The sequence below is a fragment of the Fringilla coelebs genome, assembly GCF_963513975.1.
Source record: "Fringilla coelebs genome assembly, chromosome: 19".
Taxonomy (NCBI): domain Eukaryota; kingdom Metazoa; phylum Chordata; class Aves; order Passeriformes; family Fringillidae; genus Fringilla; species Fringilla coelebs.
Genome location: NC_140045.1, coordinates 10383071 through 10518343, shown reverse-complemented (window position 1 = coordinate 10518343; position 135273 = coordinate 10383071). Strand labels below are relative to the sequence as shown.

At 51.0% G+C, this 135273-nt stretch overlaps 1 protein-coding gene across 1 annotated transcript; it reads right to left on the bottom strand.

Annotated features, from left to right (window-relative positions):
• Positions 1-59522: 59522 nt before the first annotated feature.
• Positions 59523-134970, bottom strand: MGAT5B (alpha-1,6-mannosylglycoprotein 6-beta-N-acetylglucosaminyltransferase B; the record flags this gene model as incomplete). Its single annotated transcript, XM_084218238.1, has 17 exons — positions 134889-134970; positions 128291-128403; positions 105171-105315; positions 92308-92420; positions 91173-91246; positions 89602-89769; positions 88658-88822; positions 87496-87665; positions 78231-78362; positions 76787-76920; positions 75781-75911; positions 73394-73549; positions 72281-72427; positions 68157-68273; positions 61715-61789; positions 61034-61308; positions 59523-59721 (listed from the first exon to the last, which is right to left on the bottom strand). The coding sequence occupies exons 1-17, from the start codon at positions 134954-134956 to the stop codon at positions 59523-59525; spliced, it is 2382 nt and encodes a 793-aa protein (XP_084074364.1). The 5' UTR covers positions 134957-134970.
• Positions 134971-135273: the final 303 nt, after the last annotated feature.

Below are 135273 nucleotides of genomic sequence, written 5' to 3'. Positions count from 1 at the left end.
GGTGATTGGGGCTAGCCAGAGTCCATATCTCAACTTTCTCTCCTTCATCCTGTCTCCATGGTGACAACCTTGGTGTCTTCCTTCAGGAGAGATCTAGGGCTTCCTTATCTTCTGGAGGCCTTTGCTAGCTCACCAGAACAGCTCAGAATGTCTTTCCTGCACTTTCCCAGCTCCCTCTCATAGGATTTGTGCTTGCAGACCCTTTCCCAGCTCCACTGGCCCTCTCTGGACACGCTCCAGCCCCTCAATGTCCTTTCTCCTGTGGTGGATCTGGTTCATAGGGACCATCACTGTGCTCCACCTCCTGCTGCCTCAGAAATGGGCTGGGAGCTACCTTGGCCCTTCTCCCACTTGGAAAAGACATCCAGCAGAGACCAAAAAGCAGGTTTTGTCCCCCTTCAGGAAAGAGTGCCATGGTTGGCCATGTCACCTGGACAGCTGAGCCCAAGGCACTCAAACAGCACACGTCCCTCCCACCCTGGTGATGAGCTGAAAGCTCGGGGATCTCTGCCTTCACCTGAAGAACTAAGTGAAAATTCCCTGCTCCACAGAGCTCAGTTGTACTTGGGATTACTCCCATCAGCACCTCCTCTGTCCCCAGCCCCCTCCTGCAGAGAAAGTTAAAGAGGTCTGTGTATCTAATAAATTGTTATTCAATTTGTTCACACTTGCTTGATTTTCTTGTAGAGAAGCATCCCTGAGCAAATCCAGCTGTGCTGGGGAAAGAAGTTTTGTCTCTCAGGCACTTGTCAGTGTCCCCAGCTGGAGGTTCCTCTCCCCTCAGCCTGCCAGCTGGGCAGTTTGTGTGCACGAGCCAGCAGAGCCAGCTGGGCTGGTGTCCTCCACTCTGAAGATGACAAATCCAAGAGCTGGTGACCTGCTGTGACCTGCTGTGACCTGCTGAGGAGCACTGCTGTGGCCAGGGGTCTGCTGATTGCAGCACATCCCCATTGCTGCCTCCCACCTGCCTTCTTTTTATTGAAGAATAACTCACTGTGGTAAAATTTCTTCAGATCCAGTTCTGTGTGGCTGTGCTTATTATTGTATTTGTAGGGTGCCCTGTGGCAGGGAGGAATGATGAATCTGACTCCATGTTCTCAGAAGGCTAATTTATGATTTTATGATACTATATTTTATTAAAGAATGCTATACTGAACTATACTAAAGAATACAGGAAGGATACTTACAGAATGCTTAAAGATTATAATGAAAACTGACTTTCTCCAGAGTCCTGACACAGCTTGGCCCTGATTGGCCAAAGAGACAAAAAAACTCCCAGCAGAATCCAATTAAACAATCACCTGTGGGTAAACAATCTCCAAACACATTCCAAAGGAGCACAACACAAGAGAAGCAAATCAGAAAATTATTGTTTTCCTTTTTCTCTGAGGCTTCTCAGCTTCCCAGGTGAAAAATCCTGGCTGAAGGGAGTTTTCAGAAAATATGAATGCCCCAGTGCTCTATCAGAATAGTTGACATGAGACTCCATTTACTCCATGGTGGAAAAAGCCCATTTTTTATTCACATAGCTCCTTTCCATACAGTTTTACAGACCTTGTGTGGGACTCCTCCTGGTCAGGAGCTTTTTTCCCAATTACTTTATTGGTTAGTAAAAGGTGGTTTACTTGTCCATCAAATCTCTATACTCTTAACTTGTTTACATATTTTCTTCCCTCCTTCTCATGGGATAGATTTAATGTTTATGCAGGTGCTGGTTGTTTTTCACCCAAAAATAGATTGGTATGTTAACAAACTGTTCACACCAGGATTGCTTTCAGATGGGCACTTGCAAAATGCTAGCTTCACGAGGCCAGCCACTGATATAACAGAGCAGGCATGATTTTATGAGGCCTTTTTCTTATCATTTTTCCACTTTACTGCAGTTTTTCCCCTTCACTGCAGCTGTGGCTCTCCTCACACCTGCTGTACCAGGTGTGATCTGTCCTCCCCACAGCCAGCACAGCCAGCAGCAGGCACAGTGTCATGGAGCTGGACAAAATCCTCAGGCACAGACCAACACCCTGAGCTGCTCTCTGCTGCCAGGCACGTGAGTTAACACCAGCCCAGCATCCTCAGGCCTCTCCACGGAGCTGGAGCACACCCCAGAGTGGGCTGGAGAGTCCCCCCACAGCAGCACACCTGCAAGGCTGGCACTGTCCATGCCACAGGGTGCTGGCATCTCTAGATGACATTTCCTGCCTCTGTCCCTGCCTGCAGGAGGGCACTCAGCACCAGCAGCCACCCAGCTGCTCCTCCCATGTCACCTGTTCTTGGGATTTCTGCTGCTTAGAGGGATTTTGAGATGTGTACCAGTCTTTTTTCTTAGCTTGGCAGCTGAAGGAGTCAGGATTCTTTTGTTTTCGTTTTCAAGGTTGTTTATTATTTTTATCTGTAACATTTTTTCTTTGGCTGGCTGAGGTCTGCCCAGCAGGTCAGACAGAGGCACACTGACCACCCTCAGGGCAGGGTTGTATTTTATACTAAAATCTACATGTACATTATTTACAATAACTTCCTAATACTTATCACTTATGTTAGACAGTGAGCTTCTACTTCAAATCTAAAAGTGTCATTATGGCAGCAGAAGATGGAGACTAAGAAGAAGAAGGAGAAAGACTGGACATGCTCAGATTCTTCTATCTTGCTTCTTGAACCTCTGTTCTAAAAACCTCAAAATTCTACATTTTCACTTTGTGATAAATTCACTATCATTCTACTTAAACTTTCGTGGCTTGCAGATCTTCATATAAGGTTGGTAATTTTTTTTCCATGGGTCAAAACCAAAGGCACAGGGGTCTTGGGCTCTGTGCCAAGGTCTCTGAGCTCCTTGTCAGGGTCTCAGGTCTTCTAGGGCAGCCAGAGGAATTTCTTGGCTTCTGACAACCTGTGGGGTGGGGACAGCTCTGGGCTGGCAGTGAGGGGTTCAGTGTCCCTGCATTTTGGGTAAATATCCATTTCCAGACACAGGGGAAAGGCGGGCCCCTGCAGAGGTGACTCAACAATGGCAATCTCTTTTAGTCTTTGCTCAGGCAGCCACACTCTGAAACACTCCAAAGCACTTGGGAGCATCCTGTAGCCTTCAGAGGGAGGCCAAGGTGTTAAAAATAGGTTAGAAACGGTTGGAAAATAGTTGAGAATTGTTAAGCACGTACTGTTAGTTTGGTTGTTATATTGTAAAAGGGGTTAAAAGGGCAGTTAAAAGAAATTACACCTCAGTAAAGTGTAGTACCCTGTGACAGGGGTCACAGGGGTCTCAAGATGAGGGAAGAGACAAGAATGTTGACTCCATGTTTCAGAAGGCTGATTTATTATTTTATGATATATAATATATTAAAGTTATACTAAAAGAATAGAAAAAAGGATTTCATCAGAAGGCTCAGCTAAGAATAGAAAAAGAAGAATGATAACAAAGGCTTGGACTGACCGAGACAGTCTGGACAGCTGGACTGTGACTGGCCATTAATTAGAAACAACCACACGAGACCAGTCCCAGATCCACCTGTTGCATTCCACAGCAGCAGACAATCACTGTTTGCATTTTGTTCTTGAGGCCTCTCAGCTTCTCAAGAGAAAAAATCCAAAGGAAAGGATTTTTCAGAGAATATCATGGCTACAGCAGTCCCAGCGAAACGAGCCAGCCTGGACAGAACTGCAATGGCCAATCAAGGCCTAAAACCTTCACACAAATGAAGGATCCAAACAAAACCAGTGCAGAGGGCCAAACCCCAGGATCAAAAGGGGCATCTGGCGCAGGGAAGCGGCGCCGTTCCCCTGGAGCCTCGGGGCCATCGCTGCCGAGCAGCCCCAGCGCCGGCGCTGCTCCATCCTGGGCGGGAGCGCTCCTGCCCGGCCCGGCCCTGCTCTGGGGCTTTCTGTGATTGGAATGAACGCTGGAATCGCTTCAGCACCGGGAGCCTGGTTCCGTTTTTATCAGCGGCACAGCCAGAGCTCTGGCTGAAATCATCTGCTGAAATTATCCAAGGAAATGCCTCTGTGTTGTATCCTGGGGATCAGCTCTGCTCTGACACCCTCTTGTTCCACCAAACCCACATGCCTAAAGATCCCACAGCCCCAGCCAGGCATTGGTACCACTCACAGAGCTCCCACACCCCCAGCTGCCTCCCCAGCACCCCAAAAATCTGCTTAATAGGGCGACAGATGCGCGGGAGACGCTCCCAGCACAGACGTCAAGGATGAGCTGGTGCCCTTTGCAATCTCCTTCTGCTGCATTCCTATAGAGTGTGGCCAATTTGCATAATAAACATGAGCTATAAATGTCAAAATCGGCCACATCCACGTCTTATTTTCAGTTCAGACTCTGATTGCATCTTTTTGACTCTGACTTGCCTTTGCAAATAGCTGGAGCCTGGCACTCTGTGGCTGCTGCCTTCCTGGATCCGCGGGGCTGGGCTGCAGAGCCCAACATCCAACGTCCCCAGGGCCAGCCCAGAGCTCCTGCCTTCCCTGCAGGGACAACTGATGGCTCTGGCACTGCTGCCTGGCACAAGTGGGCCCAGGGAGGAGAGGGAAGTGTGGGGCCAGGAGGCAGAGCTGGACAGCAGCCTGGGCAGATGGAGGGGCTCCTCTGCACGCTGTTAGGAAAATTCATCCACAAACACCAGAGGTTTATGTCCAAAAAGGAGACAGAGGAGTCCTTTGACTTTATTGGAATAAAGGGAGAGGCCATGGGGCATTCCTCTGGGATCTCTCCAATTTTTGGAGGACGCAGCCTCCTTTTTATCCCAATTTCCCACATTGCCCTTCTCTGTTTCCCCATTGGCTGAGGTACTTGGGAGGTTCAGACTTCCTGAAGTTCCTGATACCAAAGATTCCCCTCTTATGTACAACACCCCCTTTTAATTTTCAATTCTTATGGAATTATGGGGTTTTTCTTCCCCATTGTTACTTTCTTCTTTCAATGTCTAATTTCATTTATCAGCAAACCTACAGTTTATTTGTAAAGGCAAATATCTTTTTCCATTCATCCGTCAGTGGAATCCTTCCCATTGTTTCTTTTATCTCCCTTTAAGTGCTGGTTTTATCTCCCAGCAGACCCACAGCTGGTTTGTAAAGACAAATCCACTGTTCCTCTCAATGCCAAGAGGGAAACTGAGGCAGAACCAGGCAGGGATCTGGCTCTCCACGGCAGATCCACGCTGCAGATCAGGGTCCTCAGTGCCACCATCATCTCACCTTGCTCTGCACCGAGTCCAGTGCCACGAGAATGGGAACATGTGGATTTTCCAAAATGGTGTTTTCCCAGCTGCAGGGTGAGGAGAGACAGCTTCAAACCCTGCCATCTTCCAGGTTTATCCGTGCCCTCCTCTCCTCCTCCTGCCGAGCTGTGGATAAACCCCACACAAATCCCATATAACCCCACCTGCTGCGGGCCAGCATCCCGCGGCTCCTGCGGGACACGTTCGAGCCTTGTCCCTAAACATTTCCACATCCCCGCAGCACCGCTCCTCATCCCGCTCTTCAAATGCAAATGAGGATTTGCAGGAAGCCATTTGATTCACGGGTTCATCCTTTATTTTGGCAGATAGCATCAGTTAAACGCCTGCTTATTTCTGCTTTCTGAGAACAATATCAACCACTTAAGTACACATGCAAGACAGACTGAGCCCGAAGTGCTTATGAGCTGTTTGATTTACCGAGGTGTCTTTATCTTTGCCGAGTATCTCGCAAAGTCATTTATTATTTAGCAGTAAATTAAAGTAGAAGGTCTGTGATTTTCAACAATAGAAATTAATATCCCAGCGCTCCTTTCTACCATATATATCTATAATTTACAGCGCTGGAACTGGCCAGACAGAGCTGCAAGACCATCCATTTCCTTTCTCTCTTGTTACCTGCTGATCACTGCTGCATGGCAGGAATAAAAAATGGACTGGCAGGAGAGACACTCCAACAGGAAAGGGTAGTTTTAAATTAGAAGTCAAGTTTTTGTGGTTCTCAAGAGGCCCCCTTTGCTTCCCACTGCCCTCCTGCACACATCACTTATGGCTCATAGAGTGAGCAGGCAGCGATCTGGCCTTGGGACAGCTGAGTTTTAACCTCACTGGTTCTGTGCTTGGTGACTAATAATAATAATAATAATAATAATAATAATAATAATAATAATAACACACCTGGGAGCCTTGGAAACACATGTTGTTGAATTCTTTGCCCACTTGTCCACAGTGGAGGGGTGGTCAGGGGTGGTACAGAATCAGAATTCCAGAACAGTCAGGGTTGGAAGAGCCCTCTAAAGATCAACCCTGATGCCAAGGCAGGGTCACCTGGAGCAGGGGACATGGAAACACATCCAGGTGGGTTTGGAATGTCCCCAGAGTGGGACTTTAGGAAAAAGACTGGGGTGTCACATTGGAAAACAACGCATGCCTGGAGCTCCAACCCCTTCCTCTGGGTCTGTGCCAGCTCAGCATCAGCAGCCTGGTGCCAGGTTCAGGAGCAATATCATGGCCAGAAAGTTTTATGGGCTGTGTCGGGCTCTGGCTGACACAAAGCAGCCAATAATTTATAGCAATCTCATGCACTACAAAGGCAAAACATGTCCCTCTTGGATGGAGCTCTGAGAGCCTGAGGGATAAATCAGCTCCAGCAGGGAGCAAAGATGAGAAAAGCAGAAAAAAGACCCAAAATGTTCTCCTTGGATCCTTTGGAAGGAGGGGAGAGAAGGGGCCCTGGTGTGGGGTGTGTGGGCTGTGCCATGGTTTCTGAGCCCTGCCTGGACCTCCAGCATTCCTTCCATCCCCTCTTGTCCATTCCCACACGAGCACCTCGCCCTGCTGGAGCCCCCTGGGCTGCAGGATGAGGATGAGGAGGTTTTGTCCCCCAGAGCTGTGGAGGGGCTGGGGCTGCACCCCAGGAGCCCTCTGGGGGTGTCAGGGGTGCACTCAGCAGCCACTCCTTACTCCTTATTCCCACCTGGAGAGGAGGCATGGCCACAGCCCTGCCTCAGCTCTGGCACAGGGTTTGTGCTTTTGGCCAACAAATCCACCCTCTGGAGTAATCCCAGGACACTCAGCTCTACCTGAGATGCTGCCAGGAGGAGAAGCACCCAAGCACCACCTCAACCCACAGAGAGCAGCACAACCCAACCTCCCAGCACCTACAGAGGGGTTTCACTGCACCAGCAACCAGAGCTCCTCACACCAGGGCCAGTGCCACTCTTGCCATGATGGTTCTGCCACAAGGACCAGGCTCCCAGGCCTGCTGATCCCTCATTTCCATCATCTCAGGCTGAAAGGTGGAGCTGGGGGTGTGTTCTGTCCCCATCTGACAGAGCTGGGCAGTTCTCTGCTGTTCATGGGGCAGTTTTTTCTTTATCTCTCCCACAGCCAACCCTCCCTCCAGCAGATCTCTGCTGCCCATGGCCAGTGAGTGTCCCTGCAGGGCTGATCAAATTCCATCATCCCATGGGGAGATGCTCTGCCCAGGGCAGGAGCCAAGCATTCCTACCTGGATACAATCTGCCCTGGAACAGCACAGCAGCCTCTGCCCACTGCATTCCCAGAGGAGCAGCTTTCTCCTGCCCTGCATTCCCAGAGGGAGAGCAGGCCCATCTCCAGCAGCCCTGGAGCTGCAGAGGAAAACTCCCCCCTTGTGCAGGATCCTGCTGCAGCAGAGCCACAGCTGGCACTGCAGGAGGGCTGAGCCCCCGTGGGATGGGGCTGTGCCACCCCCCTGACACACAGGGGACAGGGACTGCTCTGACTCTGGCAGTGGTTTGGTTTCTTTTTTGTACTATTGCATTTGTATTTTTAATTTTCCTAGTACAGAACTGTTATTCCTACTCCCATATCTTTGCCTGAAAGCCCTTTAATTTCAAAATTATAATAATTCAGGGGGAGGGGTTTACATTTTCCATTCCAGGGGAGGCTCCTGCCTCCCTTAGCAGACACCTGTCTGTTCAAACCAAAACAACCACACTTGCTCACCATGGTCCCACAGGCTGGATCACTCCCAAATTATACATGTGCCCTTCAATTTCTCAGCTAAATCAAGAGAGGTGTTTTTATTGCAGCCAACCAGATAAAAACATGGAAAGACATCAGGAAACTCAGCCTGTAACAAGTCACACTTTTCCTCTCTCTTCCCCTCAATGTGGAGAAATTTCCAAGGAGAAACCATGGCAGAGCCATTAGTCTTTGTTTTTGGGAAGAAAAGCAAGCTGATTAAAAGCAGACAAAAAGCAAGAGCTGTGGAGTCCCAGAGGCTCCCTTGCAGGAGATCCAAGGGAAAAAAGGAATAAAAAACTGGAAACGTTAGAGCAAGACATTTAAGCTTTGAAGACCATATCAGTTATGGATGAATTAAACCAGACAGTAATTAGCACTGAAAGCTACAATACCTGAGGAGATGGGGAAAATTGGTTTCTTCATGCTCATCAAGCCCTTGCAGGGATGCTCCTGCCAGGATGGGTTTAGGGCCAGGCTCTGTGTTGTCACTGGCAGGGTCTGCACGTGGTGGCTGGGCTGGGACAGCGGGAATCATCAGGAAAAATGCTCCTGCCTCCTGGTTTGGGATTGCTGCTGTTAGGAAAATTCATCCACAAACACCAGATGTTTATGTCCAAAAAGGAGACAGAGGAGTCCTTTGACTTTTTTTGAATAAAGGGAGAGGCCATGGGGTCTCTCCAGGTTTTGGAGGACACAGCCTCCTTTTTATCCCAATTTCCCACATTTCCTTTCTCTGTTTCCCCATTGGTTGAGGTGCTTGAGAGGTTCAGACTTCCTGAAATTCCTGATACCAAAGATTCCCCTCTAATATACAACCCTCCCTTTTAATTTTTAATTCTTATGGAATTTAGGGGTTTTTTCTTCCCCATTGTTTCTTTCCTCTTTCATTGCCTAATTTCATTTATCAGCAAACCTACAGTTTATTTGTGAAGGCAAATATCTTTTTCCACTCATCCATCGGTGGAATCCTCCCCATTGTTTCTTTTATCTCTCTTTAAGTGCTGGTTTTATCTCCCAGCAGACCCACAGCTGGTTTGGAAAGACAAATCCACTGTTCCTCTCAGTGCCCGGAGCAGGGATGGGACAGCAGCCTCTGTGCTCCCCCAGGAACTCTGCTAATCCCTGGCATGATGCCACTTGGAGGTGGAGATAAGGAGGGAGCACAAAACTCCTCCAGGAGGCACCTGAAGTTTATCTGCTCGGTGTCTGCCTGGCTGGAGATTACAGGCTTTTATTTCCTTCTTTCCAGTGGCAAAAGAAAAAAAAAAAAAAAACCACCAGTAAACAGGAAAAAAGCCCATCCTGCATGCAAAGCATGATCCTCAAATAAACACCACAGCTATGTTATCCCATTAAAAAAGCATTTAGTTGTGAGCTCTGCACACCTCGAGCTGCAGGAGCTGGGCAGAGAGGAGGGGGATTGGTGCCTGCCAGCTGCTCCTGCCTCCCTGGCAAACCATTTCCTCCTGGGGCAGGAATTGTTTAACAGAGCCACTCGACTGCAGACCTGCCCAGGAGTTAATTTACTTGAAAAAGCAGTAAATTCTGTTAGGTACCTCTGTAGATCAGGAGTCCTGAGCGGGGATGTGTCGCTGTAGAACACACGCACACACCGCTCTCAGGGTGAAGAAGAAAAGAAGCAGTTTATTTTCTGACTCCAACATTTATAGTTTTACAAAGGTGACAGTGGATTGGAGGGTGATAGTGAGACCTCTCCACTGACACTGGTTTAACCAACAGGCCATCAACTCTCTCCTCCTCCATAAGGGAATGCAAAAACAATGAGTTGTTTACAGAAAGTGTGTGAGAAAGTTCGCTACAAGAATGTCAACATCAGAAGGCTTAGAGAATCTCAAAAAACCAGGGTGACAGGGATGGGATCCAGCTCTCCAAGAGTTCCACCTTTCCTTTGTAATCCTGTCAGGCTCCCCTCGCTCTGCCCGTGCTGCTGTGGAGCTGGGAACGGAGCTCTGGGGCTGCAAATTCCTCTGCTGGTTCTGCAGAGAAGGGAATGCCTGGAAATGGATCTGTAGAGAGTTCTCAGGGCCTGACAGAAGGCCCACACAGTGTGCATCAGTATGCAAACTTTGAGATAAGAAATGCTGACTTGGAAATGCCATGGACCAGGACAGACATTGCTGAGAGAGAAATGGAGCTAGAGACAAGTTTCAAAGGGTGGCCTTGCAAAAAAGACTGGATACTTTGGAGAAATAGAACTATGAAAGATTCATTGCAGTGAGACCCATGAGGGGTAATTTTAGATGATTGGCTTTAAGGCATTTACAGCATGGTGTGGCAAAAACTGAATGTTTTTGAAGCATGGTGTGGCAAAACCAGCCTGGTGTGGCCAATAAACACTTGTAGTGTATTGTAATTATGAAATAGTTGGCTTCTGATTGTGAGGGCATGAATTTGTATTGTCTCACCCTTCAAGTGAGACTGAAAATGGAATCAAAGTTTTTAAAACACCTCTCAGTAACCCCATCTCTGGGTCAGGAAAAGGGTATTGTCCAACAGCAGCTGGGAATGGAACTCTTGGGCTGCAAATTCCTCTCCTGGTTTGCAGAAAAGGGATGGCTGGCCCATTGTGCTCTGATGGTCCTCCAAGGGCAGCGAATCACCCAAAATCCAGCTGATGAATGGGAAGGAAACACTTCCCTGTGAGCACAAACAACACGGGGCAGAGATAAGGATGCTGGGTGAGAAGAGAAAAACCAGGGAGATCTCTATCAAATAATGTGCTCCTGGGTGATTCTCACAGTGGGGAGGCTGTACTGGGCTCCCTGGCACTTTGGGAGGGAAATTCAGGACAGTGGAGATGACACAAAGCATAAAATTCTGTTTGTACTGCAACATCGAGATGCATTTTTTAGCAGGAGTTGGTAAAGTGAGGCAGCAAGGGCCAGCTCCAGCCCTTCCACCCATGGGAGAAATGCTGCTCACTTCCAAAAATTTAAATGGTTTATTAAGACCTTATCAAAAATACAACAGAAGACTGAATAGAGAAAATATTATGGGAGCAGTTTTCCCACCATGTGTTCATCCACACAATGGAAGTTTTGCCTTTTAACACCTTTGTTCCTCCCAAAGCTCTGTCCGTTGACTTCTCTGCTGTCCAGTGGTGGAGATCACTTCCTTAAATATTTTTTGGAGGTCAGCTGTTGCCATAGTAATGAGCCAAACCTCCCAAATGTCCCAAACCCAGGCCACTCCCTGATAACAACACAAGGGGGTAAAACACAACTATAAATCTATAAAACTTCTCCTAACACATGATATTTGCCTTTTAATTATGAGAGTCAACCATGGCATTACTCATCCATCACAGGCAGGAGAACTGCAGCCAGCAAGGCCTTGCTGTGGTTTTAAAAACTCTGGACCAAGCATTTTCATCCTGAACCATAAATCTGAAAATCCTTTTCACCCTGCAATATTTGAGTGCCTCAGATTAGCAAACCTGAAGGAGTTTGAGGATTCTCCTGCCATCATTTTGAGGCTTCTCCTGCTGTTATTCCCCCCAGATCTTAGGCAGGTACAGGGCTCAAAGCCAGGGCTCAAAGTCCCCACCAGGTGATGGCAGGGACGCTGGTCCCGAGGTCCCCCGGGGCGGTGTGTGCCAGGGGGTGGCTGTCCCCAGGGATGGGGGTGGCTGTCCCCAGGGATGGGGATGTCATCCCAGCGAGGATGGGGAAGGAAAGGCTGAGCCGTCCTTGTGGCTCCAGCTCTGAGCCCCTCAGTGCCACTAGATGTCAGTGGAGACTGGGAATGGGGAGGGAGGAATGGGAGGAAAGGAAAAGGAAAGGAAATGGAAATGAAGGGGAAAAGGGAAAGGGAAAAAGGGAAAGGAAGGGAAAAGGGAAAAAAGGGAAAAGGGAAAAAAAGGGAAAAGGGAAAAAAGGGAAAAAGGGAAAAAAAGGGAAAAGGGAAAAGGAGAAGAGAAGGGAAGGAAATAGTAAAGGAAATAGTAAAGGAAAAAGGAGAAAGGAGAAAGGAGAAAGGAGAAAGGAAAAAGGAAAAAGGAAAAAGGAAAAAGGAAAAAGGAAAGGAAAGGAAATAGGAAAGGAAATTAAAGGAAATAGGAAAGAAAAAGGAAAAAGGAAAAGGGAAAAGGAAAAGGAAAAGGAAAAGGAAAAGGAAAAGGAAAAGGAAAAGGAAAAGGAAAAGGAAAAGGAAAAGGAAAAGGAAAAGGAAAAGGAAAAGGAAAAGGAAAAGGAAAAGGAAAAGGAAAAGGAAAAGGAAAAGGAAAAGGAGGAAGGAAGGATTCCAGGAAGGAAGAAAGGATTCCAGGAAGGATTCCAGGAAGGAAGGAAGGATTCCAGGAGGGAAGGATTCCAGGAGGGAAGGAAGGAGCACCCCTCTGCATCCCTTCCTGCAGGGCTTGGGGACACATTGTGTCACCTGCCACCCCCAGGCATTGCTTTGGAGCTCTCCCCCACATGTCCAGAGAAGGTTCAGGAGTCCCAGCTCCCCATCCCTGGCACTGAACATCCCTCATCCAAGCAGGCAGCTGCTCCTGGTGAGGCAATAAACGGGGTGTGGAAACAGCAGGGGAAAGAAGTCAGGGCCTTTCTTTGAAGGGTGTGCTACACCCTCCTCGTTGGTGTGCAAGGGGAGCTCCCTGTGGCAGGGATCAGCTGTGGGGTCAGCTGTGCCCCCAGCCTGAGCTCTGCACTGTCCCCAAACCCCTGTCAGCAGCAAGAATGCACTGGCCACTTAACCTCCCCCTAAAATCACCCACTCCTCCCACACCAACTGTGTGACACCCCCTGAAAACACCCACAACACCCCTCTTTCCACACCAACCCTTCAATCTCCCCCTCAAATCACCCACCCCTCTTAAACACCCTCCTAAAATCCTCTGAGCCTGCCAGATCCTTTGCTCCCTTCCCAACAGGCTTTGCCCACAGGTGAAGGATTATTTTGGTTTTTCCCAGAGGATGAGGCACATCCCATCCCAGCCAGGCTGGGATGCTCCAGGGCAGAGAGCAGCCCCATCCCAACCCCTCCCAGCTGACTCTGCCCCTCTCCTCAGCAGCTTTGCTGCTGCCCCTCACTGCCACCTCCACCTGGGACCCTCTCCAGCAGGCTGGGCTCACTCCCAGCAGTGACACATAACAAATAAATACCAAATGCCTTATTTTTGTGGGAAATGAGGTGTGGGGATGTTACCAAGCAGAGAGGTTTGATTTTGTGCTCATTGAATTATGACACATCAGTGGCAACCTCCCTGTGAGATGCAGTTTCACATCACCCGTGGATGACTATTTAGACAGAGTTTGAAGTAATTCCCCAGCTTTTCCCAGCAAAACACTTTAAGATCACCTTTTTTCCCAGCAAATATACCCTGCAATTTCCTTTTCTAGTAAAAAAAATAAGTGCTTTGCATCAAATTCTCAACTACTTCTTGTTGTAAGCGGAAGGTTCAGAGCTATTAAATGGCACAGGAGGGTAAAACTCCCATTAGCTTGCCAGTCTGGGGCTCCCTTTGTCCTCCCTGTTTCCAGACCTGGCATCCATCCCTCAAACACAAAAAGTTCCATTTCCAATTCCATTTCTGTTCTTCCAAATATGCTCCAAGACTCAGAGGGCTACAGAAGAGCAGCAGGGCCCACACCCCAAAATCCTCCTGATGAAAATGCTTCACTTTCTTTGAGCTTATTTTTTATATTTTGGTTCAGATTGATTTTTATTTTATAAATAAACCATTTTTTTGTTCTTGGTGTATTGGCTGAAGAGATTCTTACAGATCAAGGTTGCCTTGCACCCACAGGGGGTGGATGGAGAGGGGTTTGCTGGGCTGGAATCACCTGCTGCCAACTGAGGGCAGAGTCAGGGGGGTGTTCTGCTGAATTTCCTGGGATTTTAGGCAGCACCTGCATGGATGGGGAATTTGGTGGCTCTGAGCTCTGGACTGCTGGGGCAAAACCATCCTTGAGCAGCTCTGCCAGGGCAAAACCAGACCTGAGAGCTCTGCCAGGGTAAAACCATCCTTGAGCAGCTCTGCCAGGATAAAACCATCCTTGAGACACTTTTCCAGGGCAAAACCAGCCCTGAGAGCTCTTCAAAGGTAAAGCCAGCTTCGAGAAGCTTTTCCAGGGTAAAACCATCCTTGAGCAGCTCTGCCAGGGTAAAAGCAGCCGTGAGAAGCTTTTCCAGGGTAAAACCATCCTTGAGAAGCTTTTCCAGGGTAAAACCATCCTTGAGCAGCTCTTCCAGGGTAAAACCAGCCCTGAGAGCTCTGCCACATCCCCACCCAGGCCTGGGGGTGCTCCCAGGGATGCTGCAAACCCTGAGTGGGATTTGCACTTTATCAAACCTCCCCAAAGGTGCTTTTGGAGCCACAGGGGCCAGGGGAGGCTTTAAGGGACATTTTGGCCAAGGTCTGGCTGCCACATGTCAGGGTGACAGGGGGACAGAGCCAGGCCAGCCCTGAGCCCCCCAGCAGAGCCCCAGAGCAGCCCTGCCCTGGCTGCCTGAATAATTCACGAAGCCCAGGAGGAAGAGCTCCATCCCAGCAGCTCCAGCAGCTGCTCCAGGCTCCAGCCCCAGCCTCTCCCGGGAAGGGCTGACACAAATCCAGCTCCATCCCAGGATCCACAGAGCCTGGGCAGGCTGGGGGCTGCCTCAGAGCGCCCAGCAAGCAGGAAAACAGCTATTGGGCTTTTTGAAGCCTTCTGAAGGGAATTAAAATGGAATTAAGTTGCTTGCTCCAGCTTAGTCAGTACAAATAAACCTTCAGCTGTTGGATTAGCAATGCCAGAGCAGGAGCAGTGGCTGCTGGAATTTTTTTATTTCCTTTTTTCCCCCCCCTTTTTACTTTTTTTTTTCCCCTCCCTTTTTAATTTCATTCTTGTCATTCAGGGCAACAGAGTGTCAAAGCAGGCTGGATTTTCTGCAAGCAAGCTCAGCCTTTGCAGCCACGATGCTACTGCTGTCATCCCTCGTGGAAATAAAGGGAGAAGCAGAATCAACCACCCCAAAACTTTAATCCCAATTCACACTGGTGCCTTTCACCCCCACAAGAGCCCAATGCAGATCTCATTTTTCATGTATTGGAGAATACTTGGGAAATAAATGAGCAGTTTGAAATCCAGAGCAGGGCTGGCACAAAGGCAGTCAGGGTGATCCATCCCTGCCCTGAAATACTGAATTAATGTGAGGAGCACTCATTTCTTCAGGTACATGACAGCCAGCCTGGGCCTCAGTTTCCCCTGCTGCAAAATCCCACTGCTGATTCCTCCAGTGCATGGATGCACAGAATCTTTTAGGCTGGAAAAGGCCTTTAAAATCAAGTGTAACCTTTAAAATCAAGTGTAACCAGTAACCCAGCACTGCAAGACTGGATATCAACTTGTAACTGTGCTTATTTATACAAATACAGATATAGAGAGAGATATAGACAGATAAGATATAGATGTATAGATATAGATTAGATATAGGTATAGGTATAGATATCGATTAGATATAGATGTATAGATATAGATTAGATATAGATATAGATTTAATCATGGAAGTAGAGAATTATTTATGTTGAAAAAACACTTTAAAATCAAGTGTAACCAGTAACCCAGCACTGCATGACTGGATATCAACTTGCAACTGTGCTTATTTATACAAATGCAGATACAGAGAGAGATATAGATAGATAAGATATAGATATATAGATATAGATTAGATATAGATATAGATTCGATATAGATATATAGATATAGATTCGATATAGATATATAGATATAGATTTAATCATGGAAGGAGAGAATTATTTATGTTGGAAAAACACTTTAAAATCAAGTGGAACCATCAACCCAGCACTGCATGACTGTATATCAACTTGTAACTGTGCTTATTTATATAAATACAGATGTAGATAGATAGAGAGATAGATATAGATATATAGGTAGATAGATTAGATATAGATATAGATATAGATATAGATATAGATATAGATATAGATATAGATATAGATATAGATATATAAATATATAGAGAGAAGTATAGATATAGATAGATAGATAGATAGATAGATAGATAGATAGATAGTACAGATTAGATATAGATGTATAGATATAGATTTAATCATGGAAGTAGAGAATTATTTATGTTGAAAAAACACTTTAAAATCAAGTGGAACCATCAACCCAGCACTGCATGACTGGATATCAACTTGTAACTGTGCTTATTTATACAAATACAGATATACAGAGATAGAGAGATAGAGATAGGTAGATAGATTAGATATAGATATAGATATAGATATAGATATAGATATAGATATAGATATACAGATAGATAGATAGATAGATAGATAGATAGATAGATAGATATAGATAGATAGATAGATAGATAGATAGATAGATAGATAGTACAGATTAGATATAGATACACACATAGATATAGATGATCTAGATACAGATAGATATAGATTTAATCGTGGAAGCAGAGAATCATTTAGGTTGGAAAAGACCTTTAAAATCAAGTGTAACCTTTAAAATCAAGTGTAACCAGTAACCCAGCACTGCAAGACTGGATATCAACTTGTAACTGTGCTTATTTATATAAATACAGATATAGAGAGAGATATAGATAGATTAGATCTAGATCTAGATCAAATATAGATATATATTAGAGAGATATAGATATAGATATAGATATATAGATGTAGATTTAATCATAGAAGAAGAGAATAATTTAGTTTGGAAAAGACCTTTAAAATCAAGTGTAACCATTAACCCAGCACGACTGGCAATCAACTTGTAACTGTGTTTATTTATATAAATACAGATATAGAGATATAGATAGAGCTATAGAGATATAGAGTTATAGATATAGCTAGAGATATAGATATATAGAATATGTCTATAGAATATAGATATATATTTTATCTATATCTATATATAATATAGATAGATTTAGATAGATATATAGATATAAATAGATATATAGATATAAATATAGATTAGATATAGATTTAATCATGGAAGCAGAGAATCATTTAGGTTGGGAAGGACCTTAAGGATCATGGAGTGCAACTGCTAACCCATCACTCAGGATTGGCATCAGCTTGCAAAGCTGTCTCTGTATCTATAAATGCACACACACACACACAAATGCTATTTATAGTGGGGAAAATGTGAATTTCTGGCTCTGATGAAGGACAGACACACTCAGAGGGGGTCACAGCTTTGCAGCCTGGAGCTGCATTTGCTGAGCTGAGCCAAGCAGGAGCCAGGACAAACAGCCAGGAAAGTGGATTGAGGCTGAAGTGGGATCCTGTGAGCCCCAGGGTTTTCCAGCATTCCTCTGGGCTCTCCCCATGGGCAGGACACCAGCTGGGCCCACTTAGGCTGGGTTTTGAGGTTTCCTATTGTATTTGCAGGGTGCCCTGTGGCAGGGAGGAATGGTGAATCTGACTCCACATTCTTAGAAGGCTAATTTATTATTTTATGATACTATATTTTATTAAAGGATACTACACTAAACTAGACTAAAGAATACAGAAAGGATACTTACAGAAGGCTAAAAAGATAATGATGAAAACTCCTGACTCTCTCCAGACACAGCTTGGCCCTGATTGACCAAAGAGTGAAAACAACTCCCAGCAGAATGCAATGGAACAATCACCTGTGGGTGAACAATCTCCAAACACATTCCACATGAGCACAACACAGGAGAAGCAAATCAGAGAATTATTGTTTTCCTTTTCTCTGAGGCTTTTCAGCTTCCCAGGAGAAAAATCCTGGGCAAAGGGTTTTATCAGAGGGTGTGAATGCCACAGTTTCCCTGAGAGGGTTTTGAGCAGAGCTTTGAAGCCCAGCAGCACAGGTAAAGCCTGTGGTGCTGATCAGGTTTATCCCCCTCCCATCCCCTCCCAGCCTCACCAGGGAGCCAAACCCACCCCCAGGACAGCCCTGCTGGCCCTCCCTGCTGCTGGGGATGTCAGAACCCAGGACATTGCTCTGGCTGCCCTGGAGGACTCCAGACCCTGGCAGGGGGCTCAGAGATCTTGGCACAAGGTCAAACACACCTGTGCCTTGGATTTTAGCCCATGGAAACAATTTTTACCAACTTTGTGTGAAGAGATACAAGCCACAAGGGTTTGAATGGAATGATAGTGAATTTATCACAGGGTGGAAATGTAGAATTTTGGGGTTTTTAGAATGGGGGATCAAGAGGCAGGATGGAGGAATCTGGGCGTGTCCTGTCCTTCTTCTTCTTGCCCTCCATCTTCTGCTGTGATGGTGACACTTCTGGATTGGTTTAGAGCAGAGACAGACTGTCTAACATAGGTGATAGGTATTGGGAAATTATTGTAAATAAAGCACACGTAGCTGTTGGTATAAAAAGCCAACACCACCCCAAGGGCAGGGACTGTGCCACAACCCGACCTGCTGGACAGATCTCAGCATGTCAGAGAAAGAATGGAATGGACAAGAGAAAATAAACAGCCTTGAAAAGCAGAGCTGAGGAATCTCAACTTCTTCAGTCACAGGGCTGGGAAAAAAAATCTTTCTAATACCTTGGGATCCATTTCAACCACAGAAAACCCGAGGGAGGGGGAGTCTGGGGCCTGACTAAGGGTCCAGAAGTCCCCCAGAACAACACAAACAGTTCACACCTACAACACACCAGGCCTGGCCTGGCCACAGCATTTCCAACACCAGAGACTGAATAAACCAAGCTAGAGCCCACAGTGGGGTTTTTTCTGAGTTCACCACCTCTTCTGAAGCAACAAGTTTTATTGTTTAATATCATTCATTTCTTTGTGCTAATAAATGCTTTGCCTATTAAATAACCAGCTTTTGCCACTTTTCTCTAAGGAACTCTCTTTCCTGCACCAGCTGGGGGAGGATCCACTTGAATTTTCTTTTCTAGAGAAAACCACTTCAGATGTTTTTCTCCCAAAATTACCCTAAACCATGACAGTGGGGTGAAGAGGTGGGTGCTTGGGACAGGGAAGTGTCAGCATGCCCAAGCATCCTGGCTGAGCAATGCCCTGGAACCTCCTCCCATCCAACCCTCCCCAAAATCAGTGGGGCTGCCCTGCCAAGGTGTGAGTGTGGGAGCAGCAGCTCCTTCAAAGCCAGACGTTGCTGCTCTGCCAAGATGCCAAACCCCAATGCCTCCCCTCTGATGCTATTCAGCCTGACAATGTCTCTTCCAATAAACTCTCTGCCTTCCCAGCCCTGTGCTGTCTGGCATGTAAAACTCAGGCTGTTTGGAGGATGCTGCATCCCTGTTTTCCTCTCCTGCTGCTCCCCTCAGGGCAATGCTGAGGTGAGTTCCTTCCCCATGTGGATGCTCCAGTGTGGCATTTTTGGGGACTCCTGTCAAAGGGAGGAATGAACAAATCTGAGTCCGTATTCTTAGAAGGCTAATTTATTATTTTATGATCTATATTATATTAAAGAATACTATCCTAAAACTATACTAAAGAATAGAGCAAGGATACAGACAGAAGGCTAAAGGATACTAATGAAAACTCGTGACTGCTCCCAGAGTCCTGACACATCTGGACAGGGATTGGTCATTAAGAAAAAACAATTCACATGCTGGATAAACAATCTCCAACTGTCACAGACATGTTTTATGAAAAATCCTTTCCTTAGGATTTTTCCTCCTGAGAAGCTGAGAGGCCTCAGGAACAAAATGTAAACAATGATTGTCTGCTGCTGTGGGATGCCACAGGTGGATCTGGGATTGGTCTCATGTGGTTGTTTCTAATTAATGGCCAGTCACAGTCCAGCTGTCCAGACTGTCTCCATCAGAGACAAACCTTTGTTATTCATTCCTTTTCTATTCTTAGCCAGCCTTCTGATGAAATCCTTCCTTCTATACTTTTAGTATAGTTTTTAATATAATATACATAATAAAATAATAAATCAGCCTTCTGAACACGGAGTCAACTTTCTCATCTCTCCCCTCATCCTGGGACCCCTGTGACCACCGTCACACCCACCCACATTCCAAAGCAGAAAAACACAGGAGAAGCAAATGAGATAATAATTGTTTTCCTTTTTCTCTGAGGCTTCTCAGCTTTCAGGAGAGAAATCCTGGGCAAGGAGATTTTTTAGAAAATATGATGGTTACACCCCAGGCAGTTGAGGTCAGGGTGGGAGCAGCAGGGTCCTCATGGGGGCTCACTGGGTTCCTTTGAGGGTGCCAAGAGACCAAAACTGAGTTGTTTGAGCCCTCTGGGATGGGTGGTGCAGGGAAAAAAAGAATCTGGGGAGGGCTCTGGCTCTGGACAAGATGTGCTGGGACACAAACTGGACAAAGGGACAGTGGCAGGTGGGACAGGGAGCACGCCAGGCAGTGTGGATGGGGTCAGCTTGCTCCCCACAGGAGCAAGCTGTTTGGGTGGGGAGCATCCCCTCCGTGTCCCCAGATGCACAGGCACCGCTGCAGAGCTGCCTGGCAGGTGATGAATTTGGCCCTGGCCTAAAAATGTCACTTGATGTTCTCCTTCCCCATGACAAATGTGCTGGGGTTTGATGATAATCAAACTGGGGGCAGAACTCGGGGAAGCTCCACACACAGACACAGCAACTGAGCAGTCCATTAAAATCTTAACCCTTGGTCATCCTCTCTTCAGATAGAACATTTGTGTTTTTCCAAAATGTCAGAGGAAATAGAAAAAAAAAACCATAAAAGAGAAATTCTTTCATTTCAAGCAGCTGCTGTGTGGTCCAGGCCAGGTGAGGCAGAGGCAGCTCAGAAGCCCTGGGGAGGGTGGTCAGGGCTGGAAAACCTGCAGCAAACAGCATCCAACCCCTCTGGAGCACCAAGCCTGGAGCTGGCGCACGGAGTCACCAGGGTGAGCCTCATCCTGCTCATTAAATAATTGCCCATGACTGCCTGCCCTACTGGGATCACGGCCAACACCCATCACAGAAACATCATCCACCAGGAGATTTATCTGTCCCTGAGGGAGGGAAAACAGCAGCTCAGTTCTGCTGCCAGGCATGGCCCTGGAGCTCGTGGGGTTGGTGTGAGTGAACTGGGGACACTGGGACCTGTCCTGGGAGGCTCAGGCTCCTCTGGACTGGGGGGTTAAAGAGGCTGAGTGGGCAATGTCCCTGTTCCCATTCTCTGATTAATGGGGTTTGCTCCCTGCACCTCATTACCTGATCAGGGGGAGCAGCTCAGCTGCTGCTAAGGAAAAACAAAGAGCAAGCAGAAAGAGAAAAATGCCTACAATAGAGCTTTGCTAATAAAATCCATGACAAGGATAATAAATGAACCTTTCCTCAGCTGTCCTTCCTGTCCCAGAAACCATCCCTTGCTTTAAAGTGATTTTTTTCTCTTTCCAGCACCCAGAAGGTTCAGCTGCCTGGCACAGCAGGGCTTTTTTGGAGAAAAGCATCTGAATCTGATCTCAGGGACCAGAGCCTCATAAAGGGTGGAAATCTGTGAGCAGCTGCCACTCCTCACTGGGATATCCAGGCTGAAAATAAACTGTTTTGAGGGATTTAGATTTTGATATTGGGTATTAATTCTTGCTGGATGTTATCAAAGTGATAACAGTGAGCTGGGAGCCAGGAGCACATCCCACATCCCTGGGCTGCAGGGAGGAAATCCCTGTGTTCTTACACAAGCCAAGTGAAAACCACAAGTTTTGTTTGTGCATGTGCAGATCCTTATTTTTCAGTCCCTGGGCATTGGGCAGAACCTGGATTTGCTGGAGCTGTGGGCCAGCACCCCAGGGATGTCACTGCTGGGGCTGCTGGGATGGGCCACAAACCCCACAGACAGCAAACCCCCGAGTCTGCCTTGCATCAAGCAAGATAAAGAGGATATTTCCATGGGAATGGATCAGCTCCTCAGCCCTTTGCAGGTGGAGCAAGGGCCAAATAAAGAGGATATTTCCATGGGAATGGGTCAGCTCCTCAGCCCTTTGCAGGTGGAGCAAGGGCCAAATAAAGAGGATATTTCCATGGGAATGGATCAGCTCCTCAGCCCTTTGCATGTGGAGCAAGGGCCAAATAAAGAGGATATTTCCATGGGAATGGATCAGCTCCTCAGCCCTTTGCAGGTGGAGCAAGGGCCAAATAAAGAGGATATTTCCATGGGAATGGATCAGCTCCTCAGCCCTTTGCAGGTGGAGCAAGGGCCAAATAAAGAGGATATTTCCATGGGAATGGATCAGCTCCTCAGCCCTTTGCAGGTGGAGCAAGGGCCAGACACCCATAACAGCCACAGCAAACTCCTCTCTCCAGCCCTGGATGTTCACACCTCCCCTGCTCCACAGCACCCTGGGCTTTGTTGGCCCTGCAGGGTCCCATCCCTCCTCCAGCCCCAGCACAGGGGTCACTGGACAGGTTTGAGACCCCAGACCAGACCTTCCCCTTTCCCAGGGCACTGGGGAATCCATCCAGGTGCTGCAGCCCCCTGTCCCCAGCCCCCTCATCCCCCATCACTGACACCACAGGCAAAACCTGCCCAGGATCATTTCCCCCTCTTATTTTCCAATCTCACATTTTTGCCCAGCCCTTCTCCCTGGCAATGAGCTTCCACAGAACCAAACTTGGAGGATCAGAGCATTTAAATCCATTTCCACAGGATGGATTTAAGTGGACAGGTTGTGCTTTAAACTCAAGTACCCTCCTGAGGATTCATTACCAAAATCCATCCACTTCCCATTTGTTGCTAATGGGAGGGAAGATGAGCTTTGAATAATTAAAAGGTGGCTCCTCTCTGCCTGCTGCTGGACAGAGCACAGGATGTGCTGCTGCTCTGCCCCTGCTCCAGGATCCCAGCCCCTCTGGTAACCCTGCAACCCTCCTGAATTATTTACCAATCCTGCAACCTCCTTAAATATTTACTGAGGCTCCTCTAAACTCTTTGGGAACCCTACAAAACCCCAAACTAATTACAGAAACGCAAAATGTGCCAGTGTTTCACCACCCTCACCATAAATCAATTTCTTCCACCTATCTAGTCTGAATCAAGCCTCTTTTAGTTTAAAAACATCATTCCTGTCCCATCACAAGCCCAGATAAAAAGTCTGATTCCCACAAAGTCCCAGCCAGCTCCTGTTTGCAGGACACAGGCAGGATCCTGGCTGGGATGTGGATTCTGGGCTTTTCTGTGCAACAGAAGAAACCAGACCTAAAACAAAAAAAAAAAAAAAAAAAATCACAGCTTAAAACTCTTCCACATTCAGGTCTGGAGCTGCTGGATCTCCAGAGGGCTGGGCTGCCCAGGCACTTTGGATGGCACTCCAAGGGCAGGGGGGAAAGTGATGACAAATTCCTCCAGTTAATTAAAAAGCCCCACTTCAGCAACACAGCAGAGCTTTTGAACTAATTTATGAGCGTTTATTCATTTTGTCCCGGCCCAATCTCTGTGGAAATGTAAAATTCAGCTCCTGCATGATTTTTTCTTTGCATTGACTGGAAAGAGAAAGAACGAATAGATTCTGCTAAATTAATTATCAGCATTGATTTCTTGCCTGTTTTATATTTTTATCCCAAGACAGAGCCCTCAGTAACTTTGAAGAATCTCCAGCACTCAGGCTTGGAAAATTGATCTAGCAGTTTCTGTGAAGCAGCATTTCCAAGCTCCCCTTCCTCAAAATACACTCTAAATGTTAATTTGCATGCTCGAAAGGAACCAGGTGATTTGTCATTATATTTGCCTCCTCTCCCAGATGTACCTACTCGTTCCCTTCTTAATTGATTTTCATATTTAGACTCAGTTCTCAGGAAAGTAATTTGGGGGCTGAATTGGGAAGAGAATTAATAGCTGACAACAAATGGGAACTTGGATGGGACTTCATTAGGGCCATCCGAGTGCCCAGGCTGGGCTTCTCTTCCTCCAGCACTTTTATTTTTGTCATCTATTATAAATCATTATGGTGAAAAATAGCTGCAGAATGGAGACTCCTCGCTGCTTCTGCACAGCTGAGGTGAAAACTGCCAGATAAGGAGGAAGAATTTGCAGGAATAAAAGGCCTGGAGGGTCCTGCTGGCTTCATCCTTTGTTGCTGGTGGGAGATGAGGTGTGCAGGAGCAGGGAATCCCTGCAGCCAGACCCAAAGGCCACGGGAATCATCCCCAGCAAGGTGTGATGTGTGTCCCCAGCCAGGTGTCACCTTGGGATGTGTCCCTGCAGGATCTGATGGGTGTCACCCTGATTTTTTAAGATTTTCTGAGCCTTCTGATGTTTAAATTCTTGTAACAAACTTTCTCACGCACTTTCTGTTTCATCCTCTCTTCTAAACACAGTTAATTCTCTTATAAATTAACTTACACATTGTCACAGAACATTACCTCACCTTGGAATATTTTTATCCTGAACTTGCTGTGGCTGATGAATGGAACAATGCATGGATTTTCTCTGGGGGTGTTTTACCCACAATGGAACTTATTAAAATACAGCTGACTGCAGAAGAAAGAGCACTTCCTCAACAGGGCCAGGGTCACCTGGTGAAACCCCAGATAATGAAGAATGGTTTATGGCCAAACTGTTAAACCAGCAGCTCTTGTTTGGACCAGCTCTGGGATTTCCTGTAATCCCTGGGATCACTGTAATCACCAGGCAAGGTGCCATGGACCAGCTGGCTGGAAAGCAGGGAGTCCCAGGAGAATGGCACAAAGCCCCTCAAGGGGGGACAGCTGGGCTGAGCCCTGACAGTGACAATGCCCCTGCCACCTGCTGTGGCCAGGGAGCTGTATACCCACTCTGGTGGCTGCTGTGATTTATTCCAGCATTTACCCCTGGCTGTGAAAAGCTGTTTGTTTACAGAAGGGGCCGCCAGGCAGAGCAAGGCAGGTCCCTTGTGGGTGTGTTTGCTTTCTCCTGTGCCTGAGCCATCAGTGTGACCCTGGGGGCTCTCCATCTTTCCAGAGACAGGTTTACACATTTCCAGGGCAGATGTGAGCCAGGATGCCTCCAGCAGCACCAAAGCTCCTGGGGAAAGCCCTGGGCAGGGGGGATAAACCACGGCAGAGCCTGAACCCTGCCCTGCTCACCAGCAGCACCTCCTCCCTCCCCCAAACCAGAAAGGAGATGCAAACCCCATTTCCCTCCCTTTTACAGCTCTCTGAGTCAGGGAGGGGCCATTAAACCTTCCCCACCCAGACACCCCCCCTTGGTGTCCAGCTGCCCCCCCAGCTGGTGTTTCCACGTTGGTCCCACCCCATTTCTTCCCTTTCCAGCCCCCCATCCCTTCCCAGGGTGTTGTTTGGCTGCTGCAGGCAGAGCTGAGGAGCGGCAGGTGGTAAATGGAGTCATTTTCTGGAGCAAGGTTAGCAGTGAGCACCAGAGGAGCAAACAGAGCTGCTTAAAGGAGTCGTGGGAGATGTGTTGGTGTCTTGGTTTGAACAGCCAGGTGTCTGCTAAGGGAGGCAGGAGCTTCCCTTAAAATGGAAAATGCAAACCCCCCCTAAATTATTAGAATTTTGAAATTAAGGGGCTCTCAGGCAGAGATATCGGAGTAGGAATAACTCCTAGAGGAAAATTAAGAATACAAATGCAATAGTACAAAAAAGAAACCAAACCACTGCCAGAGTCAGAGCAGTCCCTGTCCCCTGTGTGTCAGGGTGGGGGCACAACCCCATCCCACGGGGGCTCAGCCCTCCTGCAGTGCCAGCTGTGGTTCTGCTGCAGCAGGATCCTGCACAAGGGGGGAGTTTTCCTCTGCAGCTCCAGGGCTGCTGGAGATGGGCCTGCTCTCCCTCTGGGAATGCAGTGGGCAGAGGCTGCTGTGCTGTTCCAGGGCAGATTGTATCCAGGTAGGAATGCTTGGCTCCTGCCCTGGGCAGAGCATCTCCCCATGGGATGATGGAATTTGATCAGCCCTGCAGGGACACTCACTGGCCATGGGCAGCAGAGATCTGCTGGAGGGAGGGTTGGCTGTGGGAGAGATAAAGAAAAAACTGCCCCATGAACAGCAGAGAACTGCCCCAGCTCTGACAGATGGGGACAGAACACACACCCAGTCAGAGGGGCAGGGAGGGCAGGAACATCCCTCGGGTGGAAGAGGAGCAGTCCAGCCAGCAGGATGCCACCCAGCAGACAAACTGCCCTGTGTCCATGGCTTGGACTGGCCCTGGTGACACCCAGGGTGCTGCTGGCACAGCCACTGGCTTTGCTGGGTCACGCCAAGGAGCCACGTCAGAGCCGTGCCTCAGTTTCCCCGCTCGGCCCCGCGGCTGCTGTGCGCTGTCACCTCGGCGGTGACTGGTGCAAAATACAGCGAGAATCTCTGCTGAGGGGTGTGAATCCAGGTCAAACCCTTGCTGTCTGTGTGTCCTGGGGAGAGCAGGCAGGGATGAGCTGAGCAGCAGAGCCCCAGCCAGGGCAGTGCAGAGCCGCTCCAGGCAGAGCAGCGCGGTGTCCCCGGGCGGGCTGGGACTGGGACAGGGACAGGGACAGCCCGGGGCTGTGCTCGCTGCTCTGCCACCCTCAGCAATCCCTCCTGGCCTCCCTGCCCTGCCCACAGCCCAGCAGGACAGCAGGCAGCCACGGGGATGGTCAGAGGAGAGAGGGCAGCTGCCCCGAGGATTTCGTGGGAATTCCCCCTGCTGTAGGTGCACAGTTTGTGGGGATTGGGATGGGGCTGTGTGTGGCACAGTTTGGGGTCACTGGGATGGCGCTGTGTGTGGCACAGTTTGGGGTCCCTGGGATGGCGCTGTGTGTGGCACAGTTTGGGGTCACTGGGGTGGGGCTGTGTGTGGCACAGTTTGGGGTCACTGGGCTGTGCGTGGCACAGTTTGGGGTCCCTGGGATGGGCTGTGTGTGGCACAGTTTGGGGTCACTGGGCTGTGTGGGGCACAGTTTGGGGTCACTGGGATGGGGCTGTGTGTGGCACAGTTTGGGGTCACTGGGATGGGGCTGTGTGTGGCACAGTTTGGGGTCCCTGGGCTGTGTGTGGCACAGTTTGGGGTCCCTGGGATGGGGCTGGGGCCCAGCCTCATCCCCAGTGGGTGCAGCTGTGAGCAGCAGGTGAGCAGCACTGACAGCAATGAGCCATGCAGTGCCCAGGTGTGCTGAGCACCCACCCAGGGGAGCAGGGGGCACACGGGGGCAATGCAGGAACAGCAGGGGTGTAAAAGGTTGGGTAAAGAACAGAGTTGATGCTTGCAGCCTTCTGATGTGCTCTGGTGTCACTTTGTATGGGCTGAAGCCTTCTGCTCTTGTACAGTGACACTCTGTGCCCTGTGGCCACCTCAGCTGTGACACCCTGTGTGAATCCTGCTTGTGCCAGAGCCAGCACAGCCCCTTCACCTTCCCCCCCCCTGCCCACCCCAGACCCCATCCAGAACTTTCCCTTGTGCAGATTATCCCTGCCCACAGCTCCCTGGGACCATCCCTCCCATCTTTTCCTTTTCCTCCCGTGGCAAATCTGCCCAGAGTCCCCAAGGGCTGATGGCAGGAGCTCCCAGGACAGGGCAGTGCCAGCAGCCACTGCTTCTCAAATCCCTTAATTATGAACGATGAACACTTGAAAATCTGACCCGAGGTGGCTGTTGTTGAGTCATCCTCTCTTTAATTGCTTGCAAATATTGCTCTGTCTCACAGTGTGGGCTGTAAATTACCTTCAAATAAAGTGTGGAAGCTGTTTTACAGCAAATATATTGTTTCTTGGCAAAGTTTGGGATTAAATGGATCTTTCTGCTGAGCTAACAGCCCCTTTCCCTGGGAATTAGGCTGTGTGAGTGCTGGGATGGGGCTTGCTGGCCTCTTGCTGGACCTTGCCTGCCCCTTGCAGGTAGGAAGAGCCATAGAGGGTGGGAAAACAAAAACTGGAGGCATCCAGTCCATCTGCTGTGATGATATTGTTGCCACTCACTGAGAGCCCCAGGAGTGCCAAACACTATTTATCAATATTTCCCAATACCCCCTAAGGTGAGTCTTTCTGAAGATTTCAACATGAGGGTTCATTAAGTGACTTCAAGTGAAAAAAGAAAAAAATAATAAAAGCTGCTGTTCAGCAGTACAGATTTCCCCAGAGGCTTCTGTTATTATCATCTTCCCAGTTATGAGTGATTTATTCTTAATGTTCCTGGCTTGGAACTGCAAATCATTGCTCCCGTGGTGAATCCACTGCAGCTCTCCTGGGATGAGGGGACACAGAGGTGCCAGCATCCCTGTGCCTTGCCAGAGGTGCCAGCATCCCTGTGCCTTGCCCAGCAGTGCCCAGAGCCTGGGATGTCCCTCTGCTCCACCCCTTGCTGATGCCTCTTAAGCCCCAGACCCGGGGGATTAAAAGTTTTGCCGGGATTTTTGAGATGGGGATGGAATCTGAAGGTCTTTTCTGTGGGCTGGGGAGTCAGGCAGGATTCCTGCCAGCAGCCAGCCCTGCCAGGAAAATCTCCAGGAAAATCTCTGTTAGAACTGCCCCCAGGTTTAACCTCATTTCTCAATTCCCAGCTCTGCCCTCTGAGGGAGTCTGTCCATCACCAAAATATATCTAAAATTGATTCCCATCTCTGCACCCCAAGGACATCTGTCCATCTCTGAAATGCACCTGGCCCAGGGGAAGGTGGTGGGAATTGTTTGGGAAATTGAGGAGAGGGGATGAAAAGCAGCAAACAGCAGCCACCTCTCTGGAGAGGAGCAGAGCACCTTGCACAACAGATGGTGGCCAAGCAAAGGAAGGAAAAGGTGCCTCCCTTCCACGCCTTGAGCTGTTGGTTTCTCTTCCTGGCACAGGATCAGATGAATTACAGAGCTACAGAGGAGCTCAAGGCTGAGCCACTGCAGCAAAAGTCCCAGCAAGGATTTGGCCCTGGCACCAGCAGGTGACAACTCAGAACTGCAACAGGATCTCCAGTCACATTAAAATGACAAATTTCCGAGCATGGAGCGATGACTTGGATGTGCTTTGTGTATGACTAACAGAAAATTAGATTTCACATTGTTTCTAGATGGTTCTCACAGTCACCCTGGGAGGAAATGGAAGGAATTCTTTGAAGCAAAGCATCCCCTCCCAAGAAATCAAGGTTATTTCAGGGGTTTATAACTTCCTGTTGGCCGTCAAAAAACAGGAGGCAAAATCCACAGCAACCTCCATCAAACATCCCCCAAGCCACTGTGTCCCTCTGATTATCTAGAAAAGGCAAATTAAGAGTTAAGAAAGGCAAATTCAGAGTTAAGAAGTGCTACAGCTTTTTTCCCAACCTCCCTCCATAACTCCACAATGAAGGATAATTAATTGATGAAGGCACTTGCTCTGCAAACTAAAATTAGCATTTTTTTTTTTTTCCTTTTCAGTGTGTGCAACCCACAAATCCTCAGTGATCCCAGGGGCTGCTGCTGGGGGATGGATCCTGGGCAGGTGTGGGGCAGGGCTCAGTCCTTCAGGCCTTTCCACAGCAGGATTTTTCAGGATCAGCCAGTGAGTTTTGCTACATTTCCACTCCAAGTGCTCTCCAACTCCCTGAAAGGAGGCTGTGGACAAGTGGGGTCAGTCTCTTCTCCACGTAACAAGCACTGGGACAAAAGGAAGAGGCTCCCAGTTGCACCAGGGGAGGTTTATTTCACTTCTAGGAACAATTTCTTCATGGAAAGGTCAGGCATTGGAACAGGCTGCCCTGGGCTGTGGTGGAATCACCATCCCTGCCAGAGCTCGAAGATTGTGCAGCTGTGATGCTGAGGGACGTGGGTCAGTGCTGAGCTGGCACTGCTGGGTTAATGGCTGGACTCCACGGGTTTAGAGAGCTCTTCCCACCTTAACAGCTCTGTGATTCCCCCCTCAGCAGAGGCAGAAGGAATTGATTCCACCCTGAGGCAGAAGGAAGGAGAAGTGCCCGTGCTCTGTCAGTCCTGCACCACCGACAGCTTTGAAAGCCTCTGCACATTCCCCTCCTCCCCATCTGCTTCAGACACCTCCACTCGGGACTGCAAAGGGAGCCACAGCTCCTAAGGCACACAGGGATGAATTGGATTTATGTTTATAAACCAGGATGGTGCATGGAGAGGCTGGGGCTGTTTTCTGGCTGTGCCTCACCCAGCATCTCCTGCACAGCAGTGCCCTCACCAAGGCTTGGAAAACATTTCCCACCCCTCAGGAAAAGCCTGGTGCAGTCAGCAAACCATTTCCTCCTCCAGAAATACCTGGAAGAGAGTTAAAGAAGTGGAGAGGAAGGAAGCTGTAAAGCAGAGGAAGCTGGAAGGCATTCCCAACTTCGGCACAGGGACAAAAGGAAAAGGCTCCAAGTTGGTTGCACCAGGGAAGGTTGCACCAGGCACTGAGGAGCTGGAAAGGCATTAAAGAGAATCTGGCCTTTGTTCACCCCTGGAGCCACAGCACTGGCAAAGATGAGCAAGAACAATAAAAATTCCAAGGCTTTTCTCAGTAAGAACTCTGAATAGTGTGAAAATAACAACAGAAAACATTTTTGTTGTCTCCAGGGAGGAAGATGCACATGAAGGGGGTTGTGCTGGGCACAAAGAGCTGCCACCCTAATTCCAGAAGCCACCTTGAAGGAGCACTGGAAGGAAATACGTCCTTCCCTCCTTCTCTCTCTCCTTCAGCTAATTTTGTATTTCTCTTTCTGGCTGTGCTGCAGAGTAATGAACGTGGGTGATTTGCCATCAGATAAATTGCACACCATTAGCTGCCTGTTTAGAGACCATATTTCCTCTTTGTGATGAGAGCTCAATATCTTTCCAATGACTTATGACTTGGAGATCTTCTAGACCTGGACTGTAAGTACCAAGCAATTACTGTGCTGTAATTCCAGGGCTGCTCTCCTCCCTGCTGCACAGAGCCTCTCATCTTCCTCAGAGGGACTGCAGGAAGCTTCTCCAGGTTTAAAAGAATGGCTTGATGGCAGCTCTTTTCCTGCAGCTCCCTTTTCCCTTCTCCTTTTCCCCTGCCCAGGGTTGCACTTTGCAATAGGACTGGGCTGGAAATGACAGCAAAGTGGCCAAAATCTGGTGCCTACACACAAATTAAACCCTGGTGCTGCTGGCTCATCATTCCCAAGCTCCCCTGGAGGGGCACAGACTTCCAGCCCAGCATCTCCAGGGATGCAGCCCCTCACTGCCCTGCTCCCACCAGTGCTGGGTGTCAGTGCCTTGGGCAAGCACCTCCCTGCTCAGGGCCACCTCGGTGTTTGCATCACAGCTTGGAGGGGCTGCCCAGAGCAGAGGCTGGACAAGATTAAGAGAATAAAAGTGGGCATTTATTAAAGGCACACCTTGGCAGTCAAAAGCCTCCCAGAGGCCAACAAGATGGACAGCAGTCAGGAATTTTTCAGACAATTTTAAGTTTGGTCCATTTACATACCAGGGGTTAATCCTCCAATTACAGCTTCAGGTAATGAATTCCCCCATTTGCTTCTCCCCAGCTCACTTTTGTTTATAGTTTTTGGGGGCTGAGGCTGTAAGGTGTCCTTGGATCTCAGGCCTAGGGGGATTGTTTTGTCTGACTAAAATGTGAAGAGAATTCACCAACCCTTCACGTGGAGTTTAGAGTTATGCACTAATGCAGTGCAGGATCTGAAAAATATTAAAGCTAAAATCCTAATGCATCAGCACAGCAGAAAGAAAACCCTTCTTCCCTTTAGGAAGATCTCTGTGCCCTGGGACGTGACCCCAGAGCCACATTTGCATCTTTCATAGGAGTGATTCTTGAGCTCTGAGAGCTCTGGGTGGTGGAACCTTCCCAAACCCTGCTGGGAGCAGAGTCAGGAGCAGGGCCCAGCTCTGGCAGCAGCCCCCAGCTCCCAGCAAACAGCCTCATTCATGGATGATGGATAATATTAATTAAGAAGAAAAACATTCCTGATGAGCAATGAAACACCAGAGTAACCTCAGATGGATGAATGGTGGGCGGTGAGCACCACAAACCCCTGATTTACCAGAGCTTCCCTTTCAGTAAAAATTATAAAAATGCAAAGCAGGAAACTTCTTGATTTGATCTCTTTTTTATTTTTAACAGCTCTTCTCACTGATGACATCACTGCACCATCAGGCCTTGGAAACTTTCCCAAAGCACTCCCAAAAGGATTGAGTCCCTGACAGGCTTGGTGGGGTGACCCCAGCTCTTCTTGGCTGGGGAGCTGCTCGTTTGAATCAAAATTGTTCTGTTCTTCTTCATACTTTAATCCCAGGTAAAGAACCCCATCCTGACACAAACCGGGTTCAGATTTGTCTCTCTGCTTCCCTTCTCCAGGAAAAAAAATAAAAATAAAAGAGAGGATTATGCTTTGCAATGAATATTTTTTTGAATGATAAGTAACAGCACAAACCTACAGGAGATATTTCAGCCTCCCAAACTGGTGACGTTGAAATGTATCCAGGAGACCATACTGTGAGTATTTTAAATAGATCAAATAATCCTCGCTTTGCAAAGCCAGATTTTTGTGTCCCAGGCCCCAGGCAGGTGGAGTTCAAGTGAGTTTCGATGGAGCATTAATAGTGTGTTAATGAAGCCTCCACCCGCCCGCAATCTTCAAAGGCACTCTTGTTTTTGAACTGTAATTGTCCACTGAGAAATGACAAAACAAACAGCAATTACTCTGGAAAAGGGGTTTTTAAAAAAATGATGCCAGTAGGACTGGAGCCCACGAAGCAGCATCAGCGATATATACACACGAAACTGCTGCCAGTCGCTGGAGAGCTGGAAGCACAGAAGCGCCTTGTTTTCCTGTTTTCCTTCTTTTGCCTTTTCTCATTATTAAATTTTTGCAGCGGGAGCGATGCCCGGGGATGGAGGCAGATGGTGCCTCTGCAGCCAGACCCGCCAGCAGCTCCCGAAGCATCCCCGGGATGCGCTGGGCACCGGCGCTGCTCCTCTGGCACCCCCGAGCTCGCCGGAATCGCATCCCTGGAAATGCCAAATAATTCCCCCTCACCCAGAGGCCATTCCAGCATCAGCAAAAACAGCTCCAGCCTCTCCAAAAAGGAGATCTCGCCCACCCTGGGGCGTTTCTATTGGCGTGATGCACACAATCCGTTATCTTTATTAGGATGGCCCGGTCCCTGTTTATGTGCGATCCGTGGAATTCTTTTCCTTGAGATAACAACCCCCGCCCGGATCTGCCGGGCAGAAAACTGCTGATAACAGCACACAGCCATTTATTCTGTGTGGGATTGCTACAGCGAGAACCCCGAGCAGGCGGCAGTGGGCAATTACTGTCGGCTCTGACCTGCAAATGGGAAAAAATTCCCCTTCCCGGGAAGGAGAACGAGAAGTTATGGACTGGACTCAGTGCTGTGGCAAGGCAAATAATAATAATTCTCTGTGCCTGGAAAGACTGGGAGCTGAAGGGCTCCCTGCCTGCACTGCCTCAGCTCTCCACCTTTATTTTTGGAGTGTTTCCAGTTTCAGAGTGGTTTCTCCTTACCTGAAATACACTTTTTTTTTAAATTTTATTCAAAATTTGAGTTTGTTGTTGAGATGTACCTCCCTGTAATTTAAGTAGCCTGTATAAAAACATCAGGCAGCACGTGGGTGCTGTCAGCTCTATAAAGAAGCTCTAAAACCAGGGAAGTTTTAGAGGCTGAAGGGGTGGATCCAGCACCTCCCAGCATCCCCACCCTCCAAAACTGCAGGCAAAAAAAATTCCTTCTGCATTAGCTTTTCCCAGTAATTTAGTGATTGCAAACCCCGGGAATTTGGGATGAGGAAAAGCAGCAAAGCTCCTTTGCCTTTTCTTGCCTGTGAATAAATCCTAAGTATTATATTAATTTTAAACCCATACAGAACATGAAAAGTGGGAACAAAGCACTCAGATCCCTCCTGGTGGATAGTGCTTATCTTGTTTAGGAAATCAGCTCTAAATGAACGCTCAGATAAGCTAATTTTTTCATCTGTGGCTAGCGCATTTTAAATGGTTTTATTTAACTAATAAAACCCATTTTTGATACTGGTTTTTGGGCATCTTAAATTGAAAACCAATTTCCATCCAAATAGACCATGGCACACGGTGTGAGTCCAAACTTAATAATCATCTCATAAAGAAGAAATGCATCATTCCCTATATTATAACATAATAAAACCCAAACACAAAGAATTGCTGTAAATGTACATTAGGCTACATAATTGCTTAAGTAACCTCCCACATACAAAGTGTTTTCTTCTGTTTAGCAAAACAGAGGAGTTTTAGAAGAATCAAAGCTGCAGGTTGGTGGTTACCAATAAAGAATCAAATTATGGGAATAAATAAAACACACAAATGAGAAACAAGATTAAAAGCTGGCAATTTAAACCAAGCTTTCTGCTTTGCTCATTCAAATCATCATTAAAAGAGGTGGCTGAAATAAATCATCCCTGGAGTTTTCAGCCCTCAACTCCTTCCACCCCAGGAAAAGGGAAGGGTGAGAAGCAGGCCTGGCACTCTGAGGGATGCAGCTGGAAGTGGTGGGACAGAGGCAGGGGACTTCAGGGTGGTGCTTGTCTTGGTTTGAACAGACAGGTGTCTGCTGAGGAATGCAGGAGCCTCCCCTGGAATGGAAAATTAAATGTAAACCCCCTCCCTGAATTATTAGAATTTTGAAATTAAGGGGCTCTCAGGCAAAGATATGGGAATAGGAATGACAGTTCTGTACTAGGAAAATTAAAAATACAAATGTAATAGTACAAAAAAGAAAACAAACCACTGCCAGAGCCAGAGCAGTCCCTGTCCCCTGTGTGTCAGGGTGGGGGCACAGCCCCATCCCACGGGGGCTCAGCCCTCCTGCAGTGCCAGCTGTGGTTCTGCTGCAGCAGGATCCTGCACAAGGGGGGAGTTTTCCTCTGCAGCTCCAGGGCTGCTGGAGATGGGCCTGCTCTCCCTCTGGGAATGCAGGGCAGGAGAAAGCTGCTCCTCTGGGAATGCAGGGGGCAGAGGCTGCTGTGCTGTTCCAGGGCAGATTGTATCCAGGTAGGAATGCTTGGCTCCTGCCCTGGGCAGAGCATCTCCCCATGGGATGATGGAATTTGATCAGCCCTGCAGGGACACTCACTGGCCATGGGCAGCAGAGATCTCCTGGAGGGAGGGTTGGCTGTGGGAGAGATAAAGAAAAAAACTGCCCCATGAACAGCAGAGAACTGCCCCAGCTCTGACAGATGGCAATAGGATCCACACCCCCAGCCACATCTTGTAACCTAAGACAGTGCTGAACTCTGATGGATTAAAAACCCTAAATAACAAATGCATAGAATGGATTAAAAAATCCAAATGACAGGAGCCCAAAGCTGCCCAGATCACTCATTGCTCCCCAGTCCAACTCCATCAAACACCACATGCTGGGGAATATACTTGTCCCACAGCTGTTCCTGAGTCCCAGGGTCAGGGAGAGGAAGGTGGGATTTGGGGAGAGCCAGGGGCACAGAAAAGCAGCAGACTCGTGGCTGATGCTCCATTTGGCTGCACATCCTGTGGTGATCAGGCACTGATGGGTGGCCCAGAGCCCTGGGGAGGGGAGATGGGATCCTGGCCCCCTGCAGCCACTGAATCCACCCCTTCCTGAGGTTTTTATGGGTAGGATACGCAAGTTTTGTAGGAAAATGTTAACAGGGATCCTCCCAAGGAGGCATCCCACCAGCAGGATGAGGTGAGAAGGGGCAGCAGTTGTGTCCCAGCTGGAAATCCATCCCTCCTGGATGGGAGGAGGATCCACCTTCCTGCTCCCACACTGGCAGGGTGCTGTGGGGAGCCCAGGGATGCAGGATCCCAAAGTGCCACAGAATGCCAAGACCCCCTGCCACCTCAGTTTGCCACCACCTGGGGTGGCAATGAAGCAATGGAGGCTTCACATCCCTCCATGCCAGGCTCCTGTGCTCTTGAAGAGGAGTCCTTGGAGTGGATGGAGAGAAGTCTGAAGAGAGAATTTTGCATTTCAGCAGGCCCTGAGGGCATGCAGGGTCAGGATGGGGCACCTCCCCACTGGCTGTGGCAGCATCCTGGGAAGACACTGAGGAAAAAATCCAATTCCTTCCTGGCATCTCTGGCTTGGACTCGCTTCCAGAGCACCTTCCTTTCATGTCAAACAGAGAAGCTCGGCAAAATGTAGCAGTAATGTGTTGTTTTCTATTCCACTGCTCAGCAAGGAGCCTCTGGGGATGGCAGGGAAGGAAAGGGACCTCAAAATAGCGGCAGCCACTCTGTGCAGTTGGAGAAGCACAGAAATCCCAAAATAGAGCAAACATTCCCAGTGCCTGTTCCAAGGAAAGGGCTTGGGTGAGAGCACTGTGAGGTGCCCTGTGTTTCTGTTTGTTTGGGAATAGCTCCCTGAGGATTCAAGGGGCAGCTGAGAGAGTCCAGGGCCTCCCTGGTCACACCTGCCTGGGAAGGGGGGACACCTCAGCTCCTCCACTGTTGTATTAGTGGGGTTCCCAGATGAAAAAAGGAATGATGAATCTGCCTCCTTCTTCTCAGAAGGCTAATTTATTTTATGATACTATATTATATTAAGGAATACTATACTAAAGAATACCAGAGAGTACAGGAAGGACACTTACAGAAGGCTAAAAGATAATAATGAATAACTTGTGACTCTTTCCAGAGCCTTGACACAGCTTGACCCTGATTGGCCATTAAGTCAAAACAATTCACATGAAACCAATGAAACAATCACCTGTTGGAGAAACAATCTCCAAACACATTCCAAAGCAGCAAAACACAGGAGAAGCAAATGAGATTATATTGTTTTCCTTTTTCTCTGAGGGTCCTCAGCTTCCCAGGAGAAGACTCCTGGGCGAAGGGATTTTTCCAGAAAATATGACTGCCACACCCACCCACGTGTGGCACAGCCTCCTGGCTTGGCATGGATTGCTGCATCCCAACAGGCCAGGGGCAGATGCTGGACGTGGGGGGGAGGCAATCTCTGAGCAAGTCACCTGGGCCAGAGAGAGAAATCCTAAAATGACAAAATCACATCTGTCTCCTCTGGGAGAGGCACCCACATTCCAGCAGCCAGGCTGGCTCCAGGAGCTGAGCTGAGTTAACTCTGGGACACTGATGCCTGGAGAAGGCTGAGCTGGAGCAGAGGCTGGGCAGAGTCCCAGAATAAAGCAGGGATTTATCCAAAGCATCTCCTCCATGGATGCACCGTGGGCAGCACCAGAGCCCAGCCAGGGCTGCACCCAAGATGAACCAAAATGGCCCCAAAATGCCCGGTCGGGCACGGGGTCTCTCCCTGGGATCAGTTCTGCTCCATTTGCACCTTGCAGTTCATTGTCCCATCCCAGCTTCAGCCCCTGCAGCCCCACCCTGCTTGTTTTTCTCTCTCCAGCCCACGGGGTTTGTGCTCCTGGGCTGAGATTGGGATCATTTGTCCTTGGTGCCCAGCTGGAGCAGGAATTGTTTTGTCTCCCTGCTCTGTGCACAGAGCTCAGCATCCCCTGATGTGAAGCTCAGACCCACACACTAAAGCAGCACAGAATGTGAAAAATAGAAAAGCCAAACCTGAGGCATCAACACAAGTGCCCAGAGGTTCTTCCAACCTTAAAGCTTCCATGGTGGCCCAGGGCTGCTCCAGGCCCTCCCTGCTTGGGGCCAGCCCAGGGACGGGGCCACCCTTGCCCCAGCAGTCACCGTGTGCCCCCCGCTCTGTGCTGACCCCCAGGGCCCCCCCAGGGCCCCATCTCCCCACTTGGAGCCTGGTGTCTGCAGTGGGAGCACACAGAGCTGTGCCTGCCCTGTCCCCTCCATGTGCCCCCTGCTATGGCTCCACAAGGACACCTGAGCTTCATCCCTTCTCCTCATCATCCTCCTGCCCCCAGGAAAGGGAGGAGATGCCTCCAGCCAGCACAGGGAAGGGTTCCCAGTAGCCAGGGCTGTGGATGGGACAATGGAAGCATGAGGAGAGTCCAATTTCCTCTGCCAAGCAGAGATTTGGTGTCTGGGAGGGGACAGAGGTCCCTCTGCAGGTCCCCAGGAGGGAGCAGAGCCCACAGCCAGGTCTCTGCTCCAGGAGCTGCTGCAGCTTTGGGTGCCTGCCTGACTTGGGCTAGGGACCAAGGCCAAGCCCAGCTCAGCCACTTCCAAGCTCTTCCCACGGCCTTGTTAAACCAAACTGGGCATCAGCTGAAGGCAGCAGCACCAGCACCAGCTGTCCCAGGTCCCACATGAGCCTTGTTTGCCATATGAGGCACCAGCTCAAGGCTTTCTTTGTCCTGCCAAGAACAAGTGCTAAGGCAAAGCACGGGTCTTGTGCTGCCAGGAGGTATAAATTGGCACCCTCCAGCCATCCCAAAATAACCCAAACTTGTTTGACATAACAAGGTGATTAAGCCAGCGTGAGAAATTCTGCTGCTCCAAGCCAACAGGACACAGTGACATAAAAGGAGTTTCAAATCTCAGCTCAGTTAGGGGGAGGATGCAGATGGTTTTGGGGAGGGGGACGCCTGCATGGGCCTCCCAGAGCTCACTGTGCCCTGCCAGCAGTGCCAGGCTGGGCAAACAGGGGAATCTGCATTTACCCACAGCTCTGAGGGATGGGAGAACACAGAGATTGCCTGATTTGTCTGATTCCACCCATTTTCAGCTCCCTGGGGCGTGTGAGGACACTGCTGCCGTGTGTCGGTGACCTGCCACCCCCTCCCACACCCACTGCCCACTGCTGTGCTGCTGCCACACTCTGTGTTAAAGCTGCTGCTAACACAGACAGCTTGGGCTCTGTCAGCAGGGAACGTTTTGGCACAGAGCTTTTGCTCCTGCCTCACCAGGCTGGGGAAGAAAAGCCAGGAAGATGCTGCACAGCCCACGGACCTGGCGTGAAAGGGAGGGAATTTGCCAGGATGGTGGGAAGCAGCCACGCAGGGTGCCAGGCTGGAGCAGGAGTGCAGCTCCACAATGCAGGAGAAGATCCAGGATCCAACATCAGCTGCCCCAGCAGCTCCCCAGGATCCCAGGGGACATCCCAGACCCCCCAGCCCTGCAGGGCTTGGGGAGACCCTCAGGGAGCTGCAGAGCTCACCCAGGCCATCTGCAGACACTCCAGCAGATCCTTGGTGACCTTCCCAGGGCTGTCTCTGCTGGGCCAGCTCTCGTCCTGATGGTCTGGAGCCTCTCTGGTCGCTGCCATGCAGATGGAGGGATGGTAAATCTTTGGCCAGCAGTAACTCACAGCCAGACAGAGCAGGGACTGACGGAAACCAAAGGGTTTGAAATCCAACAGTCCCTAAGCACTTTCAGGAGCTGCCTTTGCCTTTCTATCTTCAGGCTTCAGGGACAAATGATTCCTCACAATCTGTGTTCCCAGCTCCTCTCTCCTGAACTCCAGAGAAGGATTTCAGGCAGGTCTAGCGCAACGCGTGGCCATTCCTCATAAAATTATTTTCATTCATTTATCTCCATTCTGCCTTTTCAAGTCCTTTCCTTGCGTGCTACTTCGGCCAAATTCCCAATTCCCTGGATTTATTATCACTATAAAATGGTTGCCTGCTCCACAGCATGACCTAGACACGCACCCCACTGCGATGCTTTAAAGGCCTTCGTCTGTTCCTATGGCAACTGGAAAAGGAGGCAAGCGCTGCAGCCAGCACGGGGATGGATCCTGCCTGGATGCTGCCATCCCTTCCTGCCTGCCAGGAGACCGGGACAGCGCTGGGGGGATGCACAGTGCTGGAGCCAGCAGGGCAGGAACACCTTTTCCTGGTGTTTTCCTGGTGTTTTCCTGGTGTTTTCCTGGTGTTTCCCTGGTGTTTTCTGTGCCCTGCTCACCTCGCAGCAGCTCTGCCGTGTCCACACCTGGCCAGGAGGATGTGGCAATGCAGGAAGGAGCTCAGCTTGTCCAGAGGGGCACAGGCTGAGCTGGGATGGAGGGACAGGCACAGGGAGCTGGCAGCCCCTGGTGATGGATGTCCAGCTGTGGCCCTGCTGGGCTGGTCACTCTGATGGTCACTCTGTGCTCCCTGTGAAACACCTCACACAAACCCACTCCCTCCAAAGCAGGCAGCTCTGCCCCAAAAAGCTGCTTCTGCAAATCCCACTGCCTTCAACCTGTTGATAGACACTGAGGCCTTTTCCTTTCATTTACTGCTGTTATTCTCTTTTAATTCTTTATTAATCAATTCCCCCATCAGCCACTCCATCAGTTTGCCTGGGATCGAAGTGGAGCTGACAGCCCTGTAATTATCCAGGTCGTCTCATTTATCCTTTTTAAACATTGGCAGAGACCTCACCTGGGAAATCAGCAGAGCAGATTCAGTTCTTGCTTTTGACACAGACACGATTTTGTTTTTCCTCCTGTGATGGGTCCCAGCCCTCAAGCTGTGGATCCTGTGGGAGTTGCCAAAGCAGAACTTTGAACAGTGCCATGGCACCATCATTGGCTCCTGCAGCATCCCAGCTTTCATGTGAAACTGGGAAAACAGCAGGGAAGGAAGGGCTCCCCATCCTGTCTGCAGCACAGGGGCTGGTCCTGTGCTGCTCACAGAGCTGAGCTCCAGGGTAGGCAGCTCTCAGCTCTCACCACTTTGCACAGAGCATTTCCTGAGCCCCCCCTTTCCCAGTTTGAAAAAAGCTGTTCAAAAATGAATCAAATTTTAACAAGTGGAGCAAATTGGATTATTTCCTTCGGGAAATAAGCCAAGGGGGGCTGCAGGATTCCCCACTCTGGGTGGTCCTGACCTGTCTGATGTCCTCAGGTGGCTCAGGGTGACAGCACACAGGAACACCCCCACAGCTGGCCATGGCCAGGGGCTCAGCCTGATGGGCAAGACCCTCTTGTGTCCCCTTCCTTCAGTGATGTTGGGACCAGCAGCCATCCCACAAGCTGCTGAACTTTCCCTGGTCAATCCTGCCCAGGCTGAGCTTTCCCTGGTCCATCAAAACCCTGTGAAGCTGCAACAGCCTCCAAGAAAATGAGTAAAACAGCTTTTGCAGGCAGCAAACAGCCCTGCTAGGGCTCCTGCAGCAGGTAACTTACAGCACCCATAAATCTGTGTGCCGCTTTTCTGAGGCCAGGCTGCTTTTAACACCCATCAGAAGCCACTGGAAAAAGCCAAAGGAGATGGAGAGGAGTGCCAATCCTCTGGAGATGAGCCCTGGCTGCGTGCAGGGGAGGCAGCACATTCACACACCCCTGCTGCCTCTGCTCCAGCTCGCCTTTGCTTCCAATTTTACACTTAGCAGAGATGCTGCTCATTCAGGCAGAGCCTTGAGCAACTGGCCCAGCCCCTGGGCCCGTGCTGCAGATGGTGCAAAGCGCTGGAGAGAGGCTTGGAGAAGCTTCCCCTCCCCTGGCAGCAGCACAGTCCTGACACACTGGCAGCAGAGAGGGGCAGGGAAGCCTCAGCTCGCTCCATCTGCCAGCCAGAGCTCAGGGGGCAGGGCTGGAGGAGAAGGGGAAAGAGTTTCTCTGTTTGCTCACCTGCAGGAAGGAGGAGGAGGAGGTTAAACTGGGAGCAAGAGCCCCTTTGCCAGCCTGGCAGGGAGCACTGGGCTGAACTGGGGAGCTCTGCTCAGCCCTGCCAGAGCTGCTCCCCGAGGGCAGGTGGAAACACAAGGTGGAAACACAGAGCTCTTGGTGCTGGGATGCACTGGGAGCAGGAGCAGCATCACCAGGGTTTGTTAAACCCCCTCTGGGAAGCAGCTTTATACCAAAGGATTTGTGTGGGATTGCTGCTCAGCAGCAGAAGGATTTGTTCTGAGCAGGGGGATACCCGGGGATGAGGGAAAATGGCATTTTAAAGCCCAAAGGCTGCCCAGGGCTCCCAGCAGGTCCCACGGAGCCAAAGGGCAGCTGGGTCTGTGAGGATGCTCTGCAGGGACTGCTCAGCACTGCTGCAAGAGGCAGGGAGGGAGGGAGGGAGGGAGGGATGGAGGCAGCAGCAAACTCCACAGCAGCATTTTCCAGCCAGGAAAGCTTGGAAAAGGCAGCAGCCTCCAAGGAAGTGTTTGTGAGCCTGGGCTCACAGAGGAAGCTCAGCACTGCTCCAAGGAGGCTGGAATTTGGGTCAGGGAGGAGATTGAGTCAGCTGCCTGCCTTCCCCCCACCTGAGGGCAGATTTGGGGATCCCTGTTCCAGGGCAGCTTGGGGGACATCGTGGGGATGGTCCCACCCAACTCACTGAGCCCCAGGTGTGCAGAGCTGGGGAGCCCCACCGAGCTGGCAGGTGAGGGGCACCACTGTCAGAGCAACAGGGACATGTCCCACCCAGATTTCTGAACCTGACATTCCTGCTCATGCTCAGGCTGCTTCATGTTCCACCTCTCCTGGCTCTGAGCTGCTTTCCAGGGGGCTCCTCTCCCTGTGTCCTGCCTTCCCTGTCCTTTCACCACAGTGCTGGGGTGTTGGGAAGGATGAAAGTTTGACAGGAAAGTCTCACAGATGTGTGTGCTTGGCAGAAAGATTTTTAAATGTAGAGTCTGATGAAAGAATAGAGATGGAAGCAAGTTTTGATAGAGAAGAAAAGAATTGCTGAGCCAGTCTCACTGGGTAACCAAGGAGGCAAAGGGTGTGTGAGTTAGAAGGGGTTTTATGGCTCAGAGCAAAGGATAAACCCACCCCAAACAAGAAGATGTTTTTACCAAGCAGGAAGAGAGCACAGGCAAACAAGGCAGCAAATGTGGCAAGAAGAAAAAAGGTCTCTGAATTTTCCACTGCAAGAAAACTGAAAAACAACTTCTGGCTTAAACTGTGATGCACTGACTGTGAGTGATTGGAGAACAGTAACAAGAATATGGTAATGACAGCAGTTATGATGGGCTATAGGTAACAGTTAAGGGATAGATTGGTTCTACTGTATTGAGATGCTCAGCAAAGAAAAGTATAAAATGCATTGTAACCAAACCAAAGGGTGTCCAGGCCTGCCTGCAGCTGGAGCTGACAGCTGTGGGCACAGCTCTGTCACCCACCACCCTGGACTGCTGTGACACCTTGGGTACAATAAACTGCATTTTGGAGAGCAGCCTGGAGTCCCACATCCCTCATTTCAGCTCTTACACTGGGGTGCTCTCTCTCCAGCAGCTCCAGGGGATGGCAGGAGGCAGCAGGGACACCAGAGGGGAAGGAAACCCCCCAGGATCCTCCTGGCAGAGCCCTGGGCAGGGGAGGCAGTGCAGGAGCACAGCCCAGAGCAGAGCAGCTCCACCAGTGCCACTGTGAGAAATGATGCTCACTTCCCAAAAATGTAAAAGGTTTATTTAAACCTTATCAAAAATACAACAGAAGACTGAATAGAGAAAATATTATGGGAGCAGAGGATTTTCCCCACCATGTGCTCATGCACACAACGGATGTTGTGCCTTTTAACCCTTTAGCCCCTCCCAAAGTTCTCTCCACGGACTCTTTCTTCACTGTCCAGTGGTGGAGTTTCACTTTTTTACATCTTGACTGGAGGTCAGCTGTTGCCATAGCAATGAGCCAACCCCCCAAATGCCCCAAACCCAGGCCACCCACTGGTAACAATGCAAAAGGGGTGAAACATAACTATAAATCCTTAAAACTTCTCTTAGCATATACATAATATTTGCCCTTTAATTGTGAGAATCAACCATTTCATGACTCATCTATCCCACCACAGTCCAAGCTCACCCTGCAGTTGGGAGAACCACCCTGGACACAGCCAGGACAAACCCCAGCCAGGCTGTGGGCTTGGCAGCCAGCCCTCCCACGGGTCCCTATTCCCAGCACATCACACAGAGGGAGCCCACTGCTGCCTGAAAGGCCCTTGAAAAGCTTTGTTCAATACCTGTGTGGTTGTTAAAAAGCCTGGCATTGATTCTCTTTGCACATCCCCATCAGCCCATCCCTCCCCGACCTCCCAAGCCCCCAGCACTGGGATCCCTTTGTGAGGCAGCAGTTTATGTAACACACTCAAAATGCATCAAAACTCTGCAGAGGCACCTGCAGAAAAGCCTTCTGAGCACACCTAAAGCTGTTTGTTCACCAGATGGGAGACACAGGGCACAAACTACTCACAGGGATATTGCAGAGTGTGCTCTTTGCTCTCACCCTGGCACTACCCAGCAAACTTCCCAGGAATTCAGGAGAGCTGAGGATTTAATGGCTGCAGGGATGAGGCTGTGAAAAATAAATGGGCTTTGTCTGGTAGCTTCCTGCCACTTGTGGGAAACAAAGTGGTTGGCTTTTAAAGCTGGGTATTTTTAAAATAAAGAAGCGAAGGAGATTTCCAGCTGACATCTGAGCAGCAAGATGAGCTTGGGAAGAGCTGGGGAAGGAGACGGAGGATTTGGAAATGCTCAGCCCTTCTTCCCTGCCACAGCAGCACTGGGAGAGAGTGGAAGAGCCTTCAGCCTCACAGGGTCTGCAGCACACAGCTGTGGGAGTGACCCTGTGAATGTCACCTCTCCCAGGTGCCCAGGTTTTGTGCAGGAGCAGAAAAGATCTTGGGTGTGTGGGGTGAGCATCACCCTGCTCCCCTCAGGCTGGGATTTGGGGCAGGAGGAAGAGCCTCAACCCCCAGCAGGCAGCTGTGGACACACAGCCCAGCAGCTGGAGGAGGCATTTCCCTTCTTTACAGCAACTTCCCGGGACCCCAGTTCAGAACTGAAATTGGTTGCTTTTTGAGAAGCTATTTAGACCTCTACAGAGAAACACACACCATCTCCATAAATTCCAGCTGTGTCGAGGGCAGCGGGATCAGAGAATGTGTCCTGGCCACGGATCCATCAATCTCTTCAGGAAAGAATCAATTTTTATGTGCTCGTGGCTGTGGGGATTATTGTTGACCTTGTGTGATCATAAATAGAAGGCACTTTTGGCACAGCCCCTGCTTTCATCTGGCTCATCTTTATCTTCCACTCTCTCTCTCCACTTCCCCATTTTTGGAAGGTAGCTGCCTACTTTGCACCTGCCTACAGCAATCTCCTTTGGAAACATCCATGCATCTTTAGCTGCTCAAGGCAGAATGCTGTCAGAAAATCACAGGGTGCTTTGGGTTGGAAGGGAGCCTAAAGCTCATCTCATCCCACCCCTGCCATGGCAGGGACACCTCCCACTGTCCCAGGTGCTCCCAGCCCTGACCAGCCCGGCCTTGGGCACTGCCAGGGATCCAGGGGCAGCCACAGCTGCTCTGCCCACCCTGCCAGGGAACAATTCCTGTCCAATATCCCACCCAACCCTGCCCCCTGGCAGTGAAGCCATCCCCCCTTGTTCTGTCACTCCTGGCATTGCCCAAAGTCCCCTTGGTGCTCCTGGGCTCTGTTTCCATCAGGGAATGCAGTGCCTGGGTTCCCATGAGCAGGACTCAGCCCAGGTGGGGATGGGAGTGGGGCACAGAGCAGCCTGGGACTGGCCCCAAACCTTCACCATGCCCACTCACCCCTCCCCACAGCTGTGCCTTTTGCCACTCTGCACCCACAGATTGGTGACCCCGGGATGAGCTGGGCTGTTCAGCTGGGAGCTGTGGGAATCATTCCCTCTGCCCTCCTCCACTGTCTTGGTTTGGAAAGTCAGGTGTCTGCTGAGGAATGCAGGAGCCTCCCCTGAAATGGAAAATGTAAACTCCCTCCCTCCAAATTGCTATAAATTTGAAATTAACAGGCTCTCAGGCAAAAATATGGGAGCAGGAATAACAGCTCTTTATTAGGGAAGAAAATAAAAAGATAAAATAAACAATGCAGTGAACCAAACCAACACTGACAGAGCCAGAACACAGCCTGGCACCCTGTGGGTCAGGGTGCTGCAGCAGGGCCATTGGAATTGTGGCTGCAGCCCTCCTGCAGTGCCAGGGGTGGTTCTGCTGCAGCAGGGATCCTGGAGAAAGGTGCAGAATCCTCTGAAGATCCAGGGGCAGAGGCAGCTGCTGTTCCTCTGGGAATCCAGTGGAGAAGCCGTGCTGGTGTTCCAGAATCTCCAGATTATATCCAGGTAGGAATGCTTGGCTCCTCCCCCTGGGCTCACATCTCCCAATGGGATGCTGTAGCTCTTATCAGCCATGCAGGGACATTCAATGGCCTGTTATCAGCAGGTGTGTCCCTGAGGGAGGATTGGGTGTGGAAGAGATAAGGAAAATGCCCCCTGAACAGAGGACAGCTGCCATACAGATGATAATAGAATACAATTTGGCAATCCAGGACATCCAGCCAGCCCCACAGCTGCAGGACCCCAGGAGGATCAGCCAGATCCACTCACAACCATTAACTCAGGAAAATTGGGACATGAAATTGGGACCTTGGGACAGCTCATGAAAATTAACCATCCATATGAACAGTGGGCAGCCAGGGCAGTGGGCAGCACGGGTCCCTCAGCCCATGGCTGGGGCACAGAGCCAGCCCTGCTGCTTCTCTGGGTTCTCAGCCCAGGGCTGCCTTTTCCTCCTTCTCCAGCACCCAACCAAGCAACTGAATAAACAAGGCAGCAGCAATTAACCCAGCCCCTCCATCAGCCTGCTGCCCAGCCTCTCCCAAATGCTCACAGCCCTCTCTGCTGCTCCAGGCAGCTTCAGAGCACAAGGTCACCAATTATTGTTCACCCTCTGCTCATCTCCACCCACACCTGAGTCAACCTGAGCTGCCCAAAAACCGAGGACAGGCTCTTCCACAAGGCAGCTGGGGCAGGGCATTGATGTCACACCCGCTGGGACCTGGGGTTTTCCATTCTTCCCACTCTGCAGCCTCTCTCCAGAGCATCTCACCTCATTCCTGGGAGCATCACAGCAGCTTTCAGCTCTGGGATGAGCCACAAGGCTGGATTGTGTTTCCCACAAAGCATTGTAGCCTTAAGGATCTCCCAGGAATGAGGCAAGGCACAGGTTCTGTGAAATTACAAAGAAAAAAATATATATTTTACAGGCCCATCTCCTGCACAGGCAGGCAGGACTTTGAAAGTTGGAGTGCCTTGTAAAATCTGGGTCAGTTTTGTGAGATTATTTTGAAGGAGTGGAAAATCATTCTGACAACATCAAACTACCCCGTTTGGGCTTTTTTTTTTTTTCCCTCTGAGTGAAGTGCCTTGGAATGACTTTTAGTTCTTTATAATCTAGTGAAGTTAAATCAAAGTTAGAGCAGAATAAATGCCCCAAATGATTGGTGACAGAGCTGTGAACTCTCTCTGAGCAGCAGCTAGGTCTCTCACCAGGCTAGCACTGCCACAGCTCATCAAGGGAGGCAGTTCAGCCACCTCTCCCCTCTCCCTGCTCCCCCTCCAAGCCCAATTCCCTTCTCTTTCCAGGCCAGCAGACACCACCCTGAGGAACAGAGAGCTGGGAGTTGTGCTCCCATCTGGGAACCACTGGGCTCTCCATGGGATGGGAATGAGAAAATACTTGCACTGCAGCACCCCCAGCTCAGGGAGGAAGCTGGTCCCAGCCTGTCCCCACCACGGGCAGAACCCCCCCCCATTCCCAGCACATGGCAAAGCCACCATCCTCCGTGATGAGACCCACTTGGGGACATGAATCTGTGTGACAGCACAGTGTGAGACCCCTGGGCATCACCAGGATTCACTACTCCAGTGGAGATCCCACCTGGATCAGCCCCATCTCCACCCCTCTGCCAGGAGTGACTGACCCCATCCACTGCTGTGACCTGCCCTGAATAGAGCAGAGCCAGGTGAGGATCCCAGCAGAGTGGTGGCCAAGGGGACAACAAGGGCACCCCATGGGCAGGGGATCACCCCAGACCCTTTAGGGTGGGCAGTGGGTCACCCCAGACCCTTCAGGATGGGCAGTGGGTCATCCCAGACCCTTCAGGGAGGGCAGTGGGTCACCCCAGACCCTTTAGGGTGGGCAGGGGATCACCCCAGACCCTTCAGGGTGGGCAGGGGATCACTCCAGACCCTTCAGGGAGGGCAGGGGATCACCCCAGACCCCTCGGGGAAGGCAGGGGATCACCCCAGACCCCTCGGGGAGGGCAGGGGATCACCCCAGACCCCTCGGGGTGCTGCAGCTGCCCCATCTGTGAGAGGGCCCCCACCCCAGGGTGCTCTGATGGTCACCACCTCCAGCCCCCTCCAGGCACAGCTCATCAGGCTCTGGCTGTGAGGACAGCAGACAGAGCAGGTGATAATTTCATTTCCCTTGCAAATGAGCCCACGTTCCTTCCCCATCCCCAGCACCTCATCAGCAGAGCCATCATCCCCACCCCACTCACTTCAGCTCATCCCCCAGCCCTGACAAAGCCATTCCCACCTCTCCATCTCACTGCAGACAGGTTTGCTCACCAGTGCAGTTATCACAGTTCACTGTTCATATTGACAAGAAGAACGTGCTTTTCCAGCAGATGTGGGTCTCTAAACCATCATCCAGCCCCAGCTCCTGCAGCCCTTCCCCTGTGGCTTAGGGTGGGATAATGCAAAGGGTGCCCTATGCAGAGAAGGGGCTTTGTGGATGTGGGAACAGGGCTGAGGTCTGAGATGTGGGGGCAAGAAACTGGAAAACCCAAAGAGATCCCATCCCAGCACGAGGACCCCCCCAAATATCCCCTCCACTCCTCACAGGGAATATTTTATCCCTGTTTACCCCCTTTGCCTTCCTTCATCGAGGCTTTCCTAACCCCTACCCCACGCATGGGGTCCAAAATCAGCCAAATCCACAGCTCTGCCAAAGCTCTGCTTTGCTGCATTCCAGCATCCCTGGCAGCTCTCCTGGTCCCCACAGACCATTCCCATCCCAGGTGCTTAAAACTCCACCATGCTGGAGCACAGTGATTCAAAGCATGCCTGAAACCTTCCCAGGAACTCAGAGCAAAGCCCAGGCTGCAGAAAACTCCAGAAAACAAAGACTGGGAGCTCCAAAGTCCCCTCCTGGACAGGGAGGGGGGGCAGGCACTGGGTGGGGGTCACAAGGGGCAGGCACTGGGTGACAGTGTCACCTCCTGAGGTGCCACCTGCCCCAGGATCCCCACTGGGGTCAATGCTCACATCCCAGTTGTTGGGAAGGATGGAAGTTTGACAAGAAAGTCTCACAGATGTGTGTGTGCTTGGCAGAAAGATTTTTAAATGTAGAGTCTGATGAAGGAATAGAGATGGAAGCAAGTTTTGATATAGAAGAAAAGAATTGCTAAGCCAGTCTCACTGGGTAACCAAGGAGGCAAAGGGTGTGTGAGTTAGAAGGGGTTTTTATGACTTAGAGCAAAGGATAAACCCACCCCAAACAAGAAGATGTTTTTACCAAGCAGGAAGAGAGCACAGGCAAACAAGGCAGCAAATGTGGCAAGGAGAAAAAAGGTCTCAGAATTTTCCACTGCAAGAAAACTGAAAAACAACTTCTGGCTTAAACTGTGATGTACTGACTGTGAGTGATTGGAGAGCAGTAACATGAATATGGTACTTATAGTAATTATGATAGGCTATAGGTAAGAGTTAAGGTATAGATTGGTTCTACTGCTCAGCAAAGAAAAGTATAAAATGCATTGTAACCAAAACCAAAGGGTGTCCAGGCCTGCCTGCAGCTGGAGCTGACAGCTGTGGGCACAGCTCTGTCACCCACCACCCTGGGCTGCTGTGACACCTTGGGTACAATAAACTGCATTTTGGAGAGCAGCCTGGAGTCCCACATCCCTCATTTCAGCTCTTACACCCAATGGCATCAATTCAGATCCCAGCAGGCACCAACCTCCCAGAGAGCTCTGATCCTGCCCTGCCTTGGCTGGAAACCCTGCAGGGATCAGAGAAGGAGCCATTTAGGGGGGGATTCCTTCTGCCCCCCAGAGCTCTCCTCAGCCTGACCCAGCCCAGCCCATTGGTGCCCCCCTACACCTCTGCCCTGGATTTTTAAGGCACTGGGGAGCCCTGACACACCAGAGATGGGCTCCATCCTGCCCCCAGCCCTCCTTCCTGCAAAACAGATGGGGACCAGGAAAAGCCAAGAGTGCCAGCAGGAGCCAGCCCCACTCTCCTTAATTTCTGTTGAATAATTAAACCCTGGGAAGTGAATACTTTCTGCTTTAAAAACACCAATCCCAGTGTTTGTAATTACTGTTTTATTGAAGCATTAAAAATTAAAGGGCATCCTGAGGTTACAGTGAACATGAGAGCTGTGTTCAGCCCCAGCAAGGGCAAGCTGAGCTCTTGGGCACCAGCCCAGCCCTGGGGGGGCACAGCCCCTCAATCTACCCCCAAAACCTGGGGGTCTGGGCCACAAGCCCTGCCCAGCCCAGGCTGCCTCCCTGAGGAGAGAGACCCACCACGTTACTGCAGCCTGGGCTGCTCTGCTCCTCACTTTGGGGACTTGTTACTCCAGTTTGGCCCCTGATAACCCACGGGGGGATGCAGTGGGGCTCAGCCCTGCTCTGAAGCCTCAGACCACCCCAGCCACCCCATCTGTGACCAGTGGGATGCCCCCTTAAACCCCAAACTGGTTTCCATGGCAGTCAGTTTCCAGCTCCCTCATCAGTCTCCATGGCAATAACTCTTCTTGCTCCCCATCCAGGGTGGGGAGGCACTGCCAGGGCTTCCCAGAGCACCCCAGCAGATCCCCTGTGGCATTCACATTCCCTGAAAAAAATCCTTCACCCAGGGTTTTTCTTCTGGGAAACTGAAAGGCAGCGAGAGGCCTCAGAGGAAAGGAAAACAATTCTTATCTCATTTGCTTCTCCTGTGTTGTGCTCACATATGGAATGTGTTTGGGGATTGTTCACCCACAGGTGATTGTTCCATTGCATTCTGCTGGGAGTTGTTTTCACTCTTTGGCCAGTCAGGCCAAGCTGTGTAGGGGCTCTGGAGAGAGTCACAAGTTTATTATCTTTTTAGCATTCTGTCTGCATGCTTTCTGTATTCTTTAGTATAGTAGAGTATTCTTTAGTATAATATAGTATCATAAAGGAATAAATTAGCCTTCTGAGCACATGGAGTCAGATTCATCATTCTCTCCCCTCCTTGGTGGACCTGCATTTTCAATAATCCCCCAGTTTCCCCCAGCACTCTGCCCTGCCAGCAAACCAGTACAACCAGTGCAGCTCCCTCCACCTGCACAGACAGAGCCCATGGGGTACCTGAGCAGGCACAACCTTCCTGCAAACTCCAGAAAAATCCAATTTCCTTCCCTCTGCCCGCCCCTCTCCCCATCCCTGCTGGCTCCCCAGTGCTGTCTGTGTTCTGGGGCTGCCTGGCAGGTAGTTGGCTCTCTCCCAAGCTGAGGGTTGCAAACCATCCCCGTGGCAGCAGAAGGAGACAAGCTTTGTAAAAGTGACGCACGGCAGATGCAGATTAATTTTATTTTACAGTCCTGCTGAGGCTTTTGAGCCAGTCACTGATACGGGACTAAAAATACCACCAGGGGCCTCGAGTTTTTATTTTTTCCTGTTCAACAACACTTACTACAAAAACACCCAGCCAAAATAGCAGCTACAAAACTGCCTGAGCCCCTGGTGGGTGATGGAGGAGCTGGGGGTGGGCGGGTGAGAAGGCTCTGCCTGTGCTGGGGCGGCCAGAGGATGAGGAGGAGGAGGAGGAGGAAGAGAAGAAGCATTCCTCTGCAGCAGAACAGGCTTCCAAGGAAGATAACCCCCAGATCTGTGGTGCACAATTCTCTGCAGCTTTGGATGATGCTGAGCCAAATGTAAGGAGCATAATCCTCTGTTTTCTGTGCTGCTGAATGTTGGCAGTGTGATTTTGCCAGTGAATTTGTCCTTTCTGGTGTATTTAATGGAGCTTTGTCTGGCTGCTCTGATGCATCCAGGACCCTGGGCATCCAAGATTCCCTCGTGGCCATGCTGGCAGCCAGCCTCTGGGGAGAAGCCTCTCCAGGAGTTCATCTTTCAGCCTCCTGGCCAATTTTCAGGAGAGCATTGGCAGAATCCTTCCCAGTGCCAGGGGAGGAGCCAGGCAGGTGTGGGGATTTTACACCCCATGGCTCTGGAAACAAATTCCCCAAGGGAACAGCAAAGGTGTGCTGGGATGCTCCCACAGGAGCTTCATGAGCAGGAGAGGAGTGCTGGGAAGGGGTTTAGGGGTTTTGCTGGTGGGATTTAGGGAGCAGGAGTGAAGCCCCTGGGATCAGAGGGGTCCAGAGCTCCTCGTGTGATCCAGAACAAAGCAGGAGGACAGGGCTGCTCCATATCCCCGCTGAGGCCACCTGGCACTGCTTGGTTAATGTACCCAGAAAAAGGAGGACAAGCAGATGTTCTCAGCCAGGCTCTCAAAGCAGCAGTGGGGGAGTCCCTGAAATGTCCCTGCACTTTGGTTTTCTGGTAGGAACCTGCTCAAACAGGAGCTCGAGCAGCCGAATTCGCAGCATTCTTGAAAAAATGCTGCTGCTGAAATTCAGTCAGGGGACACTGGGTCACACACAGGCGTCCCCCCACCTGTCCCCCACCCTGGGGAGCAGCAGGTCAAGGGACCAGACCCAATCCCCTCCCCCAGGGGATGTCTGGGTGGCAGCTCTGGTGTCACATGTCCTCCCCTTTGTGATGCAGTTAAGGGAGATAGTGCAGCTGTGGCTGGGGGGAAAGATGATTAACCATTATAACCCCAATTACAGCTCCTAATTGGGATTAATTTGGTGAGTTAATTGAGTGTGGAAATCTGGTGCCTCCCACTTTTCTTTTATGAACTTCTTGCTCCCAAGCCCAGTCCTGGCTTGGCTACACCTGGCCACAGCTGGAAGGGCAGAGAATTGTCACTGCTGTCACTGTCACTGCTGCGTGGTGACACAGAGATTGTGGTGGCACTGCTGGTGACAGCCAGAGGGGCTCCACTTGAGCACCCAGCCACTGTCTGACCCAGAAGCAGAGATGGCAAAGGGTGGGGACAGGAGCCAAGAGGGCTCAGACCTCAGTGCCAAATCTGAATGAACCTTTGCAGAGGGGCAGGAATGTCACAGGAGCCTGGGGACAGCCAAGGAATGTCTTCTTGCTGATGTCCTGAGGGGCTGGTGGCTGAGGAACCTTGCAGGTAAATCTGGTGGAGCCTCTTCCCTGCACTCCTCCCCTGCTCATGAAGCTCCTGTGGGAGCATCCCAGCACACCTTTGCTGTTCCTTGGGGAATTTGCTTCCAGAGCCACGGGATGTAAAACTCCCACACCTGCCTGGCTCCTCCATTGCTTCCAGAGCAAACCAGGAAAGGAAATCCTGGAGTCCCAAACTTGGTGAGGGCAAGGGACAAGGGGCAAAGCACACCCAGGGGCTCTGTGGGCAGCAAAGGGGCAGGACTGGGAATGCCAGGAATGCCAGGGAAGGGAGAAGCAGCAGCTGCAGTGCCCAGGCTCTGTGCAGCAGCCAGGGGCACCTTTCCCTGAGGAAAGCTTTGCTGGAAGTGCAGACCAGGATCTCCCCAGCTCCAGCTTCTGTAGAAGGACATGGGGGGGCTCCTGTGGGTCCAGAGGAGACCATGGAGATGCTCCAGGGGGTGCATCCCCTCTGCTCTGGAGCCAGGCTGGCAGAGCTGGGGGTGCTCACCTGGAGAGGAGAAGGCTCCAGGGAGAGCTCAGAGCCCTTCCAGGACCTGAAGGGAGCTGATAACAAAGACGGGAACAGACTTTTTAGCAGGGGCTGTCGTGATAAGACAAGGGGTGATGGTTTTAAACTAAAACAGGGTCATTTCAGACTGAATATAAGGAAAAAAATATTTATAGTGAAGGTGGGGAGGCCCTGGCACAGGAAACCCAGAGCAGCTGTGGCTGCCCCTGGATCCCTGGAAGTGTCCAAGGCCACGTTGGATGGGGTTTGGAGCAACCTGCGACAGTGGAAGGTGTCCTGCCCGTGGCAGAGGTTGGAATGAGATGAGTTTTAAAGCTTCCAAGCCAAACCATCCCATGATTCTGTGATTCCCATCTGTCCCAGCACTGTCCAGGCCTGCTGTGCTCCCTGTTCCATGGACAGACCCTGCCCTGCTCCCACTGCTGCACACAGCCAGACAGCTGGCAGAGCTGCTGGAGCTCCCTATTATTTTTCTCAGCACTCTCCTGAAAATTAATTAATTCAATCAATTCATTAAATAAACACTCCTCCACACTCTGAGCCAGCTGTGCACGGTGTCAGGCTGCAAGAACATCACTCATTGCCAGGCTGAACTTCCAGGTCTCAGTCCCAGTGATGGCAAACTGGGGGAATTTTGGAAGGAATTGGGGCTGGGAGTTCGGGGTTGCAGTGCAACATTCAGCAAAAAATGAAAATGAAATATTTTGCACACAAAGCTCTGGAGTGGCTGCATTTCCATGCAGGTTGCAAAGTCTTCCCTTATTTCTTAGTGATGCTGTCAGATGCTTTGAATCCTTAGATGAAAGGCACTAAATTAGGACAGATCGTTATTTCCTGTTTGCTGGTTTATATTTAGAGAGAAGCTGATACCTCTGGCAGCTCTCTCAAACACTAAAAACAAACTTCTCTCCTGTTTCTAACTGGTCTCTGCTGGAACCTCAGTTCCAGAGGGTGAAGGGTGGTGGGAGCCCTCTGAGAGATGGAGAGGAGATGGGAACACCCCCCAACCCCTTTCCTCTGCCATTCCAGAGCCAGCAGCCAGGGCTTGGGAGTGGACACTTCATTCATTAATTCATTTATTTTTGCTCTCCTGATGCCCTCTCCCTTGCACCTGTGCCAAGCAGTTCTGGCTGGAGGTCAAACCCCAAAGAGCCCCCAAATCCCCCCAAACATTCCCCTCTCTCCCCATCCTCCCCAAATTTAATTTCCCCCCTCTCCAGAGGAGCTGGATGCTCAGGGCTGGGTCCTGGCTCAGCTGCCACCCTCCCTGGGCTGGGGGATGTCCCATCCTGTCCCCTCCTCAGGCACTGGCAGGAGAAGCTGCTCCCTCAGCATTTCTGCTCTGCTCTGGGGATGGCTCTTGGTATTTCTCTGTCTGCCTCGGGGAATAACACTGAATGGGCCCTTATCTCTCCCGAGAAAATATCGATCCCGAGTTTTAATGGCTTTCCACTAACAAGCCACAATGAGGATGGCTGGGCACCACTGCTGGGGCTGATAAAAACAGGAATGCTCAGCCCCACAGCTCTGAGAAGGACTTTCACCTCCAGTCCATGTCCCTTCTGCAAGATACAATAAAATAAAGAATGAAAAAGAAAGAAAAAAAGGCAGAAGATTTTGCTGTTCTTTTCACCCAGTAAGTCTGAGGACAGATTTTCAATTTGTTCACTTTCTTCACAGCCCTGGATTTGCCACAGGGAGGGAGAGATGAGGGAAGGGGACAGGAGATTAAATGCATTCGTTTATTTTGGGAAAGTCATCCTAAAGGGGGAAAAATAATATTAAAAAAAAGAGAAAAAAAAGTAGGAAAAACCCTGCCATGAGGGAGATGGGACTCGATTAAAGCAAGACCTTGAGATCCATGAGGCAGCAGCGCCGAGCAGGGTCCATCAGCCATCCCTGTCAGGCTCCCAGAGGCTGTGTGGCAGCAAGATCCATCACCTGGGGAAATAACCACAGTGCTTACATCTTCAGCAGCTCCTTGATCTGCTGATAAACCCGTTAGGGGAAATAAATGGGTTTCTGCTGCCCAGACTGGCCACATCAGGGATGAGATTTGCCGTTTTACCGGGCGCTGATAAGCGCAGGATCAGGAGGGAAAAGCTGCTTGAACCATTTGCTAATAAAGGCTGAGATAAGAGCAGAGCAGCCCTGAGAGGTCCCCTGGCTGTGATTTCCAGCCCTGATCACTGCTCTGGGCTGGCTCTGCAGGGCAGGAGCTGCTGCAGGACAGGGATGTGGCATTCACAGTCTGAGAAAATTCCTTCACCCAGGGTTTTCTTCTTCTGAAAGACTGAGAGAGAGACCTCAGAGAAAAGGAAAACAATTATTTCATTTGCTTCTCCTGTGTTGTGCTCATGTGGAATGTGTTTGGAGATTGTTCACCCACAGGTGATGTTTCATTGCATTCTGCTGGGAGTTGTTTTCACTCTTTGGCCAGTCAGGGCCAAGCTGTGTCAGGGCTCTGGAGAGAGTCACAAGTTTTCATTATTATCTTTTTAGCCTATCTTATACTAAAAAGATATACTATGTTATACTTATAAAAGCATCTTTTCTGTATTCTTTAGTACAGTATAGTATAGTATTTAGTGTTTACTTGGAATGTGTTTGGAGATTGTTCACCCACAGGTGATTGTTCCATTGCATTCTGCTGGGAGTTGTTTTCACTCTTTGGCCAATCTGGGCCAAGCTGTGTTGGGATTCTGGAAAAGGTCACGAGTTTTCATTATTATCCTTTTAGCCTTCTGTAAGTATCCTTTCTGTATTCTTTAGTACAGTATAGTATTCTTTAGTATAATATAGTATAATAAAATAATAAATGAGCCTTCTGAGGACACAGAGTCAGATGCATGACTCTCTCCCCTCGTCAGTAGCCCTGCATTTACAACAGAGGTGCCCAGGATGCTGAGAGGGGACACAGGGCAGGGACCACCCATCCTGCCCCCACTGCACTGGCAGGGGAAGGGTTTGGTGCCAGCGACATTAAAAATAGGGAGGGAAAAAAAAAACCAAACCAAATCAACTCCATAAAGAAAGTTCTGGGTGGAATTATGTAGAAGAAGAGTGAGGCTCAGAAACATAAATCGCCCCTGGCTTCATTTCTAGGTAAGGAAAATGGATTTCCAGAACAATATCATTCTTTTGACACGCCTGTCCTGGTTTCACAGCTGCCAGAAAACAGGTTAGGAAAAAAATCCGAGACATTCCAGGAGGTTCTGCTGGGTGGATGCCACCAGAAATCTGGAAATCAAAAGGTCCAACCCCACCCTGAGGGGACCCCAGGGGTTCCCCATGAACCCAGTCTGGCTGTTAAACAAACTGTCCCAGCCAGCAGCATCAGAGAGTGCAGCTGACAACTCCTCATTCCATTTTGTTTGGGTTTATTCACAGTTTTGACACCATTTCCCCCTCCCCACGGGGATTTATTCTTTGCAATTAGCTGTGGGAATTAGAACCCCTTTCATATGGCAATGGCTGTGCTTCCCTTCAAATCTCTTTCATGCTCCTGCTTAATAAATTGTGAATTTGATGTTTGCATCCTCAGATCTCCCTTCCAAATGGAAATGTGTCCTGGTCAGGAAGACCAGGCTGGAGACCTGCTCAGAAAGAGCTTGGGAAGGCAGCTGGGATGCCCCAGTGATCACCAGGCACAGCCAGGGCAGAGAAAAGCATTTCCAGGTGACAAAATCCCTTCTGTCCCACACCAGCTCCTCCATTTCTTGGTGCCACCTCCACATCAGGGTGCCACTCTGCCCCTGGCACACACACCCCCCACATAACAAATATTTTGATGCCAATTCTGCACCCAAAAGTGATGTTATCCCCCAGCACTGGCATTCCCAAAGCAGCCCAGCCCCCCAGCTTGCCCCACCATGGGATTTTACAGATCAAGGCATCTGGGATGGGGCAGGAAGGGCTGTCCCAGCACCCACACTCTGATCCCTGCTACACCCAACATCCACGAGTGATGCTCCATCACCAGCATGCCAAAGGAGAAGATTTTTCCCCAGGCAGCCCCTGAGCAGGACTCAGTGCACACTAATGGGGCAGAGACATGACAGGCAATAGCAGAGCCTCACTCAGCCCCATCACCCACATTTCCAGGCTGGCTTGAGATCCAGCCCGGTTCCAGACAGATCATTATTTCCCATGACAGCAGCAAAGGTGAGCCAGCCACCTTTTATTTCAGCCTGGAGAAAAATTCTCCTGCCAGGGGATAATTGGGGCTCTCTGCAGTGGGAGGCAGCGCTGCACTGCTGAAAGGTGAAGGCTATTTTAAAAGCAGCTGAGCAGAAACTGTGGAAAAAGCTGCCCAGGGAGCTGATGTGCAACAAGCGCTGCCTCACGAGGCATCCCGAGTCTCTTGGTCTTTAAAACTTGCTTAGATCTCCTATAAAATCCGGGTTTATTTGGTTTTTACAACCCTGGGAAGTGAACTGCTGGTGGTTCCTGCTGGCAGACCCGACATGCCTCTCCCCGGCCAGCTCCTGCCCACCCAGCTCTGGCAGCACTCTGTGCCAGGGGATGCTTTGAGGCTGAGATGAAAGGTGCTGTGGAGAGGTGCTGCTGCTCAGCTCTGCAAAGAGAGGCTTGTGCTGCTTTTATTTAGACACACTGCCTGCAAGACACAAAAATTACTTAATCAATCCTTCCTCTGGGCTGGCGTCACAGGCAGGATGGAGGCTGCCCACGCAGTTGGGAGCTGAAGATGATAAATTGCTCTGGGATATCAGCAGTGTCTCCAGCTCATCCAGGGCAGCATGTGGCCAGGCTCACGTGGGGGGTGCCCAGAGGACACAGCACCCCGTGGTGACACAGCAGGGACACGGTGAGGGTGGCTGGGCTCTGCCCAGTGCTGCAGCCCAGCTGAAGGAATGGGAGTGTCTCCCAAAAGCTGGCATGGGCAGGACGGGCTGGAGGTGCCAGGGGTGTGGTACAGCTCCAGCTCCAGGGCAACCTCCTGCACTCATCCTGCCACTGCTCTCCATCAGTCACTGCCAGCCAGAGGGGACAATTCTGCCAGGATCCTGCAATGACAGTGCCAGGTCAGGCTGCCACCCCACCAGCCTCCCTCACCAGCCAGGCCAGGAGCAATTCTATGCAGGGAAGGGCTGAGAAGGAGTTTCCAGCCCCTGATTTTCCAGCCACGTGTTTTATGGCATGCAGGAATATCCCCATTCAGCCTTGCAAACAGCAGCAGGGCTCAGCACCAAACCTAACAGCAACACCTTGCCCAGCCAGGTGCAACCCTACAAAAACAAACCAGGTCACCCCAGGCAGCACCAGCCCAGCCAGGGGACGTGCCAGGAGGGGACACATCGGCAGTGGGGGGGAACCACCCCCAAAGCAAGAGGAACAGCACTAAGGAAAGTTGAAGAAGCAGAGTTCTATGGAAGATGGTTGCTTGGAGCTCACCTCTTGCAGTGCTGGCAACATCTGGGGCACACAGGGTCAGGATGTTGCTCTTCAGCTGCTCTGCCCTCACTCAGTGCCCACCAGGAATTCCCTCCATGTGCTGCAGCACATCCTCCCCTCTGCCCACCCAGATGAACCCCAAGTAGCCCCTGTGCCCTCTCCTCCACCTCCAAACATCCCTGGGGGGATGTTCAGCTCCGTGCATGACCCAGCAGAGTGAAGAGCAGCCTGGAGGCTGGGGGGATCACTTTGGGCACCTCTGCCCTGCCCAGGGACCAGCAGCTTTCTCAGGAGCCCACTCCAGCCCCATCCCAGCGCTGTCTCTTCCTGGGGCTACCAGGGGTGCAGTCCCCAATGCAATCCCCCATCTAACCCAGCCACTCTCCTTGTGCTTTGTCCTCCCCCAGCTCCACAGCCACAACAGCCCCCAGCATCACCCCTGTCCCCCCCAATGCAGCTCTGCCCAAGAACTCCCACAGAAGGGCTGGGTGTGGATTCCCCTTTAATTTACCACTTTTCAGGGGGAGGGTTAAAAAAAATCAATAAATAAAACAACTGAGGATGCTTGAAGAAGATGAAAACCCTGAAACTGCAGTCTGCTGGTGGCTTGTCCCATCGCCAGAGGAGGGGAAGGGTGTCCCCAGCCCCTCTCTCCCCACCACCCCATCCCAGCACCACCAGGTCCAGGTGGGTTCGGTCCAGGATGCGGTCGGACGATGCTCCTCGGGAAGAAAACGACTCCAAAGTTCAGGACAGGGTCATTCACAGCTGGCTGGTGGATGAAACAGCCCCCAGAGTCTGACACGAAACAGCCCCCAGAGTCTGACAGCCCCGGCTCACCCACCGCCAGGGACCCGTCCCAGCTCCTCGGCCGCTGCGGAGTTCTGAGGAGAAGCCACCCGGTGCCGGTGTCACCAGGGCGGCGGGGACGCCGTGTCACAAGCAGTCCCTGCACAGAGCCACCTGTCCTTGGCGGAAGTCGCGGCAGGGGCAGAGGCGCCGGTACTTGGCGTGGTGGCCGGCGCAGCTGAAGAGCAGCGGCTCCTTCTGGAGGTAGCACTCGCGGACGTTCTCGGCCACCGCGGGGTACAGGTGGTTCATCTCGTACTCGGTGCTGTCGCACGCGATGCTGAGCCTGGGGGCCAAGGCAAGGTGGGCAGGTCAGGTGAGCGCCCCTTGAGGGGGTCATTGAAGGGGTTTTGTCCTTCCTGGGCTCGCCAGCAGCCCAACACGCCACGCGGGAAGGGGAGACCCTGACAACTCAACCCTGCAGCCCAGAGATCGCCCCAACCCACAGATGGCTCTGAATCACCCACAAAACCCCACCCAAGTCTTAGGAGTTGGACTCGTTGGTCCTTTGAGTCCCTTCCAGCTCATGAAATTCAATGGCTCTCTTACAGCCCCTTGCTGACCAACAGCTCTGTCCATGGACAGAGAACTCCATGGACACCTCCCACTGCGGATAACATTCCCTGGAAGGGACAGGGGATCAGGGAATGCCCACATGCTCCCTGTTAGCTGGGATTAGCCAGAAAACTGAGGTGAGAATCAGCAAAAGCCCTGAGGAGCAGCAGAAATGCCCAGTGTGGATTTTAACACTCCTCCCCTCCCAGATGGAACAGCAGCACTGGCATTGCCCTCCCACCAACCCTTCTCAGCTGACGAGTCCCTGAGCCAGCTCGTTTTAAGGTCTGGAGGAGGACGTGCAGGGGGAAAGAGTGAAAGGCAGGCCCCAGCTGTAATTTATCACATAAAAATGTCAGCGGGACACGCGGCGCCTGCCTGACCAGCGTGACAGCTCCGGCAACGCTCGCATTTAAATTGCCCAGAGAGCAGCACAGAGCCCGGTGGCAGATTTATACTCTATTAAAACTTCACCACTGTGTGTTCAAATGCAGTTTTATAGAGAGAGGCATTAAAAAGGAGAGAGCATGCGGGAGGTGGAGAGGAATGGGGTTGGAAAGAGGCAGAGCCATGCCTGGAAACGCTGTTGTTGCCTGCTGAAGAGTGAAGCTGGGCCCTGCCTGCACTGCCTTCATCTCATACGCGGTGCTGTTTCATGTGATGCTGAGCATGGGGGCCAAGGCAAGGTGGGCAGGTCAGGTGAGCAGCCACTGAGGGGGCCATTGAAGGGTTTTTGTTCTTCTTGGGGAGGTTCCTGATGAGGGACTCGTCAGCTGAGAAGGGTTGGTGGGAGGGCAATGCTCCATCTGGGAGGGGAGGAGTGTTAAAATCCACACTGGGCATTTCTGCTGCTCCTCGGGGCTTTTGCTGATTCCCACCTCAATTTTCTGGCTAATCCCAGCTAACATGAGGCCATGAGGGCTCATCACTGGGATTTTGGGAGGGGGAACATGAGGAAAATGGGTGCAGGGGATGGGGGGAGCAAAGGGAACGCCGTCTGGCTGGTGGCCCCCCACAAGCTCCCTGAGAAGGCCCCAACTCACTGGAGAAACACCTCCTCCTTGTTGAGGAACCTGAAGAAGGTGGGCTCGCAGACCAGCCCATGCTGCCGGCACGTCTCCGTGCAGGTGTGCTGGGGCTCCGACACCCACACCTGCAGCGAGGCCACCGGGGGCCACGCCTGGGGCGCCCACCCCGCGCTGGGGGACCACACCAGGTGGGTGGAGTTGGGGGACAGGGCCAGCGGGCTTGGAGGGCTTTGCATAGCAGGAGTCTTGGTCTTGGGAGACGGAGGAAGAGATGATGTGGTGCAGAAATCCTGGTGGCAGAGAAGACAACGGGTCAGTGCTCTGAGATGTTAACAGTGGGGAAGGGAGGGATGATGGCTTTGCTCATCAGGTTGAGGTCACCTGCATGCATAGATGGCACCTCCTGCTGTGGGGGATGGACCTCTGCTTCTCTCACCTCTTCTCCCAGTGCTGCCTTATTCCCTGCAGCAGAAAGGCCCTGACCCAGCCCCAGCACCCCCAGGTGTCCTCCACCACCCCCCAGCACCTTTGGCCCATGACAAACGGCCCCCAGCCCCATCTCCTGGTGCTCTCTGCAATCAGGGCGCTGGCTGCACAATGCCCACGGGAGAACAGGGATGCTCCCCAGGGAGAAGAGGGAAAGCTGGCCACGAGGACAGAGATGGCTCCCCAGGGAGGACAGGGATTCTCCCCAACCTGGTGCTGAATGTAGGCGTGGATCCGCTCCAGCATCCCCTCACAAGTGTACTCGTAAGGCAGGTAAGGGTCCACCTGTGAAGGGCAAGAGCAGAGCACAGGAAGCAGGTGGGGACAGCCTTGCCCTGCCCCTGAGACAGCAGAACCTTGGGCATGGCTCTCCCACCCACCAAAGCCCACAACTCGTGTCTGTCCACCAAAGCAAACAGGGAAGAAGCCAAAAAGCGATAAAGAGAGAGGAGTACTTTGGGTTCAACCTGTTGGTGAAAATGAAATCACCCCCATTCCACTTTAATCTCCCTTTTCTCCACTGTTAGTGAGTTATACAATCAAATCAGTTTTCATCCAATAGGTCACGTCAAACTAAAGCATGAACTGTTCCAGCCCACAAAATACTCTGCAGCTGTGGGCAAGGGAAGAACAATCTTTAAAAAAATATTTTTTAAGGAACTTTCTGCCCTGGGAAGACATATTTTTCCACATTCCCTTATTTTTCCAGAGAGATGTTACATGAGGTGCAGGAGGTTGGTGCCAGTCCTGGGACCTCCCTTCCCCTTGTGTATCTCTGCAGAGCTTTACTCAGGAGGATTATAAGCAAAACCACCCAGAGATAATTAATCCAGAAAACACTGCTGCTTCTATTTTCTGAGCTCTGCACCTCCAAAATAGCTATTTCCTTTTGAAGTACCTGTCAAAACCAAGCTCAAAGGCTCAGTCTGCTGAGAACCCTCTAAGCATCTCCCTGCCATAAATATCCCACCTGAGATCTCAGCCAGGCTGGAAATCACAGCTGCTTCATCTAATTACAGATGTGCACGCTAATCAGGGCTGACACCGTGACAGGCACCAATCCTGCCTCTGAATTCCTGATGGGCTCTCAGTTAACTGGGGCAGAGTCCTCTGAAAGCAAAATTGCCTCTCTCAGTTTCAGAGCCAGGCTGGGGCTGCCTGGGATCAGTTTGGAGGAGACAACCCCCCCCCCTTGCTCAGCATCACCAGTGCTCAGTCTCATCACAGTTTGCTTAGGGGCTTTTCCCAGGACCCCCTTTTGCTAAGCATAGTGCAGATATAATTCCAGAAACAGCCTCATCCCCCAAAATGCTGCAGCACATCCCACAACCCTCCTTGTGCCTGCACATGTATCCAGAGGTGATGCTCCAGGTGCAATCCCACCTCTCCACAGGGCTCCCAGGTGCCCTGGGGGATCCCTGGGCCCACTGCAGCCCCTGCTCCTCTCCCTCTCAGGGGGGACCCCAAAGGCTCTCCTTCCCTTTGCTCTCCTCTCCAGGTTTTGTTAGGATTCAGCTCGCGCACTCAGGACTGAGAAAATGCCAATTTCGAGAAGATAATTGTTTAATTAAAATCTGACAGGCTCAGCCTCTTCTCAACAGCCACGTTGTTAATGGCACTCCTCACGTCAGGAGCTCAGGATGTCCCCAGAGCCCTGGGAGGGAGGAAGAGGAGGAGGAGGAGGAAGGGGGGGTTCTGAGGTGGGGATCACTGCATCCCCCTGCAGAATGATGCATGAGATGGCATGGAGGGGTTGGTAAGATGGACTTTGCCATCCTTTCCTCAGCTGGGAGAGCTTCCCAGCCCCAGTGCTCCCTCCATCAGCCAGGCAGGGAGTCACTGGTGTCCCATGGGGGTGCCACCACGAGAGCCCTGCATTTCCAGCTGGAAGGGAGGATGAAGTCTCCTTCATTCAAAAGGAAAAGAAAGCGGGGTGGAAAAAATCTGAACGTCATCAGACAAATAAGTAGAAAAATAATGCAATTCAGTGCTGGCACGTAACAGCAGGCTGGAACATTTTAACCAGCTATTTTCACTGTGATGTTTAATGTGCCGCTCTTTCAGGCATAGTCTGAAATGTATAATTTTCCATTATAGTCCTGTATGTTTGACTTTAATATAATGAAGCCTTCTCCCTTCACTACACCAGAATATTGGGTCTATTAAATTGCTTGTGTGAGGACTGGTCTTGACAATGGGAAAAGCTGAAGGCCCAGAAAATGGTGGTGCTTGCAAACCTCTCCTTCTCCAGTCTCTAACCCCGGGATAACAGACAGAATCCATCACTGGGACAAACCTCCAGCATCCCCTGTCCCAAGGGGACACCACTTGTCTCTCTGCCCCCTGTCCCTGTGCTGAGATTTGATCTCTGGGGTAGAGGGGTTTGGTGCTGCCCTGGTTTTAATCTTCCTTACAAATAGTTCAGGGATGCAAACCATCAGGGAAACCCAGAGCTGCTCCCAGAGGGATGAATGGCAGAGACACAGCCTGCCAAAAACCTTGGCCAGCAGCTGGAGGGCGACCTGGAACGGGTGCCACCTCCAAAAGGATGAGAGAGGGCAGCACAAAGGCTGTTCTTGGGGGGAAAAACACAGATTGCAAACCCAAGCCACGTCCTAGGCATGATTCAGCTCTGCCTTCAGAAGGAAGAAGTTTCTTCTTTCAGGCAGAACTGGGTTGGGAGGGACGCAGGCTGCATCCCAACTGCTCTGTTTGCACACAGCCGGCAGCTTGGGGAGCTCTGCCAGCCCAGCAGCAGCTCTGGGATGGCACAGCCTGCCCCAAGCTGCAGCAGCAGAAATTGGGGTGCTGCAGTGACACTAAAATATTGCTGAGAATCAGCAAATCCCCCCTGGGACCGAAGCTTGTTGTCAGCTCAAGCACACCAGGATTACTGCCAGGTTCATCAACCAGCTCCCAAATTCCCAGACAGGCTCCCAGTCCCTGGCCCCCAGCTCAGCTTTCACCTGATGGCAGAGACAGTTTTCCCACAAGATGTCATATCCCCAAAAATGTCTTGCTGAGTTCTGGCCTGGAAGATGCAAAACATCTGTGGGATATGTGATTTTTTTGGTCATACGACAACAAAAAAATCCCTAAATAAAATCAATTTCAGGTCAGTTTTCAATTTCCAATGTTTTCACCCATCAGGGAGGGGGAAAATGTTGTGTTTCAGGTTCAATCTGTCTGAGTTAGTGAAGCAAAGGGAAATGCATCATTTCAGATCCAGCACTCCTTTCAATAAATTGGCAGGGTATTTCCAAACAAAGGCAGGCAGATGGGAAACAAAACCATAGTATTTCATTCCAGTAATTTTGAAATGAAATGTTTTGACAGAAAAAAAAATAAATTGATGGTGGTTATTCTGAAACACAGACAAATTTATTAGATATTCCAATAACAGAACCCCCCATTTTGCCTTTGGGGGAAGGTAAAAAGAAGTCAGTAAAATAATTTCTCTAAACTCCAGTAACTGCTTGGGAACAGGAACACTAAATTGCCCAGCTACCATCTTTCTGCTGCTCCTCCTGCTAATGCCCTTGTTTTCAATTCCTACTGTGACAAACAGTATTTTAAAGACAAGATACCCATGGACTCCTGGAGCCAAAGCCCATAATAAGGCTTTTAAACCTGTAAGGTAGGTCAATTTTTAGGCTTAATTGCTTTGACAGCATCTCTAATAAAGCAGACCTTTCTATTTAAAAGATAAGAAGATGGGGGGGGAAAGGGGCTGCTGTAAGTTATTCACACTCACTCCCTGCTCTGCTCTGGGAGGATTTTTACAATTTCAAAACCCCAGAGAGGTGAGTTGGGGATTAACTCCTTGGTGGGAAGGAATCCCTCCTCTCCAGAGTGACTTCATGTCACAATGCAAATGGGGCCTCAGTGACTGGAGTTCATCTGAGGCAAATTTAGGACTTCCAGCAGCTGAGGGTAATTCCAGAGGCTGGGATGCTTTGTGGGAGAGCACTACAGAGTGGAGGTCCTGATCCCAGAGTGGTGAGAGGAATTTGTCTTTACAAACCAGCTGTGGGTCTGCTGATAAATAAAACCAGCACTGAGAGGTAAAAGAAACAATGGGGAGGATTCCACTGATGGATGAATGGAAAAAAAGACATTTGCCTTTACAAATAAACTGTAGGTTTGCTGATAAATGAAATTGGATATTGAAAGGTGAAAGAAACAATGGGGAAAAAACCATAAATTCCATAAGACCTAAAAATTAAAAGGGAAGGTTGTACATTAGAGGGGAATCTTTGGTATCAGGCATTTCAGGAAGTCTGAACCTCTCAAGTACCTCAGGCAATGGGGAAAGAGAGAAGGGAAATGTGGGAAATTGGGATAAAAAGGAGGCTGCATCCTCCAAAAATTGGAGAGACCCCAGGGGAATGCCCCATGGCCTCTCCCTTGATTCAAATAAAGTCAAGGACTCCTCTGTCTCCTTTTTGGACATAAACCCCTGATGTTTGTGGATGAATTTTCCTGACAGTGGGAATGAGGAGAAGAGCTGAGACAGGAGCTTGGTTTGGGGCACAGCAGGGATGGGCACAGCAGCTGCTCACTCCAGTGAGTGCCCAGTTCCGGACACCAGCTCCTGCCCAGGGCCCATTACGCCACAAAACCTTTCCCTAAAATCCTTTTCAGTTCTTTAATTTTTAACCAGACCATTAAGCACCTAAATGACCTGGTGCACATCCAGTCAACACAGCAGCAGCACAACACAGCTGCTCAGGAACCAGCACAGCCCTTTCCTCCATCCTCAATCTCACCATCCTTTAATCATTTTAGCAGCACAGCAGCACCAGGCTCCACTATTTTCTTTCTTCTCTTCTTGAAAAAGTGAAAATTTCCTTCTCTTTCCCAAAACAGCTCCCAGCCTCCCACCCACAGCAATTCTTTCACTTCAGGGCTGTCTCCAGCCCAGATGGTGGAGGGTCAAGCTCTGACAGCTGGCCTGGCAGCACAGCAGCAGGGATGTCATTATTTTTAATTTAATTCTAATCGAGATACGGGAATGAATGTGCAGAACAACAACTGTTTTCCTAAGTTGGGTTTGATGAGTCTTTACAAACTCACAGAGAAAATGAACATGAGGTGAAGAGCTGCAGTAATCACCCTGGAGGAGGTGAGACACAGGGTGATGGCACAGCATGGCCATGTTACCTGAATCAGACCCCCAGATTGCCACAGGCACCCACCCCTGCAGCTTCTAATGCAGGGAAAATCAAGGATGACCCTTCTCTGAGCAGCATCACCCCTGTCCCCCCTAAATCCCACCCTGAGCCCACACAGCCCCAGGCAGAGCCCAGGTTCCACAGCACACCCCTGTCCTCCAGAGGCTCATCCCAGGTGAAGCAAATGGCCAGGAAAATGGCTATCAACACTTTCCTCCCCTCCAGGAAAACTGACTTTAATAATCTGCACAACTTGAAAGGCTCCTGCCACAGGGTGGGAGCTAAATATTCATGAGGGAGTGTTTCCAGAGTGGGCACAGCAGGAGTGCTGCCTTCCCTGGGGCTCTCCCCTTCCTTACCGCCCTGACAGAGGCAACTCCTGAAGTTATTCCCATTGATCTGCTCTGTCCAAAGGAAACAATCAGTGAAGTGGGGGGAAGGCAGGTGCAGAGGGCTGCAGCTCTCTGGGTTTATCTTTTTTATCACAGCAGCTCCCAGAACTGCTCTCCACCTGCAGCAACCTCACCTCCTGCTCCCAAACCTTATCTCAGCCTCCCCTTGCTCCAGGCCTACCCACAGGATTCCCAGGGGATCCTTCAAAGGCACAGCTCTGCCCTGGGGAAACACCTACAATGTCAAAGGAAGGTGGGAGCACCTGTACCCCAGGGGCTGCAGGAAGGGACCAAAACATCCAAAGGAGAAAGGAAAGGAAAAGGAGAGGCTCCAACATCTGCTGCTGCTGGTTGGCTTAGGTTGGAAATGGGAGTGTGTGTTCTACTGCCATCTGTCAGAGCTGGGGCAGTTCTCTGCTGTTCATGGGGCAGTTTTTTCTTTATCTCTCCCACAGCCAACCCTCCCTCCAGGAGATCTCTGCTGTCCATGGCCACTGAGTGTCCCTGCAGGGCTGATCAAATTCCACCATCCCATGGGGAGATGCTCTGCCCAGGGCAGGAGCCAAGCATTCCTACCTGGATACAATCTGCCCTGGAACAGCACAGCAGCCTCTGCCCCCTGCATTCCCAGAGGAGCAGGTTTCTCCTGCCCTGCATTCCCAGAGGGAGAGCAGGCCCATCTCCAGCAGCCCTGCAGCTGCAGAGGAAAACTCCCCCCTTGTGCAGGATCCTGCTGCAGCAGAACCACAGCTGGCACTGCAGGAGGGCTGAGCCCCCATGGGATGGGGCTGTGCCCCCATCCTGACACACAGGGGGACAGGGTCAGATTCAGTTGTTGTTTTGTATTACTGCATTTGTATTTTTATATTTTCTTTTTTTTCCTTTCCTAGTAAAGAACTGTTATTCCTAGATCTCTGCCTGAGAGCCCCTTAATTTCAAAATTCTAATAATTCAGAGCGAGAGGTTTACATTTTCCATTTCAGGGGAGGCTCCTGCCTTCCTTAGCAGACACCTCTCTGTTCAAACCAAGACATTTGTCCAAACCCAGCAGTGGGGAGGTCACCCCAAAACTGCTCTGAGCCCTACCTGTGTCCTCATGATGGTTTTGATGGCAGCTTCAAACTCCTCAGAGTTGTTGTAGTCAACAGTCCACACATGGGGCTTCCCGATGAAGTCCTCAGCATATGGGTGTTGGGAGGACACCTGAAACACAGCAGTGCCAGCTGGATTTTGCAATCCCTGCTGGAATGGCTGCTGCTTCCTGCTCTCAGCTGGATGGCAGAGAGGAGCAGCAGCCTCACAGACACAGTGGGGTTTGACCCACTGTAACAGGGAGTGCTGGAAAATGGTTTCCTCTTAATCCAGCTGCTCCCCAGCCTCAGGATGATGATCTGTAATTCCCACCGGGTTGGGATGCCCCATTCCCAACAACACTGAATTCCTTTGGCTGCCTGGAATATCTCATCTCTGTACCACAGGAACAATTTACCCTTGACCTGAGCCATTCTGTGGGTCTGATTGTAAAAACACAGCAAAGCAGGAAAGGTGTGTGAATACACCACATCTCCCAGGTTTGCCAGCTCTAGAAACAAGGCAGGGAGAAAATCCCTTGCCACTGAAGGCTGGGAAAGGCTGGCACTGGGAGGGAGCAGTGCTGGAAGCTGCATCACCCTGATGCCACAGGCAGCCCACACACTGGTACTCCACAGGTACTGACATCCTTGCTTTTCCCTGGGCTGCCCACACAGGTGATTTCTGGGGATCAACCTCTTTTGTTTCAGCCCTGAGGTGCCTTTTCAGCCCTGATCTCCCCTGGGAAGGGAAGAGAGAGGTTGCTGAGCAGAGGATGTGTTTTGGGGGCACTGAACCATCTCAGAGGGGCCTGAGCCCCTGCCAGCTGGAGGAGAGGAGCTGTGTGGTTTGTCCCCCTCATTGCTGTCCTTCCTCATCTCTCTCCTGGCAGATTGATCTTTCCCCTCAGCACAGATACACCCCGAGGCATTTCACAGCCCTCACCCCAGCTCCAGGCTGAGGTACAGCCCCAGCCCCACCCAGATGGATGCTGACACCAAATTTGGGGGTGCATGGGGCAATCAGGGGGTGCAGGGCAGCCCAGTCCAGCTGCACAATTAACACCAAATTTGGGGGTGCATGGGGCAATCAGGGGGTGCAGGGCAGCCCAGTCCAGCTGCACAATTAACACCAGATTTGGGGGTGCATGGGGCAATCGGGGGGTGCAGGAGAGCCCAGTCCAGCTGCACAATTAGCACCAAATTTGGGGGTGCATGGGGCAATCAGGGGGTGCAGGACAGCCCAGTCTGGCTGCACAATTAACACCAAATTCAGGGGGATCATGGGGCAATCAGGGGGTGCAGGACAGCCCAGTCTGGCTGCACAATTAACACCAAATTCAGGGGGATCATGGGGCAATCAGGGGGTGCAGGACAGCCCAGTCTGGCTGCACAGCCCCCAGCTCACTCCCTGCTCGTCCAGGGAGCCTTGCACTGCATTATCCACTTTATTAATAATAAAAGAGGCAATTTTCCCAAGCCTTTAACTTTTAAAGAGCTCCTGCTCTACTTAGATTGAATTCCCAGTGCTGGGCAAGCCTGGGAGGGGTTTCATAGCCCTGGCACACTGTGCAGGTCCTGGTGTCCCTCTGGGGGGACAAAGGGAGGAGCAGGGGGCATTGCCCTGGGCTGGGAGCAGGCTGTGGGGATTTGTGGGTCTGGGCTGGTGGGGAAGGGGCTGGGGGTCTGCAGAAGGCTCCTGCACAACCTTCTGCTTGGAAACCCCACACCTACAGCAGAGCCCCTTCTATCCAAGGCAAATCCCCAAACAGGAGCCCTGCCTGCAGACATCCACAGAGGAAATCTGGCCCAAAAAAAAGTAGCCTCAGCCTAGCAGCTGCTCTTCCCCAGGCCTGGTGCCAACAGGGTGGCTCCCCCACACCCCACTTGTGTTATAGATATGTATTAAAATATTGGCTTTTTGCAAATATTAAAATGGATTCTATATGTGTAGTGTTAAAGTAACTTTGCTATAAAGATACAGATTTATTTCTGTTGTTAACTGAAACTTAGAAATAGCTGATATAGATATGCTTGTGTTAAAATGCCTGCTTGGATGGGATAGTATCCAAGGAGCATATGATGAGGACCCTGCTACTGATATGCCAATTATCAATACTTGCCATTGGCAGAAAGTAAGGCCTAAAACTGAAGATGGTGATAAGAATGGACTAAAACCACAGCCAAGGAATATGCATGCTCTAAAAAGGCAGATCTGAGGCAGAGTTTACATATTCTGGGAATATGTAAACTAGTTTGGAGAAAAGTTAACATTTATATTTATATTTATCTTTTTAAACATTTACTATTAGTAAATATAAACAATATAAATATAATAGTAAACATTAAAATATAAAAATAGAAATATAAATAATTTGGGAACACCCTTTATAGACAATTTCTATTGCATCAGCCTGTGACATATTCATAAACAATATAAATATATTGTATTATAAATACAATATGGGATATTATGAATATGTCACAGGCTGATGCAATAGAAATGGTCTATAAAAGGGTGTTTCCAAATTAGCAGGTGTGCTCTTGGCTGAATGCCAAGAGGCACCTGGCCATAAATCCTTGCTTTATTGTCTTTGTCTTCTAGTGCCCTTTATTAAACTTTCTAAATGTTTACAGCAGAGTGAAGTGTTGCGTTGTGATTTCAGGGTGTACCTCAGAACCTGGTCCCTCCCCTGATAATTCCCTCTCAGGTATATCAATCACCCCTCCTTTCCCCTCCCTGACCCCTGCCAAGCACTGTCTGTCAGTCCTGGCATTCCAGAAGGGTGTTGAGTGATTGGCAGGTTCAAAGGATGCCCTCCACCCCTGGGGGCCATTGGGCCATCCAAGTGTCCTTTGTCCCTAAAGACCTCCTGCTATGTACCTGGTTGGTGGCTCCCTGCTCCTTCCCTGCCCCTCTCCCCGGGATTAAAGGAACAGCACCCACGCTGTTTGGGAGTTCTGTTGGAGGAGTTGCTGGATTCAGAGGCCAGAATAAAGCTCTGGATCCAAACCCTCCATCAGAACTTGACTCCTTTCCTTCACCATCACCTTAAAGCTTCTCTGCCAAAGGTAAACCTGAGGAGCAGCCCCTGTCGGGGGGGGAAGCTCCATCCCAGCCCCACCAGAGCTCCTGCACACCTGGACTTGTCCCCAAGTGCCCAGCTGCAGCACCCAGCCAGCCAAAAGTGTCTCTGGGGTGAAACACCACACATCCATGGCCAAAAGTGTCTCTGGGGTGAAACACCACACAGCCATGGCCAAAATTGTCTGTGGGGTGAAACATCACACACCCAGCCAGCCAAAAATGTCTCTGGGGTGAAACTCCACACATCCATGGCCAAAAGTGTCTGTGGGGTGAAACACCACACAGCCATGGCCAAAAGTGTCTGTAGGGTGAAACACCACCCAGCCAGCCAAAAGTGTCCCTGGGGTGAAACACCACACAGCCATGGCCAAAAGTGTCTCTGGGGTGAAACACCACACAGCCATGGCCAAAAGTGTCTGTAGGGTGAAACACCACCCAGCCATGGCCAAAAGTGTCCTTGGGGTGAAACACCACACAGCCATGGCCAAAAGTGTCCTTAGGGTGGAACACCACACACCCATGGCCAAAAGTGTCCCTGGGGTGAAACACTACACATCCATGGCCAAAGTGTCTGTGGGGTGAAACATCACACACCTATGGCCAAAAGTGTCTCTGGGGTGAAACACCACACATCCAGCCAGTCAAAAGTGTCCCTGGGGTGAAACACCACACACCCATGGCCAAAAGTGTCTCTGGGGTGAAACACCACACACCCATGGCCAAAAGTGTCTGTGGGGTGAAACACCACACACCCAGCCAGCCAAAAGTGTCTGTGGGGTGAAACACCACACAGCCATGGCCAAAAGTGTCCTTGGGGTGGAACACCACACAGCCATGGCCAAAAGTGTCCTTGGGGTGAAACACCACACACCCATGGCCAAAAGTGTCCTTGGGGTGGAACACCACACAGCCATGGCCAAAAGTGTCTCTGGGGTGGAACACCACAGTTGCTGCTGTTTGGTTCAGCACCAAGGGCCAGACCAAGCTCAGGCACGTCCCATCCAGCTCTGTTGGTAATTATTCCAGCAGTGAACAGTGTTTTCCACACTTGCCTCTCGGGAGGTGGGCTTCCCGCGGAAGAACTCGTGGTTGAGGGAGCTGTGGGGAGGGTTGAAGCGCGCCTGCAGGAACACGCAGCCGTTGGCGATGGCCTCCAGCGGGGCCGGGCCCTCGTAGGGGAACCCAAAGCCAATGAAGAGCTGCAAGGCACAAACACAGCGCTGCTGAGGGATGATCCCCACAGGGAAACCTCCCAGATAAACCCACCAGCATCCCCGCTCTGCTGCTCAGCTCCCGCACACCGAGCCTCTAGTGGGGTGCAACAAATTATGCTGAAAATTATTCTTTTCACAGAATGACCAGGCTGGAAGAGACCTTCAAGATCATCAAGTCCAACCCAGCCCCAACACCTCAGCCAAACCCTGGCACCCAGTGCCACATCCAGGCTTTGTTAAACACACCCAGGGATGGGGACTCCACCACCTCCCTGGGCAGCCATTCCAGAACTTTATCACCTTTCTGTAAAAAACTATTTCCTAATATCCAACCTGTACTTCCCTTGGTGCAGCTTGAGGCTGTGTGCTCTGGTTCTGTCAGTGCTGCCTGGAGAAAGAGCCCAGCCACCTTTCAGGAGCTGTGAGAGTGATGAGGGCACCCCTGAGTCTCCTTTTCTCCAGGATAAACAACCCTAGTCCATCAACCACAGCCCACTTTGCTCAGCCATGAAGATTCCAGGAGCTGCAAGATCCCCCATGGTGCTTACAACCATTACTTGGGCCCTGCATGGAGCAACATTGCTTTGCCACAGCTGTTTGGGCTGCTAAATCAGGAATATTTCACCCAGGCAGCAGCTGAAGGCAACAGGGATGTGCCCACACCCACACACTCCAAGAATCTAGTTCGTTTTTATCACAGCTATAAGGTGGGGAAAAGAAAAACACAACCCACCCCACTCAGCAATAAATGAATTAATGAGGAAACTTTGCACTCTGCCTGTGGACAGTCTGCAAGGAGAAACTCCTCAGACACATCTTGAGCTAAAATGTGCTCTGCTTGGTTCCTGCCTAATTATCAGGGCTGAGAGGTTTGTGGTTCATTATCCCAGCTGGGAGTGCCTGGGAGGAGCGCAGGTAATGGGGACAGGGTCCTGGGATGGCCTCACCCACCTTGGCCTTCCTCAGCAGCTGCTGGAACTCGTGCTGGGGCAGCAGCCCGTGGTTCTTGACAAATGCTGGCACCTCAGGTGGCCTCTGTGTCTCATAATAAACCGTGCCATGGATCTCCATGTACTTGTTCAGGATGGCCAGGAACTTCTCCTTGCCCTGGGGAGGAAGGCAGACATGTGAACTACACCAAAGGATGGGTCTGACCTCCTCCCCATGGTTATGGGGGGGGGTTTAACTCTCAAACTGCTGTCCCAGAGCACCTGCCATGCTTCAGGCAGACCCACAGCAGTGCAAAATCCCCTCCTCATTCCTTGGAAACACATCCTGCACTGCCCCAGGCTCCTGGAGAGCCCCAATGGCTGCAGGATCCAACACTGATCAGCAGGTTCCTGCCTCCCCCGTCCCCTCCAAGGGCAGCTTCCACTCTGGAGCTGCTGAATTAAAGGCTTCAGAGGGTTCAGAAGGAAGTCTGCAAAGACCAGAGCTTGCTAATAGCCTCTTATTCCAAGTAACAAGTTCCAAGGATTTTCTCATTCAGATTTAATCCTGTTTCACTACCTGGAAAATGAAGGGGGTCATCAATTTTCTTCACTTGGAGCTTCCCTCCAAGCAGCCTTTCTTTTCAACCATTTCTCTACTGCAGAATTTCTTTTTTTTGCTTGAAAAAACCACAAAGGGCCCATCCTTTGGATGCTGGATTTTCCAGTGCTGCAACAGCCCCAAAAGAGCAAAGACCAGGGGGAATAAGGAGTTATAAATGGGGAATTTGAGAAAACTCTGTGTATGCTGCCTTAAAGCCTCCTCAAATGCTGTATTTCTGCCCTCAGCCATGGTTCCCTGGAATCCTCCGAGGCTCTAAGGCTTTCCCAGCTTATTAAAACTTCAGCTTCTATTGTGAGCCACAGGCAAGAAGTTCAGAGGGGTAGGAAATGAGAAATAAAGGGAAGGGAGGTTTAATGAAATGTTTCTAAATGTCAAAAACATCCTGCTCTGGAGAGGGTGTTTGGTCCAAGGCTGGTAAATAAGCACCTGGTTCCAGAAGATGGAGGTGGTCTGTGCCTTTCTAGACCTCAAAATCACTCAAAATAAGGAAAAACTCCTCTAGACCCTTTTTTTATTCCATGGAGTGTACAAGATGGGAAGCAAAGGCCAGGCAGCCTGGCCTCAAGGAACCAGCAAGGTCCAGCCCCAGCCTCTTCACCCAGCAATAAATGACCCCAAATATGCAGTTGGGGGAAAACTGATGTTGTTTGTGAGTTCTGACTCAAAACAGCAAATGCCTGTAGCACCCTGGGTGGAAGGAAATGTCCATTCTGGGGTTTGAACTCTCTTTAGTGCCTTCCCAAATTACCTCAACTAAGCTCCAAGGAAACTTCTGGATAAGAAAGGGCAGGGGAATGGTAGAAAAATAAGACAAGATGTTGCAGTTCTCCTAAAATGAGATTTAGTGGGTTTCAGTAGGGCTTTTAGGGAGCCCCCAAGCCAGGCAGAGGCAGGGGGGATTTGCTCTCAGACCTGGGCAGGGATGGAAACCCCACAAACACCAGTAAAGAGGAGACAGCCTGGCTGGATCCTGGCTCACCACAAGCATCCCTGCTAATTAGCAGCTGCTAATCAGGAGAGCTGGGAAGGGGAGGAGGTACAGCCCCCACTGCATCAACCCACATCAATCCCAGCAGCTCCAGAGGACCCAGCCCACGTCAAGGCAAAGTCAACTCTGGCAAAAACCTTTTCTCTCCCGAGAAGAGGAGCAGAGGCAAAGCCCAGCAGCAGCTGGTGTGGTACAGTACCTGCAACTGGAGCAGCCCCAGGCGGTGCACAGAGGGAAAAATAGAAATAAATCAACAGACATTGAGAATTAGCTCCTTTTTACAGCCCTGGAAGGAAAAGCAGCTTGCTAGCTCTGGATAAGGGGGGGGGAGTGTGCACAGCCCCTCTGGAGATGCAGGGGGGTGTTTTGGGGGGCCCCATGCAGTGACCCACCCCTCTCCCCCAGGTGTTCCAGGCCTGGGGAGCACAAGCCCTTTTCATAGAGTGCTTGAAAGCAGACACAAACTATCCCCATCATAATGCAGCAATCACTGCAATTAATTAGTGGCAATCATTATAATTAATTACATAAAATCATCAATATGAAATCCTCAGCCTCAGAGCCTGCTGGGAGGAAGCACCATCCAGAGCAAGGAGCAGGGAATGGTGTCCCACCAACTTCTCCCTGTTTGTTGGAGGCTCTGGATGTGTCCCATCACTCCCCCAGGACCACAAACACACCCAGATCTGCACCTCCACAGCTCAGGGTGAGAGCCAGAGGCTGGGGCTGCCTCCCAGCCCTGCCTGTGCCCACCCCTGCCTGCCTGGCTTGTCCCCAGCAGCCCAAGGACACCCACCTTCCAGATGCTGGCCTCCTTGCCATACACCACGGCCATGCTGCTGACCTTGTTGGCCTTGATGAGCTGCCTCTCGGTCTGGTTGAGCTCCTCCGACACGAAGCCCATGAAGGAGTTGTCAGGGGTGTGAGCTGTGGGCACCAAGGGGAGGATACAGGTGGCTGGACAGATGTTTTTTGGGATGTCCCCAGGGGTGGGGATACAGCCTGGTTCCAGAGCCTTGCTGGACTATGGAGGAAAATGAAGCTTGAATCTCCACGCAAGCAGCTCAGGAAATCCAGGCTTCAGAACCCACTCGAGCAGCTCTTCACACAGTGAGGCAGTTTTAGGCTGCCAGAGGGGCTTCACACAGCCAGGAAAATGGAATGCTTGAGTCATCCAGCACCCCCCCTCCCTCTTTCTTTCTTTCTCTCTCTATCCTTTATCCCTCTCTCCTTTCCAACCCTGTAGCCATGATATTTTATGAAAATTCCTTTCCTTAGGATTTTTCCTCCTGAGAAGCTGAGAGGCCTCAGGAACAAAACGCAAACAATGATTGTCTGCTGCTATGGAATGCCACAGGTGGATCTGGGATTGGTCTCATGTGGTTGTTTCTAATTAAAGGCCAATCCCAGTCCAGCTGTCCAGACTGTCTCTGTCAGAGACAAACCTTTGTTATTCATTCCTTTTCTATTCTTAGCTAAGCCTTCTGATTAAATCCTTCCTTCTATTCTTTCAGTATAGTTTTTAATAATATATATCATCAAATAATAAATCAAGCCTTCTGAACATAGAGTCAACTTTCTCTTCCCTCATCCTGAGACCCCTGTGATCCCTGTCACACAGCCCTTCTATCACACTCGCTGTGGGCACTCGCTAAAGGCGCGCTCATTCTGATTAACACCGAAACCCCCTCTGTGTTGTTTTTGCGCCGTGAGATCAGCGACCAAACCATCCCAACCCCGTTTGCCCTAGCAGATCGTGCCAAGCCCCTGCTCCAGGCAGGATCCTGGGCACCAGCACTCACGGAACATGGTCATGAACTGGCTGGGCTGCAGGTTCCAGTAGCCCCAGTTGGTGCGGTAGCCGCGCAGCGTGGCGTACTCCTCGTGGTTGTAGGCTGGCTCTGTCCCGAAGGTGTCGATGACCCGGACACGGCACCTGCAGGGCACACACCCCCTGAGGACACCTGCTGTCCCCATGAACCTTGTCCCTCCTCTGCACCACGAGCAGAGGGAGAGGAAGGATGGGTTTGTCTGTACAAACCAGCTGTGGGTCTGCTGGGAGATAAAACCAGCACTGGGAGGTAAAAGAAACAATGGGGAGGATTCCACTGATTGATGAATGGAAAAAAAGACATTTGCCTTTACAAATAAACTGTAGGTTTGCTGATAAATTGAAAGATGAAAGAAACAATGGGGAAAACCCATAAATTCCATAAGAATTAAAAACTAAAAGGGAGGGTTGTACATTAGAGAGGAATCTTTGGTATCAGGCATTTCAGGAAGTCTGAACCTCTCAAGTACCTCAGGCAATGGGGAAAGAGAGAAGGGAAATGTGGTCGGGAAATTGGGATAAAAAGGAGGCTGCGTCCTCCAAAAATTGGTGAGAACCCAGGACAATGCCCCATGGCCTCTCCTTTATTAAAATAAAGTAAAAGGACTCCTCTGTCTCCTTTTTGCACATAAACCTCTGGTGTTTATGGATTCATTTTCCTGACAAGAGGGTGCAGCAGCATCCCAAGGAGCCCTTCCCAGCACTGCTCCCTCCTTGCAGGACAATTTCCCTTTGCAGGACCCTCAGATTCCCAGCAGTTGTGAGAATGATGAACCTCCCAAAAGTTTATCATTAATGCCTTTCCCAATATCCTAGGAATGCTGAGGCAGGCACTACCAACACAAGGCTGAGGACAGAAGAGGAAAAAGAAGCAAGGGAAGAGCAAAACAAGCTGAATGCAAACGCAAATGCATTTATAATAAAAGCAATAACACAGCTTGTCATTTTTCTCTCTAATAAAATTGAGTAGGATAGTGGATGAGATGGGAAAAAATGTAATAAATAGCAGGTCTATCAGCACTAAATTAAATCACAGATTTTCCAGGCTGGTGATGTACCAGGGGATGATGACATTTGTCTTGATGCTCAAGGAGCCAGGGATAGGGCTCCTTACAAATTCCCAAGGCTCACCCTCCCCTCCATGCTGTGCCCACCCCTGGCTGCAGGAATGGAATGGAAGCACACATCAACACACTGCAGGCACATGCAGGGTTTGGTCTTTCCCCAACTCCCTCTCTTTTATTGAGGTTTTATCCTAAATACCTGAGGCTCAGCATGCCTCGTGCTGTGGCAGCAGGGGACACAGCAAGGCACCAGGCAGGCAAAAATCAAAGGGTCTGGCTCCTTGGGTTGGTCATTAGTCTTTGCTCACTAATTAATGGAATGGAGATCAAGAGCAGGCAGGCTTTGCTTACCTGTATTTCTTAAAGGAGAGCCCCATGTGCTGCTTCATCTGCTGGAGGCCGTGGTAGTCAGTGTAAATCAGGTCGAAAGGCAGAGGACTGGTCAAGGGGCAGTTCCCCCGTCCTGGAGGCACCCCTAAGTGACTGGGGAGAAGCAGGAGGGATCAGCCCCCATCACCCTGCAGCACAAACACTCCTTTCCCTGCTGGGCATTGAGCAGGAGCCATCAAACAGCTCCTCTTTGATGGAGGGGGAGGCACATGGTTCTCCTCACCCCAGTTTTTATTTCCCAGGCCAAAGATCTGGAGAGTCCTGGTCCCTCCCCATCTTTGCACCTGCTCCAGCTTGAGCTCCTGCCCCTCACAGACGGACTGTGAGGCACAGCATTCCCAGCCAGGGCTCACCAGCATCCTAGTCCCCACACCCCCTCCCCTGGACCTCTCTTGTTGAAGACACCAGATTTCATTTACTTTCATTGCAGTCACACCAGTGACAGACTTGTAAAGCCACATCTTTCCTCTCCTCTCTGCCTGCAAGATTCCCAGCTGAGCCTAAAGCTCCCTGTTCCCAGCTCCACATCCCTCCCAGCACACCCTGGAATGTCTCTCTTATTCCACTCCTTACCCACCACATCCCAGAGCACTCTCAGCTTCTCCTTGACTCTGCTGGCAATGCCTGTCCTCATATGCTGGGCACATTTCATTCATATTTCTCACTTTTGGTCCCATTTATGAAACAATTCCATGAAACAGGGAGCAGCTGGGCCCTGGGTCTCCCTCAGGGGGTTTCCAACCAGTTCCTTACAAACAGCCACACTCAGCCCCTCCGCCCTGCTCCAGTGGATAAAATGCACTATGAAAACCCAGATAAACTTGACTGACTGTAATCTCTTTATCAAGACCATCAGTTACCTCGCTGCCAGAGTGAGATGTGATTAATCCAGCAAGATACAGGGCTGCTAAACCTGTGGTGTGTCTCCTTCCATTTCCAATTACCTCTGTGAACTGATGAATCCCTCTCTCCAAAGCTGTTCCACCAAGTGTACCACTGATGTCAGCCTGACAGCCCATCTGCTTGTCTGGACCATGTTTCCTCCTTCTCAGGAAAAAAAAAAACCCTGTGACACCTTCCAGCTTCAGCAGGTTTCTCAAAAATCCATGTTGCTTGTACTTGTGATTTCCCACTGCCAGTTTGCTCAGACACTGATTCACTCAACAGTTTTAATGCTCCTGTATTTTGTTTTTCCTCCTAAAGATGATAATTCCTCATCCTCCTAACTCCACTCACACCCAAAAAGCAACAGCATCCTCATGGAAAACCAAACTGCTGAGCTCATTTGGTGCACCCAGGCTGTCTCACTCCCACCACGCAGTTGTCCCGTTCCGTTCTCAGTCCTTCCAACAAGGCTGAGGAATTCCTGGTTTATTTCACAAGTCTGAGCTCAGACACTGTGAAATCTCACCCTTAGCTCCTGCCTGCCAGGACGTCTGTCTTTGTTTTCTTCTGGGCTCTTCACTTACTCCAAACCCCAATTTGGAGATGGGAATTTATCCCAGCCATGCCTCTAGGTATTTTCTCTTCTTTAGGGAATAAAAGTTCTGGTCAGGTTTACACTCCCAGGCTTTGAATCTTTCCTTCTTTGTGACCTCTCTTACTGGTTCTCTCAATTTCTTAGCATTTTCCCTTCTGAACCTGAGAATGCCCTTTCCAGCCCTGCCTGGGGTTTATCTGTTCCTCAGCTGAGGGTCAAATGGACCCATGGCCCCAAGGTCCATCCTCTGAGGAGCACTTCCAGAAGGTCCCCAGCCCTTGCCAAGCCCTTCAGCATTTCACCTTTCAATCCCATGGCTGCTTCCAGAGGGAATCGATGGCTTTCCCATCCAGGGAAAGCCAAAGAACACAACACTCACAAGGATTTGCTCTCCAGCCTCTCACTAACATCAGAAGGGGCCACACAGTCAGAAATTTGTTGGCCATACAAATATGATAAAGGGCTCTTGGTTGGCTCCTGGCCACACCTCCCTCTTCTTCTGAATCTAACCTGGTGGAAGATGCCCTTGCTCATTGCAGGGGTTTGGACCAGAAGAGCTTTAAAAGGTCCCTCTGAACTCAGACCTTTCCATGACTCTGATGTGGCTCCAAGTCCTTAAACACGGAGCACCCAGATCCTTCTTCCAGCCCCATCCCAACCTGACACCAGTGCAGGGTCACCCCAAACTCCTGATCACGACAAGGACTCCAGAAAATGTGTAAATGTGGAACAACCTCGCTGGCCAAAGCCAGGAAAAAGCAGAGAATTTCAATTTAAGACAAAGAGCTGCTTTTGCAGCTGCTTCATTGCTCTTGTCACAAGGAATCTCAGCATCAGCTCAGGGCAGCCTGGCCGGGGATGCCGCAGGGGGAACAGGTTGCAGTTTTGTCACTTTTATGCACAATTTTACACGACAGGACTGATTGGGAAGATGGCAGGAATAGAAAGGCTCTCACCTCCCACAGCCACCTCGGTACAATAAATAGGGCACCAAGGAGACTCAGTCTTCCGGGAAGGCTGAAGGGGAATTTTGAAGCCAGGATTTTGTAGAGATGGAATTCTAAACAACACATTTGCTCACACAGTGCTGCTTTTTCCTCAGCCATCAGACAAACAGTGATTTACACCAACCTGCACTGTGGTGGAACCAATCCATAAACCTTGTATTTAACTAAAAATCCCCAAACCATTACACTGTGCTTGCAGCACACACCATCCTCTAGCTGGTACATGTCACACAAGCCACTGCACTACAAAATAATCTGTAATTTAAGAAAGCCCTAACCAAGCTTGACGAGGGGCTGCAGGAGGCAGCAATTAGTGTAACTCATACTGAAGCCTCTAAAAAAGTTCCCACCAGTTGGGAAGAGCAGGTCTGACTCTCCCAGCTCCCATCAGCACCACAATCTGCCACACATCCCCTCTCCAGGTGCTCAGGACTTGCCACATCCATTTATACTCCCTGTGCCATGGCTGCGTGGCTGGAATAGCTCTGAGAGCAGGAGCAGTGGCTTTGAGCAGAACATCTCCCCATTTACCCCCCCTTATCCTCCCTAAACACTTTATAACCACTGATTTTAATATTCCACTCATGCAAATCCAGCCTGCACCTCTGAGATGGGGGCGGGGGGGAGAATTTCTTTTTTTTTATTCCTCCTTATTTAAACATTCTTTATTCAGGCTTTCATCATTTGCCAGTTAAGTCAACTAATTTTCTACTAAACCCAATTTCACTCATGGTTGGAGTGCAATTTCCCTGATTTTTCCTCGTGCCATGTACTATTAATGGCGCTTGAAATTACGCAAATAAAATTGATGAGCGCAAACGCCGCCTTTGCCGCCAGCACAGCCTAGGGATCTGCTGGGGAAACCTCCCCTCCCAGACCAGCCATGGGTGGTGACCAGCTCAGCACCTCTGGCTGGTGATCCAGGGCTTTGTCCCATCCCAAATCCTGGATCAGCTGAGCCCTGGCTCCTCTCTGGAGGGAGCAGCCGGAGCGGCTCCGATCCAACTGGATGCCGAGCTCGCCTCTCCGCCAGCTGCCTCCACCAGCTGTGCCTACTCCAGAATAAATCTCCAGCAGCTTCTTGTCCTGCTATTTTCCTCTCAGAGGTACTTTAATCAGCCAGGGGACCATCCCCTCCCTGGGCATGGTGCAGGCGCTCTGGAGTCAGATGACTGCGGGGTTATCTTTACATCCTATTGACCTATTTTCAAATTAACCCAATGTTTCTTTCCGCATTATCACTCCTGGTGCTGAGAAGTCCAGCACTAAATGGATCTTGTGGGCATCTCCTGGCAGCCTGGGCCAATATTTTGTATTATGTTTAATTGCATTTTCTCTTCCCACATCTGCTGCCATCAGCAAGGCTGAGAACAGCAGGGATCCTGTTCTCACTGCTCCCTCAGCTGCAAGAACCCAGCAGGCACAGGGATGTTATCCAGGGATTAAAGGTGCCAGAGCCAGGCTTGAGCAGCTCCCAGGGGTCTGTGACAACCCCATCAAAACCAACAAGTGCAAATCTAAGTCCACAAAATGAACATCCTACTGCCTGCCTTCTGCCCCCAGCTCTTTCCCTGCTGGAATGAACATTCAATAGAAATGAGGATTTCCAAGCAATTTCAGCACCTGCAATGGTTTCACTTTTGCAAGGTGCACCTGGACTGTTTCTCTGGTCCATCATTGATCTTTTATGACACAGCCCTACCCATCCAGGGAGGAAGCTCAGTAATCCTTTAATTTATTTCCAAGACCTGGAGATGCACAGGACGGTGCCAGAACAAACACTTCTTTCTGGTCAGAGACTCAGCAAATATGAAGGAACTTCCCAGGAAAGGAGAAATCAATACTTGGATTCCTGCAGGGAGCAGCAGAAACTGAGCACTCACGTGCTGGTAGTGGCTGGGCAGACCCTGGGACAGATGGGCCGTTTTCCTGCTGTCCCAGCTGCTCCAGCAGCTCCAAAAAAAGGAAGAAATCCTTTTTGTGGAGGACAGGATCCCTGCTCTGTGAGGATGGTGAGGCCCTGGCAGAGGCTGCCCAGAGAAGCTGTGGCTCTCTCATCCATGGGAGTGCCCAAGGCCAGGTTGGACTTGAGTACCAGGAGCACCTGGTAAAGGCTGAAGGTTCCTCCCCAGTGGTGCAGAGCTGATCAATCCACAGCCTTTCCCTGCAGCTCCATCAGGATCACAGGGAACCAGCCACTTCTGGCTGTTTCCACAAGCAGTTCCTTTCTCTCCCACACAACAGCAGGACTGGTTTTGCCAGCTGGCAAGGGGAGCGAAGCCAGAGCCTGGGCATGGCGCAGGTTTTCATGTGAACAGATGTGAGACAGAAAGATGGCTTTAATCTGCCAGGAGACAATCAGAAATGTGCTTTCTGGACATGGTGTTTCCATCTGAACAGCCCTTTTTGCAGCCTGAGCACACCTCAGTGAGCGCGGAAAGAGCAGGAAAATCGCAGCTCTCGCTGTGTGCCAGGCACTGAGAGGAGATGGGGCAGTGGGAGCAGAGCCAAGTCCCACCACAGCTCCAAGGCTCCATCCTCCCCACCCCAGCACAGGGAGGGTGGCTCAGCACCCAAACCAGATGCTGGCCACAGCAGGAAAGGGCTGCCAGCACAGGGTACAGGCACGTGCTGCAAATCCAGCGCTTTGCCAGGACTAGAATTAAGAGTCCAGAACTTGACACAGGAGCAATTAAGCTCCAGGAACGCTTTGTAAAGCCCTGACCCCAAGAGGCATCAAATCCCATTTTCTTCGACTTTCTGTCCTGCTTTATGAGCAGTTAATTTCGAGGGGACCATTGAGAAAATCACCTTCCAGTGCTTCTCTGAACTCCTCAGCAGCTCATGGCTCTGCAGCCCCTTCTCCCCCAGCCTCTCCCTTAGCCCCAGAAAAGCAGTTGGACATGCCAAAATCACCACTCCCATGGCTCAAGGATGAGGGTAGGAGCTGGAGCATCCAGGAGTGCCCCTTGTGCTGCTCCTCCCAGGGAAAAAGGCTGACAGGATCCTTCCTGTCTGACCCCAGGGCACGGGTGCTCCAGAGGAAAAGCCTCTGTTTATTAAAGCTTTTTTTTTGTGGGCACAGCCATTGCTCCAAAGTGCTGCTTGTAATTTTCCACCATCTACTCATGAGCTGCCTCATTAACAACCCAGCTCAGAGCTTTCAGGCACTTCCCACTCCTCCCCTACAACAACAACACTGGCCTGGATTCTCACCTCCCTGAAAGCACTTTTGGGCTACCAACACAGCACCAGGAGCCTTCAGCAAGAATCAGATTTGGGATGTTCCTTCCCTCCCTGCTTCAAGACAAGGCTCAAAATGCTGCTGGCTGCCCACCCAGCAAAAATCTCAGAGAGAAAACAGCTCCTGGCTCCCCATTCCAGCTCAGCAGTTCATTTTCCTCCTGAGAAGATGCACACACAAACACAGAATGGTTTGGGTTGGAAGGGAACAGATAACCCTGTGATTCACCCCTTACCTCTCCAGAGGTACCAGAAGCAGCTCACAAATTCACTGGGAGTTCAAAGGAGAATAAACACCTGCACTTAGCTCAACTACAGGAGAACAAACAGCCCCTGGTAGCACTCAGCAGTGGAATTCACAGATCTTGAAAGTCTGTAGTGGGTAAAAAGATAACCCAAATAAACTGGCCCTAAAAAACCAGGGCTGAGCTGCATGCTGTGATCTCACCCCACAGGGACATTTGGACAGTGATGAGCTGAGCTGGGGATGAAGCCTGCAGATTCCCTGAGTTCCTTATCTTTGTTCCAGATTAGCATCAGTCCCTAAACCAGAGGAAGAAGCATTTGACACTCCTGGCCCTCACTGCTGGGCAGGGAGAGGTGCCCAGCACACACATGGGTGTCACACTCCCAACATGTTTTCACCTCCAGCCCTCCATCACCAGCTTTTTGGACCAAGGCCTTACTTCTCCTCCTTCATTTTCTTGATCCTCAGCATTCCTGACCCACTCCAGACCACCTCCAGGCACTGCTGCATTGCAATCAATACAGATGCTAATCATGAGCAGCTCTCAGATAACCACTGGTTGAAGTGTATGCAGGCAAATCTTCCAGTGATCCCTTGCCAATGATCAATACATGCAGAAAAATCAGCTCAGAAATTTGAAGAGACAAAAAAAAAAAAACAACAAAAAAAAACCCAAACCAGGAGAGAGGTTAATCTGAGCTGAATAATTTATGGGCTCCAGTGAAGGCTTTGCTGGGCTGGAGCAGCAACAGCTCCCAGCCATGAAAAGAGCAGGGTTTGCCAAAGAAAAATACACAGGGATGGATTCAACGTTTCACACTGCTGGAGCAAAATATCCCCAAACCCACCCCAACACTGCTGCAAGGTCAGCAAGAGACATCCAGGGTGGGAGAGGATAAATTCAGGCTCACTCTACAGAGGTGCAAAGCTTTGCTGCTTCAAGGGGGTGCAGGGGACAAGAGGGATAAGGAATCAGAGGGCCTGGGTTGCCACTTCCCCAGGGACAGGGATTTAGCTTTGTGCATCCCTGGCTCTCTGCAACCCCTGCCCAAAGCTGTGGCTACAGGTAAAACACCTCCAGGCTTTAAGGAAGAGCCCAAGATTAACTCTTAGCACACCTCAGGACTAATTACTCATGTTCTGCTAAGCCTCCCACTCGCTCCTGGTCAGGCAAAAGCTTTTCCAGCACTCCTCAGAGGCAGCAGCCCAGCAGCAGGGATGTCACTGACAGATCTGCAGGATCCAGCACCAGGATTGCTGGCACCGCTCATTCCTCCCCTGGGCAGAACCTCTGCCCCCTGTGACACCCACATTAACCCATCTCCTGATGGGGCTGCACAAAGGTGCCAGTGGTGACACTCCAAGCACTGGGCTTGGTCTCCAAAGGGACAGAGGGGACGTGGTTACATCCTCAGCTGCCTCCTCCACTCACCCCAGCCCATCAACATGGCAGTGAGCACTTGATGTGGGTGTCCAGCATTTAAAACATCACCAAAGCCACAGGACACGTGACTGGGGAGGTGGGGACAGTTTCTGGGACACAGAGAAGGGCAAGATGTGCAGCCCCAGCCTGGCTCGCTCACTTCCCACCTCAGCTACCAAGGGGAAGAGACGGAGCTGCTGCTCCCAGGAGTCCCAAGGGACACATCTGAATCTGCATCAGAGGAGGAGCTCTCATCACTGAGAAGTGCTGTGGAATCTCCCAGGCTTCTGGCAAAGGCAAAATACTACAGGCAGCAGGGCAGCTCTCACCAGAGTCACTCGCAGAGGGAGACAGGCACTGCAAAAGCACCCAGTGAGAGCTGGCAGCTCCTTCCCCTCCCTAAACAACCACCATGAGGTTTGTCATTATAAAACACAAACAAGAACCACACAACAACAACAACACAACCCTCCCAGCCATTAACTCCTTTCATCCTTGACTACACGGGTATTATTCAGCATGTCACTCCCGCCTCTTTGAGGAGATGCTGCCTCTTGCATTAGGACTGGGATTTTTTTAAAGTTAATTACTTAGGAGCTAATTCCATCCATTAATTCTGAACGCTGCAAGGGCTGGGTTAGGGGGTTTTATTGTTTTTCTCCAGGATTGTTGGGTTTTTTTCACTCCCTTTTCAGCATGGCTCATTATGTGGCCAATGCTGGCTTAGCATCTCCCAAAGCCTGCCCAGTACCCAAGGCAGCTCCAGGCTCTTCTTGATTTATAACCCATCTAATTTGCAATTTCCCTGATACTTGCCCTCCGCTGGGGAGAGGAGCAAATCTTATGAGGTGACAGAATCCAGCAGTGTCAGCCCAGTAATAACAGAGAGGAACATCAGCAGGGAGGAACAGGTCCCCCTGTTAGCTTGTCCCTCTTTTTCCATCTAACATTGGTCCCACTTGGAGACTCTCATCCTGTGCTGCCCCATGTCCCATGGCAGAAAGAACCAATCCCTTCTGTGGGAAGTGCCTCCAGCAGCAGTAAATCCCCCCAGGTCACCCCCAGCACCTCCTGAGGTGGGACAACCTGGGGACCACCGCCTTCTGCAAGGGATGCACGGGAGGGAGGGAGAAAGGAAGGATTCCAGGAAGGATTCCAGGAAGGAAGGATTCCAGGAAGGAAGGAAGGATTCCAGGAAGGATTCCAGGAAGGATTCCAGGAAGGAAGGAAGGAAGGATTCCAGAAGGATTCCAGGAAGGATTCCAGGAAGGAAGGATTCCAGGAAGGAAGGAAGGAAGGATTCCAGGAAGGAAGGATTCCAGGAAGGATTCCAGGAAGGAAGGAAGGAAGGGTCACTGCTCAACCACCAGCAAAGCCTCAGGGATTGAGTGCAGCCACGCATGGTGGGAAGAGCCAGTGACCTGCAGGACACCTGCATCCTGCAGCCACCTGGCCACCAGCCCAGCAGGGAGCATCCCTGGGGAATGGGCTGGCAAAGAGAGTTTTCCCATGACTAACTCCAGGCAGGTGTCAGGGGACACAGGTGATGCTGTGTGCTGGCAGCAGGGACCATTCTGCTCACATCCAGCACTGAAGCCATAGGGCAGAGCCCTGCTCCAGATATGTCCGCATCAGCTCCATGCAAAGCATCACCATCAGTCCTTCCCACTTTCCTGGGATGCAGAAGGATGGGAGCTCTCCCAGCCACAGCACTGGTAGTGCAGTACAGCGCCAGCACTGCCTGAGATGCAGGTGGGCAAAGAGCTCCCCCAGCCTTCTCAGACCTGGTGCTTCCACCCAAGACCTCGATGCAGCCCAGCACTCACCTCTGCAGCTCCTTCAGGGAGACTGTGACCCTCAGGCTGTGTCCCAGCATGAAGAGGGCAGCCAGGATGTCAGCCCACTGCACCATCTCACCCAGAGGGCCTCCCTTCAGCACCCGTGGGCTGAAAACGTCCCCCGACTCCTCTGTCAGGAAGCCAATATGGACAAGGATCTGCAGAGACAAGGGGAGAGGTCAGCACAGGGGAAAGGGACAATCTGGATTTTCCCGCCCAGAATGACTTATGGTCCCTGATTCCCTCCAGCTCCTTTGCAGGCTGTAATTACTCAGGGAGCTCAGTCAGGTGTGCAGACAAATGAGCCATGTCCAATTAGCACGGACCCAATGGCCAGAGCTTGGCCCTTTGACTGCCACTCTGTGTCCTGGGGCCTGGCTCATGCTCCCCACGTACATCACAGTCTGAACCATGGGCTGGACCTGAATTTCCCAGCACACAGGGGCCAAAGGATCAACAGAAACACCAACAGGAGGGCCAGGAATCTCAGCTTATCCTCAGAGGGGACCTGTCACACTCCAATGGCAGCCAAACACCATCTCTACCCATCAGCACCTGTTTCCAAAATCCACCCACTGCTCAACAACACCAGTCCTGCCACATCCCAAATACCTGTGAAGCCAAGCCCATGGACAACAGCCCAACCCTACAGACCCACATGTGACATTCACATTCTCTGAAAAATCCCTTTTCCCAGGATTTTTCTCCTGGGAAGCTGAGAAACCTCAGAAAAAGTAAAACAATTCTTTTCTCATTTGCTTCTCCTGTGTTTTGCTCATGTGGAATGTGTTTGGAGATTGTTCACTCAACAGGTGATTGTTTAATTGGATTCTGCTGTGAGTTGTTCTGACTCTTTGGCCAATCAGGGCCAAGCTGTGTCAGGGCTCTGGAGAGAGTCACAAGTTTTCATTATTAGCTTTTCAGCATTCTTTAAGTATCCTTTCTGTATTCTTTAGTAGAGTTTAGTTTAGTATTCTTTAATATAATATAGTATAAAAAAATAATAAATTAGCCTTCTGAGAACATTCAGTCAGATTCATCATTCCTCCCTTCATCAGGGCACCTGGCAAATACAATACCCACACGCTCCCATCACTGAATTTTCCTCCCAGCTGTCCCCGGGCTCAGCTGCCCTGAGTGTGCCCCGTACGTGTTTCTGGTCCCGCTGCCGTCCCGCCAGCCTCTGCTCGAGGCGCCGCGCCGCCCGCAGCCACTGCTGGGCCAGGTGCCGGATCCTCTTCTTCATGAAGCTCAGCGACTCCTTGCCCGTGCCAATGAGCTCCAGCAGGCGAGCCAGGTCCCTCCGGAACGCTGCCTAGGGAAGGAGCACGCTCTGCACGGTGAGTGTAGGGAAAGAGGAGCCAGAGGAGCCCCTGGGCTGCCCCGCGGCCTGGGGGAGGTTTGTCCATCTCAGCAGAGGTGATCTGAGCCCTTCCTGCTCCCCTGGAGCCGTGGCAGCTCCTCCACTTCATGCCCCAGATCCCAGAGGGATCCCACTGCACCCAGGGCTCCTCATGAGAACCCAGATTCCTCAGGAGAGGAAAGGCATGGATGTGTTGGAGTGTGTCCACAGGAGGCCACAAAAACAATCAGAGGGATGGAGCATCTCTGCTGTGGAGACAGACTGAGGGAGCTGGGGGTATTCAGTCTGGAGAAGGGAAGGCTCCAGGGAGATCTTCTTGCAACCTTTCCCTACTTACAGGGACTTACAAAAAGACAGGGACGGAATTGTTATCAGGGCCTGTTGCAACAGGACAAGGATTGATGGCTTTAAATGAAGAGAGCTTACTCAGAATGGATATAAAGAGGAAACTTTTTGTGGTGAGGGTGATAAAACACTGGCACAGGTTGCAAAGAGGTGGCGGATGCTCCATCCCTTGACACACTCAAGGCCAGGGCGGGCAGGCCTTGGAACAACCTGTTCTACTGCAAGGTTCCCTGCCCACAAAGATCCCTTCCAACCCCAACCACGCTGTGATTCTGTGAAAACCCACACCAGGCATCACGGCCCTGCTGACACTGAATGTTTATTTCTGCTGATGCCTCCTCCCAAAATCCCCTGGCCCAGCAGAAGCCGGGCTGGGCCCACCCTACCTGCGCGCGCGGCGGCGGCGGCGAGGGCACGGCCGCCGTGTGGTTCCGCCAGGGCAGGGGGGGACAGAACCACTCGACCTCGCTGAGGTAGATGAGGAAGGAGCACTCGGTGCCGTCCACGCCAAAGAAAGCATAGCAGGGGTCAGAGGTCCAGCGAGCCCTCATCCACTGCAAGGGGCAAAGAAACAGGTGAGGCTCGTGGAGGAGGTGTGCCAGCCCTGCAAGCTGCCCCTGCTGTGGAAAACCTCTGTTCTCCATCCCCTTTCTCTCTGTCTGGGAGTTAAAAATGAAGGGCAGAGGGTGGAAAAGGGCTGCAAACCCAGCCCCGGTGCCACGGGGCTGGGGTTCACCCACTTGGGGCCTCCAGGGAATGTGGGGCAGAGGAAGAGCCAGGGAGGTTTGCTGGGGCTCCCTGGGTTTCCAGCGCTGGTTCCAGCCTTCCCTGGGGGCACAGCCATTAATCCCCAGGAAATGATGCACCACAGGGATTTCTTCTGGCTGGCTTTGCTGGGGAGCTGCTGATCTCATCACCCCTGGAGCAGCAGGGCAGGAGACAGATCTGCCAGCAGTCCCCAGGGATGATTTCACACAGAGGAGAAAAACCAGGGACCAGAGCAGCGATTTATCATCCCCCACAACGGCTCTTGCCAGCCTCTTCCTAATTCAACTACAAAAACAAATCTGCTCAGGGACAGGTTGCTGTGCCCAATCTGTAAAGCACAGCAATCACCAGGAGGGGAGATGGGATTACAGCCTTCCACAATTGCATTACATCCTGAATTTACTCGAATCGTGGAAGGAAAGGATGGCTAACACCCCTGGAAGTGAAAAATCCACATCATTTTCTTGTACCCCCCACATCATTTTCTTATACCCTTCCACATCTTTCCAGGGAGACTGGGCCCTGCAGAAGCCTGAGCTTGAAGCAGGTTGGCAAGAGGAGGGAAAAGGGCAATGCTTTTAATTAGTTGATGTAAATATGCTCTCTGACAAAGCCATCATGCTCTGGGCCAAGTGCCAGGCTGCATTCCAGTATGAAGAGCAGGCTGGGTCAGGCAGATCTGATTGAGATGGAGGTTCTGGCCACCTGAACGAGGTGCTGGGCTTATTCCCCAGGCACCAGGGAATGCCCCAGATATTCAGAGGTGAAGTGGCAGAGCTTCCTCCTCGCTGTGCTTCTGGCATTGAACACACAGACTGCAGGCAGAGGTGATCCCACAGCTGATTCTGCTGCAGCCTGTGGTTCAGGGCTTTCTACCCCTCCAGCTAAAGGTACATTTGGGGAGGGGATTACTGGGGGAAAACAATCCCATTTCTGTAGCAAAGGCTGCCAGAGAAGGTTGGACACCTCCCTTTTGTTTTCTCTTCAAAGCACAGCCTGCTTTGCTTTCCACACCTTTGGCTGTGCTGCTCCTCCTTCAATGGGCTGCACCTTTCCAACATTAACAAACATTTTGTTCTGGAAAACATCCCATTCCCCATTGCCCTTCCCAGTTTGACCCCCAGGGTCACTGCTTTAGGCCCTTCATCCCAGCTGGAGACCCTCTCCCAGGCAGGGGACCCCAACTCACCTCCACCTTCCCAGCACAGTCGGGGTACTTGGGGTCCCTGGGCACCTCACACTGATCCCTCCTGCCTTCCATCACTGCAGAGAGACAATTTGGGCATGGGGAGAGCTGGGGCAGGACAGAGGAGCAACTAGAAATGCTGTGAGGAGAATGGGATGGGATGGGATGGGATGGGATGGGATGGGATGGGATGGGATGGGATGGGATGGGATGGGATGGGATGGGATGGGATGGGATGGGATGGGACAGGGCTGGCAGCCCCCAAACATGTTCATTGGTGCCACAGCTGGGCTGGCAGACAGCCCCATCCCACTGGATGGAGCGGGACATCAAGATGTGAAGCATCTTCAGCATCCTTCCCAAATCAGGGAAGAAACAGAGGAAACCACCCTGCTTCAATGCTGGGAATGTTCTCTTTCTCTAAATCTCAGCAGATCCATTTCCAGCACTGCCTGGTGCAGACCCCAAATTCCACCTATCCCCACTCTTGTAAGCAGGCTGCAGGATCTAGGGAAGTACTTGGCAGCCTTTATGCTGTAAACTTGCAATAAAAGCTGTCCTGCTGAGCTGCTGGAAGAAGACTCAGCCCCCAGGGTGAGTTCCAGAATAAGCCATAAAGTGGTTAAAACGGCATCAGGATCTTTTCTCCCTCCATGGCTGGGTCAATAAAGCCACCAGCCCTCCTCTAAGCCCTCCTTTGCCCATAATTGAAAAGCATGAGGTGCAAGAGGCAGTGGAAGGATCTTCAGCCTAAACCCCAATAACCATGCAGGCATGTGGGGAAACATCTGCAGAGCCCAGCTGCCCTCCCAGCAGTGACACAGGGGGATGGGAAATGTCTCTGCTGGTACTGAATCCCAGCCCCTGTGAATTTGGATCCAAACCACCAAATTTTTCTATTCAGGTGCTTGTGCACTACTCCTCACCTTTAATTTTGCATTTAATTCTCCAGCATTTATTCCTGACAGCCATTCAGATTTGTCACCACTCGTCCCCATGGCAGGCACAAGTTTCCAAGAAAGGCAGCCTCCAGATCAGCCTCCATTTCTGGGACTTTTACCAAATTTGTCCTGGTTGGACCTCCCCATGGGCACAGCACAACACCCAGGGGGTTTGGGGCCCCCCCAGGGCCACTGACCTTTCCCATTCAGGAGGCTGTTCCGGAGAATCTGATCCACCTTGATTGCAATGTCCGACACGTTCTGAGCTATGGCCTGGATCCTCTCCATCAACCCAGCTGCTGGCTGGAACCTGGGAAAGAAACCAAATTAACCCTGAGAACTTGATGTCTCCCAGTGGTGACACTCAGAGGTGCTCCAAGAGAAATCCATACCCAGCAGATTGAACTTAGCTCCAGGATGAAACACAGGAATGCCTGGTGCAGCATTTAGCAGGCAAAGAAGTCACAGCCTTCCAGGAGGTTTGATTGAAAACCTATTTAAATCAGTGTTTTATACATATTCTGCCATTTTTTTGAAGTGTGCTGTTAAACATGGATCCACCTGTGCATTTTATGCAGGGAAAATATTAAACAGACTGGCAAAAAAATGTTATTTCTTGTTTCAGATGTGCTGTGTTTGAAAATCCTCTGCTGTGATAATTGGTCCTGCAGTAGGAAGCTGTGCTGGCGGGGAAAAAAAGGAAGGAAAAGAATAAAAATACAGAGAAAAGAAGGTAAAACTGAGAATGACTGAGGAAGTTCATGGGCTTGGAGCAGAGTGATGAAAAATACACAGGACACGTGGATGTGCTGAGCCAGCCCATGCACAAAGGTGGGGATCAGCTTCTCCTCCCAAGGAACAAGTGATAGGACAAGACAAAACAGCCTCAAGCTGCACCTGGGGAAGTTTAGATTGGATAACAGGAAAAATTTCTTCACTGAAAGTCAGGCCAGGCATTGGAACAGCCTGCCCAGGGAAGCAGTGGAATCATCATCCCTGGAAGTGTCCCAATAATACCCATGTCTGGGTATTTTTGGGACAGGGTTAGTGATGGGCTTGGCAGTGCTGGGTTACTGGTTGGACTTGATGATATCAGAGGTGCTTTCCAACCTCAGTGATTCTGAGATTCAGGTGAGTGGATTTCCAGGAGCCCAGCAAGGAGCAGCAGCCAGGGCTGTGCAGGGACAGGGAGCTGGGGCTGAGCTGGGGACTGCAGCCCCAGGAAAGCCCACAGGCACCTTCCTCCAGGGCTTGAGGTCAGATCCCACCAGCTTGGATTGCTGCATGTGCTTCCACAGAATCAAACCTGGAATCAACACCGTCCTGGGTGAACAGCTCCATTGAACTCATCTAAGGAACACGTTGAGTGAACAGGAAAACAGAGCCCTGTAAAGAGGCCAGGTCAATTAAAACCTGGTTGTGAGCTGGAAAAAGGCAAAGAGAACTTCATCCATCAGCAGTGGAGCCTGCCAGGCTTGACAAGGTGAGAACCCTCCCACTCCAATACCTCTGCTGTGTCTTGGTTTGAACAGACAGGTGTCTGCTAAGGGAGGCAGGAGCTTCCCTTGAAATGGAAAATGTAAACTCCTCCCTCTGAATTATTATAATTTTGAAATTAAGGAATTCTCAGGCAAAGATATGGGAGTAGGAATAACAGTTCTTTATTTGGGAAAAATCAAAATTAAGAGAAAATATAAAAATACAAATGCAGTGGTACAAAACAGCACTGCCAGAATCAGAGCAGGAGCTGACACCTGTGTGTCAAGGTGGGGGCTCAGCCCTCCTGCAGTGCCAACTGTGGTTCTGCTGCAGCAGGATCCTGCACAAGGGGGGAGTTTTCCTCTGCAGCTCCAGGGCTGCTGGAGATGGGCCTGCTCTCCCTCTGGGAATGCAGGGCAGGAGAAAGCTGCTCCTCTGGGAATGCAGGGGGCAGAGGCTGCTGTGCTGTTCCAGGGCAGATTGTATCCAGGTAGGAATGCTTGGCTCCTGCCCTGGGCACAGCATCTCCCCATGGGATGATGGAATTTGATCAGCCCTGCAGGGACACTCCCTGGCCATGGACAGCAGAGATCTCCTGGAGGGAGGGTTGGCTGTGGGAGAGATAAAGAAAAAACTGCCCCATGAACAGCAGAGAACTGCCCCAGCTCTGACAGATGGCAATAGGATACACACCCCCAGCACATCTTGCATTTCCAACATAAGATACCTGCCACTTCCACCACAAACAGCCACCACGTCTCGATGTGTTATCCCAGTAAATAATTTCCCCTTCTGCAGTGTTTGGGTCGTAAGTTTTCCCTCCCGCTGCCGCCGAGGTCGTTACAATACAAGAGAATGTCACATGCAGTGAGCAAAACCAAAAGGGCTACCTTGAATACTCATGGCACAAAAAAATATGTGCTGATGTCAGGTCCTTCGTGGTGAAGTTTTATGTTTGTTCTCCAGCAGATCAGTGAACCCAAAGGCTGGGATTTAAAGTACCTCTGTCCTCAAGGCTAAAAAAATCCTGATTTTATGAACCGACACTGCTTCGCTTGTTGATTTAAAGTCCATTTGCCAGCAGCGAGCAGCCCACATTTTTCCTTCTGGCATGGTTTACGACCATCAATATTCAGGCTGCATATCTCCACAGGGAGCCACTGATCTTGGGCTTTTAAGAAATAATAATTAAATGCAGAGGACACCATTGCCCCCAAGTCACTTCCAACCTTTGCAGAAAATAAACCCCAGGTATCCTGCTGTAACCGCTGCAGCAGGGAGGCTGCTCATGAGGCCCTGGGAAAATATGGGCACAAAAATAACCTGAGATAAGCTCTGCTTGTCAGCATGGCTCCAAAGAAATAAAATTGTCCTGGTCTGAAAGCCTGCAAACCCCCATTTCTGAAACCCTTTTTCCACCAGCAAGCAGCCTCAGACCCTACAGGTGATGCAGAGGCACTCAGTAAACACCTGGGATGAGCAGTTTAGGAGGAAACATCACATGGATGCTGTGAATTTAGTGCCAGTGAGCCCAAACTCCTGCTTTCAACAGGAAAAGGATGTGGGCTTGGTGAAGATGATCTCCAGGTTTCTCCATCACTCATGGCAAGGAGAGAGGATGACCACAGCCACAGCAGCATTGCTCTCACCCTTCAGAGCACTTAGATCAGCTCACAATCCGAATTCTGCCTCTTCCCAGAACCTATCCCAACCCTCACTTGCTCCCAAACACCCAAGGAACCAGGTGAGCCTTAAAAATCAACAGCAACCTCACTGATGACCTCCAGACCTCAGCTCAGCCAGGGCTGAGCAGCGGGCAGCCACAAAAACACTCAAACAAAAATCAGTATCGTTATCCTAAATAAATGGCTTTCTTCCAGCTCAGCCTTGTCCTGCCAGGCAGCCACAGTGCTGGGTGGTGGAGCTGGCCCAGGCTCTGTGCCAGCTTGCCCAGCTCTTGTGAAGCTACAGCTGTTCCCCAAGCACAAAGATTTCACCTCAAAGCCTTTCGATGCAAAATGTATTTCTGAGCATCACACTCCAGTCCTCCAAACCAGCCAGGCACTGCATGAGTACCACAAGGCTTTCCCCAAAACACAGAGAATTACTGGAAAGGGACTTAAAAAATGTCCACCATGACTCCTGGAACATATGAAAGTCATGCCTTGTGAAGGCTGACCTAGAGCAGAGACTGGACAGAGTCAAAGAATAAAGCAGGGGTTTATTAGAAGACCTCAATGCATCCACTTTGGGCAGCACAAGAGTCCAGCAAGATGAACCAAAATGGTCTCAAAATGCATGAGCACTCATGGGGTCTCTCCCTGGGATCAGTTCTGCTCCATTTGCACCTTGCAGTTCATTGTCCAATTCCAGCTTTAGCCCATCCAGCCCCATCCTTGTCGTTTTTTTCTCTTCAGCCCACGGGGTTTGTGCTCTTGGGCTGACATTTGGATCATCTGTCCTTGGTCCCCAGCTAGGGAAGGAATTGTTTTGTCTCCCTGCTCTGTGCAGAGAGCTCACCATCCCCTGATATGAAGCTCAAAAGTACACACCAAAGCAGCACAGAATCTGAAAAATATAGAAGCCAAAACCTGTGGCACCAAAAGGAGAGGGAGAAAGGTACAAAAGGTCCCTTTGCAACACAGAACCAGGCTCAGATCTCCCAGGCTCTTTACCCTGGCATGTTAAACTGGATTCCTCCAAACCCTGGTGGGGTTTTTCTGATCGAGGGATTTCACACCTGGGAAGAGCCACTCCCCCAGCTGGGAGCACTGACAGATCCCAGTGTTTGTATCTGCTGGCTAACAAGGCCATAATGGGAGCAGCAAATTTCATGTGAGGCATTAAGGAGATGACAAGCAGGTTAAGCATAAGTTACATCAACTATCAGCACAGCGATTTGTCACCCAGGCAGGGGACAAGAAAATAAGGCATTTAAAGGTGTATTTCCAACGTGAAAAGGTTCTGTGTGCCTCGTAGGAGTTTGATGCCTTGTTGTTAGTAACTGGAGACACCAGGAAGGACAAGGTAAGTGGTTTGTTCTGCTCAACAATAGCTCAGCAGAGCAGGAATATCCCACCATGTGGTTGTATCCAAGCCAGGATGTCAGCACAGCCCTTGCCAGCCCAGCAGAAAAAGACTCTCCCTTCTTCCAGCACCACCACTGCCCAGGGAGCAGCTTTGTGCCTTTTCCCTTCCTGCTTTTTAAATTTTTCCATAGTGACATGCTAAATGCCACCAAAATGTGCTGGCACTGTGCCAGCTATTGAAACTACACTAAATTACCGCAGCTTTCCTCGAACAATTTTTTCCCTGGGACCTTAAAATCGTTTACTACAGCAAATACAGTATTTTAACTCCTAACCATCAATACAGATTTCATCTTTATTATTTTCAGATTTATATTTCCCCCCGTTGATTAAGATTCAGATCACACTGTGCCTTATAATGCTCTGTATACAGTATTCATCTCCTTTCAAAAACTGCTATTAAGATGTATCTTTCCCCACTGACAGATCATTTGCCATAGAATATAGCCGGAGGTTGGGGGTTCTGTCACTTTTTTATGCATTAATTTGGTTCCCTTCACTTTGCTCTTGTCCCCAACTCCACAGCACCAGCTCGGATTCAGCCTGTTTATCCCTTTACAAGCCACTGTATTTTTATTGCCTTTTATAAAAGTGGCATTATGAAAAGATGAATCTCTTTCTCTTTGTGTGTTGTCTTCATAATACAAGCCCTAAACATATTTGCTTGCTCATCCGATATTTCTTGCTATTAACTTGTGAAAGCCATGGCTTTGGGAAGACCAATACAGATGGAGAAAAGCAGATGTTCTGAAGATAATACATCAACAAATTCAGCATTTGCACAGAGCAGTTTACCAAAGGATTTCCACTTGCTCACATCCAGCGTCTGTGCTGCCATTTGCCTCTAAATATTTTTTTAAGTTTTTTGCCCAAAGACCCAAAGCAGACCAGAAAGCAGCAGGGCTGGTGCTGCTGTTTCACTGCTCTGGGGACACAAATCACATCCAGCCCCATAGCAGCCTCAGTCTCCAGGTCAGGGAGCTGAAATCCCACAAGGAAGGGAATGGGAATGCCAAGGGAAAAGGATCTTTCCTGCCCTCCTGGTTCCTGCTGCAGCTTGTGAGGTGTTGCCTGTTCAAACAGCTGGGACATCTCCAGGAAAAATGAGCTCCAGCAGGTCACCCTGAGGGTTCAGGCTGCTCTTCTCATCCACCCATCTGTCCCTTCATCCCCAACCTCCTCCAATGGGAAACACTCAGAGTCACCCAGCTCTGGGAAGTCACCAGCTCGGTGGCTGGAAAGCTGAGGGGTCCCAGGGATGTGGGGAAAAGCTCTCATCTGAGCGCTGGATTAAAAGTCATTTAAATGTCCAAGAAGATGGAGAAATTAAAAGCTTTGCTCCACTAACAAAAGAGAATACAAGTAAAATTCATCCATGCTGGAAGAAAAACATTTCTGGGAGATCCATGCCCTGGTGTGTACCTCCACATCCTCTGTGAGATGGCCTGTATCCAAAAATCCAGAAGCCAGGGCTGCCCATGTGGGAGCGGGCAGGACACAGACCCAGGGAGGCTACTGGGGGGCTGATGCTCTGTCTGAAGTTTGTGTCACAGTCCCCTGACACCAATGACCCCGACACAGGAGTTGTAGCACGAGAGGCAGCAGTGGCTCAGGAGGCTCAGCTGTGCAGTTTCTGTTTATTGGCCTTGTAACCCTGGATTTAATCCTCCTCTCTGCAGTGCTGTTCCCCTGGGCTTGGATGAGCAGCCAGGCCCTGGACTGAGTGCTGGTCCCTGTGCTGTGATGGGATGTGCAGGGAGGGTTCCACACCCTGCCCCACCTGGGAAAGGCTCAGACCCTCAGGGAGCAGAGCAAGAGCCCAAAGCTCTGCTTATGATCAGCATGGTAGAAATGTAGAGTCATACTGGAGGAGAAAAGTGCAGGGGCTGAGGCACAGCTGCTTTGCTCCCCCCTGGAGGGGCTCTGCCAGGTCACTCAGACCCTCAGTGCCTTTCCTGACATTGGACAAGGACAGGGATGTGGCACCTGGCTTTGCACATGGGAGAAGGTCCATTCCACTGAGGAGTGGGTTAATTCTTCACAGGCTGCTCCTGCCAGTCAACTGGAGGAAAAATTAAAATGAAATAAAAATATGTTTTTAGAAAACAGAGGACATCATTTGTTCCCAGTGTAATTTCTGGGGTCTCTGTACATCCCAAGGTTTTTCACCTCAGGGTGACACAAACAGCTCAGTCTCCCCTCCACGAACACCTGAGGAAAAACCTGAGCTCACTCTGGCCATGTTTGTGTTCACTGGGAATTCACCCTGGGAAAATATCCCAGAGAACATGACTTGGGATGGGAGCATTCCTTGGAAACTCATTTGAAGCAAATGCCAGATGATGCATGGGCAGAGCCCCGACTGAACTGCTCCAACACCAAGTTACATAATAAATCACATAATAAATACAGGAGCATTTAACTCACTAAAGCACTTCCATTTATTTTCATTTCAGTTGATTGTGGGTGATATTTCTCACACAAATACTTTTCTAAGAGTCCCTGAGCCAACCCAAAGCCCATGGCTGCACACCCCAGGGGGAGGCACTGACATTTCAGTGAGCTGGCAATAAACTTCATGAAAAAAATTATGAAAACCAGTTTCCAACCAAAACCTGTAGCTCACCAGCACAGCCAGCAAAGTATAACCATCACAATTTATTAAAATATTTTATCAATGCTGTATATTCTATCAATACTCTCAAAGTGCTTTGAGATCTTCCCCAAGCAGAACACAAAGCTGAAGCCACAAGCCCAAACCTTCATTTTCTTCCTGGCCCTCAGAGCAGAACTGTGCTGAGCCAAAGGCCTGGGCAGCTATGGGTTCATTTATGGGATCACAGGGGATCATGAAAAGGAGGGTTTGGGATCACCACTTTGTTGGGGCATAAATCAGATACATTTATCTAGAGGCTTGAGTAGCCTGCTGCAGGCTGGGAGAAACCCCCTTCAGTGAGCTGGGAAGGCATTGCCAGCCTCACAGGCTTCACTAGGAGGGACCTGCCTAAAAGTGAGCCCAAACCCACCAGTTTTGATCAGAATCCTTGGGGCAGAGGATCCCCTGGGGCAAGACACATTCCTCAGCCCCCATTTCCTTTGCCAGCTGTGTGTTTGGTGCCCATGCTCTGTTTCATTTTGGCAGGGGTATTTTGGCAGCCTGTGTTTCCACTGCCAGCACTGCACCCTGCCCAGACACCCCTTTCCATCACATCCACACCCCAAGCTGGGAAGGCCCTGAGCCCATCCCTCTGTTTGCTCCAAAATCAGGGGATCTGCTGGAGGTTGACAGGCTCTGATTTTCCTTGTGGGGTGAAGCAGACAGGCTGGGTAAAGGCAGCCCCACACCACCACTGCCCAGCCCTGCCCCTGTGCAGCCACCCAAAACCAACCACAGCACAAAAACACCAGTGACTGCACTTGGCCTCAGGTACTCATTCAAGAAGCCTCATTTTCCAGCTCTGTGATAAAGCAGTTTTCAGTGTGTCAATGCTTTGGCATGGAAATAAAATTAAATATTAAATATAAATATTAAATCTAAATCTAAATTATAAAATATAAATATAGATATAAATATGTGTAAACAGAAATTGAATTATAATAAATTGAAAATAAAATCTAAAAAATAAACAGAAAGCAAAGCCCATTGCTGAATTAATGTCAGTAAATTGAGCAGGAGGTGCTGGGGGAGGTGCAAGCCTGGGAGCAGGAGGGGAGGGTGTGAGGTGTGAGTGACCTGGGCACACCTTGGCACCTGTCCTATCACCATGCTGGTAATGCCCAGCACCATTTGGGCTGTGGGGCTCTTCATGAGGCCACAGCCCTTCTGGAAATGTGGGGTGCATGGATGGACCCTGCTGACCTGCTAGCAGCACACAGCCACCTCTCTGCTCTGCCTTAGAGAGAAAAGCAATTTATCTCAGCTGCCCAGGCATGAGTTTCCCCATTTATGTCCTCTCCTGATCCTGGTGGGGACTCAGACCAGCAGTGAGTCCCAGCACTGCTCCCATCCTCTCCAAGTAACACTGAAATGGGGAAAAGGAGACTCAGGGGTGCCCTCATCACTCTCACAGCTCCTGAAAGGTGCCTGTGCTCAGCTGGGGCTGGGCTCTTTCTCCAGCAGCACTGACAGAACCAGAGCACACAGCCTCAAGCTGTGCCAAGGGAAATACAGGTTGGATATTAGGATGAAATTCTTTAAAGAAAGAGTGATAAAGTTTTGGAATGGATTCCCAGGGAGGTGGTGCAGTCCCCATCCCTGGGTGGTTTAACAAAGCCTGGATGTGGCACTGGGTGCCAGGGTTTAGCTGAGGTGTTGGGGCTGGGTTGGACTCGATGATCTTGAAGGTCTCTTCCAACCTGGGGATTCTGTGATTCTGTGAAATCATCCAGGGCCAGGCTGGAGACATCCTCAGGAGCTGGCAAGAAAAAAACTCATCCCCTCTGCCAGGATGGAATGTGCTGTGGGACCTGTGAGGAAAGTGAGTGCTGGGGAGGAAGGCTCCTGTCTCCTGCTGCACCCCTGCTCCTGCAGCAGAGCTCAGCTCAGCAGAACCAACACCCAGCAAAGCCAGGCTGGGTCTTACCTTCCCTGGGCTGCTCTGAACAGCTTTGCCCCCTCCCCTTGCTGCAGCCCCCACTGAGCCCCTCAGGAGATGGGAGGCAATGCTCAGAGGGGTCCAGGACTGCTCCAGGCTCACCTGGGCAGCAGGAGACCACAGCCTTGGCAGTGATTTCACTGCAGCCAGCTCACCACCAGCAACAATTCAGGAATTAATAGAGGCAGGCTGGCAGGATGCAGGAACATCATCCATTTAGTGTCATATTGCGAGACTTTTAATTACTGGGGGAATATGGAGTCATGTAATGATTACAAGAACAAATACTTAAAGTGTGTGGAAATTAACTGAGCCTTGGCAGTAATTAAGCTTGAAGATTAATCAGTCGTTAGCAAATAACACCCTTTGCAGGCTAACCACCACGTGGGGAGAAGGATGACCAGGAATGCCAGTGCTGCAGACCCCAGCCTTCCCCTCTGCCGTGTCCCTGGGGGATGAGGTGGGCAGGGGCAGCCCAGCTCCTGGAAAAGGGCTTTTCCAAGCCCCAGCACTGCTGGGTTACAGTGCCAGCTTGGGTCAGCCACCTCAGACCCCTCCTCCCCTCCCTCCCTCCTAAGCACTTTTCAGCAAGAGATCAACACTTCCCCTGCAAACTAATATTTCCCTTGCCCAGTAAACAGCTCTCCAGGAGGCTTCCATAAGTACTCCTAATTTCCTTCCCCTCTGATGATTTACGAGGGTTGCATTCAATTAACAGCAGTATTGATTTTCCTGCAGCTGACTGGCAGCCTGCTGGCCCTCGTTAGGGAATCCATCCTTCCCTTCCCAGCACGGGCAGGGGATGAGCAGGATGCAGGCAGCAGGGAGCCCAGGCAGGGCTGGAGAAGGGATCCAGCAACCCCTGGAGTTCACAGGTGCAGCCTGTGTGCCATCCCACAAAAGCTTTGGGCAGCTCTTCTAAGGGGAAGAAAATTGGAGTGGGACATTTGGGTTTTCTGAGAGTTTTATCTAAAGCATTGCAAGGGGCTGGAAATGGAGGCACCTGTGGAATATTCAACGAGACAGCCACAATGGAGCAAGAAAGATTTTGCAGGTTGGAAAGGAGGCTTTCAAGGCAGGCCATTAAAGCCACCCTGCATATACAGATTTTCCTTGCACTTCCCAAGGGGTAAAGCCACCCCAAGCCTCTGCTCAGTGGTGCAGTGCTCACAGGTTATTCCATAAAGCTCAGCAAAGCCTTCACCTCCTTCCTCTCAGCTGGGGCTCTGCAAAACCCAGCCCTCCTGATTCCACTGGAGATCCAGCCTTAAGCAGGAGAGCACTTTGTAAAAACAAGAATTAATCCACTTTTGGGCAACTGGAACCACAAAGCCCACGCTGGCAGCTGTGCAGAGCGGGAAGGAGACGAAGGCAGCAGTGCCAAGCAGGGACGCTTTGAAGACTAAAATCCCTTTGAAATTACCACCCTTTAATTGTATTATCTTTCCCTGACAGCCTCAAGTCGGTCACTGGTGATCAAAGAGACAGAGGCAGGGAGGGAAGGAGACAAGCCCTTGGTGGAATCCCGGGATCCTAACGAGGAACTGATCGGGGTCCAGGAGTCATTGCTGGGTCCTGGTGCACTGGAGGTGCCCAATCCCACCTCAGCACAGGGATCCTCAGGACTGCAGCTGGTTACCCTCAAAGGGACAGGGAGCTCAGCATTCAGACTCCACAGGGTTTCACAGCAGCTGTTTTTCATTCCCCCTGGGATGCTCTGCTCAGCTCCAGAGAGCACCCAGAGCTGTGGGATCAGCACAGAGCCAGGCTCTGCTCAGAGCAGGACGGCTCTGAACCCTCCCAGCTGCCTCACACACCCCTCAGAGGGCAGCAGGGACCAGGACAAGCCAAGAAAGGTCACCCTGCATGAGGCACCACGTGTGGCAGCAGAGGTGGAGCCACTCAAACCTGGTGAGACCCAGGACAGCTGTGACACCTCCAACACATCACATCCCCTCTGGGCACAGCCCTCAGCCAGACCCAGGGCTGCAGGGAAGGAAGGGAGCGCTCAGGAAATGCTTCCCAAGTGTTGGCAAATGCTGCCAGTGCTTCATTAGGGACTGCCACAGCAAAATCCCACCCACAAGAAGCTGCCCCATGGTGGCTGCTTCACCTGGAGATGCTCTGCCCCATGACCAGAACGGGATCTTCAGAGGCCAGGTGAGAACAAGGAGAGGAGTCAGATGGGTTTGGATGCAGAATCAGGTGAAGAGAATTGATTTCTCTTTAGGGGTGACTTACAAGGAGCAAAAGGTGAGAAACTCATTGCTCCTGACTTTCCATTCCTGCAAATTAAGACATCTGTGATCTCAGCTACTCATGTCCATCTGAGCACACACAAACAAAACCTGAGGCTCTTTTGATGTGGGTCCATCAGCTCCCATCCTCTCTCCAGGTGATGGCCCCAGAGCCATCACTCCCACAGCAGATCTGAAACACCAAATCCCCATCTGCAGCCACTGCTGCCAGCCCACAGAAATGCTTTTAAGTTTCTCTCTTGGCTGCTGGTGTAGAGAAACAACCATCACCTGAAATTACTGGTTTTTTTAACACAAGACTGGCCAAGAAAATCGTTCAATGTGAGCAAGCACCTTCCAGTGGCTGGCTGGAATAGTCCACTCCTCTCTGGGATTATTGGTGATCTCCCTCTCTTGGGTACCAGCCAGCCTCAGAACAACGAAATCCCAGCACCAACCGTGGCTGAGGCAAATTCTATTTTCTCAGTGCTGGAAATGATGCTACATAAAAGGCAGGAGTGCACATTCCACGGCTGCCCTGCAGCTCTAGCTCAGGTGTGCAGGTACTGTGGCAGAGCTCAGCCTTTAATTACAGGCTCACTGACTCTGTTTTCTGTTACAGGCACAAAAGAGGCTCGTGAGGAAAGTGAGGGAGAGGGATGGAAATGCTGATGGGAACAGGGAAAAGCACAGTGATGGCAGGAGGTGGAGGTGGGAATGTAATGTGGGATTCCAAAGGATGCAGCACAGAACAGGGCAGGGGTGACCCCTGCATGTCACATCCCTGCCATCCACCTCTCCTGTGTCACCCGAGGCTCCACCTGAGCAAAATCCACACTGGCATCTTTTCCACGCTGCCAAGTTTGTCCCAAGTGCTGCCCCTGTGGTTCTTCATCTCTGCTCCCCCTCCATCCCTTACCATTTGTACACTGACACTCCAATTAGTATCAATGAACGTTCAAAAGCTCCCAGAGCACAGGGAAATGCCTTTTTAGTGAATCAGTGTGCCAGACAGGGAGGTCTGATGGCTCCTCTCACGCTGTCAGCTGAGATGTGCTAAAAAGGGAGCCAGGACATCATTGTAAGCCTTTCTGCACGTTTTAAACCTCACTCAACTCCAAGGCTGAGCACATCAGCACTGGATTTTGAACAACCACCAGCTCCACAGCTACCCAAGGAGTACAGAAACAGAGCAAGTGTCCTGAGCTCAGGGAGCACATCCCACATGGCAGCTGATGCTCAGCAATTCCCACCTCCAGCTGCACCACAGCACATCAGTGCAGACGCTGCCACACCTGCAGCTGGGACAGCAGCTTCAGGAAATCATAGAATATCCCAAGTTAGAAGAGACCCACAAGGATCACTGAGTCCAGCTCCTGGTCCTATACTGGACACCCCCAAAAATCACACAGTGTGCCTGAGAGCATAGTGCAAATGCTTCTTGAACTCTGACAAGCTTGGGGGTGTGACCACTAACCCTAAAAATCACAGTCAGTTTTGAAATCCCAAAAGAAACAGCTCCAAACATGGCAAATGAGACTGAAAAAGATCTCCCCAAGCCCTGCTGGGTCCCACCACCCTCAGAGCAGCTCAGCACATTGGGGTGTTCTGCTCCTGCAAAGCCCCCACACCCAGCACTGCTCCACAGGGTCTGACTGACCTGTCCAGAGGGAATCGTGCTTCATCCCCTTTGTGGAAGTCAGTGCTGTTCTCCAGCCTGGCCAGGATGTCCATCCTCTTCATCAGCATCTCCAGCATGTCGCTCATCCTGCGCAGCACCCCTCGGGACTCCAGCGCGCCCATCACTGCAGCACAGAGAGAGCAGCTGAGACACAGCCAGCCTGCCACTGACACAGACACCCCCCACCCACGGGACCCCCTGCCCCACAGCTGCCCCTGCTCCTGTGCTCCCCACCCCCACGGTGGGCTCGGTGGGGTATGAGCATCTCGGTGCCCTGCTGTCCCCGTGTCCCCTCACTGGCTCTGCCCCACAGCCCCATCGTCCTGCCCAAGCTGGGTAAATCCCTGCCCAAATCCAGCTGGGCTCCTCCAGCTCGGGATAGCAGTGGTATCTCAGCCTGGATCCAGCCCCCTCACCAGGCATGAACTCCTGACTTATCCACCTGATCCAGCCCGTCCCAAGGGCTTATGGCAGACTGACTTTATTCCCAAGCACCAACCAAACAGCCTTTCATTTGGCACTTCTATTTTTCACTCTCCACCTAGACCAGCATCCTGCCTTTGACAGCAGCCTGCAGAGGATGCTTAAGGAAAAACATGGGAAACTAATCAAAGGGGTGGTGCTCCCCCAACACATCCTCCCAGCAGCACTGGATTTTCCTGTTACAGAAAAGAGGAAATTTTCTGCCCAAATCTGCAATGGGGTGGGTGACCCAGCACTGGAAATAGCTCAAGTGCTGCATCTCAGAAACCCCCCCAGCAGGGAAGGCCCCCTGTTCCCAGCCCTATTTAACACTGTTTCCCATGGGTTTGCATGGCACTGACCTGCTGCCACATGGAAAGCACAGGGGGATCCAGGAGCTCCTGGCTCCCAGCTTGATTTGCCATCTAGTGACAGGCAGCGAGCCCGGGGCCAGGGAACAGAAAATAAAGCTCCTGTTTCATCTCAGCTCGGCTCATTTCACGTTGGTAATAACTTAATCAGTGCATAATCCCCTGAACCTCTCCCGTTTAGCTTATCTCTGCCGTTCCACTCTCATGTGCTTTCCAAGAGGCAGCACATATTTAATTTAGGGAGCAGCAGGAGCCAGGGGGGTGGCACTGGGAAGGAGAGAGGCTGCTGGATGTCCTGGCTGGCCATCAGGTGGCTATCAGGATTTAGGAACGCCTCATGCACCTCCAAACAGATGCACAACCAGTCTTGCAAAGCCAGAGGGAGTTTGGGGTTCCCTATCCAGGCACAGCCAGGGTGGAGGGATGGATCAGGGCATCCCAATGGCATTGTGTGCCAGGAACAGCCCTGGCATGGGCATCTCCTCACCACAGGAGCTGACTGAGCACGTGAAACAGTACAGAGACCTCGGTGTGGGTGTTTGGGTGTTGAGATGAGAGCGGGGTGCGGCCGTGGTGGGATCAGGGGCACCGTGACAGCTCCTGCTGCTGCAGAGCTGCAGCCCCAGCTCCATCCCTGCTCCCCCAGGAATTCACCCATTCTTCAGGCAGAGCTCCCAGGGGCTGGGAAGGCTGTTTCCCAGGGAAGGCAGCACAGGCACTGGTTGCAGCCCCCCCACACACTCCTCTGCCAGGCTCTCACCCCGGCAGGCGCCGGGATAACATCGGATCACTGCGGCACGGCGCACGAACACGGGGTTATGAGCCAACCCTTAACCCCTCCAAGAAGATGACACTGGGCCAGCCAGACCTTGCCAAAGGCTGCCTTCCACGCTTGGCTGAGATTATCAGCAGCACATTATTTTTCCTGACTCTATCTAACAAAACAGAAGAAACATTGAGAGCAAAAGCAATTCCTCAAAAAGAGAGGACAAACCACCATTCATGGAGATTGAAACTGGGCTCTTCCCCAGACATTCCCTCAGTTCCATGGTAAGAAGTCAGTGACTTCTGCTTCAATCAGTGGGTGCTCAAGGTCCTGTGAAGCCCCAGACCTTCCTGGGTGGGTTTGGGAATGCAGGAGCCACCTTGCCAACCCACCAGGAAGGTCACTCTGTCCCCTGGGTGATACCAAAGTCACAGCCTGTCCCACTGAAGGGCAGCAGCACTAATGAGCCTGCAATTAAAAGATGCTAGGGCGGGGTAAAAAAGTGGAATTTTGGAACCTGGAGCTCCTTTTTGACAAGAGCTGTCCCAAACACAGCTGAGCAAATCACAAAAAGGCACAGCCAAGGAAATAGAACAGCTCTGACAGGCTTAAATCAGAAAATCCACTTTAGTTATTTGTCCATAGACTGAGCCCATTCCAGTGACATCCCTCCCACAGCAGGGCTTTGTCCACGGGTTGCAGCCCCCAGCACCCTCTGTCCATCCCAGGACTGACCATCAACTAAAATGGACATTTCTACTCAGAATTTGTTTCTGCTCTGACATCCCAGCATGGCCAGCAGGCCAAAGCTTAGACCTTAAACTCAGTTTTTGCATGAGACATGATTACCAATGGATGCTCCTGTGCTGCAGTGGGTGATGCTGGAGGTCAGGAAAAAGACCTGACCCAACCCCTACAGCTGGCCAGAGGCTGAAACCACCACCCCCAGATTCCCATGGAGTCCATCCTGGCCTGGGGATTTGAATCCCAGCTCGTTTAGGGGGGTCAGGTTGTGACAGCTTGCTGGGAACACACAGAGATTGTGCCTGGGAAGGCAGTGGAGATGGAGATTTCCTGGCAGTCCAGGCAAGGACGCTGCTCCAAGCCTTCATCACAGAAGCACAGCTGACAAGACAGCTCTTCTCCCAAATCACTGATGAGGGATGAGGATATTCCCACCAGGGCACAAATGCATTTCCCTGTGGATCCCAGAGAGCCACAACTCCAGCTCTGCACCCACTACCAGCCTGGCCCCTGACATTCCCAGTGGCTTCCCTGAATTTCCCTGAGCTCTCCCCTCCTGTCACCACCACCATCCCATTCCCAGCTGGTTTTGAGCCATGACAGGATGCTTTGAGAGCAGAGCTCTGAGCTTTGCTGTCAACAGTGAGCTGAGATATTCCTTCTCAAATAAAGAAATGTTTAAAAAATCCCAAATACTAAGTAAAAATAATAACAATTTTAAAAAATCCCAGCTTTCCCTGCATTATCTTTTGGGGCAGCCTGCCAGAAAGCAGAGCTGAGGTAGGACACATCTCCCCCAGCCCTCCCCTGGCACTCAGAGATGAAGTCGAAGCTCTTCCGCATCAACACCTCTCTCTTTCTGTTCCTGGGCTTTGTTGTTGTTGTTGTTGTTTTTCCAGCAGCTTAAGGAAGCTAACAACGACTTGACATTTTTGGCAATGATTATTACATCTCTTGGAAAGTGTGTCTCATTAAAACCAGAAGAAAGGAGGAAAAGTGCTGAAGCGACTCTTTTAAAAATGCAAGAGCCAGGATTAATTTGTTAACCTGGAACAGAGACTCAGACTCCCACCCAGGGCTGCTCAGCTGCCTGAGCCAGGCACAGGGATCCAGAGGATGGAGAAGATCCTGGCCAGGAGCTCAGGCTTCTCCCTAAAGCCAGAGATGAAGATCCCCAAGGAGACTTTACCCACAGCACTGCAGGCAGCCAGGATAAACCCAAACCCACCTTAACAGCACAAAACCCCAGTAAAACAGTTCTGAAAAATTAAACAGTGCTGAAAACCACTTTCTTTTAAAGAAACAAAGCCATCATGCTGCTAATTAGAAAGGAAAAATATCCTAATTTCCCCTGATAATCAGCAATGATGGGACAGCAAATACAAGTAAACCAAACCAATAGATTAATTGGAGTTTGTTAAAGTATGACAGGGTTTTGACAGTTTTCCTGAGTGGCAGCCACGCTTTCCAGGCAATCACTGAACTGACAGAGGTTTTCATAGCAGCACTAGGAAATAATGATTGCAATCAATCATATCTTACCGGATTTCATGAGACACGCTGGTAAACACAGCAGAGGGAGGAGAATTATTTATGGGGCTTCTGAAGAGCACACAGCTAAGTAATTGGATGAAATCAGGGGAAAAAAGGAAAGCAACCCCTAAGGGTGATGTCTTGTGGAAGAAGGAATAGCTTCTCTGTGAAACCAGCAGAATAGTCAACAGCCAATATGCTCAAATTTGGATGGGCTGAAACCCTGGGGAATTCACTAATGATGCACTTGTCTTTAAAATACCTACTTGGAGTGAAAGCAGCCGTGAGCAGGCGTCACCCCCTGCCAGTACCTGCCACTGGGACCTCCAGAACAGGAGCCAGGATGAGCAGTCAGGGGAGTTCTGCTGCGTGTGCCAACCTGATCTCAAAGGTGAGGTTCAGTGGTGATCCTTGTGGATCCCTCCCAGTTCAGGATATTCTGTGTTTCTGCGGTTCTCTGACCATGCAGGGGTGGAGAGCAGCTGGGAAAGGAGCATCTCCTTTCCTCCTTGGCCACTCCTTCATGTTATCAGAATGGTTTGGGTTGGAGGGGACCTTAAAGGTCACCTAGGTCCAGCCCTCCTGCCATGGGCTAGGATCCCACTAGATCAGGTTGCTCAGAGCCCCATCCAACCTGGCCTTGAGCATGTCCAGGGATGGTGCATCCCTGCCTTTTCTGTTTCTGTTCTGTCTCATCACTTTCACAGTAAAAGATTTCCTCTGAATATCCAGTGCAGGGGAGACCCTGCTGGGCAGTCCAGCAGAGGGCTGGGGCCAGTGGGGGTGATGTGAAGAGGTGCTGGCAAAGCCCAGGTTGTGCCACAGAGAAAAGAACAGAGAGGAAGGATTTTCCTTGAGTTTTCCACATTTTGGCATCCTGACCATCCTCCAGCACTGCTCACAGTGTGAGCCCTCCCCACCCTGCACTTCCCAAGCACAGAGGATGTCACCCAGGCTCTGGGATGCTTGGGCTGAGGTATTCAAAAGGAGTAAAACCCCCCAGGAAAATAAAAAGAGCACTCTAGGCATGTCCCCTTGTGCTGGTTTCAGCTGGGGTAGAGGTGATTTTGTTCCCAGTGGCCAGTGTGGGGCTGTGTTTTGGAACTGTGCTGAGCACAGGGCTGATTTTCCAGAGATGTTTTTGCTCTTGCTGAGCAGGGCTCACACTGAGCCACAGCCTTTGCTGCTTTTCATTCTGCCAGGCTGGTGAGGAAGTTGGGGTGCCTGGGAGGTGGCACAGCTAGGACAGGGGACCCAGAGTGACCAAAGGGATATTACACACCCTACACATCGTGGTCGGGGTATAAAGTGGGGGAAGAAGGAGGAAGGGGTTCTGGCATTAGTCAGTGGCTGGTGAGCAGTTGCACTGTGCATCACTTGTTTGTTTCCTTTTTGTCATCATTAACATTTGCCATTATTAATGTATTTTGCTTCTGAAAATACAGAAGAAGAAAAACACTTCTTCTGTATTTTCAGAAGAAATATTTCTGAGTATTTGAACCACTGAAGCCACCACAACTTCATTTTCAATCAATAAACTTTTCTCAACATGCAAGTTTTACTCCAGTCCTCCTCCCCATTCCACAGGGATGGGGGAGGAGGGTTGACAGAGTGGCTTTGTGGGGCTTAATTTCCATATGGGCTTAAACCACAACATCCCTTTAGCCCCTTGGAGTAACTGAAACCTCCCTGATGGCAGCTCCCATCCCTGAGTCACTCAGCCCCATCCTGCTCAGGGCATCTCACACTGCTCAGCAACAGCTCCATGCTGAGGAGATGGGGGGAAAAACACATTTCCACCCAAACCCAAGTTATTCCAAGAGCAGCAAAATCCTTCTGTGCCCTCCTTTGGGGAGACCAAGGCAGAGCCTCAACCCATATCTCCACAGACCCACGTGAACAGCGCCAAATCACCTCCCTGACTTTACAGATTTCACAGAATTCACAGAATGACCACATTGGAAGAGACCTTCAAGATCATTGAGTCCAACCCAGCCCCAGCACCTCAGCTAAACCCTGGCACCCAGTGCCCCATCCAGGCTTTGTTAAACACACCCAGGGATGGGGATTCCACCACCTCCCTGGGCAGCTATTCCAGAACTTTGTGGTATTCACATATTCTTTGAACAGAGAGAGATACAGACTTTGCCAGGATTTTCCTGGGGAAAGTCTGTGAGAAAGCTCAGACAAAGAATAAAAGCAATTCTTATCTCTATTTGCTACTCTTGTTGTGTGACACACGTGGAATGTGTTCTGGAGATTGTTTACCAAAAGAGATTTCTTAATTGGACACTGGTGATGGTGGTTTTGATTGATTGACCAATTAGGTCAAAGCTGTGTCTGAAAGGGTCACAGGTTTTTCTATAGCATAGTATAGTATAGTATTAGTGTAGTATGTAGTACAGCACAGCTTAATAAAGTTTTTATTCAGCCTTCTGAAATCATGGAGTCAAAGCTCTTTATTCCCTGGCCGGGGCACCCCTGCCACAGTAAAACTTTATCACTCTTTCTATAAAAAACTTTTTTCCTGATATCCAACCTGTATTTCCCTTGGTGCAGCTTGAGGCTGTGTGCTCTGGTTGTGTCAGTGCTGCCTGGAGAAAGAGACCAACCCCACCTGAGCACAGGCACCTTTCAGGAGCTGTGCAGAGTGATGAGGGCACCCCTGAGTCTCCTTTAAAATGCAATCCCACTCTGTATTCTCAATATCCATAACCTGCCTGGTTGGCTGTTGGTCCCCTCCCTTCTCAGATGTGTCACAGCCCCGCCTGGCCATCCCACCACAGCAAATCCCCCGCTGGTACTGGAGCTCAGACACAGTGAGCTATTACCTATGTCCATTGAAAATACCAGCTGAATTAATTTCAATCTAAAGCATCATTTGCTGTGGTTTTCTCCTTTAAAGGACAACTCCAGGCTACTTAAACCCCTCAAAAGGGCAGCAAAGTCTTGAAAGATTTATTGCAGAGGAAACCGGATAGTCTCCAGTGGGGCTGAGGTAGACCCAGATGTCATGCTCAGCTCCTTGGGGTGGTACCCAGGGCTATCCTGGGATCCCATCCTCCCATAAGGGCACTCACCCTGGCATGTCCCCAGGGAGCAAGCCCCAGCCCTTCAACTGCCTGCCCCTCTGATGCTCTTCTATTTACTTTCAGTATTGATTTTGATTCAAGCAGATTAAAAGACCAAAGAGCCAACTAGCCAAGGACTAACTCTGACACATAATCCATTGCAATCACAGCCCAGAGACCCAGCTCAAACTGCAAACAAGAGAGCCCAAGGTAGGCTCAGGTTGGCAGCAATGGCCCCTTCCTGTCTCCATCCCTTTGGGGAAGATGCTCCAGGGATGGAGAAGGTCCTTCAGGGTGGCTGCACCCCTTAAGGGCACCCATTCCCCAGCATGGGCTCACAGCCAGTTATTGCTGCCAGCAAATCCACACACATCTGCCATTACACTGCTCCAGATTTACTAATTTAAGTTATACAGAGAAAACACAGACCTGCTTAGCCAGTGCCCCAAAGGAAGAGAGCACCAGGAGGCACACAGGGAGCTGCCACACAGCTGGAGGTGCCCATGAAGGAGCTCAGGGGCTGCTGGTGAAGTGGACACTTCAGCAGAGCTCCAGCAGCACCATTGATCTGCTGCTGAGTGCTGGAAGTGCCTGCAGCAGAGCAGCTCCCTGGTAATCAGCCAAATTAAGCAGCCTTAAGCCACTGGCTGGTAAATAGATTAGGTCCCACCTGCCTGCTATCACCTACTCCTGGATTTATGCCTCTCCTGTTGCACTGCTGTGTCAATGTGCAGCCTCAGGGTGTTTTCCCTCATTCTCCCTGCATCCCTGGGCAGGCAGAGCCTGTCAGACCCTCTGTGCCCTCCCAACAACCAGGACCCAACCCAGGGCTCTTGTCCCAGTTTGCAAGGCAAGATGTATTCTATTTACCATCTGGATGGCAGCTGTCCTCTGTTCAGTGGGCATTTTCCTTATCTCTTCCACACCCAATCCTCCCTCAGGGAGACACCTGCTGATAACAGCCATTGAATGTCACTGCAGGGCTGATAAGAGCTGCAGCATCCCACTGGGAGATGTGAGCCCAGAGGGAGGAGCCAAGCATTCCTACCTGGATATAATCTGGAGATTCTGGAACACCAGCACGGCTTCTCCACTGGATTTCCCAGAGGAACAGCAGCTGCCTCTGCCCCTGGATCTCCAGAGGCAGACTGCACCTTTCTGCAGGATCCCTGCTCCAGCAGAACCACCCCTGGCACTGCAGGAGGGCTGCAGCCACAATTCCAATGGCCCTGCTGCAGCACCCTGACCCACAGGGTGCCAGGCTGTGTTCTGGCTCTGGCAGTGTTGGTTTGGTTCACTGCATTGTTTATTTTATCACTTTATTTTCTTCCCTAATAAAGAACTGCTATTCCTGCTCCCATATCTTTGCCTGAGAGCCCCTTAATTTAAAATTTATAGCAATTTGGAGGGAGGGGGTTTACATTTTCCATTTCAGGGGAGGCTCCTGCCTTCCTTAGCAGACACCTGGCTTTCCAAACCAAGACAGCTCTGCAGGTGCAGCTGTGTAACAGCAGCAATTGCAGCCCTTCCCTGGGCTCAGGAGACCCCCCTGCCTTCCTGCAGCCCCTCACAGCAGCAGTGCCTGGGCTCCATGGCAGCAGGGGGACAAATGTGCTGCAGGAGCTCCCTGCTGAGAGCCAGACCATGCAGTCCAAAGCAGCAGCAGCAGGTGGGAAATAACCCTGTTCAACCCCAAAAATCTCTCCTGGAGGCCTCATGCCACCCCTACAGCCAGGCACTGCTCTGCCCATCTCACTCCCAGACTGTCACAGCATGAGAAACGACTGCTCACTTTTTAAAATTCTATTAAACTTTAACAAACACTACAACCAAATTACTAAGTAAGGAAAAACTACAGCACTGGGAGCCCCCATAACTATCAACCCCGTGCTCATCTTCAAAATAGATGCTCCCCCTTTTATATCTCTAGCCCTTCCTAGAGTCCTGTCAGTTGACTCCTTCCTTGTTGTCCAGAGGTGCAGATCACTTTTTCACACCTTGGTTGGAGATCAGGCGTTGCCATAGTAACAAGTCAACTCTCCCAAATGTCCCAAATACCAAGGCCATCCCATGATAGCAATCGAGAGGAAGGACATACTACAGTAACATAACTATACATCTACAAAACTTCTCTTAACATATGTATAACATTTACCCCTTAACTGTGAGAGCCAGCCATCCCACTGCTCCTCTATAACAACAGCAAAGCCACATCCTTGTGTCAGGAAAATTAATCCATAAACATCAGAGGTTTATGTCCAAAAAGGAGACAGAGGAGTTCTTTTACTTTATTGGAATAAAGGGAGAGGCCATGGGGCATTCCCCTGGGATCTCTCTAATTTTTGGAGGATGCAGCCTCCTTTTTATCCCAATTTCCCTTCTCTCTTTCCCCATTGGCTGAGGTACTTGAGAGGTTCAGACTTCCTGAAATTCCTGATACCAGAGATTCTCCTCTAATGTGCAACCCTCCCTTTTCATTTTTAATTCTTAGGGAATTTAGAGGTTTTTCTTCCCCATTGTTTCTTTCATCTTTCAATGCCTGATTTCATATATCAGCAAACCTAAAGTTTATTTGTAAAGGCAAATATCTTTTTCCATTCATCAATCAATGGAATCCTTCCCATTGTTTCTTTTATCTCCCAGCGCTGGTTTTATCTCCCAGCAGACCCACAGCTGGTTTGTAAAGACAAATCTGCTATTCCTCTCACTTGGGATCCATGGCCAACAGCTTCAGGAGCAATGAGCTGCATCTCTGCCCTCCTCCTGCAGCCCCTGCCCCTCACACTGTGGGTTCTCCTGCTGGCATGATGCCCCAGGAGGTTTCCTGGAGGAGGAAAGCACCCCAAGGTGTGCCTGTCCCAGCCCCTCTGGCTCTGGGGTCTCGTTCCTCCCTCCCTTCCTTTAGCTGCAGGACCCTGAGCTGAGCCTGCACAAGAGGGTCCTGATTCTTTTCCACCCATCCAGCTCCCTCCCATCCCAAAGGAAACCTTGCAGGAACAGCCTGCAGCTCCACCCAAACATGTCTGCTCCCAATTTCCATACAAATAAGAAAAGGCAGGAAAATGAACGATACAAATACTCACACTCCCAGTCAGGAGCGTTTCACTGCTGCAAGGGAGAGCCCAGGGCTGTTCACACTAAATTTAGTGCTTCTTACCCCACCATACACACACCAGAGACCTGATGTCCCCTCTGGGACATGGGGACAGTGCCAAGAGTCCTGCCATGAGCCATCACTGCAGGTAAAGGGAGCTGGATCACCTCCTCTCCCCAAAGCCCCTGGAGATGGGCTGGGGGAGTTGGGAAGCTGGGCAAGGAGAGTTGAATACACACAACCCCAACACGAGCTGCAGTTCGGTTTTTATTTGCTTTAATATATTTTTCAACGCATCTTTTTTCCTCCTTCTCATCCTCCTTTCACTTTTTCTTCTAAAAGAGCAGCAGCAGGGAGTTTTTAGCTGCTTCTCTATTGCCAGCCAGCACTATTTTAAATTGCATTTTAAGCTGTTCTGCAGCGCTTCAAACACCTCACACTGCAGGACAGGCTTCCAAATTACAAGATTAACATTGATTTTAAATTGCTTCCTGAAACATAAGGGCTCCAGCACAGGGATGGATGAAGGGCAGCTGCTGCAGCAAAGCCCAAAAGACACCAGAGCTCCTGGGCCATGGCTGCACCCCACGCTGGGGTGGATGCTGCTGGGACTGGGGGCAAACTGGAGCCTGGATTTGCAGCTGAGACCCCCAGTTTGAGGTGAAAAGCAGCACACACAGCTCCCACAGGACAGGGAGAGCCCCAGAGTGACTCCACAGACCCACGAGCCAGGGACCAACCTTCCTGTGGGTTCTTGGTGTTTACAGGAGGAGTCTCTCCAACAGCACCAGCATTTGAGGTTCTCCTCCTGCTGGTCCCCCTTGCTCATCCAGGGACAATTGTACTGCCAGCAGCCAGTGCCCCACGGATTGCAGGGAAGGAAGGATTGCACCCAGCACTTGCACAGCCCAAAACCAGCCGGTGGAAGGCTCCAGGAGGTTCAGCACCCCCATCAATCCTCCAGCCCTGCACATCCAGTGCTCCAGCCCACAGCCACACTCACAGCTGCCCCAAAAGGTGATTTCTTCAGAACTCACTCATTTAACACTTCTAAAATGATCACCCTTTCTCCTTCAGCCAAAAAGATTGGCCAAACAGTGCTGGGCATCCTGCCACTTTGCTTCCAGGGGCAAATAAATCATCCCTTTCTCCAAACTCATCAGTCTCCAGCGAGCCCAGGGGCTGGATCCTCCAAGCAGCAGCAGAGCCCAAAGCAGGGCCAGAGCTGGGGGGCATTGGCAGAGCTGCAGGATGAGCCTCAGCTAATCTCTTCTCAAGCTGAACTGAGCCCTGCTCTCTCGTTTAAGCCACAGAAACAAATAAATCAATGGGAAAACCCAGCTCTTACAGAGGCTGCTATGGTTCCCACTGTGCTAGTTTTATTTTCTGAAGTACCTGCTGCCTCCCGGGCTCAGGATGAATTTTGATTTAGGAGTGAAAAGGGGTAATAAAAGCATGAAGAGCCATTAACATTCCTCCTGGCCATGGTGGGGTGTTGGCTCATCACAAGTTGATGGAAATGCCATTTGACTTCCTTATGAGCTATAGAAAATCAATTAATTGATTTAATCATTCCCTGGGTGTCCCTGCTTATGGAGATAACAGAGTGCCAGGGCAGCAGGAAGCTGCTCCTGCCTCCTCTGACACAGGGCCAGCAGGGAAGGGGCCAGCACACATCCCTGCTCTGAGATCCCCATCACTGCTGCCCCACTCCAAGATGTGTGAATTCACATTTCCATTTTCCAATAGGTTTGGTAGCATAATTTTCTTTTCTTCTCTTGAAGCCTGCAGGCATTCAATTCTGAGCAGTAATTGCATGAAACAGGCACTTCTTCAGGAAGAGACATTTTCCCAGGGTGGATTAAGCCTTAACCACTACAAGAGCAGCCCTGACACTTCTCTTTACCTCTCTGTGCCCTGCAAAGCACCAATCTGCATTTTACATTTTGCATTTTCCTCCCCCAGCACATCCCCACAGAAGTGGGCAGGAACGTCCAGTGTCACGTGGAGCCCCAGGGATGCCTTTATTTTCATTATTTCAACAGCTCTCATTTCCCTGCCTGCAACACCAATTTAACAAGGGCAGTAAAGTTTTACACCTCCACTTTAAACTCCCTTTCCATGAGTCTGTCAAGGATGGGAGCACAGTGCACCTAATGATGGATGCAGAGCTTGGGGCTGAAGTGGGGACACCAGAAGAAGGAGAGACCACATGAATTTAATCAACCCAGGTAAAACAATGCTCTGCTCCCAAAAAACTGCAGCTTAAGGACACCCCTGTGTTGGCCATGGGGTGAAACCCCAGCAGGGTGACACTGCTGGCACTCGTGGGTGCTGTGTCACCTGCTCAAGGAGCCCTTGGGGCAGCTGAGCAGCCAACAGGAGCTGGCAAAAGGCAGAGTTTGGGGCAGAAAGCCCTCAGCCTGCAGCTGGGCCCTGCCTGGCTTTGGTGTCTCCCTTAACTCCTTTCTCCCCACCAGTGCTTGGACAAGGAAGGAAGAGAACGGTGTTGGGAAGGATGGAAGTTTGACAGGAAAGTCTCACAGATAGGTGTGCTTGGAAGAAAGATTTTTGAATGTAGAGTCTGATGAAGGAATAGAGTTGGAAGCAAGTAGTAGATAAAGGATATAGAAGAAAAGAATTGCTGAGCCAGTCTGACTGGGTGACCAAGGAGGCAAAGGGTGTGTTAGTTAGAAGGGGTTTTTATGGCTTAGAGCAAAGGATAAACCCACCCCAAACAAGAAGATGTTTTTACCAAGCAGGAAGAGAGCACAGGCAAACAAGGCAGCAAATGTGGCAAGGAGAAAAAAGGTCTCAGAATTTTCCACTGCAAGAAAACTGAAAAACAACTTCTGGCTTAAACTGTGATGTACTGACTTTTAGTGGTTGGGGAATGGTAACAAGAATATGGTAATGACAGTAGTTATGATAGGCTATAGGTAAAAGTTAAGGTATAGATTGGTTCTGCTGTATGAAGATGCTCAGCAAAGAAAAGCATAAAATGCATTGTAACCAAACCAAAGGGTGTCCAGGCCTGCCTGCAGCTGGAGCTGACAGCTGTGGGCACAGCTCTGTCACCCATGACCCTGGACTGCTGTGACACCTTGGGTACAATAAACTGCATTTTGGAGAGCAGCCTGGAGTCCCACATCCCTCATCCAGGCTCTTACAGAACGGTGCCGAGCTCAGCATTTCCAGGGGAGCCCAGGAGCCAACCCCACTGCTCCAGGAGAAATCAAAATCCCATCAGCTCCCAGCACAGCTCCTCACCAAGGAGATGCTCCCAGAGCCAGCCAGCTCCACTTGGCACCAACCAGAAAACTTCTTCCAGCATCAGCTGGCTGCCCCAGCCTCCGAGGATTCATGGAGTGGCTTTGGAAGGGATGGATGCAGAGAGGCTGGAAGTGAGCCCCAAGCACTGAAGAGCTGCCCAGCCTGCTCCTCCACATGGCTTCCCCCTGGCTGGCACCCACAGGCTTCAGGAGAGCCTGATCCAGCTCTGGATGCAGCAGCAGGAAGAGGAAGCACTGGGGACGTGCAGGATCTGCAGGTCCCAGCTGGTGCTGAGGAGGTGACACCACACTCAGACTCACACCTGGCACCTGGGAAAGCAGCCTGGATAACAACCCCCAGACTGTGCAGGAGAAGGGAATGGGAGAGGTGTTGGATTAAGTTTTTTCTTTATTTAGAGATGGGGTAACTGAGAGGTGTTTTAAAAACACTAACAATAGTATTACTCTTAATACTCTTAACAATATTTATCCTATTCCATAACATTTCTAAGTCCACATTTGTTATCTTAAAAATTACATACAAATACACACTATATAAACCTTCTATCAAGTTTAAAAAATTTTCTACAACTTCGAGGGGAACCTCCTGTCTTGTGAGGGAGTTTTACCTAAGCAAACTCTGGATTCAGACCCTGAGAAGAGTCTCATTTCTCCTCCTGGAGCAGCATCCCGGGCACTGCCAGCGAGACACGCTCCAGCATCCGCCCATCCTGACAAGCTGCTCACAAACGCTGCAGTTACCCAGGGCTGCTCAGCAGACAACATCAAAACATGACACCAGCAGCCCAGGAGAAGCTTATAACTCACTCAGGAAGAAACTGGGGATAATTGGTGCCCCGTTTGCTGAGCAGAGCCTGCCCAGCTCCCTCCCTCCCCTGTCACTGTCACTTGCTCACACGAGCCCTCACAACTGGTTCTCCTGTCGCCCCCGCTGAGCGTTAAAGGCAGCAAGATAAATTTATAACTCACATGATTTCTTAAATAATGTATTTGCTGGGAATGTCCCAACACAGGCAGGAATGATGCAGCTGACTCCATGTTCTCAGAAGGCTAATTTATGATTTTATGATACTATATTATATTAAAGAATACTAAACTATACTAAAGAATACAGAGAGGATACTTACAGAATGCTAAAAAGATAACAATGAAAACTCATGACTCTCTCCAGAGCCCTGACACAGCCTGGCCCTGACTGGCCAAAGAGTGAAAACAACTCACAGCAGAATCCAATGGAACAATCTCCAAACACATTCCACATGTGAGCACAACACAGGAGAAGCAAATGAGAAAAGAATTGTTTTCCTTTCCTCTGAGGCTCCTCAGCTTCCCAGGAGAAAATCGAAGGGATCTTTTTTCAGAGAATGTGAATGCCACACTTGAAAGCAAAGGGAACAGAAACATCCCTGAAATCACAGGTCTTTGGGCCATGGCCCAAGGAGGCAGCAGCCCAAGCCCTCACTCCTGGGTGCTCTCCCCAGGCAGAGCAGGTAAGAAAAGGGATTCCCAAAGCCACAAAGCAACTTTTGGGTATTCTGCCCAACCCAAGCTCCTGTCAGAATAACTGTGTGCTCTGCCCAGAAGCTGATTGGGATCTGTCACAAGTGGCAGCGACCCAAATTTTCAAATGGTTCCTGAAAATTACCTTTCCTGATAGAGAGGGAGCGTCGCCCCACATTTCTCTTCACAGAGAAAAGCAAGGCACAATTCTTCCCAAGAATATTTCTGGGTTTCACATTCTCTGAACATCAGAGAAAGGAAACACAATTCTTATCTTATTTGCTGTGCCTGTGTTTGTGCAAAAGTGGAATGCAGTATGGAGATTGTTTACCCAGAGTGATGGTGTTTTGTTTCCTTGGCCTGTCAGGGCCAGGTGTGTGTTGGGGAGGACTGTCAGGTGACAGTCACAAGATTCTGTGCAGTGTGAGCAGGTGTGTGCAGGGTTGAGTGCTTGGCAGGTTCAGTTTTAGATGTATAGAATAACACAGTATAATCAGGTAATTAATTAGCCTTCTGATAAGATGGAGTCCTCTTCATCATCCCTGCTTTGTTGGGGCCATCACAGCACAGAAATAAGGGAGGGTGAACACACCTGTGTTTTATTTTAAAGCTCTCTTGGGCTGAGCAGCATCATCAGGATGGAGCTGAACAGAGCTGTGCCCTCCTCTGCTGTCAGCCCTCACAACGAGAGAGTACACAGGGGGTCAGGATCATGGACAGACCTCCTCCTCCTGCTCCTCCTCCTCCTCCCCCAGCACAGCTGACTGCGAGGGGGATGACAGAGTTACTCAAGCTCACTCTGATCGTTAGCAAATCCGAGCCTGACCTTTCTGCCTCCTCTGTGAGAACAAATGGTGATGTTACCTGGCCATGCTAACCCAGCTGGGACGCTGCTGGAGCAGAAGGAAAAGCAGCAGAGCCGGGAGCAGGAGCAAAGGACCCCTCTGAGGAGATCATGTAGGTTCTCACATTTCTATTTGGCCTCTCTGCTCCTCTCCTCAGGGAGCAATCCAAGGCATTGAAATAACATGAGATCCCGTTGCTTCACGGTGCTGTGGCTCTGAAATGGTGAAAATGCCCTACAAAACCCCGAGCAACCTTCAGCATTACCATCTGCAGCACAATTCCCACCCCTCCACGACACCCCTGCTCTGGAGAGAAACAGGAGCCACAAACACCAAAGCTCACAGCTGTGCTGCACAGCCCTGAACATCTCCCTCTCTCCTCTTCTGTGTTCACTGATGGAAAAAATCGCTTTAAGCAGGTGAGACTCCAGGAACTGGAGCAAGCAGCAGCAGCAGGAGAGGCAGAGCTGGAATACTGAGAGGGTTTTGGGGTGGAACAGGGCAGGATTCCTGCCAGGTGACATCACACACCATCTCCAGCACCACATGCCTCTCAGCTGGTGGCTCTGGATCTCTCCTGAGTCCTGTGGCCCAACGTGGCAAACCAGAGCCATTCTGACCCCACAAGGAAGCCCCAGTGCTCAGCTTCCCCATGGCCTGCACGTGGGACAAGACACCCCAAACCAGCAAGGGCAGGCTTCCACATTTTATATATTATGATATTTATTTTTTTTTCTTTTCCACATTTATTTTTATTCCCTTCAAAATGAACATAAATAACCAAATCTTTTTGCAGCAGAAGCTGTTCCTTGGTGTCCTGCAATTCTGCTGGATCACAGATCACAGCAAGTCCCTGCAGGGGCTGCTGCACTGCACTGCCCACCTCCAGACAGATTCCAGTTTGAGTTGCCATTGCCCAGCTGCAATGTCCCAGTGCTGTAGGACTGGGAAAACCCCACAAGCTGCTTATCACCCCACCAGGGTCCATTTCTGCAGCCCTGAGATCAGACCCCAAAGCACATCTCAGGAACCTAGCACAAGGTGCAACAGCCTTGTAGAGGCTGAGCTTCACCTCTCCCTGCTTCTGTTTTCCAGCTTGTGCTCTAAAATCAGCTCTCCCCCACCCTTGTCCTTCCTTCATCCCATTCCCTCTAATCCTGCTCCCAAAGCAGTGGAGGAAACACAGCACAGGAGCCCAGCTGTGGTCAGCCACAGGAAAGCAGCTGGAGGTGTTGGGATGGGAAAAGGCAGGTGTTGAGCTCCACAGCTGAGCAGCAGGAAACACTTAAAAACAGGTTGAAAAAACAGTTATGGGAACAGAAACACGAACCCCAGCAGCTCAGCAAACCTCCACTTCCCAAAGGCAGCAGGGTTCCAGGAGCCCAGCACCAGAACCTCTGCTGCAGCAGCGACCCCAAGCACAGAGATACCTGTGAGCCACTCTGATAGAGCCACAAATGCTCCTACCAGAGTCCCAGCAAGGTCAGCTGGAATGAAATCAGACCCCTCTGCGGGAGCAGGAGCCCAGCACGAGGGCAGAGCTCTGCTCCGGCCGTTTCAGGACCTGTCCCACACCTCCCCTGGGTCTGCAGCAAATTCCTCCAGCAACTCACACCCAACCCTGCAGGAATCAACAGCAAGAGGAATCCAAAGGCTTTTGATTCTTTGAACAGTTGCAGGCTCTATTCCAGCCACATCTAATCACATTTTAACACTTAATAACCTATTTTCCCTGGCTAATCCCCTGCAGCAGCAAGCTCCACCAGCGGGATGCACATCCCACCAAATCCAGCCTGGGGCACAGCCACGGGCTGAGGGACCACAGCCAAATCCCTCCCAGCACCATGATTACAGAATTTGGTGCTTTTTCAGCAGCAGCCTCCTGCCCCCTGACTCTGGCAGTAAAACAACTGCAAGGAAGATGCTTGGGGGGAAAAAAGGATCATCAAACATATTAAATTCTGAATGAGAGGAGAGAAGAGGGCACAGAAAACTCAATCTCCTGAGTCTAGAGCCCTTCCAAAGCATCTCCCACATTCTAAATGTATAGACTTCTCTGTGTCCCTTTTTTATCTACATCTTTGTTTGCAGAATAAATTCTCTCAGTGGCCATTTCAAAACAAAGGAACCTCTGTCTGTGTTTACTTGACAGCAGAGGATTAGGATAAAATAACTTGCATTTCAGAAGGGTTTTTTTTATTTATTGTTAAGATGCAAAGCCTCTGCTGCAGCGAATCACCAAGCAGAGAATCCATCTGAGGAATGATTTCTGGCACACACCAAGAAACTTGGCTTTTGGAGAGAACCTCCGAGAAAGGTATTCACATACAAAAAATCAAATTTTAAATGGGATTAACTTCTGGACTGTGACATTATCCATTCCTCCTGTTCATGCTCCTGCCTCACATCTATGTTTATTTTGGTTATGACTGGCTGCTCGCACAGTTCAGGAAAGCTCTGGGCAGGGCTGGGGCATTTTCATGTCTCCCTCCCTTTGAATTGCAGCAGTTGAGGCTCAAAGCTGGGCTGGGCAGGGCACTCAGGGAGAAACAGGAACAGCCCCAGCCTAAACTGAACCAGGGACCGTGAACTTCAGCATTCATCCACAACCCAAAGGATTTTTTGGGTGATTTTAAAGCAAATGATTTTTTGACATCCCCCAGCTCTCTGCAGGCACTGAAGGGCACGGGCAGGAACAAGGAGCAGCACAAACAGCCACAGAAGCTGGGATCAGCCTGTGAAAAATTCCAATCACTTGTTTTTAAAATTTTAAAGGTTTAATAGTAATAAAATGGTTATAAAGAAAGCAATATAATTAGAGTAATAATAATTTGGACAATTTGAATTAGGACAACATGAGACAAAAACCAAAGAGTTACGGATGTCTGGGTGCCTTTTTCTGGGCAACACAGGCCGGGAAATAAGGACCCCCGTTAACAGAGGATTAACCCTTAAAAGCAACAGCCTATTGCATATTCATACACTTCACACATGATGCATAAATTCCCTTCACACAAAGGATTCCTCTGGTCATCATCAACTTCTTCCTCCTAATCCTAACAGCGCCTTCGAGGTGGGAAGAAGTTCATTTCTTCTGATAAGAGGGCAATAAATTCCTTTTCTCTGAAGGATTATTTAGGTGTCGTGTGGCTGCTATCTCACTGCAAGTCCTAAAAAAAATCCTACATAACATAGTTCCTATTTTAACTACGAAAGTTAGCACTTTAACTACAAAATACATTTATCATCCTATTAAAATGTTAATACACCAAAGTACACACAGTAAATATCTGCGTAGAGCCATATATTATGCACTTTTCACAAGCCCCAGGAAGGAGCTGACACTCCCCACAAGCCCACCCCATTGGAACCCCAGCCCCACTGCAGAGCTGCCCACCCCAGAGCACCTGGAGGGGGATGTTGGCAGCTCCCCTGCAACACCCACCAGGTAATGAAGGATGCTCCAAGGTGGAGCAGGGAGCAGGCTCCTTCCCACCAGGAGCCCATTCCTGGGAAACACTCAGGCCTGGGCATGGCAAAGCTGAGGCCACACCCCAGGACCTCTCCCCAGGTCGCTGGTTTGTGCAGATTCCCATTCCTCATCCCACCAAGAGCTCCTCCTCAGCCCAGCACGATTAACCTGCTCCTCTGAGCTCGCCTCCAGCCCAGCACTGAGTGCTCAACAGCCACCATCACTGCCAGGAACATTTCCTGGGCTTCCCTGGGATCCAGAACACATGTTAATTAAATGCCAGTTTGTTATTCAAACAGACCTTTGGAGACTTCACGGTGCTAATAAGCAGCACATCCCCTCCTGCTGCCTGCCTGCCTGCCTCCCCACGTGGATGTTCCCCCCAGGTGAGCTGCACCTCTCCTCAGCCAGGAGAGCCCTCTGAGCTCCTGCTCCACACAGAGGGGCCAGCCCTGCTCACCTCACCTCAGCTGTGCTCTCAGAGTCTGCAGGGATGGAGCTCCCCACCTGCCCAGAGGCTGTGATTCCCCATTCCCCATTTCCAGGGAGGCTGCCCAGGATCCACCACCCTTCCTGCCTTGGCCATGGGTGGGATAGCTGGTTCTCCCAGCCATCAGATCCTCCCCCAGCAGCCACAGCCTCTCCCAGGTGACAGAGGGAGGGCTGTGGTGACACTGGCCAGCTCCTGGCCAGGACACTCCCTGAGCCTTGGTCCCACTCTGCTTTGGGGTTACTCACCCCTGGGAACAGCTTCATCACCCCGGGGCACAGCCAGTCCCTACAAACACCCCACCAAGGCCAGGAGGAATGTTAAAGGCTCTTTATGCTTTTCTTACCCCTTTTCCCTCCTAAATCAAAATTCATCCTCAGCCTGGGAGGCAAAAGGTACTTCAGAAAATAAAACTAGCACAGTGGGAACCACAGCAGCCAGTGTGACAGGAAAGGCTGAACCCCAAAATCCTGAACCAGGTGTTAAAGAGTGAGAAGAAGCCTCCCAGGTTGTGCCTGCCAAGTTTTGGGGACAAAGAACACAACCTTCCTCCAGAATCTTCCTCCAGAGACAGGAGAGAGGATGCTTGGTGTTTCAAACCAGTGTGTGAGGCCGTGAATGAAGCTCATCTCCCCCAAGAAGAAGCACAGCAACAGCCAAATGTGCAGCAATTCATCTGGAAGCAATAGTTCGTTTGGCAAAGCCACTGAATATAGGGAAAAAAATTGGATTTGCATCGAATTTTTGAGCTTTCTAACAAAGCAGGATTTGCCTTACCCAGTTAGAAAGCTAAGAGACCAAAACCTTGAAAAATTAGAGGACCTAGGTCATAATTTACTTCTTTTCTTCTTTAAATGAGACCAGTCAGGCATCACCAGAAGCAACAATCAACCTGCACCACCTTGGAGCAAAGCAGCATCTCTCCCAGCCAGCCAGGCTGGTGCTCACAGCCCTCAGCAGAGCCAAAGAGGCTCAGGCAGAGGGTGAACCCTTTACACACCTTGATTTAATCACCTGAACCCCTGAGTGTGGAGGATTTGAGGTGTGAGGGACTGAAAAAGGAGAATTGTTTTGATTTGGGGCTGTGCTGACACTGCTCCCAGGAAATAAGAGGTAGACAAGGATGCAGCCAGTGGATTCAAAGGACAAGGATGGGAAAAGCCACTCCAAGGCATCCAGAAAAGGGGTGAAGTGCTGAGTAATGGTATTTTAGCCATTATTTCACCCCAACTTTAGAGCCCTCTGGGCTCACCCCAGGTGCTTCTGCAGCTTTCTGGAAACCTCTGCTGCTCTTTGCAGCACAACCTGTGCCACACCTCAGCTGGCCCCACAGCTCAGCAGTGTCTCTGCATTCCCTTCAGTTCTCTACAGACTTTTCAGGGACACTGGGGCTCCTCTGGACACAGGTAACAGCGACACCTTTCATTTCAAACTCAGCAATCTTTTCAGAGCCCATCTCCTCAAAAGCCAGGTCTGGAGCAGGTGCTGCTCTGGGGGATCCTGCCCACTCTCCCTGTGCTGTTTCTTATCCCAGGAAGGAAGAAATCCCCTCAAACCAGACTTCACTCCCCAGCCATGTGCTTGGCTTGGGGACAGGAGCACAAAGCCACCTTCCCCATGGGGACACACACCCTGAGCAAGGGCAGGAGCACTGCAAAGCCCTGACCCTGCCCCCTGCTCCAGCCTGGGGTCACCAGGGAAACACAGGAAGGGGTTGGATGGAGCTGGTGGTGGGAACAGCTAGAGGAGCAGAGGGGGAGGAACATCATCCACCACGTCCTCCATCCACAGGGAGAACACAGATCCAGCTGCCACAGGCTGCAAATCCAGCTCATGGAAAGTCAACTAAGAGGTTTAACACCATCCAGCTTCTGGAAAACAGCACTTTATCCCTCTCCTCTTGTAGGGAAGCAGCTGGCACTTCTTCCAGCACCTCAAGGAAGGGATTTAATGCTCCAAAATCACATCCTAGCTGAGGCTGTGGAGCTCAGATCCCTCCTTGGATTTGGTACAGAGGAGGAGAAGACCATGGTGGCCTGACCAAGCCCATCTCACCCTGCTCAGGGGAGTTCAAGCTGGGCAGATTGCTCTGTGCCTTACTGGAATGTCAGAGAAAAAGCCAGGGCAAGCTCAGCCCATGGCAGCAGTGTTCTCCCAGAGCAGGAGCAGGCCGTGGCAGTCCAACCACAAAAGTGTCTCCTGAGCTGACTTCGTGTCTCGCCAAAAGAGGTGTTAATTAAAACATAACACACACTTCCTAAAAATTAGAATATTTCTCTTCTACATTTCAGTACCTGCATAAAACCACAAAGGCCTTTTATTTTCCCTTCACTAAAGAGCAATTCCCACTCCCTGCAGGCCACAAGTGCTCAAACCCACTGAGACCTCCAAGCCCCTGAGCCAGGTCCTCCACAAGTCAGACCAGGGGAGCCCACACACACACACTGCTGCCAGCTGAGGCTCTGATCCCACTGCTTCCCCATGTTCTGCTGTCAGCCAGGGTCAGCATCCCCAGCCCAGCACTCACCCCCACCTGCCACAGCTCTGGATGTGAGCACAGCCAGGTTGGAGCCACGTGGCAAAGCCACACATGGCAAGAGAGGCCAACAGGACCCTGAACCATCCTGATAATCCCAAAAAGGGCCAGGAAGGACCATGAGAAGGGAAGATCCAGGCACCATCCTCCTGCATGCCTGGCACTCATCAGCTCAGCTGGACCAGGCACGTGGGGGCACCACTTGAGGATCTTAGGTTGGAAAGGGAGGTGTGGATCCTATTGCCATCTGTCAGAGCTGGGGCAGTTCTCTGCTGTTCATGGGGCAGTTTTTTCTTTATCTCTCCCACAGCCAACCCTCCCTCCAGCAGATCTCTGCTGTCCATGGCCAGGGAGTGTCCCTGCAGGGCTGATCAAATTCCATCATCCCATGGGGAGATGCTCTGCCCAGGGCAGGAGCCAAGCATTCCTACCTGGATACAATCTGCCCTGGAACAGCACAGCAGCCTCTGCCCACTGCATTCCCAGAGGAGCAGCTTTCTCCTGTCCTGCATTCCCAGAGGGAGAGCAGGCCCATCTCCAGCAGCCCTGGAGCTGCAGAGGAAAACTCCCCCCTTGTGCAGGATCCTGCTGCAGCAGAACCACAGCTGGCACTGCAGGAGGGCTGAGCCCCCGTGGGATGGGGCTGTGCCCCCACCCTGACACACAGGGGGACAGGGCATGGCCTCACTCTGTCAGGGGTTTTTTTGTTTGTTTATACTATTACATTTTTACTTTTAATTTTCCTAGTACAGAGCTGTTATTCCTATTCCCATATCTTTGCCCGAGAGCCCCTTAATTTCAAAATTATAATAATTAGGAGGGAGGGGGTTTGCATTTTCCATTTCAGGGCAGTCTCCTGCCTTCCCTAGCAGACACCTGTCTGTTCTCAGTGGCCAGGCCAGGCTGGTGGAGCCGTGCTCACCTTCGGTGCGGATGGTGAAGGGGGAGTCCCCCAGGCGCTTGGCTGAGAACTGCCCTCCCAGGGACGTCATCAGGAAGCACAGGGTGAAAAATCCAATGCCCAGCACAAAAATCCTGCAGGAGAGAAAGCAGAGCTGGAGCAAGGTGTGATGAGCAGCCAGCCCCACCACCCCTGCCCCTGGGGTAAGCCCTTGCACAGCAGCTGGAGAGGTTTGGGGTTGTGTGTCTGGGACCATCCCAGCTCCATCCCTGCGGCTCACCCCACCCAGCCCTGGCAGGGAGCGTCTGTGCAGCCCTACCAGCACCTCACCCCAGCCACAGCAGACTTTGTGAGTGCTTCACAAAGAGCCCAGGACACAAACCCTGGCACTGAGCAGGGGGTTTTGCCTGAGAACTCCCTCGGAAATCCCTGCAGCCCCTCCAATGGGCAGGCCTTGAGGAATCCTCCCCTGCACGCAGGGGGAGTGGTGGATCTGCCTCTTCAGCAGGGAGGCTGAGCCACACCACAACTGCCCTGTGATGCTCCACCAGGTCCAGCCCAACAACCCAGAGCACAGGAACCACTACAATAAACAATACCTGTGTTCCTCTGGGAGAGAGGAGTAAAGAGAGACCTTTACCTTCCCTTCCTCCCAAAGGATCTAAAAAAAAACCCTTTTAGTTTTTTATACAAAGCCTTTTGTTCTCCTGTAACTAGGCCACCAGCATTGTCATTGTGTCCCCTGTGCTCAAGGGGACAAGGAGGGACTCGTGTGGCCTGGGGCCACCCCATCCCTGCTTTGTTCACAGGGCTGGCAGGGACGTGGCTCCCAGGGGACACACGGGGCAGGATGTCACCTCCAGGAGGGGCAGGAGCTCCCAGCGCTGCTCCTGCCCTGCCCAAATTCAGCCACTCCCTCTTTTGGGGGTGGAAGGGCTGAAGGCAGGAGCTCTGTGCCAGCCTGGCTGTTGTGCACCAGGGAGTGAAGAGCAGAGTGCTCTGTGCCAAGGGATGGATGTCTGGCCTCCTTCCACTGCTCAGAGCCACTGCCATCATCCCTGGGACTCCGTGGAGGTGCAGCAGCCTCCAGCAGCCACACGGGAAAAGCCCTGGCAGAGGCACTGCCAGGTGACAGTGAGACAGCTCCCAGAGCAGCAGAGTGATCTCAAACCCAGGGGAAATCTCCAGGAGGAGAAAGAGAAAAGACAACCCCCAGCCAGCCTGGAGGAACAACAGGTTTGTCCCCAACAGGTAAATCATTCCTGCGTGGGCAGGGAGCTGAGGAAGCCCTCGGGGTGCCCTGGCATTGCTGCCTCTCAGCATCCCTGAGCCAAAGGGAAGCAACCACAGAGGACAGCAGCCTGCAGCTCTCCTTTACACGCTCACAGCATCCTCCACAGGGCTCAGGAGCTGCACACAGCCACCCAGGCTTTTCCAGGTGCAGAGGAGCCCCCAGCCCTTCACTTAAGCATTTCTGCACAGCTTAAAGGCAGAGGAGTAGGAACAGCCTTCAACCCTGGGCTACAGCACGCCAGCACTGCAATTATCTGCTGCTGGAAAGGGCTAACAAATAAAGTGACCTGCTTCAAAGCCCTCGTTAGTGACTGGAGATGTTGTGCAGAGCTCAAGTACCAGGTCAAGCAGCTCAAGAAGGGCTGGGTTTCCCCAGGGAGGAGTGGAGGAGCTCCCAGGGCAGCTCCCTGCTGTCCCTGCACTGCACAGCCAGGCTTTCCTTGCCTGGAGAGACTCCTGGGCAAGGCATGGCACTGTCAGGGGATCCCACGAGCTCCCTACCTCCATGCAGGCAGCTCTGGCACTGCTGTCACGCAGCCAGCACACACCTGAGCCCCAGATCCAGGGCAGCCTCACTCTCAGCAGCAACCAGCTCGAGAACAAAGGGTTTCTTTGCCTGCTCCGAGGAGAATCAGCCTTGCTCACAGCAGACAGGCCCCTAACTCCTGCCCATCCCCATGCATCAGCCCTGCCCCATCCCCAGTGGATAAGGAGCACCTGGCTCTGGGCTCTGGGCAAGGAGCACAACCCAGCTCCCCATCCCCTTCTCACCTCTCACCTAATCAAAGGGAAAAGCAACACCCTGGGCTTGTCAGCACCAATGAGCTCTGCCAGCAGTACACTGAGCACCAGCACAAACCCTCCCTGACAGCCAGGCCAGAGCTGGAGCTGACCTGCCTGGGAGAGCTGACCCACCTGGGTGAGCTGAATCTGACAGAGCCGACCTAGCTGGGAGAGCTGAACCTGGCAGAGCTGATCCACCTGGGTGAGCTGACCCACCTGGGAGAACTGACCCAGCTGGGAGAGCTGATCTACCTGGGCGAGCTAAACCTGACAGAGCTGACCCAGCTGGGTGAGCTGACCCAGCTGGGAGAGCTGGAGCTTGCCCACCTGGGTGAGCTGACCCACCTGGCAGAGGGGATGCTCAAGTGCTTCACTAAAAGTGCCTGACATCCCCCTGCAGCCTGGACCAGCTCAGGTCCCTTTATTTCTTAATGAGCCATCCCTGGAGGGGTGGAAAGCTGTTTCTACAAGATACCCAAGCCACTGTGCACTCACTAATCCAGGCTCCCATCCCTGAGGGCCTGGCTGCAGGCACAGCCCCACCAGCAGTAAGCAGTGGAGCAGAGCCACCCCCTGCCCAGCAGATGCTGCTGAACCAGGCAGCTGTGGGATGTGCACACAGACAGCACACAGACCTCAGCCCCTCCCCAGAGCAGAGCTGGGAGAAGGGTTTGCAGAGAGCTGTGGTCCAGCTCCAGCAGGGAGGTGACTGTGAAGGCAGCAGAGCATCCCTGATGCTGCACAGTAACGTGGTGTCCCATAAATAGCTTGGAGAGGGGGTGATCTGGGGACGGTAGTGCGCGATCTGCCGTGATCACAGCCGGAGCCCAGCGCAGGGCTGGCTCTGGGAAAGGCTCTCAGGAGCACCCTGGAGGGGATTGCTGCACCCAGCTTGGCTTTGGAGGGCTGAATTTGCCCTTAGGGAATGCTGTCTGCCATGGCACTGCCCTGGCAGGAGAGGACAACAGCAGGCTGGAGAAGAAACAAGCTGAAGGGGCTCAAAGCCCAGGCAGGTCCTGCACCCCAGGGTCCATCCTGGTCCAAAACCCAGCCATGGCCTGTCCTGGTGTCCCCTCCCCCAAGGGGCATTTTAACAAAGCATCACCTGAATAAATGCTCAGCCCTGATCCTGCTCTCACACCTCCTATTGACAATACCTTCATCATGATGCAAGACCTTGTTGACGCTTTTTAATCTTCACAATTATAGTCTGGCAAGGAGGGATCGTTGAACACCGAGCAGAAAGAAAAAGGGAAGGAAAGAAAAAGATACAAAGGTGATCTGTGCTCTACCATCTCCCTAGGAAACTAAACCTTTTTCATTTTGACTGGATTACAGAGAGAGTACAGGAGATGCAAGATGCTTTTTTTTTTCAAAAAAAAAAAAAAAATTTAAAAAAGGAATTGGAGCCTTCCTGGAATTGCTGTCCGTGGGAGATGAGTGATCCAGCCCAGAGCAGTGCTCCAGGGAGCAGGGATGGTGCAGGGCTGAGCTTTCAGCCTGAGAACCCCAACTCCTTCACTTTTGCTCCTCTTCTCCAGGTGAGTAAAAGTGCCTGGCCCAGACTCACCTGAGTGGAAACTCCTTATACAGAAAACAAATTTACCACAAAGTAGCAAAACGCAAAACATACCAGATTCCAGGTGGTCCAAATGCACTGGGTCCTCTCCCCCAAGATCAAAACTAAGTCCCTGAAGACTCTGGAGTTCCAAGGACCAAATAACACCTATCCTGCATGCTGGCTTTGCCTGTCATCCCATGTCACGTTTAATTCATCACTCGGGCAGTTTGGAGCCAAATCCTTCTCCACATCCTCCCCAAACTGAAATGTTCACAGTTCTGGGCTCTGGCCTGGTGCCCAAAAGAAAAGAAAGTGGAATTCCTCAAGTTTTGAATGAAAATTGGAAGTGATGCCCCAGTCATGGAGGATTTTGGCCCATGGAACTGAAAGCTGGGTGTGACCAAGAGGGTCTGAGTGCTGAGCTGGGATGTGGTAGGGGAGGAAGGCCAGCAGCACCCAGCAGGATGGGACTGTGGCACTGGGGAGGTGGCACTGGGACTGTGCCCATGGTGCCACATCACCCAGCTTTGACCCACGGGGAGAATCCTGCACAGGTGCAGGGGGAAACCAAGGGCTACAGGGTCAGGGAACACCTTTTATTAGCCAAGTTTTCAACTCCCAAAAGCTGAACCACCATTCCTACCAGCAGAAATCAGGCTAATGAATGACTCCTCTCCCTCAAGCCCCTTTTGCTTGGAGCCAGACAGGGTTGTGGTGCTGTCACACTGATGCTCAGCCATGGGCACTGTGATCCATGCAGGGACCAGAGTGAACTCTCACTGAGCACTGTCACAGCCCACAGAAAGCCTGGCAAACAGAACTACAGAGCCAAGGGCTGGGCAAGCTGGGCCAGGGCTCCTCAATGAATCCTTGCATGGATCCAGCTCTCTTGCCTCTCACATCACAAGTGAGACCCCTTTGCTACTGAGATGAACTCAGAGCCACCCTTGGGCATTCCTGTGGTTTCCCAGACTGATTTGCTCCCTCTCTGCAGGTGCTCTCCCTGCCCAGGGCTCTGCTTTGCTTTGCTAAGCTGTCTGGAGGGAGGTTAATGAAATGTTTTGGTGCACAGGATCAGGTTTCCTGCGTGCTGTTTGCCGATGGCAGCAATCCCCATCAGGCAGGGGCTCGCACCACGGGATTCCCGGAGCAGGGAGGCTTTGCCCAGCCAGCAGCAGGGAACCTGCCCATTTACAGGACCCATCCTGGCTGCCAGGACCTCCTCCCACTGCTGGGGGTTTTCCCTGACCCACATCAGCTGAGGGTGGGGAGCGATGATGTTCGGGGAGCAGAGCTGCTTTGCACCAGGCTGGAGCTGGGCAGTGCCAACACTCAGCCACGCTGGGCTGGGAGCAAGGTGACACAGGACTGTGGCATGGGGGGTGACACTCAGCATGACAGCAGCAGGGAGGAGGTGCAGAGGTCCTGGGCACTGTGGGACAGTAAGGAGAGGGGCTTGGGAATTCCTCCCCTTGCACAAGGAGAGCCTGGCTGTTAACAACCCCGCTGGTTCCAGTGGCACCAGTACTGGTCTGTACTGGTTGGAGAGCAGAAGCCAGGCCAGGGCACACGGTCAGGACACTGCAAGTTCTCCACCTGGGCACCAGAGACCATCCAGCCATCATAAACCCCTCATCCACACACATCCTCATCCCTAACAGGACTTTGTGATCACCCTGCCGTGCACTCCCTGTGCTCGCCCACCCTGACTCCAGGTCACTGCTGGAGATGGGTTCCCCTGGCTCAGGGGTGATGTCCAGGGCACAGGGATGCTCCAGCCAGTCACCTCCTCACTGTGGAACTCGAACCCAGCTAAGAGAGCAAACAGCCAGGCAAAGAGCACCCCGCGGGGTGAGCGTGCCCTTCTCGCGTCTCTTGCAGTCACTCCCTGCTCCACCCCTGAGCTCTGGGAACCCTCACACCTCTGCCACCGCTTTGTGGCATCGCCTTGGCCAAGTTCCCCAGTCCCAGGGCAGTGCCGCGGCGCCCAGCAGCAGAAATCGCTCCAGGCAGCTCCCGAGGAGAGGCAGAAAACCTCTTCACACCTGAGTGCAAGCAGAGGTGAGCAGCTCCCGAGGAGAGGCAGGAAACCTCTCCGCACCTGAGTGCAAGCAGAGCCAGGCAGCTCCCGAGGAGAGGCAGAAAACCTCTCCACACCTGAGTGCAAGCCCAGCCTGCCCTCCTGCCCGACGCCGGGCGGTACCCGAGCTGAGCAAAAAGGCAGTGAGCAGATCCCTCCGGTGACCCCAGAGCTCCAAACACAGCGGGGAACGCTGGAAGCCGCTGGGCTGGGCTCGCCCCGCTCCACCTTGAGCTTCGTCCCCCAGCACGTTCCCCTCTATCTCTAATGGGTTTGGGTCCCTCTCCCCATCGGAAAATCACGTAACTGCCAGCATCCCCCAACATCTCCCGAGTGTCTCAAGCTCGGGACCAACCCAAGCACGTCTCCAGCGAGGCAAAGAAGCAGGAGAGCAAGGGCTGAAGAGGGGAAGCGAATGTATGGAAGCAAAAATTGGGAGTTATAGCAAGGGGAAAAAGCAATGGGTGGATACGGGTGTGCTGGAGCCGGAGGGGTTCAGGTCTGGACATCCGCCCACTGCTTGCTCAGGGTAGGTTTCGAAATGCCCAGCTGCACCAGCAGGCTCAAACCAGAGGAACCGAATCCCCCCGAGTACCAACATCTCCGAGAACGGCTCTCAGAAAAGCCAGCGGCGAGCAGCCCCGCGATAACCCCGGAGACACCGGCGGGGGGCACCGGGACCGGCAGCCAGCGAGAGCTGCAGGAACCGCACGCTGCCCCGCGGGCAGCCCTGCCCGGGTCCCTGCCCGGATCCCTGCCCGGATCCCTGCCATCCCCAGCTGGGCTCCATCCGCACGCCCCGCACGGAGCCCGAGCCCGGCAGCCGCAGCCCCCGCACCGTTCGCTCCCCGCCCGCAGGAGCCGGGCGAGGCGGCAGCGCCAGAAGGAAACACCAACTTTACCTAAAGGGTCTCAAGGTGACGAGGCATCTTCTGACCATTATCTTGCCATCCGCGTTGACAGTGATCATCGTTCGAAGTTGCGGGCAGGGGGCGGCCCCGCACCCCCCCAGCGGCAGCGAGGGCGGCAGCGAGCGGGGCTCAGCGGGCGGGGCGCGGGGCTGCGCGGGGCCGCATGGCGGGGCTCAGCGGGGACCCCCCGCCCTAGCCTTGCCCCTGCCCGCTGCCCCTGCCCATGGCCGGGCCCCTCGGCTCCGCTCCGCTCCGCGCACCCCGCGCTGCGGCTCCGCTCCGCCCCGCACCGCCCCGCGGAGCCCCCGCCGCGCTCCGCCGGGCTCCGCGTGCCATCTAGCGGCTACCGGGCCCGCAGAGGGGGGGTCGGGGCAGC